We start from the raw sequence: 113,032 nt of genomic DNA on the forward strand, positions 1-113,032 counted from the left end.
CCCATGGTTTCAAGGAGGCAGCAGGGAACAGGGAACAGGGTGCAAGGGGTGGGCTTGGGACTTCCAGACTTCAAATCTGATTCCCTTCCAATGCATCTCCCATCTAACAGCAGCAGAATGACTTCATTCCTGCACCTCATGCTTTCCTCATCTCACCTCCCATGCTCAGATTCTGGAGGACCTTGAGACTATAAACTCCTGCAGACTATTTATGCTTAAAATCAGTTTTGGTTGGGCTTTTTTTTTACTTTACCGCTCTGAAATGCCCAACATTCCAATTCCAGCAAGTTTCTTCCTCCTCCTTCCCTGTTCTTATCACCAGAAATAAGACACAGCCCTGCCAGCCTGTTTCAGCCTCCCCATTGCCACCTTCCTCAGCAAATCCCAAATTCCCCTCCACAAACCTCCTGCCTCAGACAGACTCGATGCCTCCACTGGTGATCCAAGACACAGAAGTCAATCCAGTTGAAAGCTCAGACCCAGCAGAGAGCAAATTTAAGCACAAGATCTCTGCCACTGCCGTGCTGCTCCCCGAGCGCTCTGTGCTGAAGCGGGGCCAAATCGCGGCTCTTTCTGCCCACAGACGGATCCTACAACCCCGAGTAACGCCGAGGAGTAACATTTATTCACACACAGGGGCTCTGTGCAGCGGGGCTGCCAAGCCCTGGCCCCGGCTGAGCTTTTCGTGAGCGAGCAGCTCCATATGGCAGCGCCGGCTCCTCACTCAGCAGCTCGCCTCCTGCCAGCTCCTCTCGGTGCAAACGGCCCAGCGCAGCAGAAATGTTCCAGCTCCACCTTCGCCTCACAATTACCTTTCCAAACCTGCCAGATGAATTCCTTCAAATTCTTCCAGGGAGTTTCTTGCTGCCTGGATGAGCGCAGCGGTTCTGGCTGCAGCCAGAGATGCTCCCCGAGTCATTCCCAGGTGGAAGTGTCTGCCAGGACAAATCCAGAGGGTGTCCGGCCTGAGTGCCCAGCTCCCCAGAGCCCAGCACAGCCAGAGCCTGCCACAGAGGTGATGGAAATGCCTCTTTTTAAAGCAACCTGGCCCTAACACAGAGCTGAAGCTTCTGCAGGGACTCATCTCTGAGCCCTTCCCAAATAATGCAGGCACAGGAGAGATTTGGGAGGGGTATGAGCATGGCTGGGACAGCAGTGGATGCATTTCACACCTTGTGCCACTGTTGTGCATTAACACCTTCTCCTCAAGGCATAAAAACAGGGCAGAACTGGACAGGAAACCTCCATTTCTGGGGCACTGGGTGCCTCACCCTGGCAGTTTTTCATCTGTTAAAATGCACAAGATGCAATCCCTTGTCCACTGCCCTTCCCAGTGCCCCCATTCACCCCCATGCCCTGGGAGGTGGCTCCCCCAAAGGCTGCCTGCCCAGAGGCCCTTCCCAAGGACCAACAGCAGCACAGCCCTCAGTGCCACCACCCCATGGCTCTGGGCACGTGGCAAAGCCAGCAGTGACACCAGAGGGGTGAAAGCCACAGAAACACCTGCAATGACGTGGCCTTAGCCCAGGCAGGGTCACACTGAACCCCAAGTTAGCCCACTTTCAGTTTATGGATCCTCAGAGCCTCAGCCCTGCCATGGCACGTGCAGCTCCTGCCAAATCAATATCTGCATCTTCCTGGTGAATGATTGTGTCAGTGGGACGTTAATGGGGCACAGCGCTCGTGGTGTTGAGGATTTTTTTTTTTGTCAACGAAGCAAAGTCATTAGTTTTCCTCCCCCTTCCCCCCTCGCCAGCCTTCCCAAATGCACAAAATGGGCTCCAGACCCACCTCCTACAAGGAAATGAGAACCAGCCCCAGAGGATCACCCAGCAAGAAGCCTCTGTTCGGAGATCTGACGCCTCTTCAAAGCCAGGGGAGCAAATGTGCTCCTACCTCCTCTGATTTATGAGGAACGGCTGCGTCACCGATGCGGGGGAAACGCTTAAACGCTACCAGAGGGAAGGGAACGGAGCCCTGGCTGCCTGCTCTGAATAACCCCGCTCTTCAGGAGAGTTTGTTTTCATCTAATTAGATTTCTATTGCATTTTAAAGGAAAACAAACAACCTGGAGACTGCAGCACATGCTGCTGGATGTTTCCCTGGCTAGGAAAATAAACACCGGGGTGGCGCCGCCGAGGGCAGGAGGGATGTGCCAAGGGGGGCTCTCGGGTGGCACGTGGCACCAGCTGGCCTGGGACCATGTCCCCACACAGAGGGGATGTGGGTAAAGCAGGTGGCTTCCCAGAAACAGCCAACATCCCCTCAGCTGGAGGCAGGAGCAAAGCCAGAGGCACCGGCAGCCCAGGAAAGGCAGGAGCGAGGTTTAAGTGAGGGGCACAGCCCAGGGGTGGTTTTTTCCCTTCCTTTCTCTGTTGAAAAATTCTGGGTGTAAATCGTTCTGTGTGTTTGGTTTTAATTTCTGCTGCTGCCCTGCTGTTATTTATGCTCTTGAAATATAACAGCAGGCACATGGAGAGCGTGGTGTTCATGAAATACAGCCCAGTGCCCAGAGTGTTTATCGACCAGTGCAGTAAATAATTCCAACAAGCACAACTCATCCGAGAGAGCAGGGCCATGGATGAAGGCTGCCCATCTGCCAGGGCCCTTCCAGGGCTGCCAGATCTGCTCCAGAAATGCTCTTTTCCATCTAAAATGAAGCCAAGAAAGCCAAGTGCAGCTCCCAGGTGGGTCCTGGTGGCAGCTGTGCCCTGGGCTGGCAGCATGGCCAGTGCTGCAGGGAAATTCCTGGGGACACCTGTGCCCACCACGGGATGCTCCCAGTTCATGCCAGGAGCACTTTAACACAAAACAATTGCTCCACTGCATCCAAGCTGGAGCAGAGGCAGCCAAGGGACACAGCCACACCAGGAGCTGGATGCCCACAGCACCCTCAGCGCTCCAGAACAGCCAGGAGGTCACTGCTTGAAATAAAAGCTCTCTGCAAGGACCTGATTTAGTTTGATGGTTGAGGAGAAGGCAGCAGTAACAGCCCTGGATAAGCAGTCACTCAATTAACATAGGTAATGCCTGTGGAATTTATTGAACATCTGAATTCTTGTTTTTTTTCCAGGGGAAAGGCCAGAGGAGACTCTACATGACGCTTCCATACAGAGCTGGGTCTCTCAGCCATCCCAAGGATTCCCCTGTCCTGCAGCACAGAGAGCCCTGCAAGGCTCAGCACAAGGCTGAGGATTTAGTGCTGCTACACCGGGACTCATTTATCTTCCCTCCGAGGTGAACCCACACCATCCTCAAGGACGGGAGCTTAACGAGCAGAGAGGAAGATCTGAACCAGATCTTGACCTGATCTCAATCACTCAGCTGCTCTGAACCAAACAGGGCTGATTTATGCCAATGTCCTGGCCCCAGCAGTGCTCACCCAGAGCTCTCCCAGCAGCCCAGGGCTGAGCCCTGAAGGGACATCAACACTGGGATTCCGTCCTGGGACACTCACTCCAGCCATTGCACCACTGATATTGGCAGGATGAGGACCCTGGGGGTAAAATAAAACCCCTCAGGAGGGGCTGACCCTGTCCTGGGTGTCCCAGGGTGCCCATCCCTGCAGGGCACGGTGCCTGTGTTCAGGGGAGATCTCAGCACCTGTGGGACTGACTGACCCCAGCCAGCTCCTCTGGGCTTTGCTGCCAAAATATCACTGCCCAGAGGGGACAACCTGGCATCAAACTCACATGTCAGCCACAAAGCCAGGCTGGGAAAAGGCCCCTGATGAGAGATTCCCCCAGATGCTGCAGTGACACCCCCAGTGCTGCTGCCAGTTCATCTCGGGGCAGCATTGCCAAGCAGGGTGGTGCCCAGCACAGCACAAAGGACACTTTCAGCACTTTTACCCGTGGGCAATCGGCAGGGAACAGCTCCTTCAGTTTAACTGGAGCCTGAGACACCCTGGAAACCCGGAGTCACCAAGCTGGGATCCCCAAATCCAGGCAGCACGAGGTGCCAGCGGCTCTGCCACCAGCCAAGCCCCTCTTTGCAGCACACACCAGGGCCTTTTACCTTCCCAGGCCCCTCTTGCTCCACAGGGAAAGCAAATGTCCCATCCAACCTGTCCTGGACACTCCCAGGGATCCAGGGACAGCCACAGCTTCTCTGGGAATTCCATCCCAGCCCCTCGCTACCCTCTCAGCCAGGAATTCCTTCCCAATATCCCACCTAGCCCTGCTCTCTGGCAGTGGGAAGCCATTCCCTGTGTCCTGTCCCTCCATCCCTCAGCCCAAATCCCTCTCCAGCTCTCCTGGAGCTCCTTTGCTCCCTGGAATGGGCTCTGAGGCCCCTCTGGAGCCTTCTCCAGTACTGGAAGGCTGCATCCAGGTGGAATCAAATGAAAACAAATACACTTTAAGCTTAAAACTCAAGAACTTTTGTAGCTTGGGACTACAGAAACAGCACAAAAAAGCAGACACCCACTGACCCCATTTCCAGCCCAGCACCTGCTCCTTCCCACCACCCAGGAGACTCTCCCAACCCCACAGACTTTGCAACACCTTCCACTCCCTGCAAAACATCCCAGCTCAGCGCTGGGAGCACAAGTCACCCCCACACAGCTGGGGCTGGCAGGAAGGGGGGACCAGCACTCCCCAGCACCCCAAACCCCTCGGATCCCCAGCACAGCAACTCCACCTTGGCTCACTCCCCACGCAGGAGCCGCTTGCCAAGTCCAGACTTGGATCTAGCAGCAGACTTTTGTGCTTTGGCTCATGGATCCTGCAAACAAGAGCTTTAATCACTGCTTGCTTTTATGCGCCGAGAGCCAAAATTGTCTTGTTAAGTACAGTAAGTGATCAGTACTCACAGCACAGAACGTTTCAATGGCTGCTTGTGTGGGTAATTATTCCAGGCTTGCCTCTCTTCCCCTCTGGAGAAAAATTACGGAATGTGGAAATTATTGCGAAGCCTCTCCGCACTTGGAATGTTTTCCACCGGTTCCTTCAGCCCGTGCCTGGATTTTGCCCCTTGCTGGGGGATGCCCATCCCTGGGCAGGCTGCTCCAGGATCTCACAGCTGGGCTTTCCTCACACAGAATAACCCCAATACCTGTCCTAAAGGTAACAGGAGGCTCAGCCTTGCCTCCCCCCTCCCTCAGCACAGCACACATCAGCCAGGCCTAGCAAACATTGATTTAATTTGGTTTTCCCCCATTTTCCCCAGCATCCCTAAATGGAAGCGTGGATCCGTGCTTGGGACCCCAGCTGTGCCATGGCCCCAGGCAGGAGCCTTTCCCTCCCAGCCCTCTCTAATATTACACTATTAAAGTTGCCTTTTGGCTTTTATTAGGATTTTTTTTATTTTTTTCCAGAGATAAAAGCAGGCTGTGGGAGCAGAGGGAGCCCCAGCAATATCCATGTCCTTGGAGCTGACAGAGTGGGGAACCTCAAGCTGGGAATGCTGTGGTGAGGCTGGGACATGCAGAGGAGGAGGAGGAGGATGGAGCTCAGATGTGCACCCTCAGCCCCAACTTGGATGAAGGGAGCAGGAGAGCAAATTTCAGGGATGCTCCCTGCTCCAGTGCTCAGGGGATGTTTTTTTGGAAAAGGGGGAGCAAAACACTCCCAGGACACTTGGAGTTGGCTTTTCATCACCTCCTCTGCAAATGCAGCTGGAGGCTGAACCTCAGCAGAAGGTTTTGGGCACCAATAAATGTCCTGGTGAAACAGGGACAGGACCCCAGAGTCCCCATCCCCCTCTCACAGCCCATGGGCAGCTCTGCTTTTGCCTCCAAGAAGATTTTGGGCAATTCCAGCACAGGATGGAGGAAGGAAAAGCTCTGGGAGGATTGGGGTGAGCAGATAAAGCCAAAAGAGGTGGGATAAGTCCCCAGGAAGTTTCAGCAGTAACACCTCAGTGCAGGTTTTTGTCTGTCCCCAGCTGGCAGGAGGGAGATGCTGCCATTCCAAATCCCATTTCTGCAGGTTGATTCCAGCAGGAGGAACAGGACAGCTCCAGAGGAGAGCTCTGGCTGCCCCATGGCACCCCCAGCACCCTGTCCCAGGATCCCACAGCTGCCAGACAGGATCTCCAGTGCTCCAGAGCTCCCCACAGCCCAGTGCTGGTTCCTGTCACCAATATCCACCCTGGGCTGGATCAGACATTCCCAATCCAGGTGGACCAGGCATTCCCAATCCAGCTGGACCAGGCATTCCCAATCCAGCTGGACCAGGCATTCCCAAAGCAGTGTTTGGCTGCTGGTGACACACCTGTCCCCTCCAGCCCGTGCTGGTGCCACTGGCACACACCCCCCTCCAGCTGCTCCAGGGGCTGCAAGAGCTGCATTCAACACATTTGGGTGGAGAAACCAGCTTAGAAAAAAGAGTTTCTCCCCTGGGAGATGCAGGGCTCTCCTTGTCCTCTCCAGCAAAGCACGGACCCACTTTTTTCTGCCCCATTTTTCCAAAGGAGTGAGGAACCAGGAGCCATCACACACGCACAGGGCTGACAGGAAGGGAGTCACTCCCTCCTAAACCACTCCAATATGGCAAGGCAATGTTAACCAGCTGGGAAAGTTCTTTAAAGACCCTTAATTAAAGGCTGGCTGTTGCACAGACCCCCTTCCCATCCCCACCAGCAGCGTTTCCCAGTTTCCCGGCCTCTCTCCCGCTGCCCTCCATCCCTCACACTTTCCTTCCCTCTGGCATCTGCCAGCAGCGTGCTGTGGCTGCCAGGGGGGGTCTTCAGCAATCAGCCATCAGATGGAAGTTTAAACTCAGAGTAAAAGGAAAAAAAAAGGGGGGAAATTCGCTCGCTGTTGGTTTCCAGGCGTGGCTGCCAGTTTGGATGGCAGCGCTCGGGCAGAGCTGGCTGTGCCTTCCCAGCAGTGGCTTAGTGATCTGCAGCAGCACTCCCAGCCACATAAACTGGGGAAAACGGGGTTGGATCAGCCCTTTCAGCTCCATTCTCTCCTCCAACACCAGCTGTGGCATCACCATGAGCCAGCCCCAAAGGCTGGGGCCATCCCCCTCCTCCTGCCCATCCCATGTGTGCCCATGCCCCAGGGAAGGAGCAGTGGTGGCAGTGCCCCATCCCATGTGTCCCCTCTACCCCAAACCCATCAGGGGTTCACAATTAGGGCCTGGGGCTCCCCTCCTGCCGGGGGAATCCTGCCACAAGAAAAACATCAATTTATTCTTTTTATTCTTGTGATATAAATGAATTAAGAGAGGCAACGCCTTGCTGCTTCAAATGGGAGCACAAATTTGGCATTTGCACGTGATGGCTGCACACAACCACACTGCTGCAGCCCCCAAAAACAGCAGGAAGGACACCCAACACCCCTGGCAGCACCCCCAACTTGCCAGGCAGTGGCAGCTCCTGCTCCCTGAGAGGAAATCCTCAGGTTCCAGTGCCTCCTCCCAGCTTTTATATCCCCCATGGGCCATTCCCCAGCAGCCTCACCTGGGGAATGTGGTGTGGGACACATGTGGCAGCAGGGAAGGGGAATGGGGATGGATGGGCATTTCCAGGGAAGAGCAAGACTTTCCCTGTTACAGGTTATAAACATTCAAGATGAAATGTAGGACTGAAAATCAGCCCTGCTGCTCTCCTCATCTCCAGACCCACGCAAAAGCAGGGAAGTTTTAACTTCTTGCTTTTGGAGCTTTTTTTTTGCTTTTTTTTTCTTCCCTATTTTTGTTCTTTCCCTTCTGTCCTCCTAAATCTGGTATAACAGAAAAAAGAGTAAATAAAAAAATTTTGGAAAGCTTTTCCAGCCCTGCTCTTCCTGGCTTATGAAGCGGAATGGAGAGGGAGGCCCAGAGCACAGGAACCACAAAACTTTGGATAGCTGGATTTTCAAAACAAAACTGAGTCTAGAAATGGAAACTTTGGTTAACTGAGATGGGGATGAAAACTTCATTTCATACTTGGCTGCAAAGCTGGATCTTCATCATCCTCTTGCTCTGGCACTTCCCCAACCAACCTGGTGCTCCAGGGACATTTTTCCAGCTCCACAAGCACGGGGTGTTTTGCCATCATCTCCTGAGCAAGCAGCTGCCCAAACTCCCTCTGTCCCAGAAAACACCAGCACAGCTCAGCATCCTCTCATTACAACTTTATTCCCAGAGGTTTTGAGCAGGAAGATCCAGCAGTGACACCTGTCCCTGAGCCTCTGTGGGAATTTCAGAGCAATTCCTCCCAGAGAAGCTGTGGCTGCCCCTGGATCCCTGGAATTGTCCAAGGCCAGCTTGGACGGGGCTTGGAGCAGCCTGGGATGGTGGGAGGTTTGATGGGGTGGCACTGGATGGGCTTTAAGGTCCCTCCAACCCAATTCCAGGATTCCATGACCCTGGAGAATGAAATGTCCAGCTGGAGAAGTGCTCAATGAGCGCTCGGAATTCCAAGGAATCTCTGCTCAAGCTGAAACCTCCGCGGCAGCACAAGTGGGACAGGGCTGCTGTCACCATCCTGCACTGAAACACTTTCTTTGGAGCACATCGCTCCACTGGAGCTCTTGAAAGCACCACAAACTCCGCCGAGGTGGATTTAAGCCTGTGCTTGGCTCAGAGCAGGAGCCGGGAGGTTTCATCCCCTTCCTACCAAAGCTGCTTTTTTTGTCTTGATCTAATGAAGTGCAGACTTCACCTGGACAGAGCCGTAAGTGGCTCCTCTCGGAGGCAATGAATACAAATACTTGACCTCGTGAGCTGCGGGGCAGCAATTAGTTTAAGCAGGGGGTTTGTGTAACACTTCAAAAGTCTTAATCCGTGCGGTCAGCCCTGGCACGGTATTTGCCAGAACCCATTGAGTAGTCTTAATGAGTCTGCAAAGCGAGCTTTCAATACATTTTGGGTCGCTTCAGATGCTTTAAATGGCATAGTCTATATGGTATTGTGCGGCTTTAGAAAGGGCCGGGCTTTAAAAAAGTATGGTTCCCTTTCACAGGGCAGACAGAAACCATCTTTAGAGCCGGGACCCTTAACGTTTTGCATATCAATACGGCTGGGGCTGAATGCAGTCACTCAGCTGAGAAATAGGATCACTATCAGCGTTTCCAGGCTTTCACAGGCACTTGGGAAACTTTAAAGCCCTTCGTGGAGAATAATTTGGTCGAATGTCGTGGCTGGAAACAAAACCTAAACAAGCAGAGCGCAGTCCATCATGCGGAGCTGCCAGCGAGGCTGACAAGGGGCTCCAGCCGCTCGACATCCCATCCCCGGCGGGGCGGTGACCTGGGGGGACACGGACCTGGGGGACACAGCCGGGGGACCCGAGCCCATCCCCAGAAAGGCTCCATCACCCCCAAAGCTCTGGGATTTCGAGCGGTGCCGGTTTTGTCTCCTCTCGCTCCTCCTTGGCAATGTCCCGGTTTTTGTCGCTCACCCGGGAGCGGCACCAGCAGCACCTGGAGTTTGTCCCGGGAATGAACGGGAACGGGTCCGAGCTCCTCCTCAGCCCGGAGCATGGGACAGGAAACAAACCTCAGCTCCAGGGACTCCAGAGGTGCCAGGACCCCAGAGCCGTGCGGGACCGAACCCCAGGGGTGGGTGTGAAAGCAGCCAGAGCTTGGAGGAAAAGGGACGAGGCCCATGGAACATTCCAGAACTGGTACCCGCTTCCCTCAGCGTGCCCAGGCAGCAGCAGCGAGGAGAGGAGGCACCTCAGCAGCTCGGGGATGCAGGTGTGGGATGCTGCATGATGGAAGAAACCACAGCCAAAGCAGATTTGCGAATAATGCAGGGCCTGAGGGCGCTCCAAAACTCATAATTAGCTCATTAAAGAGACAAATACAAGTCACTAATAAGATCTAAGAGGTTAATTAAATGTTTCCCCATCTTTAATTTAGGGAAAACTAGTTAGTAGAGATTAAAGTAATTTCTGCAGCCTCCCGTGATGACCCTCGATGGCTGAGGATTTGAAAAACTATTGAGATTATTGAACTGAAAGGGCGGAGTTTGGGAAAATTGTGGAGAAGCTGGAATTCTCCTCCTAAGGGTTAGAAAAGCCCTGCTCTATCAGCTGGGCTGCTCATGGAACATGGGAAGGTGATCCAGAGCTCCCTCTCCCTAAGCCAGGAGCTGGCATTTATTCTGAACTGCTGCTCTTCATTGTTTTGCCCAGCTGGGAAATTCCTGCAGACTCTTTTACAAAACATCTCCCAGGATTGGGGTTTGCTGCCCAGCCATCCCCTGGTGACTGTGTCACCCCCACAAGTTGGTTCAGCAAAACCCCACTGGCTGCCTGCTCCAGAGGTTTCCAGAGGTTTCCTTTTATCCATGATCCCACAAACCCACGCTCCCACCCGGAGCGCTCCCAGTTAATGGAGATCAGCGAGGTTTATATGGAAGAATATTTAATCTGCTCAGGGAGGGGAGAGGGCTCATCTCTGGTTTTATTTCTTAAATATTTCTCTCTACTCCAGAAACGTCCATTTCTTGCCAGAAAAGGTCCAATATAAATTAGAACGAAGGGAGGAGGGTGCTGGTGGGGTGGCCACAGTGACCACAGGGATCTTTTCACCATGATGACCATGGACATCCATTGACCATGATGACCACAGGGATCCCTAGATCATGATGACCATGGACACCCCTGGACCATGATGACCGTGGACATCCCTTGACCTTGATGACCATGGACATCTCTTGACCATGATGACCACAGGGATCCCTTGACCATGATGACCATGGGCACCCTTTAACCATGATGACCATGGACATCCCTTGACCACAGTGACTGTGGGCATCCCTGGACCACATTGACCACAGGGATCCCTTGACCACGATGACCATGGACATCCCTTGACCATGATGACCACAGGGATCCCTTGACCATGATGACCACAGACATCCCTGGACCATGATGACCACAGACATCTCTTGACCATGATGGCCACAGGGATCCCTTGACCACGATGACCACAGGGATCCCTTGACCACGATGACCATGGACATCCCTTGACCATGATGACCACAGGGATCCCTGGACCATGATGACCACAGGGATCCCTTGACCACAGTGACCACAGACATCTCTTGACCACGATGACCACAGGGATCCCTTGACCATGATGACCACAGGGATCCCTTGACCACGATGACCACGATGACATCCCTGGGCCGCAGTCCTGGCAGCCCAGGTGCCAGCCCGGCAGCGTGCCCTGGTGATGGGCTCAGTCCCACCCAAAATCCTGCCCTGTCATCTGATAAAACTTCATGTTGAAGGGTCTGTAGAACTCCCGCAGGCGCTGCACCACCTGCCCGTCGATTTTGGGGTGCGGCCGCCCCTTGGATTTCCCCAGGCAGCGGGGTTTGCTCCCCCCCTCCGGCTTCTTCAGGCAGGGAAAGCCCTTGGTCTCATTAAAATAGAAATGTTTGTCCGTCACCACCCTCTGGAGCCCCAGGAAGTCCTGGACACGGCCCATCTCCCCGGCAGGGTCGCTGACCAGCCTCTCCCCGCTGACAAAGAGGAATTTGGAGAGCGGGAAGTACTGCAGCCAATTATCCAGGTGCTTGGCGTAGATCCCGATCCTCACCGCGCTCCAGCTCGTGTCGATCAGTCCCGTGCTGAGGTTTTTGAAGGCCAGAGCCTGGAAGCTGGGGATGGAGGGGTTTTTGGAGAGGGTCTGCGTGTAGTCCGAGATGGCGCGGGTGACGGGGTTGCGCACCACCACGATCAGCTTCGTGTCCCGGGACATGTTGTAGATGCGCCGCGGGGCCTCCTTGGTGACAAAGTAGCTGGGGGTCTTCTCCATGGTGATCTGTCCCTCCAGGGTCCGTGGCATCAGGCTCCTGAGGAGAGAGGGACACGGTCAGGACTCGATGTCACAACGGGCAGGAAAAAGCCCCAAAACGCGGCCAGAAACGCTCGGGGGCTTCCCAACCACAGCCGCATCTCCCCTTCCCCTCCTGCCCCACCTGGTCACACCCCTCTGGGCACCTCCTTAATCTTCAGAGCCCTTCCTGCCCTGCTCCAGCCTCTCTGCCCATCTCAGCATTCCCTTTGTCCCCTCCAGAGTCCGCCCCTGTCACTCCAGCAGCATCCACAGGGCACCTGCAGGCTGCTCTTCCCCCTTGGAATTCTCCCACAACCCCTTCCCAGCCCTGGAAATCCCAGTTTCAGCGGCTGATGGGTGTCTCAACACGAACATTTCGGGACAGGGATGGTTTTCATCCCTTCCTCCAGTCAGATTTCGTGTCCTGGAGGTTTCAACTCGCCCCGTGGGATTGCAGAGGAAAATCCCATCACGGGGGTGATGCCCAAGCAGCAGCCGGGGGTGGAGATGCCCACCAAGGCTCCCTCCTCCTCTGCCTCCAGACAAGGAGCAGTTCAAGCCAGAAAAAGACTGTTTCCTTTGCGAAAGAAAGGCAGAAAAGCCCTGAGGGCCCAGCCATTGTGCTGGGTAAAATTCACTGCTCCGATTGTTCCCTCGCGCACTTTAATGAGGCATTAATTGCGGCAGAAATTACCCAGCCACGTCAACGGGTCCTCCCTGCCACCAGCACCGGCACCTGCCCCGCTGCCCTCCACATCCTCCTCCACCTCCGAGGGGAATCACAAAACCCTGGAATGTTTGGGAAGGGATCTCTCAGACCATCCAGTGCCACCCCCTGCCATGGCAGGGACATTTCCACCGTCCCAGGATGCTCCAAGCCCTGTCCAAGTTGGCCCGGGCCACTTCTGCAGCCGCGGATTCTCTGGGAATTGCACCCAAGGATGCTGTGCCTGGCAGGGAGCCGGGTCCCCAGGGCTGGGGACAGGGACAGGGCTGTGCTGGGGGACCTCGGCTCTGCCCAGCAGCATCTGCTCCTTATGTAATGGGAAAAGCTTGAGGTTTCTGGGAATTTTTCCCCTGGACTCAGGAAAGAACACTTTATTAAAAGCATTTGCGAGCCACGCTGGGTCCCCACAGCTCCCTCCCCCAAACAAGAGGCAGAAGCCATTTGTGGCTTTCCCCCCCTACTTTTATTTTAATTTTTTATTTTAATTTTTATTTTCATTTTTATTTCAATTTTTTCACTGTGCCAGCATTTTTAGAGCTCATTCCTGTCCCTGGTGCTCTCACCTGGCAGCACAACCCCTCTGTTTGGCACCTCTGGGATGCCCTTCAAGCATCCGTGAATCCCGGGACAGTCTCGGGTGCTTTTCCCATCCTTTCCAGCACTTTCCCCACCCCAAATAACTGCGCTCAACTGACTGACAGAGCTCCTGCTGGGCAGCACCTTCCCAGGGATTAGACCCATCCCTGTCTCCTCCCTGTGCTGCTCCAGGGTCAAGGAAAACCCAACGGATTTGGATTCACATCTCCAGCTCCTGCTGGGGCTTCCCGGCCAGCCAGGCATCCTTGACTTGAATTCCATTCCGAGAATGCCACAGGGTTTTCCAGGCTGCTTCTCCTGGCAGCTTCCCGAGGCATCCCTGTGGTGTTTCCCTGGATGCCTCTGGGATTTCTGAACGGCTCCTTCTTCATCCTCACCCGATCCCAACCCTCTCAGCAAAGCTGAAGCAGTCCCACTCCTCAGGGGGAAATAAATTGTTTATTCCCAGCAGCGAACGCTGGGGATGGGAGACCCTGCAGAGCCCAAACCACATCCTGGCCCTGGACACTTCCAACCCCTCTGGAAAACCTCTCTTATCCCTCCCTTCCTCCTGCAGAGCGACATCCAGGGCAGCCACACCACCCACAGCTTAATTACAATGTAATTAACAGAAGTTTTAATGAGGCTCCTGTGGCTGTGATGGGGTGCAAGGACCGAACTGCCCCATCCCAGGGACATCCCAGGGACATCCCAGGGACATCCCAGGGACATCCCAGGGACATCCCGGATCCCGCCGGGAACAGCAGCTTCCAAGCGTTCATTGTGCAACCCCTCCTCTTCCTCAGCAGCCCGAGCGCTTCCAGCTCCTCCCAGGATAATTAAGCACTTCACATTTTCATTAACATCCTAATAGTTCCCCTAAATTACCCCGGTTAATTATTGATAACACCCAGCTCCCTCCAGATCTGGCTTCAACTGGCGAAAGAGCAGAGCCGGCTTTGTTGTGCTTCGCTTTAGCCTAAAGATTGGGAACTTTAATGGAATTTACAGTTAATTTTTATTGACCTTCAGAGAGCACCGTGGGAATGCCAAGCAGAGCCTGCAGGTCCAGGACACGGCAGTGGGGAATTGGAAGGAATTGGGATTTCCAGAGGAGACTCTGTGCCCAGGAGGAGGGGATAAAAGCCTTTTACTTCTCTATTAAGCTGATAAATTTTTAATTAATAAAACAACTGGCGCTTGAGAGGCAGCAGAGCAGGGGTTTCCCACATGGAGACATTCAAGGCATGAAAATGCTTCCTCGGTTAAGGTAACACACAATAAATTACAGCAGATAAAATGATGATAAAAATGCAGAAAGCTGCATTAAATAGTGATTAACAGCCACAGCAGGCAAGGAATCAAAGCAGACTTCAAAAACTGGGCCAACATAACTTTCCAGAGTTAATTGGTTCACGATTCCTGATGATTTTTGGAGCAGAACTCCTCCCAGCACCGAGCTGAGAGATCAGGGGATGCACTTTTGGGAGATAAATAAGTGTCCAGCCCAAAGCATCCCTGAGTTATCACCCACGGCAGCTCCAGGAAGGAAATGAACTCAACCCCAGCCCAAAGCAGCCGTGCTCGACCCATCCCAGAGCTCTCCGTGACCTCTGCTCCCCCCAGGAATCAGCGGGAATCAGCACAGGGCGGCTGAACTGGGAGGGGTGGACTGGGAGGGATGAGCTGGGAGGGATGAACTGGGAAGGATGAACTGGGAGGGATGAACTGGGAAGGATGGACTGGGAGGGATGAACTGGGAAGGATGAGCTGGGAAAGATGAGCTGGGAAGGATGAACTGGGAGGGATGGACTGGGAAGGTTGAACTGGGAGGGATGAACTGGGAAGGAAGAACTGGAAGGGATGAACTGGGAGGGATGAACTGGGAGGGACGAACTGGGAGGGATGAGCTGGGAGGGATGAACTGGGATGGACAAACCTAGAGGAATGAAGTAGGAAGGATGAACTGGGAGGGATTAACTGGGAAGGAAGAACTGGGATGGATGAACTGGGATGGATGAACTGGGAGGGATGAAGTGGGAAGGATGAACTTGGAAGGATGAACTGGGAAGGACAAACCTAGAGGGGATGAAGTAGGATGGATGAACTGGGATGGATGGACTGGGATGGATGAACTAGGAGGGATGAAATGAGAAGAACGAACTGGGTTGGATGAAGTGGGAGGGATGAAATGAGAAGGATGAACCAGGAAGGATGAACTGGGATGGATGAAATGAGAAGGATGAACCGGGAAGGATGAACTGGGAGGGATGAAATGAGAAGGATGAACCGGGAAGGATGAACTGGGATGGATGAAATGAGAAGGATGAACCGGGAAGGATGAACTCCCCAAGGTGCCCAGGACCAAATTATCCCACGTTCCTTTTTATCCTAATGACCTGGCTGTTCCCCCTCGCCCTCCCCAGCAGGTCCTGGCAGAGCCCCCCCAGCGCTCCCCAGCCCCGAGCTGCCTCCATTAATTTTGATTCTTTCACCAATTCAAAAATATGCAAATGAGGCTGAGGCTTCCCAATCAGGCCTGGCCGGGAGCTAATTGGCTTTAAGCAGGGAGCCCTGAATATGCTAATGAGGGCAGTAATAAGGCTGTGATGCGCCTGGAAGGGGAGCCAAGCCCTGGGCTCCACCACGGGCTGACTGAGACACGTCAATTAACAAGCAGGCAGATCATTTATTAATGCCCCTTCGCAGCCCTCTGCCCTTTGCTCCTAATTACAGTTTGGTACATGAAACAGCGCGGGGGTTTGGCGGGTCCTGCTCCCAGCTGGAGCGTCCCCAGGGGCTCCTCCTGCCCCCCAGAAGCTCCAGATTCCCCCCCTGCCCCATAGGGGAACACTCTGTGGGGTCTGCAGCCCACACAAAGAACCCCAGAGCTCTCCCACCGCCCCCCGGGATGGGCTCTCTGTGTTGGGTGAAGTCTCAGAGGAGGAGGAAGATGCGGTGGATTGTGCCAGGCTGCTCCCTGGAGGGGCTGAGCCCCCCAGACCCTCCCCGAGGGGCTGCAGAGCAGGGGGGAGGCAGCCCTGGGGTCCGGGGGGGGCTCTGGGAAGGGCTGGGAGCCGCGGAGGTTTGGGTTGGAAGTGGCTCCAGATCCGGAGATGCGGAGTGGAGCCAAGGGGAGAAGCTGGAGCCGATATTTGCATTTCTAATGGCGCGGCTGCTCCCGGCAGACACCCGACACCCGGTTATTAACCCCCCCAGGAACCGGGGCTGGCGAGCACTGCTGCTTTTCCCATCCAGAAATCCTCCCAGACCCCTTGGCATCCCAGATTTCCCGGTGGGAAAGTGTGGAAAAGGCCGTGTCCCCCCCAACCCACCATCCCCACACCCACTGCAGCTCCCACAACCCAGAATTTCCATCACATTTCCTGCTCATGTGGATGGCCAGAGCAGGATGTTTTCCTGGCATGGTTATTCCAGCCAGGTCCTTAGGGTGAAAGGGCTCTGCTGGATTATGGAGAGCAGGAATCAGCCTCAATCAGGGCACAGCTCCTGCCCTGCACTGCAGGAGAGGCTCTTTGGTCTCTTAGTGGGGTTTGGGATGAGCCATCCTCACCCTTCTCCACTCTGGAGCAGCTACAGGATATGGGGTCACCCCAAAAATGCCACCTGAAATCCCCAGTGACACTGCCAGGAACCCCTCACAGCCAGGTCTGTCCCTGATGGGGTCCAAAAAGAGAACCCAGGGACTTCTCCTTGATGGGATCCCAAATGAGCACCCAGGGACTTCTCCTCCCTGCTGGGATCCAAAAAGAGCACCCAGGGACTTCTCCTCCCTGATGGGATCCAAAACGAGCACCCAGGGACTTCTCCTTGATGGGATCCCAAATGAGCACCCAGGGACTTCTCCTCCTTGATGGGATCCCAAATGAGCACCCAGGGACTTCTCCTCCCTGATGGGATCCAAAAAGAGCACCCAGGGACTTCTCCTCCCTGCTGGAGTTTGAATAACTGTGAGTGAAAATGCAGGTGAGAACGGGTGGGAAACAGAACAGCTCCACAAATCCCCAAAAACCCTTCAGAAAATGGGGATGGAAGGTGGCCAGCCATGATGGGGCACTGAATCCCCAAAAAAACCCTTCAGAAAATGGGGATGGAAGGTGGCCAGCCATGATGGGGCACTGAATCCCAAAAATCCCCACAGATCAGGGGACTGGGGACTGGCACGTGTGACCCTGGGCTGGTGTCCATCGAGGCCAGGGCTGCCAGGGGCACTCCCAGCTCTCCATCCCTCTGGAATGAAGCCCCTGAGTGCAGCAGCAATTAGGAATCTCCTCTCCAGGCTGTTTCCCCAGTGTCCCTTTGATTCCCGGCCAGGGGACAGCCTGTGGCAGGTGTCCTGCCTGTGACCCAGGTCAATCGAGGGCTCTGATCTCCAAATGACCCTTCCCAGCAGTGCCCGTGTGTCCTGCTCAAACAGCTTGCAGATGAAGGAGCAACAGACTGGAGATGATTTATTCAGGAATTAAAGGTTCAGTACCCCTTTTAAAGGCTGTGCCTCGGCACTGTCAGCCTTCATTGCACACAATTAAAGGGCTTGGCTGGCCCAGCCCCCCGCTCCTGCCTTCCAGGGGAAGGAAATCAAACAAAACCAAACCCCCCCCAACGCCCCCGCTGAGCCCCGGGCCCGGGGGGGCTCTGCTGGAGGAACTCGGGGCTGGAGCAGCCCTGAGCTCCAGCCTGGGAAGCTGCTCCAGCTCCATTCTCTGCTCGGGATGGGGGATGGAGAGCTTGGGTTTGGGGATGCTCAGGCTTGGAAACCTCGTGGCTGTCGGTGCAAAGGCTGGTCCTGCAGCTGGAGCTGCACCCGAGAGCATTTATCACTTCTCCTGGTTATTCCTTCTTCTGGTTATCCCTCCTGCCATTTATTCCTCCTCCTGGTTATCCCTTCTCCTGGTTATCCCTTCTCCTGGTTATCCCTCCTGACATTTATTCCTCCTCCTGGTTATCCCTTCTCCTGGTTATCCCCCCTGACATTTATTCCTCCTCCTGGTTATCCCTTCTCCTCTTTATTCCTCCTCCTGGTTATCCCATCTTCTCTTTATCCCTTCTGCTTATCCCTTCTCCTCTTTATTCCTCCTCCTGGTTATCCCTTCTCCTGGTTATCCCTCCTCCCATTTATTCCCCCTCCTGGTTATTCCTTCTCCTCTTTATCCCTTCTCCTGGTTATCCCTTCTTCTGGTTATCCCTCCTCCTTTTTATCCCTTCTCCTGGTTATCCCTCCTGACATTTATTCCTCCTTCCATTTATTCCTCCTCCTGGTTATCCCATCTTCTCTTTATCCCTCCTGGTTGTCCCTTCTCCTCTTTATCCCTCCTCCTGGTTATCCCTCCTGGTAACCCCTTTTCCTCTTTATCCCTCCTGGTCATCCCTTCTCCTCTTTATCCCTCCTCCTGGTTATCTCTCCTGGTTACCCCTTCTCCTCTTTATCCCTCCTGGTCATCCCTTCTCCTCTTTATCTCTCCTCCCGTTTTATCCCTCCGGATCAAACTCGACCCCTGCAGCAGCTCGGCACCTTCTGTGCGGTGAAGGCGCTGCAAACTCCACCCGAATTCCAAGCCGGGCTGGAGTTTCCCTCTCCCACCTGAGCGGGGTGATCGGGATAAAGCTCGGGATGAATTCTTCCCTCCCAAGCCGTGAGAGCTGCGGTGCTCACGGGGAGCAGCCCCCGCGGGCTGGAGCAGCAGGAATTCAATGAAAAACTTCCTTCCTCTTAGGAAAGAAAGGGAAGAAATCCTCTGGCAGCAGCGCTGGGATAATCCCTTTCCAAGGCAGTAAATTTTCCTGCAGCTCCCCCGGAAAGTAATCCGGCGGATTATTGCACCTTTCAGCACAGGCAGCCTTTAAAGAGGCTCTCCCCTCCCCGTGGATCCGGTGCTTTATGACCTGACCTGCTGTCTGAGCAGGGGGAAACACAAATTACCCTCCTCTGAACCTGCCATACACACACTGGTGACAGATTTTATCCCCCTGGTAACTGGGATCCTCGGGAGCGCCAATAAATAAGGAAAATTTGCTCTTGGAGCTGCTGGGGAGGGAAGGGGACTCCACTATCCCTGACTGTCCCAAGGTTTCTTTTAAAAAAAACCCCAAAAATCAGAAAAAAAAAAAAATCCCTGAGACCACGCTGTCTAAAGCTCTTGTTTCAATCACAAATTTAAAATTCGTTAGTTCTCAGTAAATTATCCCCTCACAGCAACAGGCTGCTCCTGCCTGGTTTCCCACCTTGATGGAGCAGAGCACAGGAAAAGCATAAAAAGGTCACAAAAATCCTTGGGGTTTTCAGGTTTGCAGTTCCACAGAGAGCAGAAAAAGGAATTCTTCCACTTCCCGATGCTTGGCTGAGCAGAAGGAAAAGGAGGGGACCCTTTCCACTATCCCAGGTTCCTCCAGCCTGGCCTGGGGCACTGCCAGGGATCCAGGGGCAGCCTCAGTTTCCCTCGGGCCAGGGAAGGATTTATTCCCAGTATCCCTTCCCATCCCTGTGGAGCCATTCCCCTTGTCCTGTCACCACCATTCCAAGCGCATCCATCCCCTCCCTGGACTCACTCCCAGCGCTCCCTGAGCCACAAGCTCTCCGCTAATTAGCCCAGCCTAATTAACGGGGGCACAGCGCAGGTGGCAGGACCCGCACCCCCCTGTCCCTGGGGTCCCTCCTTGTCCCGGTGCCGGGGTGCAGGCGAGGGGCACCCCCAGAATTCCTGCCCATCCCGCTCCAGCCCCGCCGCAGGTGCGGGAGCAGCGGGAGGGATGGAGGAAGGAAGGAAGGAAGGGAAGGAGAAGGAATAATCCACACATGTCGGCCAGAGCCAGCCCCTGCCGCTCGATTGACAGCTGCCCTGATTTGATCAGCAGCTGCTGACGAGGCATCAGACAAGTCCCCAGAGCCATGAATAATTTCAGGGTATTTGTGTTTATTTGATCTCAGTATGGGGTGGCCCCGGCCGAGCTCGGAGCCTCGAGGAGCCACGGGAAGGGGCAGCCGGGCTCTCCAGATGGTGGCTCCAAGGCCACCCTGGGCAGGGCTGGCTGTCCCCTGGCTGTCCCCTGGCTGTCCCCTGGCTGTCCCCTCCAGGGAGCTCCTCATCCTGCTCCTCACCCTCCTCCTGCACAACCCAACAACTTCCAGGGAATAGCAAAGATCTTCCCACCCTCACCATTCCTAACGTGAGCCATTCCAGCATTTTCAAGCCATTTATCCCGTTTTTCCTCTTTCAAAAGCACAAAAACGAGCACTTTGTGCTCCCTGGGCTGGGGGTGCTGCCAGGTCCCGCTGGCATCGCCGAGGTTCAGAGGTTGGGAAGGAATCGATCCCGGTTGGATCTGATTCTAAGGAATCAAAGGTGTGAGAGGTGAGCCCTGCCCTCTGAGCAGAACCACCCCATCTCCATGAGCTCATCCATGCCTGCATCTCATGGAAGCTCCTGCAAAAACCTCTTTCCCAGTCTGGCTCTGCCCTGCTGAACGAGCACCAAGTCCTGCTTGAAATCCTGAGTGAAACTTCAGCCTCAAACCAGCCACGAGCTGCTCTGGAGCGCTTCCAAAACCTCCTCATTTCTACCTCAGCAAACATCGAGCAGTCCTGGCTCGGGAGCCACAGCCGGGGCTGCCAGTGGGGATCCATCAGCACCAGCTCCAGGGACAGCTGGAAAGCTCTCCTGGCCAGACCCACAGAGGAATTTGGGAACACTGAGATCAGCAGTGGCTCAGCACCTCAATCCCCCCATGAAGGGGATCCTCCTCACCGCCCACCCCAGCACCCCAAACTGAGCCAGTGCCTCGCTGTGCCCTGGTGCCCCTCCCTCTGTTCCATCCTGCCAGGAGCATCCCCTGTTTGGGGACACCCCAGCACCAAACCCCTGTTTGGGGACACCCCAGCACCAAACCCCTGTTTGGGGACACCTCCTGTGACCCCCAGCACCAAAATCCCTGTTTGGGGACACCCCAGCACCAAACCCCTGTTTGGGGACACCCAGCAATGGGGGCTGAGGGGTGTCCTGGTGTGACAGGAGAGGGGACAGAGCCAGCAGTGGCTCCCGTGGCCACCAGCAGCTCCAGGAAGATCCCAGAGCGATGTGGGGCTGTGGGGTTTGGCCCGAGGAGGGAAAGCTCCACCTCGGGGCAGTGACCTGAGTTCAGACAGACCCCAGGAGCGCCTGGGCCGGGTGCCAGGGCTGGCACAGGAGTGGCATCATCTGCAGCCCCGCTCCCGGCTGGGCACAGGGACCCTCGGGCAGGGAGCAGATGTCCCACAGACCCCAGTGGGCACTCAGGGGTGGGACAGGACAGGAGGGGGACGGGGACAGCGAAGCCACAGCTGCACATGGGCACGAGGGGCTGAAATGTGCTGAGGCAGCAGGGGCAGAGCCCTGGTGCCCAGGGATGCAGCATTCCCGTTTTCCCGGGGTTGCTGTAATGCCTTTGACAGCTCGGGCAGGTGATGGAGGGGCTGCTGCTGGCAGGAACATGAAGGCCTGGAAGAGGCAGCAGCTCTGCAGACCCCCAGGTCCATCCATGCAAAGGTGACAGTCCCCTGAGCCCTGGGGACAGTCCCCTGCAGGGACACGGGGATGGAGCTGGGACAGCCCAGCCCTCATTGTCACCTTCCCAGGCTGAGCCACAGCTGCATCTCAAAGGAAAAACATTTTGTGTCCCCAAAACATCCCCTTGTCCCCTGCCCCAGCACCCCTCAGCCAAACCCCTGCATCCTACAGCTCAAATCCTCCTCTTCCTCACCTCTGGGAGCTCACAGGGAAAATATCACCCTAAACCCCCTGTCCTGGCCACATTCTCCACCCCTGGCTGCTGTGTCCCCCCAGAGCAGGTTGTGGCTCTCCACAGCCACATCCCACACTTGTCCCAGCTCAGGATGGCTCCAGGCTGGAGGAGCTCATCCGTGTCCCTCCCCCAAAACCCCAGAATTGGCTTTTTTTGGTGTTTGTCTCAGGTCTGATGCTGTCACGCTGCTCTCGTTGGGACGGAAAAGAAAATTTTCCACAGAAACAACAAAGATTCCCCCATCTGTGTCAAATTTGTAATCCAGCCTGAGGGAAGATGGGAAACAAATTTAGCTCTTTTTTTTTTTTTTTTTTTACTATCAGAAAAAGCCTCATTTCCTGGCGAGAAGCTTCGCCTGCAGCATGGCAGGGATGGGAGCCACCATTCCCAAACTTCTCCGTGCCATCCCACCCAGGAGAAGGGAACTGGGAGAGGAGTCTCAGCACAGTGAAAATGTCTCTGGTCCCCACCAACCTGCTCAGGCACTCCCTGAGTGAGCCCCCAGGGACCCCCACAGCTGCTGCCTCCACACATGAGGGAGAAACCCCAAAAATCCAGGACCACGAGGCTTGGGAATGCTGGGGATGCTGCTGGGAGCCCCTTCCCCCTCTCAGCAGGCTCAGCTGGTCCCCAGGCAAAGGAAATCCCCCACCAGGAGGGAGCCAGGGGAGGATTATGCACTTTGCTGCAAAATAAAATGGAAAGCTGTTCCTCCAGCCATGGAAAAAAGGGGCTGTGGAGATGTTGGGAAGGATCAGGAATGTCCCAGGAGAGGTTGGACAGGGCTTGGAGCACCCTGGGGCAGTGGGAGGTGTCCCTGCCATGGCAGGGGGTGGCACTGGATGGGATTTAAGGTCTCTCTGAGCCAAACCGCTCTGGAATTCCAGGAAATTGATGTTTCTGCAGCTTCCCGAGCCTCAGGCAGCTCCCAGAGCTCTGGGTGAGCCCCAGGTGATGGTGGTGGAGGTTCCATCCATCCTGTCAGTGCTTCCTCCCTCCCTCCCTCCTGCAGGAACAACTGGCAATTCTCTAACAAAACACTTTTCTTCACTGGAAAAGCTTCAGTTTGTGGCAACTGCAGCTATTTGTGGGAAAGAACTGGATTTTGCTTATTTTTAGCCTGGTTTCCTACGGAAGTGTGGCTTGAGCAATCACACGCTCTGTCTGTCTGTCTGTCTGTCTGTCCAGCCGTCTGCCCATCTTCCCCAGCCCTGTCAGATCCCACCGGCCCATTCCAGCTGGATTTGATGGAGGGCGAGGATCAAAAATAGGAATTTTTACACATTTCCATGGAAAGCTGAGCGGTGGCCAGGGGTGATGGATGAGAACACCGATCCCAGCATCCCTGGGCAGCCACTTTGGGCAGCAGAGGGATCAGGGAGCCGAGGCCACAGCAGGGCTGGAGCCAGCCTGATGGGCAGCACCAGGAAAATTCCTTCATGGAAACGCTGCCCAGAGCAGGGGTGGAGTCCCCATCCCTGCAGGGATTGGGAAGATCTGCAGATGTGGCACTTGGGGACATGGGTGGCGGTCCTGGCAGTGCTGGGGGATGGTTGGACTCAGTGAGCTCAGGGGGCTTTTCCAACATCAGCAATTCCAAGGCATTTAAAGGCCTGGAAACACCAAAGCTGCAGCAGCTTCGGGAACAGCTGCTGGTGAGGAAAAGCCCTGGATTCCAGAGCCATGGATTCAGGAACTGCAGCGCAGTGTGGGTGTCTGATATCAGCCAGCCTAAAAACATCCCCAGGCAGCAGCACCGCCCTGGAGCAGCAGCAGCTCCCTGGGGAAGTGTCCCAGGACAGGGCTTGGAGCAGCCTGGGACAGTGGGAAGTGGGCAGGGGGTGGCACTGGATGGGCTTTAAGGTCCCTTCCAAACCTTTCCATGATTCTCCAGAATCCCAAAGCCAACCCCACGGCAGCCAGGAGCGAGGCAATGATCCCACACTCCTGTGGGATCACCCACGCCACAGGAGGGAAGGAATGGAGCCCTTGGCAGAGCCCCACAGCCCTGGGGAAATGAGACATCCTTCTGTCCTTTGGGATGGAATTGTCCCCTGGGATGGATGGATGATGGATGGATGGATGGATGATGGATGATGGATGATGGATGGATGATGGATGGATGATGGATGATGGATGGATGGATGGATGATGGATGGATGATGGATGGATGGATGATGGATGGATGATGGATGATGGATGGATGGATGATGGATGATGGATGGATGATGGATGGATGGATGATGGATGGATGGATGATGGATGGATGGATGATGGATGATGGATGGATGGATGACGGATGATGGATGGATGATGGATGGATGATGGATGGATGGATGATGGATGGATGATGGATGATGGATGGATGGATGAGGGATGGATGGATGGATGGATGGATGGATGGATGGATGGATGGATGATGGATGGATGGATGATGGATGATGGATGGATGGATGATGGATGGATGGATGATGGATGATGGATGGATGGATGACGGATGATGGATGGATGGATGGATGATGGATGGATGGATGGATGATGGATGGATGATGGATGGATGGATGATGGATGGATGATGGATGATGGATGGATGGATGGATGGATGGATGGATGGATGGATGGATGGATGGATGGATGGATGGATGGATGGATGGATGGAATCCATGGATGGATGGATGGATGATGGATGGATGGATGGATGATGGATGGATGGAATCCATGGATGGATGGATGGATGATGGATGGATGGATGGATGGATGATGGATGATGGATGGATGGATGATGGATGGATGGATGATGGATGATGGATGGAATCCATGGATGGATGGAATCCATGGATGGATGGACGGACAGACAGCAGGACAGCTCAGGAAGTGCTGCTGTCTTCCATTGGAGGAAGAAGCAACCACAGGGGTGTCTATCCTGGAATTTGAGGCTTCTCCCCAGGGTGTTGTCCCAGCAGCCAGGGCTTCCTGCAGGGACCCTGGGAATCCTGGGGACAGTGACATCACAGCAGGGTCCCAGCAGAGTCCTCGGGCTGGTGCCAGCCTTGGGACACACACACTGAGCCAGCAGGCACCGGGATCATCTTCCACTGGATCCCCCCATGGAATTCCCCTTGGAATGCCAAGGGTACCACACAATTCTGCTCCAGGATTCAATTTAAATATTGGGGAATAAAAGCACTTCTGAAAAGTGACCTTGCAGCAAATTGGGGTTTTTCCCTGCACAGCAGCAGCTTTAGAGTAAAACAACGCCACCCCAACCTTTCTTTAGGCATTCCCAAATAGGTTTTTTTCCCCAGTTATTGTGAAAATTTAGATCAGAAAACGTGTTGGGTAAAAATATTCAATTCCCCACAGCCTGCAGAGCCTCATCAAAAATCCATTTGAAGTATTACTCTCAAATCCCTCATGGCAATGGGATATTTTAAGGTCAGTTAAACTTATTATTCACTCAAGATTTGCTTTCAGGTCCCTGCATATTTCAAACAGATTTTCCCTCATCTCTAACCCAACTGTGTTACAAAAAGCCCTTTCCTCCTCCCCCCCCTCCTTTTTTTTTTCTCCCTGAAAAGAAAAAAAAAAGTTGTCAAAAGAAAAGATCCTAATCAGAAACAGCTTCTGAAGCCTTAAAAGCTGCTACAGTTTGTACTTGTTACCCAAAAACACTGACGCTATCTCCAGATCCCCAAATCCCCTGACTCCCAAAACACTGAATGGAGCAGTGCTTGGAAAAGAGGAATTAACTCAAATTTGTTTTTCTTATTTGAAATTCATTTCCTTGAAACAGGGTTTATACACAGGTTTCTTTTTTTTTTTTTTTTCTCCCTCTCTTCATACAAGGGAAGAAAGCAATTTCCAAACCTGCAGCCTGGGTTAATTTTTGGATTATTCAGGATTTCCTTGGCTTGATGGAACTGCAATTTCTGCTTCTACCACGCCTGTCCCATCACAGGTACTTTTGGTTCTTTTTTTTTAATGTAAAGATCACCAAAAAAATACAGTTTTAAAATTTCCCCCAAACCACAAATCTCCTTTTCCAGCCTGGAGAAGAGAAGGCTCCAGGGAGAGCTCAGAGCCCTTCCAGGGACTAAAGGGGCTCCAGGAGAGCTGGAGAGGGACTGGGAACAAGGGATGGAGGGACAGGACACAGGGAATGGCTCCCACTGGGAAAGGGGAGATTTGGCTGGGATATTGGGAAGGAATTCCTGGCTGTGAGGATGAGGAGGGACAGGGATGGATTTCCCAGAGAAGCTGTGCCTGCCTCTGGATCCCTGGAAGTGTCCAAGGGCTTGGAGCACCCTGGGATAGTGGAAGGTGTTGGGATTGGAACTGAATGATCTTTAAGGTCCCTTCCAACCAAACCAGTCTGGAATTCCTTAATTCCATGACCAGCCTCCCCCAGGATCCACCTGAGTTCCTGGTCAGACCCTGTAAAACACCCAGGAAAGGGCTTCTCCCAAATCCCCCCCTTCCCTGGGATGGAGGGCTCATCCTTACAAACCATCCCCTTCTCCCTGAGTGCTCCGGAGAACAATTCCCCAAATCCCTGGAGGTCACAAACAGCATTAAAAGCTCTGCCCAAAGCCACCACGGGAGGCAAATTGAGCCGAGAGGAAGAGATTGCCCTAATCTTGCTCCGGAGAGCAAAGACTTTGGAAATTATTCCCCACTCCCAGTCCCTGCAGCCATCTGGCCCGCATTTCTCCACTTGCTCAATCAGACATATGCTGCTTTCATCCCTAGCCCTGCCAGCTCTCCCCTGCTCCCTGAAAACATGTGCACCCTCCATCCCTGCTCATTCCCAGCTCAGCTCCGAGCACAGGCTGCCAGCGAGCCAAGCTGGCCCTCAGAGCTGCTTCCACCCGCAGATTTCTCCCTAAAAAATCCCTGTTTGCCCAAAACAAGGCAGGGTGAGATGTAATTCCAAGTTGGAACGTCGCTGCTGCAGAGCGGCATCGCTCTGCCGGAGCCAGGAGGATCCTGGGGAATCCTGATCCTGCCAGGAAGGGCTGGGAGGGGAGATCTCCTGCAGCTGGGGAGGAGCAGAGCCTCCAAAAAGAGGTTTTCCCTCAGATCCTGCACTGCTCTCCAGCCTGACACCACACGGGCTCTGCTGGGCACCGGCACATGGAATAACGTGGGATAAAATGTGGGATAACGTGGGATAAAACATGGGCTAAAGCATGGGATGACATGGGATAAAACATGGGATAACGTGGGATAAAACATGGGATAACACATGGGATAACATGGGATAAAACATGGGATAACGTGGGATAAAACATGGGATAAAACATGGGCTAACACATGGGATAAAACATGGGATAACATGGGATAGCATGGGATAAAACATGGGATAACGTGGGATAAAACATGGGCTAACACATGGGATAACATGGGCTAAAATCATGGGATAACACACAGGATAACACACGGGATAACACATGGGATAACACATGGGATAACATGATAAAATGTGGGATAACATGGGATAACACGCAGGATAACACATGGGATGACACACGGGATAACATGGGCTAAAAACATGGGATAACATGGGATAAAACACAGGATAACACAGGATAACACAGGATAACACATGGGATAACACACAGGATAAAACCTGGGATAACATGAGATAAAACACAGGATAACACATGGGATAACATGGGATAACACACAGGACAGAACATGGGATAACACACAGGATAACACATGGGATAACACAGGACAGAACATGGGATAACACACAGGATAAAACCTGGGATAACATGGGATAAAACACAGGATAACACATGGGATAACACACAGGATAACACATGGGATAACATGGGATAACACACAGGACAGAACATGGGATAAGACGTCCAGGCCATCCCAGTCAAGGTGTGGGACCTCAAAGCACCTTCTCCCATCAGCCCACCCTTCCCACCCTTCACTTCCAGCCGGGATTTCTTCCCTCTAACAAGCAGAACATCCAAAGGGGGACCAGAAGCCAGAACTGCGAGTGCCAGGATGGAACAGGAGACACGGGAATGTTGCACTGCTCCAGCAACAAAGGCTCCACCACCTGGAGCCTTCCAAGGGCAAGAGGAGGAGATCCAACACTCGGTCCAAGGGCAGCCAGAGCTGTCAGTCCCGTGCTGGCCATGGGAACAGACCCACGAGCCCTGGAGCTCTTTCAGAGCCGCTCTTTGGGATCAGGCTGAGCTTCCTCCAGGCAGGAGGATCCAGCCCTGGCTCTCTCCCCACTGGAGGTGACTTCCTTTTCCTCAGCAGGACCCTGCTCCCCACAGCCCCCAGCAAAGCCCATCCTCACCTTCACATCCACTTTGGCTGCACCTTCCCCTTCCAAGAGCCTGTCCGGGCCCACAGCAGGGCAAGGAGGGAATTACATTTCATTACACACGGTCCAGGGGCTTCAGTATCAGGCCAAGCATTTCCAGATGTGCAGGGCTCTCCCTCAAAGCCATCCCCAGGCTTCAAGGCCTCCTTGGATATTTAATCTCTCGGTATCTGGGGTGTGAGGGTCAGGGACGGGGTTTCCATGCAGATGCTACAAATCTTCCCTACTTTTACCATCACCTTTTAATGACGCCGTAAATCACCAGGCACTTCTCAGGTGACCCTGTAATTGCCCATTTGTGTCTCTGAGCAGAACTCAGCCCTATTCTTCCTCCTCTCTGCAGCAAAGGAGACCTGCTGGGAGCAAACTCCGGGGGGCTGCGTGCCCCTTCCCTCCTCCAGCAAAGTCATCTCTTGGCATCTGTGCCTCAGCTGCAGCGTGGCAGCACGAGGAGAGGACGAGGAACTGATACAGGAAGATTAAAAAAAGGTTGGATGGGTCTGTTCCTAATGTGAGCCTCGCTGCTCGCAGCCTTTGATTGCAGCACAAATAAAAGATGGAAATTCACTGGAGGCAGAGGAATTAATTAACGGGAGAAGAAAGGAGCATCAGTCTGCTGGAGGCCTGGCATCAATTCCGAGCCGAGTTTTGAAGTGGCAACAGTTTTCCTTGTTCTTTTAAAGTTGTTCTCTGTCCTGCACGGTGACTGGGGGAGCTGACAGCACACGTGGTGCCTCATTCTGATCATGCCAGGCTGAGGTGACACAGCTGGCACAGGACAAACCTGCCTGGCTGTGGGGACAGCCCCAGGCACTGCCCCTGCACCTTCCACCTCCTGCTGCTCCCCACTGCCTCCATCTGATCCGCTGAGATCCTCAAACCACAGGGAGCCACCGTTCTTCACCGGGCTGCCAGAGCGGTCCTGGGGTCTTTTATGGCCTGGGAGATGGTTTGGGAAATGGTTTTGGGGTTTTTATGGCCTGGGAGGTGGTTTGGGAGATGGTTTTGGGGTTTTTATGGCCTGGGAGATGGTTTGGGAGATCTTTTCATCTCCAAATGGTTTCGTAACCCTCTGCTGCTGATGTTTTGCTGCAGGTAAGAACATGAGCCACCTTCAGCCCACTTCCAGTTCAAACCGGGATTGTGTTCAAACACAGCTGGGCACGTTCACGTGGTTCTCCTCATTCCTGGGATGGTTTTCTTGTCTTCAGGACGTGCTGGCTTCAAGCAAGAACTGAAACTCTCCCTGTGCCAAGGCTCCGTGACTCAAAAATCATCCAATCCCTGGGGATTCCTAATAAAATCAGAGGAGTTCCCACCCCGTCCTCCACCCACATCAAGCTTTAATTTATGTTCAGCTGCATGCAGAGAGTGAGATCTGTCCCTCCAGCTGAGCTCAGGGGGTCTCACAGCCAGATTTCTCTCCAAAGGGGGCTGCTCACCCCTGCTCTGTGTCCATCAACTCAGCTCCAACCTCACCCAGGAGAAGTGGGGCTGCTTTTGGGGTCAGAGCTGGGTACATCACACACACACAGCTGAGCGTGGAAGTCATCAGCCCTCGGTGTCATGAAACCAGAAACCCCCCAACAAGCAGGTGTGTGTTGACACTTCCAGCAACTCGTTTGGTTGTGGCGCTGACGTGAGGCTCACACAGCTGGACACAGCTGGAGTTAGAGGCTCACTAAACCTGTAAGCCTTTATTTAAAGGCATTTTGCCTAGAAAAAAAATAAATGTTTAGAAAAGGTCTTGCACTACCAGAGTGATTAAGGCTGAAAGGAATCTCCCCTTCACAGTCCCTGTTCAGTAATTCAAGTTTTCTGAGCCTTTAACATGACTGAGGCCTGGGTGTGATCCCTGCTCAGCCCCGTGGATGCAGAACACCCTCACACGCTTCCTGATCCTCCTCAAAGCGCCAAAATATGAATTTTTAATATTCACACTGAGATCAGAGCTGAACAAGGCTGTGCCTCATTATCTGCCTTGTAACGAGACGGGGATCAAACAGGGTGAGTGACACCAGCCCCACACGTCCCTTCTGATGGCACAGGGGGTAATTAACCAGCATGTCACACTCAGGCTAACGAGGGTGACCTGCTGGGGGTCCCAGCCCCATCCCCTGCCAGGGCTGGGGGCTCTGAGGCCACCTCTGCTCCCCTCTGGGCTGGGCTCATCACCAGGGATGAGTTGGATCAATGGGTCTGCCCCAGTTTGGGATATTCTGTGACTCTGTGAGCTCAGAGCTCAGCACAGGCAATGTCCCCGCTGCCATCACACCCCAGGGGCTGCGGGAGGTTTGGGGTGATTGTCCCTAAACCAGCCCAGGGGTTTGGGGGGGCTGGGGACACCTTCATCACCGACTGGGAGAAGGTGAGGGATGTGATACAAACACCCAGAGAGACAAAACCACAGCCCTGGGGGGACACCAGTGACCTGGAGCCATCTGCCAGGGGTGACACCAGCATGGAACTGCCACAGAACCAGAACCCACCGTGCTCCCATCCATCCCACGCCATCCAAAATGAGCTCTGAGCTCCCCATCCTCCCTGCAAACCTCCCAGCTCACACCAGCCCCAAAAAAACACCGAATACAGAGGCAGCCAGGACCCCAAAAGCAGCGGGGAGGACAGGGCAGGATGGTGCCTGAGCACAGCGGGGCAAATCCCAGCCCTGCACAGCTTTTCCATGAATCCCAGTCCTGCACAGCCCTTCCATGAATCCCAGTCTTGAACAGCCCTTCCATGAATCCCAGTCCTGCACAGCCCTTCCATGAATCCCAGTCCTGCACAGCTTTTCCATGGATCCCAGCCCTGCACAGCTTTTCCATGAATCCCAGTCCTGCACAGCCCTTCCATGAATCCCAGCCCTGCACAGCCCTTCCATGAATCCCAGCCCTGCACAGCCCTTCCATGAATCCCAGTCCTGCACAGCCCTTCCATGAATCCCAGCCCTGCACAGCTTTTCCATGAATCCCAGTCCTGCACAGCTTTTCCATGAATCCCAGTCCTTCACAGCCCTTCCATGAATCCCAGTCCTGCACAGCCCTTCCATGAATCCCAGTCCTGCACAGCTTTTCCATGAATCCCAGTCCCACACAGCCCTTCCATGAATCCCAGTCCTGCACAGCCCTTCCATGAATCCCAGCCCTGCACAGCTTTTCCATGAATCCCAGCCCTGCACAGCTTTTCCATGAATCCCAGCCCTGTACAGCTTTTCCATGAATCCCAGTCCTGCACAGCTTTTCCATGAATCCCAGCCCTGCACAGCTTTTCCATGAATCCCAGTCCTGCACAGCCCTTCCATGGATGGGGCACTGGGATGTTCCCCGTGTCCCACCCGGCCCTTGGGGACTCCTCTGTCCCTTGTCCCGCTGGCATCAGCCCAGCCCTGCCCGACGGCTCCTTTGTGCAGGAGAGGCTCCCGCAGCCCGCAGCGGATGCAGGTTTGTCACGCTCGGGGCTCTGACACCGCGGGGGGACGTTCCGCCCGGCCCTCCCCCCAAAAACCGGCTTTTCATGCAGACAAACCATGCCTTCCCTCAACAAAACCCAAATTCTCGGCTGAAAGTACTTGGCAGCGGCCCCTCGAAATTTTTCTCAGGCTTGTGTGGCTTCGGAAGATGACTTTGGGAAGCCGAGAAGCGCCGGAGGAAGCGGCCGATGGCTCTGGGGGGGAAGAATAAACCCCCCCCGGCCCTCCGGCTGCGCATCCCGCAGGGATGGAGCTGATGGGCAGCTCCGAGGGGATGGGAAAAGCCCTGGAGAGGCTCCGGCACCCCGGGGACCGCGGGGACATCGGTGTCCCCCCCATCCCCGGCTGGAGCTATCGACAGAGGATGAGCGATCGCGCTGACAGCGCCTGATCAATGGCACAGATCGAGCCCCTCCGCCCTGCCGGTAATTGGAGGATTTCTTTCGCTTCCACTTAATCGACATTTCCTCCCTGGCAGGGTGGTCGTGGAGGGGGGGATTTGTCACTTGGAATTAGCGGGGAGCTGGGGGAACAGGCGGGATCAGGCAGGGGGGGACAGGGGAATATTCGGGCACAAGTAGCACCTACAGAAGCCTCCAGAGAGGGGAAAATAAAATCAAATTAAATAATCAGATGTGAGGGCTGTGGAGATGGCAGAGGCATTTTTGGGATCCTGCCCTGATGGGGATGTGATTTCACCCACAGAAGGAATTACGGAATTGTGGAATCACGGTTGGAAAACCCTCTAAAATCATCCAGTCCAACAATCCACGTCCCCAAGTGCCACATCCACAGGGCTGTGAAATCCCTCCAGGGATGGGGACTCCACCCCTGCCCTGGGCAGCTGTGCCAGGCCTGGACAGTCCTTTCCATGAAGGAATTGTTCCCAATATCCATCCTGAGCCTCCCCTGGCCCAGCCTGAGGCCGTTCCCTCTCCTCCTGTCCCTGTTCCCTGGGAGCAGAGCCCGATCCCTGCCCCGGCTGTCCCCTCCTGCCAGGGACTTGTGCAGAGCCAGAAATTCCCCCTGAGCCTCCTTTTCTCCAGCCTGAGCCCCTTCCCAGCTCCCTCAGGAATTCTCCAGCCCTTTCCCAGCTCCCTCAGGAATTCTCCAGCCCTTTCCCAGCTCCCTCAGGAATTCTCCAGCCCCTTCCCAGCTCCCTCAGGAATTCTCCAGCCCCTTCCCAGCTCTCTCAGGAATTCTCCAGCCCTTTCCCCAGCCCCGTTCCCTTCCCTGGCCACGCTCCAGCCCCTCCGTGTCCTTCCTGCCATGCAGAGCCCAGAGGTGACCCCAGACCTGGCCGAGTCCTCCTGCACCCCCAGAGGGTCCATCCTGTCCCCGGGGCTGCTGTGGGGGGCACAGGGGGCACAGGGAGAGGCTCCCCCAGCCCAGGGCTTTGGGATATGGCAGCTCTGGAGCAGCTGGGAAGTTGCACAAGGCAGGAGGCCCCGGCAGTGCCGGGATGTGGCCTCCAGGGAAGGGATCTGTCACTTTCCTTGGCCCTTCCCATCAATCACCGGCTCATCCTTTTTTATTTATATATTTATTTTTAATTTGCACGACTTGGCTGCGAATTCCCGGCTGAATCAGCCAGAAGGGTGCGGACAGGGCAGGGAAAGGGAAGCCAATTCTACATTCCAGCTACAGAAAACCCTCCAGGTGTGCCCAGGGCCAGGTGTGCCCAGGGCCAGGTGTGCCCAGGGCCAGATGTGCCCACGGCCAAGGCAAAGCACACAGAGCTCCAGGGCTAAGTGATAAATCAATAGCAAAGTGGTCAATCAGCCTTTCCCCTGCCCAAGGACATTAACAAGGTCACATCCTTGTTCTCTCCACACTAATGAGTGGAGATTCCTAATAAGACCTCAGTGACAAGTGACTGTATGAATGTAATTCTCTCCTGCTCTTGATCAATTTTGTGTGTTAAGATGCAGAGCGGCCCCCGGGGCTTGGGAGGCTCCTGCCACCCCCTCACTGTGGAGCTCCTGGCTGGGAGAGAGGAGTTTATTCCCCTCGTGTCCCTGTCTGCCATCAGATTTCCACGGTGGAACACACCAAGATCACTCCCAGGAGGAGCCCAGAAGCTCATCCCACTCCCAAAGTGCTGCTGTTATCCCAGGCTGCCTAAAACATTCCGTGCTGGTGCTTCAGAGCCCAAATAGTGAATTTTTCTGAATTTCAGCCATTCCCCCCCACATTTCAGTCTGGGACCAGCACTCCTCATGCTCCAGGTCAGGGCTGTCCTTGCCACCAGCAGCACATGGTGGAACAGGGATGCTCTCTTTGGCTCTGGACCATCTCATCATGCAAACCCTGGCTCATCCCTGCTCTCCACAAGGCCTGGAATCGCACGGAGCTGGACACTGACCCCCGAGCCCTGGGGTGACCTGCAGGACCCCTCTCAGGGGGCACAGCTGCCACATCCACATTCGCATCTCAAACCAGTCTTCAGCTCCAGAGTGACTCCCTTAAGGGATCCATCATCCATCCATCCATCATCCCTCATCCATCCATCATCCATCATCCATCCATCATCCATCCATCCATGGATTCCATCCATCCCTCCATCCATCATCCATCCATCATCCATCCATCCATCCATCATCCATCCATCCATCATCCATCATCCATCATCCATCCATCATCCATCATCCATCCATCATCCATCCATCATCCATCATCCATCCATCATCCATCCATCATCCATCATCCATCCATCATCCATCATCCATCATCCATCCATCCATCCATCATCCATCCATCCATCATCCATCATCCATCATCCATCCATCCATCCATCCATCCATCATCCATCCATCCATCATCCATCCATCATCCATCATCCATCATCCATCCATCATCCATCCATCCATCATCCATCCATCATCCATCCATCCATCCATCCATCCATCATCCATCCATCATCATCCATCCATCCATCATCCATCATCCATCATCCATCATCCATCCATCCATCCATCCATCATCCATCATCCATCCATCCATCATCCATCATCCATCCATCATCCATCCATCCATCATCCATCCATCCATCATCCATCCATCCATCCATCCATCCATCCATCATCCATCCATCCATCATCCATCATCCATCATCCATCCATCCATCATCCATCCATCATCCATCATCCATCCATCCATCCATCCATCCATCCATCATCCATCCATCATCCATCCATCATCCATCCATCATCCATCCATCATCCATCATCCATCCATCCATCCATCCATCCATCCATCATCCATCCATCATCCATCCATCATCCATCCATCATCCATCCCTCCATCCATCATCCATCCATCATCCATCCATCCCTCCATCCATCATCCATCCATCATCCATCCATCATCCATCCATCCATCCATCCATCCATCCATCCATCCATCCATCATCCATCCATCATCCATCCATCATCCATCCATCATCCATCCATCATCCACCATCCATCATCCATCCATCCATCCATCATCCATCCATCCATCCATTCATCCATCCATCCATCCATCATCCATCATCCATCCATCATCCATCCATCCATCCATCCATCCATCCCTCCATCCATCATCCATCCATCATCCATCCATCATCCATCCATCCATCCATCCATCCATCCATCATCCATCATCCATCCATCCATTCATCCATCATCCATCCATCATCCATCATCCATCCATCCATCCATCCATCCATCCATCCATCCATCCATCCATCATCCATCCATCATCCATCCATCATCCATCCATCCATCATCCATCCATCATCCATCCATCATCCATCATCCATCCATCATCCATCATCCATCCATCATCCATCCATCATCCATCATCCATCATCCATCCATCCATCATCCATCCATCATCCATCCATCATCCATCATCCATCATCCATCCATCATCCATCATCCATCCATCATCCATCATCCATCCATCCATCATCCATCCATCATCCATCATCCATCATCCATCATCCATCCATCATCCATCCATCATCCATCCATCATCCATCCATCCATCCATCCATCCATCATCCATCATCCATCCATCATCCATCCATCCATCCACCCATCCACCCATCCATCCATCCATCATCCATCATCTGTCATCCATCCATCATCCATCCATCCATCCATCCATCATCCATCCATCATCCATCCATCCATCCATCCATCATCCATCATCCATCATCCATCCATCCATCATCCATCCATCCATCATCCATCATCCATCATCCATCCATCCATCATCCATCCATCATCCATCCATCATCCATCATCCATCCATCCATCATCCATCCATCATCCATCATCCATCATCCATCCATCCATCCATCATCCATCCATCATCCATCCATCATCCATCATCCATCCATCCATCGTCCATCATCCATCATCCATCCATCATCCATCATCCATCATCCATCCATCCATCCGTCCCTCCGACACCGCTGGCTCCCTAAGCAGGAGGATTTCCCCAGCCCTTTGAAAAGCCATTTAGAGCTAAGTCTGGGTATTAAACCTGGCCTTTCCTTGGGCAGGTTTTCAATCTCTGCCCGAGCCTGTTGCAGCAGAAAGTTTCTGAAAAGGTCAGGAGGAAGCTTTTAAGCATCTTTGTCAATTAAGTGCTGTAACCCCCTCCCCGCTGCCGCCAGAGCCGCCCGTCTCCATCCCAGGGGAAGGTAATTACTGTTTTATAAATAAGCTTTGAACTCTCTTAAGTAATTGTCTCTCCTTGCATGAAAGCACCCTGTAAATCCACCGGCCTTTTCCACCTTCTGTCACGATCTAAAAATAATCGAAGGGAGAAAAAAATCCACATAATACCTTTAAGGAGAAACTCCCAAACTTTCTTTGACACTGCAGTGATTATTTCTCCAAGCTTTCAATTCCACTAACAGAAGCCTTGCGGCTTTCCTGGCTCTTGTTGAATTTTTTGGCAATATTTGACATATTTTCAGAACTTCTCTGGAGTTACAAGGATTAAAAAAAAAAACCCAAAAACCCCATGTTTCAATATTTCAATTCTATCTCCTGAGGTTATGACGAAGAGCACAAGGGAAAGGACAGGAATGAAGAAGATTTTTCCAGAAGTATCAATTCCCATAATATTATATTTTTTTTAACCATCCCCGTGATCTCTGGGTGTATTTAAGCAGCCTGGGATGGAAATCCTGGCAGATCTGAAATCCTTTAGGAACTCAGGTTACTCCTGCACATCCCCTGCCCAGCCCGGGTGTAATCCCCCCATTTATTTAACAGATCCAGAGACAGGGAAAGCATTCCTGAGCCGGGAAGAGCACACGGCTCCTTCCACCCTGCAAATCGCAGCTTTTATCCCCAAAATCGCAGCCAACATTAACACGCAGCTCCAACCACCCGAGCCTGAACCATCCGAGCAGCAGCACAAGGAACAAACAACCCGACTTGGTTTTTGCCTGGAGGCTGAGCCAGGCTCAAATTCAGGCTCCCAAACCTGCTTGGCTCAGCAAGAAGCACTTGATGGGACGGGGAAGAAAACCCGGCCGTGTGGAAATAAAGGATAATAACATCGTGAAAATGAGGGGCTGGGGGGGGGGGTTGAGCTGTGCTCCCATCACCGACCCCCCAAAACAGGACGGGCACAGCTCCTCTCTCTCCCCACCCGCAGCAATCCCCTTCTGGGAGCCCTTTAAATGGTTTCAAATGTTAATTCCTCGTCGTGGCAGTAAAAGCTATTTTTGATGCCACGTGAAAGCGGTTTGCAGAAACCCAAATTTTGCACGAATTGTGGATTGATTCCCAAGCCCAAGCAGTGCTGGGTGTGTGTTGGGGAGCAGAAAACAGGGGGACATCACCAGGGAGACCCATCCGGCTGCCAAGGGGGCACCCAGCGCTTAAACCCTGTCCTAAGAGTAGGGCTGAGGCTAAAACAGTGCATAAAAGCCAACCCAAAACACTGCGCCTTAAGTAAAAGCTTTAATGTATCTTATTCTCAGTTAAAATCAGCTTTTTCTCAGGTTTCCCCGCATGTTTTCTTTGTACTTGAGGTTTCATTTCCCAAACACGGGGGTGAGGATCGGGGAAGCTGAGACAGAAAGGTCTCACTTGTGAATGGAAGTGGAAAAGAAAAAAAAAAAAAAAAGAGAGAAAAGATTGTAAAGTAATAAAGGCGAGAAGCTGCGAATGCCCCGGGAAAACAAGGGCCGCTCTGAGGCGGCAGCGCCGCTGAAACCGAGTCCATCAGGAGGAGAGATTAGCGGTGCCAATGAATAAAGATAATGTCCCGGAGCAGGTCCGTGCATCGCCATCCCGCTCCGGCCGGATTCCTTTGTCTCTTCCCACCTTTGCGCTTCCCAAGGCGCCTGTGAAAAGCCGGCCCTGGGAGGGGACCCGAGCGCGGTGCCAAAACTCAGCCTGGTGACTCCGGAGGAGCCGGTTTTATTCAGCAGCTCGAGCTATAGAGCGGCTTGATGTGTCTGTACAATCGCAACACACACAAAAAACCCCCTCAAGGCACCTCCTTAGCTCCACTTTTCAGCTGCCAATAACGCTCCCGGCAAAAGTCAAAAGAGCAGCGCGGCAGCCGCGTCCTTCTCCTGTCGCTCAAAGGCGTCGGGGTTGCGAGGTTCCGAGATAACAAAGTCTGGCTCAAGAAATCCTGGATGCCTTTCAAGAGCGTTATTAGCTGCTGTGAATGGGGTCGGGGAAGGGGAGGGGGCAAACCCCACATGCCGGGGAGCGGCTCTCTGCTCCCCCTCCACCTTCCCGGGGCTGCTCCCGAGCTGGGACACCTCAGCAGAAGAACAGAGGGATGGAGGAACCCCCACGGAGAGTTCTTCCCCCCTCAATCCAACTTTCGTGTTGGATGGGACGGGAAAACGACAGTGAAAAGTTAAATTCGGCCTCCGAGAAGTGTCGGAGCTCTGGGCTGGCTCTGCGGGGTCAGAGGATGCTCCCTGGGGATTCCAGCTCCTCCTCGTGTCCCTCTGCCTGCAGGGATCCAGCCTGGCCAACCACCAGACATCCCATAGTAGGTTTTAATACTTCTGGTCCAAACTGTATGAAAATCGGGAATTCTTTACAATTCCTACAAATCCGGTGTGTGCAGCTTCCCGGGCTCAGGATGTGCGGGGTGGAGGGAGCCTTGGGCCAGCACCATTCCTGCCTAAATCTTCCTTTGGCTCTTGGAAAAAGCAGGAAGACAGGATGGGAATTTGGGACAGGGATCCCAGGTCACACAAGAGAACACGAGACAGAGGAAAAGCCGATTCAGGTTGAGCCGATGTTGCCGCAAAGTTTTGGCAGATGGGGACGAGGAGACTTCTTTGGATGAGCTGTGTGAGGCTCAGAGCTTTCCACAGGAATTCCCTCAAAGCTGAATTCCCCTGAACTCCTTTTCCTTCAGCCCAGGCCCCTCTCCCAGCACTGCCACGCTCCCCAAAGCCGCTGTTCCCCCCTCTCTGTGCCAAACTCGGTGCAAGGCAGCTGGAACCTCTGCGTGGGAACCAAACCAGCTCTGGCATCCAAAAAGGGAACAATCCCATGCAAAGATTCTGCTACGCCCCCAAAACGTCCCCAGTGGAGCAGAGCAGCGGCACTGGAGAGCCCCAGCCCCACCAGACAAGGTGTGAACACATCCCAAATGTCACAGGTGAGCCCAAACCTGCTCCCCTCACACCGAGGGGGTTCCAGCCCTTTAAACCCCTTCACCCCACAAATGTTCTCCCCAATCCCCACAGGCAAAGGCAGGACCTGGCCCCACACTGTCAGATGCTCCAAGTTTTGCAATGGATTTCTGAATATCACCCCAAACTGCTCGGATTTAATTGAGTTTTTAACATTTGTCCTCACCTACATTCCCACAAAACACACACAGAAAGTCCCAGGCTCCCAAAGAGGACCCCCCACACCCCAAACTGGCAGCAGACACGCCAGCATCGCCTCTTCTTTTTATTTAGGTTTTATTTAGGTTTCCTTCAAGCAGCATTGAGTGCCAAAAAAATTAAAATCATGTTTTTCTTGAGGAGAAAACATCCCATCATGCTTGGATTAGCCATTAAATCATTTAGGCTGCAGCCCTGAAAAGGTGTTTAACCTTCTTAGAATCAGCTAAAACTCAAGGAATTCTGGAGGAGATGCTTTTGCAGAACATTTTCTTTCCACTACTACTCCAAAAAAGAAAAAAAAAAACCCACAAGGGGGGCTTTGAGCCATTTCAAATTCAAATTAAATAAAACAATCCAGTAAGAATAAATTATTTCAGTCAGTAACTTATAACAAACTACTCATCACCCACGAGGAGATGCTCCTGCCAGAGCAGGGAAATCACTACAGGACGGAGCTACTAAGAAAGAACAAAATAATTCTGGAGTGATATTTCCAAGGGAATTCTTTTTCCACATTTACTCAAGACAAGCAACAACCTACAGGTGCCTTCGGGCCAAATATCTTGGCGTGAGAAGGGGTTGGTGTAATTTCGGTTTCCTAGCAAGTTCAAATATTTTAAAAATGTTTACACCACTTTTGAGATATCCATAGGAAAAACCTGATTTTCTGTCCAACTTCTCTTTCCCTCCACTCCAGCACATCCCAGCTTTAAGCATTTAGCTCCGTCTGGCTTCCCGGGGATAAAATCCCCTGGTACTGCGAGGTCTTGTGAGAAGACAAAACAAGAGGCCGAGAGGAGAGGAAGCGAAGGGAAATGTGTGTGTGTGTGTGATTAAAACCACACTTTACCCAGAGTTAAAGCAAAACATCTCCTGATTTTTGCCTCGCCCCAAAGGATGCGGATTCTCCCCAGCCCAGCGGCCGAAAACCTTCCCCGCTCCATTTCTCCAAATTTACCACAACCACATACGGGATCATCTCGAAACTGGTGCCAGGCCAGGCTCCCTGCGACTAAAAACTCGCAGCAGAGCCATCCAAACTAAGATTTATTTCTCGTTCTCTCTGCGGTCCGTCCTGCCAGAGCCTCGCCGGGCTCCGACGAGCGATATGAAAGCGTTCGATCTTCCCCGCTTTAATTATGTACTCGCAGTCATTAAACTCCCATTCTGCCAAGAGAGAGCAGTCCTCACCCCAAAAAGATTAGTGATCATCATTATTGTTGCTCGAGCAGCGCGGAGCCGAACGGAGCTGAGGAATGAGCTCATAAATCACGGGGATATTAATGCAGCCATAAAAATAAGCGCCGCTACTTACTGGGTTTTGAAGGTGTGTTAAGTCGTAACTTTACAGCCCAGATGTGGGCTCAGAAAGCTGAAACTCTGCGGGTAAAATTACCACTAAAATTACTCTTTCCATTAAACACGCTGATTTTTCACAGGTTGTTACTTGGGCGAGGATGGGGAAGCTGCAACCTCCCCCAAAACATGGAGAGCGCGTTAAGAAATGCGGTATTCCCGAGGGGCTGGGGGAGAAGGGGATGGAGAGGCAGGAAGGACAGGGAGAGCTACTCCTTTTATTATTTACAGATGTTTCCCCGAGAACACCACGGCGCTTTCATACATCGACACATTTGGATTGCCTTCAAAATAACGGAGCAGATTCCATCCCCGGCTTCAAGGGACTTATCGCTCCCGACTCCGCTTGGCCCAGCCGCTCTGGAGCTGGCCAGGAGACGCGAGTTTAATACACTCCACATGCACGGTAGCTGCTCTTCCGAATGCTTTATCGCCTGAAGAGTTCAATCCCATCAAAAAACAAACTCCCTTGGATCGCTCCAGCTCTGCCCTTTGCCACAAACCCGCCGAGGATCCCACGGATTCACCCCCCTCGCCCGCTCCCCGATCCAAGCACAGCCAGGATCAAGCCCGAGGTCCTCGCTCATTTCTGAGTTTTTTTATAAACCACACGAATAAAACAATTCCTAAAGGAACCCGGTGGGGAAACGGGGGCACGGCTGGGGATAAAGTGCTAAAGGTTAAAATCGCAAAGCCTGGGGAGTTGAACGAGCACATTTTTGCTGCCGGTTTCGTCGCTGGCCGGATGGGATGCGGGATGGGAGGCGCGGGGACAGCGAGGAAAACGGCGACACGGGGACAAGGGGACAGGGGGACAGGGGGACAGGGGGACAGGGGGACAAGGGGACAGGGGGACAGGGGGACAAGGGGACAGGGGGACAGGGGGACAAGGGGACCGCTTCTCACACTCGCAGCGCTCCCGACTTCAGCGGCAGCCCCGCAAAAGCAGCCGCCAGTCCCTTCCCCAGCCCCGGCGATGCTCGGAGCTGCCGCCCCCCGCTCGTCCCGCCCGGGACCCGCATCCTCCTCTCGGACCCCATTTCTCTCCCAGGACCCTCCTGTTGCAGAGCCGCCGCATCCCTGCCGGGGCTGCAATTAACACAGCTCTGCGCTAATTACCGACCCCCCCCCCCCCGGCGACCTTACCTGTACCAGCGCAGCCCCTTCTCGTAGCACCTGTCGAAGAAATGGGGTTCGGCGCCCACCGCCCGCACCCCGGGGTGCGCCCGCAGGAACTCGAGCAGCGCCCGCGTCCCGCCCTTCTTCACGCCCACGATGATGGCCTGGGGGAAGCGGCGGCTGCCTCCCCCCGAGCCCCCCGAGCCCCCCGAGCCCCCCGAGCCCCCCGAGCCCCCCGCCGCTTCCCCCGGCCCCGCGGGCAGCGCTGCGGGCGGCGGCAGCAGCAGCGCGGGCGGCAGCGGCTCGCAGGGCCCGGGCAGGCAGGAGAAGAAGTAGGTGAAGAAGAGGATCATGGTGAGGAGCAGCGAGGCGCGGCGGCCCCCGGCGGGTCCCAGCAGCCGCCCGCTACATCCCATCGGGGGCCGCGCATCCCGCACCGCCGCCGCCGCCGCGCCCCCCGCGCCCCCCGGCCCGGCCCCGGGTCCCCCTCCCCGAGCTCCCCCCGGCCCGGCCGCGCCGCCCCCACGCCCACCCGCGGGGCGGGGGAGGCCGAGGACACGCGCGTGGGGCGGTGACGCCCCGAGGAGGGGAAGGGAAGGGAGGGGAGGGATGGGGAGGGAGGGGATTGGGAGCGGGGAAGGGGCGCGGCACACGCGGGGATGTCACCCCCACGCGTGGCTGTCACCCGCACCGGGCAGCCCCTTCCCAGGCGGGTGGGCACGGGTTTGCACACATTTCCCTGTGTTCTCACGCCTTCTCCCTGTATTTTTCCATTCCTCTCCCCCCCATTTCCTCTTGTTTTCCCATGTTGCCCCACACTTCCCCGTGTTACTCCGTGTTTTCGCTTTTTCCCACATTTCCCCCCATTTTCCCATGTTTTTCCGTATTTTTGCCACGCTTCCCCACACTTCCCCATGTTTTCACACGCTTCCCACATTTCCCTGTGTTTTCACACGTTTGCCCTTAATTTCCCACATTTCTCCATACTTCACCACATTTTCCCATCAATTTTTCTCCTTTCATACATTCCCTCCTCTCCTCACCGTTCCTGGGGCTCCAATGGGTGTTTTTGGAAAGGGTCTCACCGGGAAGGCTCCAGCAGCAGAGCAGGATCCCAGGCTGGTGTCTTAATTAACCTGTTCATGTAATTAAATCTCTTTAGAATCAGAGCCCCCAAGTTTTCCAAGAGCTGGAGAATGAGGATGAGGATGCACAGCCTGGGATGGGGAGGGTGGAGCGGGGCTGGATTGGGCTCAGTGATGATCCTGTGGGGCTACAGAGGGACTTGGACAATGGCAGCGTCAGAGGGGGACACGGGGACAGGGCTGTGGGGTGACAAAGCTGCAGGGTGACACAGGGACAGGGCTGTGGGGTGACAGGGTGACAAAGCTGCAGGGTGACACAGTGCCAGGATGGAAGGGTGACAGGGTGACAGGGCTGCAGGGTGACACTGTGATACAGCTGCAGGGTTTGATGTGATACGGTTGCAGAGCTGCAGCGTGACAGGGTGACAGTGACAGGAATGCAGGGTGACAGCATGATGTGGGTGCAGGGTGACACAGTGACATGGTGACAACGCTGCAGGGTGACAGGGCTGCAGGGTGACACAGTGACAGACAGGGCTGCAGGGTGACACAGTGACAGACAGGGCTGCAGGGTGACACGGTGACAGACAGGGCTGCAGGGTGACACAGTGACAGACAGGGCTGCAGGGTGACCTGGTGACAGGGTGACACAGTGACAGGGTGATAGGGTAACAGGGTGACACAGTGACAGACAGGGCTGCAGGGTGACACAGTGCTGAGGCTGCAGGGTGACATGGTGACAAGACTGCAGGGTGACAGGGTAACAGGGTGACACAGTTGACAGGGTAACAGGGTGACAGGGCTGCAGTGTGGGTGACACAGTGACAAGGCTGCAGGGTGACACAGTGACAGGGTGACACAGTGACAGGGTGACACAGTGACAGGGCTGCAGGGTGGGTGACACAGTGACAGGGTGACACAGTGTCAGGGCTGCAGGGTGACACAGTGTCAGGGTGACACAGTGACAGGGCTGCAGGGTGGGTGACACAGTGTCAGGGTGACACGGTGACAGGGTGACACAGTGACAGGGCTGCAGGGTGGGTGACACAGTGTCAGGGTGACACGGTGACAGGGTGACACGGTGACAGGGCTGCAGGGTGGGTGACACAGTGTCAGGGTGACACGGTGACAGGGTGACACGGTGACAGGGTGACACGGTGCCGAGGCCGCCTGGCTGCAGGGCCAGGGCTTTGTGCCCTCTCGTGGCGGCTGCTCGGGGCCGCCTGTCCCACAGCAGGAGGAACATATTCCAGAGGGAGGGAACAACCCCAGAGCTCTCCCAGCACGACATTCCCGGGGGACAGGAGCGGTGACAGCGGGGGAGCACAGCTGTCACCAGAGCGGTGCCACCGCCACAAACGCACCCAAACTGATCCGCTCGCCAGCTCTGGGTGACTTTTCCCGAGCGATTGGAAACGGGAGCTGTTCCACGGCGGGCGGGAGCGGCTCCAGCTCCCTGTTTGGGTTGGGAGGGGGAATGTTGCTGTTGGAGAACTCCAGTTTGTCAAAATGGAAACGTTTGGCGAGAGCGGATCCATCCCGACAAACTCGTGCCCAAACGCAGCCGGGGAGACTCCGGGAAGGCGAGGGGGGGAGCGCAGGGCACTCACCCTCCTCTGCCTCGGCGTGGGGGGCTGGCAGGGCTGGTGCCACGGGGCCTCTTGGCACCGGCAGCTGCCCGCAGCGCAGTCAGAGCCTTCCTTTCTCACCTTCAAAATTTGGGAAAAAGGATTAAAACACGAGTTTGCGGCCGGGGCCAGGCGCCGAGGGCTTGGGACGTGCCCAAGGTCACCCCAGCCCCGCGTCTGGAAGAGCTGGGGGGGCCCTGCAGGAGGCTCAGCCCAGACCCCAGCGGACAGGCAGCTCAGGGAGTTGAGGATGAGCAGCTCACATGGAAGTTTTTAAGCCAAATCAGGGCATTTTGGTTGAAATAAATGAGATCTGCAATGTTCTCCCTGTGTTTGGTGTCCCTGGCTGGCAGTGGCCACCCTCACAGCTCTGTGGCCACCCAGGGGTGGCTGTGCCAGGGCCTCACCAGCCTCGATTGTCCCCACCAAAGCACAACGAGGGATGTTTTCCCACTCCCTGGGTCCTGGCAGGAGTGAGCAGGCCTTGGCAAGCCCCAGGGCCGGGCTGGTGGCTCAGCAGCTCCCTGGGAACTGGTGGCTCCAGCGGGGGAACTGTGGCCATGGGGAGGGAGATGTTCCACGGAGAATCGTGGCCAAATCCTGGTCGGAGCAGCGGGATCAGCTCATCCCATAAATCCCAATCCTGGAGCAGGGCACGGTCCTGCCTGATCCAGGACAAGTGCCAAATGCCACCAGGGGCCAAACCCAGCAACACCAGCACCCTCTCCCCATCCCAAACCCAGCAGGGTGGGTCCCCTGCCACCTCACCGGTCCCCCCAGCACCGTGACCCTCCTCAGACCCCCCCTCTGCCCACCAGCACGGGCAGGCGGGAGCCGCAGCGCGGCTGCTCTGGGATTTCTGGGATTTCCCCGAGTTTGTTATTACAAAGAAAGAAAGAAAAGGGCTCGGGGGATCAGCGGGGATGAAAAATGCTTTAGAAACACGGGGGATCATTTAGCAGGTCACCTCCACGGCGCAGTTTGCCAGGCTGATAAAGGCGAGCGCGCTTATTAAAGGCGCGCACAGCTTGATTGGAAACGGCTGCTCCCAAACAGCCAATTACTGCGGCCTCCCAATCCAATTAGGGAGGCTGTTTCCCTGATTGCAGCGAGTGTTGGACAAATACAGCACAACTGCTCGGGTTCAGAGAGCAGCCCATAAAAGGCAGCTGGAGGAAGGGATGAGGGATGTCCCAGCCTCAGTCCCGAGGGATTTGTGATGTCCCAGCCTCAGTCCCGAGGGATTTGCGATGTCCCAGCCTCAGTCCCGAGGGATTTGCGATGTCCCAGCCTCAGTCCCGAGGGATTTGTGATGTCCCAGCCTCAGTCCCGAGGGATGTGGGATGTCCCAGACTCAGTCCCGAGGGATGCAGGATGTCCCAGCCTCAGTCCCGAGGGATTTGTGATGTCCCAACCTCAGTCCCAAGGGATTTGTGATGTCCCAACCTCAGTCCCAAGGGATGCAGGATGTCCCAGCCTCAGTCCCAGGGGATGTGGGATGTCCCAGCCTCAATCCCGAGGGATTTGCGATGTCCCAGCCTCAGTCCTGAGGGATGTGGGATGTCCCAGCCTCAGTCCCGAGGGATTTGCGATGTCCCAGTCTCAGTCTCAAGGGATTTGTGATGTCCCAGCCTCAGTCCCGAGGGATTTGCGATGTCCCAGCCTCAGTCCTGAGGGATGTGGGATGTCCCAGCCCCAGTTCCAAGGGATGTGGGATATCCCAGACTCAGTCCCGAGGGATTTGCGATGTCCCAGCCTCAGTCCTGAGGGATTTGCGATGTCCCAGCCCCAGTCCCGAGGGATGTGGGATGTCCCAGCCTCAGTCCCAAGGGATTTGCGATGTCCCAGCCTCAGTCCCGAGGGATGTGGGATGTCCCAGCCTCAGTCCCAAGGGATTTGTGATGTCCCAGCCTCAGTCCCGAGGGATTTGCGATGTCCCAGCCTCGGGCACGGTGACCCTCACTGGGAAAGCAGCGCTGGGAGTGTCCCTAAAGCCACCAGGCCACTCTCCACTGTCCCCACTCTGAGCTCTCCATGGGGTTATCCAGACAGGGATGTCACCTGGAGCTTTGGCAGTGCCACCACCCCTCTGTAGCCCTGTCCAGGGTCTCAGCAAAGGCCTTTCCCCAAGATTTGAGGTTTATCCGCTGGGTTTTGGGGAAAAACTCATCATCAATGTCACATTGCAGGGGGATTTCTCCCGATCCTGCAGTGGGGAAAGGCAGGATGTAGAGGAGGAACCCAGGTGGGACCATCAGGGCTCTGTCAGAGCTCCCCAGAGCAGATCAGGGATCACATCTCCTAATTCAGATCATGAGCGCAACACACGGAGCCGATCCCCTCCACACCCAGCTCCCCATCACCCGGGGCAAAGGAGACACCAAAAACTCATCACCAAGGATTAAAAAGCAAGCCACAAAGCCCAGCCTCGCTCCAAGAGGCTGAGCTGGGCTGGGGGGGCTGAGCCACAGCTCCAGCAGCACCGCAGCCATCCCAGGGCTCACCGCAGCCGCTCCAACGGGTTCGCTCCAGAATCCTGGCACGCCGCCACCGCTGGGGTGGAGCCCAGCCCCTGTTATTAAAATGTGTGACAGCAGCTCAAGATGGAAAGTGAAGTTGTACATTCTCCATCTGAAACTCCGGGAGGAATTTCAAGCAGGGGAATGCAATTTCCAGCCTGGAGGAGAGCCAGCAGCGCCAGGGCGAGATTTTTCTTAATATGGTTTTGCAAAACTCGAACACAGAAAATTGCCCGTGGCTACAGCGATTCCGGGGAGCTGGAGACAGCCCCGTGCCGGGAGGAGGAGAGGGTTTTGCGCAACCAAAACACCCCCCAGCTCCAGCAAAGTGCTGTCCCTGCCACCACCAGGACCTTTGGTCACCTCAGCTCCCCGCTCCAGCCCCGTCTCCGCTGGGATTTGGGGGCTGAGCAGGACAAATTCGCTCTCCTGGCTCGGGAAGGCGGCAGCAGCATCCCAGGAGAGTTTTGGCTGGGAAACCTTCACCAGCTCAAAAAGTGGATTTGGGTGCACCAGCTGTTATTGTCCTGATGGAATTTTGGGCCAGTGACCTGCAGGACCACGGCAGCCCCGTGCTCCAGCAGCCAGGGCTGGCTCCCGTCCAGCTGGAGTCACAAAAAGAGCCTCCCCTCCCATTTCTGCTTTTGATTTAAATAATCCCAGTAAGGGGATGAAGCAGCCAAAGCCCACTGGTTTAGGTTTTTTGGTTTTTTTTTTTAAAAAGCTTCAATTTAAAAAATAACATACATAAAATGTGCAATTTTTATTGGGGCAGGCAGAGCCACAGAGCTCAGAGCAAACCCCATCCCTGGGACTCTGATATTGTCCCAGCCCTGCCCTGAGCCCAGTCCCCTGCTCATTTCCCATCTTCCACAAACTGGGAGCACTTATTCCCTTAGTGGTGCCCTCCTGGGTGGGGACACGGGAGTGACACCGATTTCTCATCATCCTGAGAGCCAAAAAATGACAGGGATGGGAGGAGGCAGAAAAGTGACTTTTTTTGGTGTTTAATTCGCTGTAACCCCGTGACTGGGCACGCAGGTCTGTGGAATCAGAGGGATTTGTTTATCCTGGCTGGATGTGTGGAGCAGCAAGGGCACTTCCAGGGGGGAATGTCCCCTTTGGAAGGAGCCAGGGGATGCCCCAGAGTGGGATCAGTGTTTGCAGCGATGGATGGACACAGCCAAAGGTGAAGGCCTGGAGCCTTTCCAGCTGCAGGCCACAGCTGGATTGGAAATTCTAGAAGGGAGCTGTTACAGCCCCAAAAGCACAGGGGTGAGGAAGATTCAGCCCCTGAGGATTTACTGCAGCCACCTCTGTCTTTCCCAGAGCTCACCATCTCCAGCCTCTCCAACCCCTCTCCCATCCCCAGAGTTATTCCTGCACCTCTGCTGCTCATCCCTCTGTGCTGGGAGCCTCAGTGAGCAGCCAGGGCTGTCCTGGCAGCTCCTCACCTGCTCAGGGACTCCTGGAACCCTGGTGACATTTGTGTTCACTGCTGAGCTCATTTCCAGTTAATTACACGGCAAACAGACATCTCCCTAATGAGCTTGGAAACATCCCAACAAGGGCTGGAGCAGGAATTCCAGGATGGGAGTGCAGGAATTCCAGGATGGGAGTGCAGGAATTCCAGGATGGGAGTGCAGGAATTCCTCCTGCTGCTGTTCCTGAGCTGGCCTGAAGGTCCCAATCAATAATTTCATTTGGGGTGGGGAATGAGGCACCAGCTCATTCAGGGGGGAGGGGAACATCAGGAAGCCACCAAGGCCAGGGTTTGGAGCACCCTGGGACAGCGGGAGGCGTCCCTGCCATGGCAGGGGTGACACTGGGTGGGCTTTAAGGTCCCTTCCAACCCAAACCGCTCCTGGAATTCCTGAATCTCTAATTTCTTGTTTAAAATACATCTACAACAGGCTACCAAAAGGTTCACTGCATGACTTGATCACACTTTTTAAAGCCTAAAACCGTGTCCCTGGGGGATTTTTCCCTGCTGCAGGGCTGGGGGCTGTGCCAAAGGCACTGGGACAGAACCAGTGTGGGACTGGGGAGGTTGGAGGGTGCAGCAGCACCTCCTGAAGTGAGGATGGCAAAGGAGGGGTGGCAGCTCCGAGGATGCTCTCCCTGGCACTGCAGTGGGACAGGCAGGAGGAAAGGCAGGAGGAAAGGCAGGACTGGCTCTGTGCCCCAACACAGCCCCAGTTTGTCACCTTGGAGGGCAAGGCTGGAGAATTCCATCCTAAACTAATCCCAGAGCAGGCAGGAATCACGCAGAGCCGTTCCCAATCCAGCATTGAGCAGCTGGGACTCATCCTCCTTCCCCTGAGTCACAGCCACGAGCTCCCGTGGCCGTGCCCAATCTCTGTGGGAAACGGCTTTTTCCAAGCAAATCATTTACAAGTTTCCTCTTTTTTTTTTTCTTTTTTTTCCAGAAGACAAACACAAAAAAACCCTCAACCCATTTAGGAGCAGGGGGTGTTTTCCTTGTTTGCCATTAAAAATTCCCGTTGCCAGGTGCAGATGGCCACATTTACGAGCCCGTGGAGGTCTGGCATGCCCGCTGCTAATTCCATGCACAGGTTGGGGGTAGCTTTCATTTGGCTCAGGTTCAGGCAAATATCCAGTGGCCAAAGGGAGGGAAAGGTGTGGGATCCAGAATGGGAACATCTGGAGAGGAGCTGAGCAGAAATGAAACACAAAGTGAAGTTTGAAGAACGGTCTCAAGTGGATGGAGGGGGAAAAGGGGATTCAAAAGGCTCCCTGGAAGCAGCAAGGAGGCTCCCAGGGTCCTTCTTTCAGGTGTTGCTGGGGCTGGGAAACAGGGAGAAATGTGGTGGCAGAGAGGGACACAGAACCCAGAACTGGATCAGACCCCAGCCAGCTGCACCCCCAGCCAAACCTCCCCCGTGGGCAACGCAGATTCCAGAGTTTAATGCGCTAAAACCTGAATTTCAGAATTAGCAGCAGAATCAGGCTCCCACTTGAGGCCAGAATCCTGAATTTTCACCCCCAGCATTCAGGGATGGTCCCGCTCCCTGGGCCAGCCTGCAGCTCTCATCCCTGAAGGTGTCCAAGGCTGGACAGAGCCTGGAGCAAGCTGGGACAGTGGGAGGTGTCCCTGCCAGTGGCAGGAGGTGACACTGGATGGGATTTAAGGTCCCTTCCAACCCAAAGCACGCCAGGATCCTGTGACACTCATTCCCCCAAGCTCCTGCTGGAGCCACAGCCCCGCATTCCGGGTGGAAAACACCCATTTTTCAGCAAAACCTTGTGTCTCCCCTGGGAACGGGAGCAGCGCAGCGCGGGCAGGGGCCGGCTCCAGCTGCAGACCCCACCCAGCCCGCAGGGCCCATCCCGCTCATCTCTCATCATCTGGGATGCACATGCCGGAGCAACCAGCAGGGAAAGGCTGGAAAGGCTCCAGAGGGGGAGAGGGAGCGGGGCACGCCCGGCTCCCCAGCCCGGGGGATGCAATTCCTCCTGCTCCAATAATCCGGGACTGTCCACACACCTCCGGCACCGGGATCTGCCTCCGGGCATCCCCCACACCGCTCTGGGAAAGCTCAGGGGGAAAATCCCCCTTTAGGAACGATCCTGGTGGTGGGGATCCCCTTCCCCGGGGCTGTTGGCGTCTGTTTCCCGCAGGACCCGCCCGTGCTGTGTGAGCCTGTGGGTCCTGTTCCCTCCCCAGGGTGCTGGAGAGCTTCGGAGACAACAACCCAAAGGCAGTCAGGGGTGTAAACACAGGCCCCAGTGCCTGTCATCCCTGGAATGGGGACAAACCTTTGGGATCTGGCCTGATGTGACCCCCAGAGCATCCCTGTCCCTCGTGTCACCCCCACCCTTGATTCTCACAGCTGTCAGAGCTCTTCGGAGCATCCTCTGCCTCCCCAGAGCACCCAGGGCTGCCTGATGGGGTCTCAGGGGGTTCCTCAGGCTCCCAGAACCGAGCACAGAGCCAGGGGATGGGGCCAGCCCCCCCAGCCCCTCTCCCACCGCCCCCCAGCCAGCCCAGCCCTCGGGCTCCACCATCCCAGGGCTCACATCAGCGCCCCGTGGTCATTTCTAACCTCAGATCTTCGGCGTTATTAACAACACACGTGTGGCTCTGGCCTCCCCTGGGGGGACAACATCTGGGGGAGAACATCTGGGGGACATTCATCACGGCCACGGCGGGCTGCAGCCCTCACCCCCCCGGCCGGGGATGGGTCACATGTGAGCGCTTGATGTGGAGTCATTACCATCACAGACTTCCAGCCCAATTACTTGACAGATGAAATCGAGACCCCTCGGCCTCATTGTTCTCATCTGGAGCTCTGCATCGGCAAGGGCTCGGCCCCGGCCCCGCCCCGGCCAGCGGTGGCTTCATCTGGATGTGGTTCCCCCTCAGCCTGGCACGTGGGAACACATCAAACACACCCTGAGGACCAGCCCTGGCCCTCAGCTCCATCAAACACAGCCCGAGAACCAGCCCTGGCCCTCAGTGCCACCAAACACACCCTGAGGACCAGCCCTGACCCTCAGCTCCATCAAACACACCCCGAGAACCAGCCCTGGCCCCCAGCTCCATCAAACACACCCCGAGAACCAGCCCTGGCCCCCAGCTCCATCAAACACACCCTGAGGACCAGCCCTGGCCCTCAGCTTCATCCAACACACCCTGAGAACCAGCCCTGGCCCTCAGCTCCATCAAACAGACCCTGAGAACCAGCCCTGGCCCCCAACTCTACCCACAGCACCTTCAGAGAGGACGAGATGTCCATTTCCCATCCCAGCAGCTCCTCTGAGCTTTCCTCTCCCGGCCATCCCAAACCCAGCTGGGACCCACCCCAAACCTGTTTGCAGCTCCAGTTTTGCAACCGAGCTGCCGCGATTTCCCCCGACTGATTGCACACAAAGGAGCAATTAAACTCCCTTTCCACCCGTTAACACATCGCCTTGGCTTTAGGAGGGGAATAAAAGGAATTGCATCAGAAATATTTGAGGTGCTGAAGTCAGCACGCAGGTGTTGGGTGACTCTGCCAGCGCCAGCCCGAGCAGAAAACTCCTAATCCCGGTGATTAGGGCACAGAAACACGGGGGTGGGGATGGGGCTCACCCCCGGCCCCGGAGCCTCACCCAGAGCTCTTGGCTGGAGGAGGAGAGGTTCATTGTCCTCACTTTGCTCTGCTTGGGCAGCGGCTCCACTGCAGGATGGGAGCACAGGGATCTCCAGGGGAGCCCTGAGTCCTCCAGGGCCATCAGGGTCAGCCATGGACAGAGCAGGGATGGCTCTGGATGCTGCAGGAGCATCATCATCTCCTGGGCAGAGTTCTGGTGTTTGCCTGGCATGAAAAATATCCATCCATCCATCCATGGATTCCATCCATCCATCATCCTTCATCCATCCATCCATCATCCATCCATCATCCATCATCCATCCATCATCCATCCATCCATCCATCCATCATCCATCCATCATCCATCCATCCATCCATCATCCATCCATCATCCATCCATCATCCATCCATCATCCATCATCCATCCATCATCCATCCATCATCCATCCATCCATCCATCCATCATCCATCCATCATCCATCCATCCATCCATCCATCCATCCATCATCCATCATCCATCATCCATCCATCATCCATCATCCATCATCCATCCATCATCCATCCATCATCCATCCATCATCCATCCATCATCCATCCATCATCCATCCATCATCCATCATCCATCCATCATCCATCATCCATCGATCCATCATCCATCATCCATCATCCATCCATCATCCATCCATCATCCATCCATCATCCATCATCCATCCATCCATCATCCATCCATCCATCCATCATCCATCCATCCATCATCCATCATCCATCCATCATCCATCATCCATCCATCATCCATCATCCATCATCCATCCATCATCCATCCATCATCCATCATCCATCCATCCATCATCCATCCATCCATCCATCATCCATCCATCCATCATCCATCCATCATCCATCATCCATCCATCCATCATCCATCCATCCATCATCCATCCATCATCCATCATCCATCATCCATCCATCCATCCATCCATCATCCATCATCCATCCATCCATCATCCATCCATCATCCATCATCCATCATCCATCCATCCATCATCCATCCATCATCCATCATCCATCCATCCATCATCCATCATCCATCCATCCATCATCCATCCATCCATCCATCCATCATCATCCATCATCCATCATCCATCATCCATCATCCATCCATCCATCCATCCATCATCCATCATCCATCCATCATCCATCCATCCATCCATCCATCCATCATCCATCCATCATCCATCCATCCATCCGTCCATCCATCATCCATCCATCATCCATCATCCATCCATCCATCCATCATCCATCCATCATCCATCATCCATCCATCATCCATCCATCATCCATCCATCCATCATCCATCCATCCATCCATCATCCATCCATCATCCATCATCCATCCATCATCCATCCATCCATCCATCCATCATCCATCCATCATCCATCATCCATCATCCATCCATCATCCGTCCATCATCCATCCATCCATCCATCCATCATCCATCCATCATCCATCATCCATCCATCCATCCATCATCCATCCATCATCCATCCATCCATCCATCATCCATCATCCATCCATCCATCCATCATCCATCCATCATCCATCCATCCATCATCCATCATCCATCCATCATCCATCCATCCATCATCCATCATCCATCCATCATCCATCCATCCATCCATCATCCATCATCCATCCATCCATCCATCCATCTATCCATGGATTCCATCCCTCCATCCCTCCCCTCATCACAGCCACAGCAGACACGAGGCAGTGCTCTGGAGGCAGGCACCGAACAGCAGAAGGAATTTGGGTTTCTTTTTTCCCCCTCTAACCCATCTGTCCTTAATTTCTTTGGGGGTTTCACTCCAAATTCTTCAGATTCTGCAGCAAATGCTTTGCAGTCCTCGGCCCCTCGGCGGCTGCCCAGCTCGGGGCTGCCTGCAAGAGGAGCAGAGGGAAGGGAAAATCCCAGCCCTGCACATTCACCAGCAATAATCCGTGTCCAGGCGTTATTTGCTGTTCCAAGGGATTGCTTTTGTTTTTATTATTATTTGTTTGCTTTTGCTCTGTCGTTTTTTTGCTGCTCCATCCCCCGCCCTGCTCTGGGGGCTGTGCCAGCCCGTCCCTCCGTGCCGCAGCGGGGGACGATGGATTTGGTGGCCGGGGACACCAGAGCCTGTTCCAACCCTCATTTCTGGGGGGCTGCGTCCTGCGCCCCCCTTTTGCCAACTGCTGCCTCCAGTCGTGCCATGACTCCCTTCCCTCCCGGGGATCGCACCCCTGGAGGCTGATATCGCCTTGCCAGAGCTCTGCTGAGAGGCGTTTCCCTTTCCCCTTATCATTTGGAGCAATAAATATTTTTTTTTTCTCCTTAATTTTACAATTTCGAGGCGCTGGCTCTGGATTTGGGGCTGGGGAGCGCAGCCGGCCCGCGGCGCGCTCTACCCTGCAGAGGCTGCTAATTAGCCGCTAATTTTACAGCCTGCTTTATGGTTTGCATAAATTGGGATGGGATTGAAGCTTCCCCGTGGGCAGAGCTCTCCCGGGAGGAGGCAGCGAGGCTCAGCCGCAGCTCCCCGGGGAGAGCCGGCCGGGTGGAGCAGCACCGAGATCTTTCCCCAGGATGCTGGGAACAGCCTGGGAAGCATCGGGAGGCGCTCACAGCCCGGCTGAGGCTGAGTTCAGGTGGTCACGGCTCCTTTTTGGATGCTCCCATTTCTCCGGGATGCCGGGATCCAAAATATCCCATTCCATCCCTTCCCATCCCATCCCGCTGTCACAAAATGCACAAACCCAGCCCCTGCACAACCCTGAGTGAAAACAATCCTTCCCTAACACACACACCCAGGCAGAGGTTCAATTAGAGCCAAATTTGGAGGATTTAAATCATGCCTTAGATTACCGGGAGAGCAGAGTTCCTCCCCGGAGCTTGGTGCAAGCCCCAGCTTTGATAAGCATCAGGACACGGCGCTGGCCTCAAACGGAGAAATGAAACAAATACCTCACATACTTGGGCGACTCACACAAGTGAGCAGCTGCGATTGAGGACAGGATCCATCTCGCCCTGATCCCTCTCGCCCCTCGGCGGGTATTGGCAAATCCCAACCTCTCCTTGTTCCCGGTTAATCCGCGCCTGGCACCTCCCCTGCTCGGTTCCTTCAGCCCCGGAGCCCTCACCGGCCTCACACCGAGCACCTGAACCCCCCGGCTGCCCCTTTCCATCCTGAATTCCCAGGAAAACACAGCAGCCCAGCCCTGTCCCGCTCGCCGGGGTCAGCATCCCACAGCTGGACAGACGGACAGACAGACATGGGATGTGCTGGAAGCACCTCCTGCCCGGGTTCCACCCCTGCCAGAGCCTTGGTGCTTCACCCGTCGGAGCGAGAGGTTTAAATTAATCCGAGATTAACTAATTTGGAGCCTGGCTTTGAACGGGAGGCCTGTGAGATTGGGTTTAAAGCAGGGAAGTTGATTTCCAGCAGAGCTGTGGCGCTGCTGGCAGGAACAGCCCCGGCCATAAAATCCCAAGACGTCAGAGGGGAACAAAGATAGACTGTGATGCAGAAAAGATGCTCAAATTTAAAATAATCTGGGAGGAATGAGCCCAGCCCTGCAGACACATGGCCCCAGCATCGCTCCCGAAGCGCAGCTTTTCCTCTTTAAATAAACTGCACCGTTTATTCCCTCCCGGTGCCTTTCAAGTCTTTATTTTCCACCTAATAACGTTTAAAATCCCAGTGCCCTCCCAGGTGCTCTGGGATGCTCCCACCTCACCCCAAACAGAACTTGGAGGTGACCTCTGAGCATCCAGAGCAAATGTGGGCTCTGCAGAAATTCTTGGCACAGCTCCCCTACTCCAGAAATGAAAGGATCGAGCCACAACGACCCCTGCATGTGAATTAAAATAAACTGGATTGAATCAGCTGAACTCCAGGCTGGAGGATAAGCAGAGCCTGCCCTCACGGTTCCCGGGTTTATTCTAATTTACCCTTCCGAAAAACGCTCCCCAGTGGGGCTTTGAAGCAGAGGAATTTGGTCCTGGGCAGTTTTCATCCTGCCCTGACAAGGCTGGGAGGGGATTGGGTGGGGATGTTGGGAATTGTGGTGTGGAACAGCGGTGGATCCAGTGCTCAGGCTGTGTTCCCCCTCCTGGAGCTGGGATGCAGCTAAATATAATAAAATAATAAAAATATAATAAATATATAATAAAAGATAAAACCCCCGGCAGTGCCAGGCTCTGGTGGCAGTGCCAGTGACACCAATGTGACAGAGGGTGATGCTGGGGATGGAGCAGATGCTCAAAGCTGCAGGGCAGGACCAGCCTCACCCTCTGGATGCTGCAGGGTCCCTTCCCTGTTCCCATCCACCCAAAATCCGGGACAGCCAAGGGCTCCATGCAGGGACAGGACAGAGGTGTGGGTGGGGAAGGAGGGCACACCACCCTCCCTAACCTTACCAAGACAAATTTAATTCAAAAAATCCAGGCAGGAGGCTTCAATAAGCCCAGAGGACCCTGCCAAGAGTCACACTCCCCATATCCAAGCGCACAAAAGCTGGACATGTAAGACATGAAGAAAGCACTGTCAGGGCAGGCCAGTGCCAGCCAGCAAAGCTGTAACATTGGGAACATGAAATATTAATCACCGGTGCATAAAACAATAGGAAAAAGCTGCCTTTTGGGGCAGCCATCCATCCTCACTCAGCAGGGAACATCAAGAGACGCTAATACCATACAGGTTCTGCTTAAATATTTGCCTGCCCTAATGGTCACGCAAGAAGCATTCGCTTTGAAGTTGAAAATAGACTGTAAATGTCTTTTGTGTGAGATGAAACATGATAAGACATGAAACCAGGAGGCTAAACTGTAGTTAATCACGGCGGCTTTACAAGCAACAAATCATTACTGCAGACAGTCAAGGGGATCGTTTGAAAGAGCAGCCACGTGGGGAGGGAGCCCGGCCGGGCATCGCCCTCCACCGCGGGGGTTTGGGGTCCTGGAACATCGGGGTGGCCTCGGGAGCAGCCACAGGGCTGGATTGGTGCTCCCAAGGCTGGGAGGATGCTGATGAAGGGCTGGAGCGGTGCTGGGAGGGCTGGGATGATGCTCACGAGGTTGGGATGATGCTGACGTGGGGTGGTCCAGTGCTGGCAGGGCTGGATTGGTTCTGGAAGGGCTGGAGTGGTTCTGGAAGGGCTGGAGTGGTTCTGGAAGGGCTGGACTGGTTCTGGAAGGGATGGATTGGTTCTGGCAGGGCTGGAGTGGTTCTGGAAGGGCTGGATTGGTTCTGGAAGGGGTGGATTGGTTCTGGAAGGGGTGGAGTGGGTCTGGAAGGGCTGGATTGATGTGGGAAGGACTGGATTGGTTCTGGCAGAGCTGGATTTGTGCTCCCAGGGATGGATTGGCTCTGGAAGGGCTGGATTGGTTCTGGAAGGGCTGGATTGGTTCTGGCAGGGCTGGATTGGTTCTGGAAGGGCTGAGTTGGTGCTGACAGGGCTGGATTGATGCTGGAAGGAGTGGATTGGTGCTGGAAGGGCTGGATTGGTGCTGGAAGGGCTGGAATGGTTCTGGCAGGGTTGGATTGGTTCTGGAAGGAGTGAATTGGTGCTGGGAGGGCTGGATTGGTTCTGGCAGGGCTGGATTTGTGCTCCCAGGGCTGGACTGGTGCTCCCAGGGCTGGATTGATGCTGACACAAGCCTTTCCCAGCGCTCCCAGGGCCAGGCTGATGCTGGCAGGGCTGGAGTGGAACATCTCCCCTGGTGAACCCTTCCCCAGGGCCACGGGGGGATGTGGGTTGGGGTCACCCAGCTCCAGGCTGGAGCAGGGCAGCAGAGCTGGGACATTCCTGTGACATCGGGGGGATCCCGATGGTCCCACCCCAGCCAGATCCTGGCACACCCACAAGGAAACCACCCTCAAAAACTTGGGATGAGGAAGGAGCCTGTGCTGGACACGGCTCTCCAGACAGGGAATAATGGAATTGTTTAGGCTGGAAAAGACCTCGAAGCTCATCGGGTACAACCATGGTCAGCACGTCCTCAAGGGCCACATCCACAATTCTCAAACTCCTCCAGGGCTGGTGACTCCACCAGCCAGTTCCAGGGCTTTACAACCTTTTCCACAAACAAAATATTCCTGTGATCCCATGGAAACCTCCCGTGTGGTGCCCCGGTGCAGGAACACGCCTGGGACAGGTATTTCCCACATCAAAAACAGAGCTGGTGATTACAGGCGATGCTCACTTGGGAGCAGGAGATAAGACCCCAAAGCAAGTGTCTAAGAATGACTGATTAACAGCTAAAGCCTCGCTAATTGCCTTAAAAAGTCGGATCTCAACAGCCGGGGAAGGGAAAAGAAAAAAGGATTAAAATTTTCCTTGGGCTAAACATTTTTCCGGCGTGCTCAGACTCGCTCTGGATGTCTCCAGTCATTATCTCCCTAATTAACACGCACCACAAGCCCGAAACAAATTTCTCCACCTTGTGGCTCTGCGAGGTTCAGTCGGATTAAGGAAATTTAGGGAATGGGATGGGCCAGTGCCAGCGAGAGGAGGGATTTGGGATAGGGAGATGAAGCTGGTTTTGGTGGATGAGATGGAATAAACGTTGGGTTTTGTCCAGCTGGAGGTGCTGGGGGACAGGTGAGCTCTGGCATGGAGCAGGTGAGGTGCTGGGATGCTCCTCTTCTCCTGCCATCCCCGTGTCACCGGGAAATCAGGATGGGCCGGGAGTTTTTCTAATTTCCATCCTTTATTTCCTGTAATTAACACAAACTCTGCATTTTCACAGCCCCCAGAAGAACCCAAATAATCCCTTTAAATTTTTTTTCCCCAAGTATCTCCACAGGTAATTAACTTTAATGCAAAGGGATGCCAAAGGCCACCAAAGGGATGGGACCTGGCCCAATTTGGGATGAAGGCAACGTTTGCTGGGAATGACGATGCCAGAGCATCCCAAATCAGGCTGTGCTCCCTCTCCCAAGGGATGTGGAACCCCCCAAAAGCGCTTCTTTGGGCTCATGGGTTTTTGGAATGGGGAAAAAAAACTGTGGATCAAAAGATAAAATGAAATAAAATGACACAAATGTAAAAGGAGCCATCCCTGTGATGCTGGGCATGGAAACACGAGTGAGAATTCCAGGGGGGGCAGGAGCAGCCGGGCACCGGCTCCAAGGAACAGCAGCAATTAAAGCCTCCAGGTCATTCTCCTTTCCCTTGGATAACATAATTTCTATAGGGTTTGTTGTCTTATTAGAGAATTAATCTAAATCTTGGCGGGCTCTGGATGCTTTGCAGGTCAGGGGCAGGTCCAGTGCATTTTCTGGATAAACCTGCAATATCCAGATTTTTGAAGAATTAATACAGAGATTTTCAAAGAGTTAAGAGTTGTGATTTCCCACACACACAGAGGATGGTTGGCTTGTTTTGGGTTTGTTTTTTTAAATGAAAAGAAGAATAACAAATAAGAATCTGAGGAGTAGGAGAACAATTGTATTTTCAAATGCAGAATATTCCAAAATTCCTGGTATTTACATTTAAAAGGAAATCTCTAGAAGCTTGAAGTTGATATTTTATGTTATGTTTGTGGGTATTTTCTTAAAAAAAAGCATTTAGGAATTTTTTTTTTTTCCTCAAGTATCTCCACAGGTAATTAACTGGATTTACCTTTCAAAAATCTTGTCTTCAGTAGAAAGATAACACTTTGTAAAACTCCATATTTAAATTGATTTTTGTGAAGTTGGAAGACACCATCAAATGTTTGGAGTGAGTGGATGTGGGGAAAAAACCGAGCAAACCCGAAAGGGGAGGTCAGCTGGAGGCTACGGGGGAGGAAATGAATGATTCCTTAAACAATCAGGGAAGTTCGTGTCGGCCTGGAAACGTAATTTAATTTATGTGGTTAAAGCTCCCGACTGAGCAAAATCCTCTCGTTAAGGCAGAATTGTCATTAGTGCGATAATTAAATGAGGAGGGAGGGCAGAGAGAAGCCTCGGCCATGGAGAGAGGGAGGGAAGAGGAGAATTCCGAGTGTCCCGAGGGGCTGAGGGGGTTTGGGGAGATGGGATGGGATGGGATCCATCCTCAATCCTCAGCACCAGGCGCTGCCTGAAGCTCTCCACCCTCGGGTCTTTAATATTTCTGCTAAATATTAATTAATTGATTAATTATTAAATAATTAATATTAAATTATTCCTGCTAAATATTAAATTATTCATAAATAAATAAATAAATAAATATTAAATAATTAATATCAAATTATTCCTGCTACATATTAAATGTTTATTTAATAAATAATTGATTAATTATAAAAAATTAATATTAAATTATTCCTGCTAAATATTACATTATTAAGAAATAAATAAATAAAATTAAATAATTAATATTACATTATCCCCGCTAAATATTAATTAATAATAATTAAATAATCAATATTAAATTATTCCTGCTAAATATTAAATTATTAATTAAATTTAAATAATAATTAAATAATTAATATTAAATTATCCCCTCTAAATATGAAATATTCCTGCTAAAATCCCGTCTCCAGCCAGATTTCCATTAAAATTATTTAAATTTATTATTAATGTATCCGTGTTTAGTTTATTATTTATTATTGTTATTATTATAAATATATAATATATAATAATACGATATGATATATAATATATTATATGATATATGATATATAATAATATTATATCAAGGGTTAGGAAAGGCACTTGCACCCTCCTGTGCCCGCATCCACAAACTGCAAGGGAACGTGGAATTCTGGCTGGATCCTCCTGGCACAGGCGGCTGGGCAGGGATGCAGAGATGCAGGAATGCAGGGATTGCAGGGATACAGGGATTCAGGCATGCAGGAAAGCAGGATTGCAGGGATGCAGGAGTGCAGGGATGCAGGAGTGCAGGAATGCAGGAGTGCAGGGATGCAGGAGTGCAGGGATGCAGGAGTGCAGGGATGCAGGATTGCAGGGATGCAGGAGTGCAGGGATGCAGGAGTGCAGGGATGCAGGATTGCAGGGATGCAGGATTGCAGGGATGCAGGGATGCAGGAAAGCAGGATTGCAGGGATGCAGGATTGCAGGGATGCAGGGATGCAGGGATGCAGGAGTGCAGGGATGCAGGAAAGCAGGATTGCAGGGATGCAGGGATGCAGGGATTCAGGGATGCAGGATTGCAGGGATGCAGGAGTGCAGGGATGCAGGGATGCAGGGATGCAGGGGTGCAGGGATGCAGGGATGCAGGAGTGCAGGATTGCAGGGATGCAGGAGTGCAGGAGTGCAGGAGTGCAGGATTGCAGGATTGCAGGGATGCAGGGATGCAGGATTGCAGTGATGCAGGAGTGCAGGGATGCAGGGATTGCAGGGATGCAGGGATGCAGGGATTCAGGGATGCAGGGATGCAGGATTGCAGGAATGCAGGAGATTGCAGGAATCCCAGCTGGATCCCCCTGGCACAGGATGCCCAGGACGGGGAGGAGGCTCTGCCATCCCCCGCTGGCATTCCCAAGGTTTCATCTCGGTTTAGAATCCCAGGGGAAACCACTCCAAAAATCCCTTCCTTCCACACTTCCTGGGCTCAGGTGGAGCTCACCTGGGAATCCTGGAATGCTTTGGGTTGGGAGGGACCTTAAATCCCACCCAGTGCCACCCCTGCCACGGCAGGGACACCTCCCACTGTCCCAGGGTGATCCAAGCTGGCCTGGGACAATTCCAGGGATCCAGGGACAGCCCCAGCTGCTCTGGGCACCTGTGCCAGGGCCTCCCACCCTCCCAGGGAAGAGTTTCCCTGTTAATATCCTAAACCCCAAGGATTAATCAGTCCAAAGGCAGACTGGACCTTCAGACTGGAAGCTGGTGAATAATCAGAGCTGGAGGTTGAGCTGAGGGTGATGGGGGCAGAGCTGGCACTGGCTCCTGAGCTCCAGAGGGGACATTCCTGGCAAAGCCCAGCTCCAGGGATCTGGGATCCAGCCACAAGGGGGTGAAGATCCCATGTGAAGCTGAGGGTTGTGGTGTCCAGGCCTGCAGACAGCTTTGTGTGGAGAAGTTGTGGTGAGAAACTCATCTGTCTGTGCCCAGAAAATCCTGACAGCCCAGGAAATACCGAGAACACCCTTGGAACAAGCCAAAACTGGCTTCATTTGGGAAGAAGTGCTAAGTGGAGTGAAAATGAAACCTTCCCAGTGGAGCTTTGGCTCTGGGAATGCCCAGAGGCCTCCAATTCATCAGCAACCCCCTTTCCCAGGCAAAACCTGGGGAAATGGGAACAGATTCCAGGTAAAACCACACACATCCCCCCCAGCCTCCCCATCCCTGCAGCCACGGCGCTGGGACGCCATTCCCAGCGTGTTCAGCACTCCAGCACAGTGAATCAGTGCTTTATTTTCAGCATGGAGAGGTACAAGACCAGCAGTGATCCCTGGGGAATGAGCTGGTGTGACAAACTTCCCCCGGTGCCCTCGGATCCGTGGGATTGAGGTGAAGAGGAACACCCCCAACGTGTCCTCTAAACCCCAGGGGCCAGCAACAGCCTTTCCCCTCTTTATGATCCTTGTGTATCCATTCCAGAGGATTTGGGTCTGGGATGGGGAGGGAAGGCCACGAATCAGGCACTGAATTAAGGAGGATCAGCGTGGCAGCCCTTGGGAGCGTTGAGGCAGCGCAGCCGCGATTCCCGGAGCCTGAGCGGTGCCAAGCGCAGCCCCTGGGCACAATTCCAGCCTCCCTCCCAGCAGGGCACGGCCAGGAGGAACCTGAGAGCCCCTGGAATTTATTGCACGGTGCTGGATCAGGAATAATGCCAGGGCAGAGCCGAGGACACCGAGGTGGAGCCGTCTCTGCCGTGTGCAAGGTGGGCAGAGGGGGAAAACCCCTGGATGAAAACCCAGTGGGACCATAAAACATCCCCGCCCCAGCACCCTGGAAGGGTTTATATAGGGCAGTTCACACCATGATCCCAGCCCAGAATAGCTCCAGGGATTAACCCAGACCCTGACCTCGGCTGATCCCGCGTTACTCCCTGGAAATGCCAGCGGAGCCGCCTGGGATTGCATCAGAGCCTGCCTGGGATCTGGACACTGTCCTGCCTCGGCTGAGCTCAGCAGCAAAAACCCTCCCCAGAGCTCAGCACAGGCACAGGAGCTCCTTGCATGGAGCTGGAACAGCCCCAAGGAGGAACTGGACCAAGGAAACCGGGGGGAACCGTGACAGGGAAACCGGGGGGAACCGTGACAGGGAAACCGGGGGGAACCGTGACAGGGAAATCAGGGAACAAAACCTTGGCAGGGAAACCAAGGAGGAACCGTGATGGGGAAATTGAGGGGAAAACTTGAAGAAGGAGTTTCCTCCTGTTGTGGGTCCCCTTGGCAGGACAGTGCATCCCAAGGAGTGAAGGCAGGATTAGCCCAGGGCAGTGCCAGGTGCAGCAGCTCGCTTAATTCTCCTTCAGGTCGTTGTTTTTACCTAAAAACAGGGGAGGAACAATCAGGGCTCATGTTTCTTCCTCCAGAACCACCAGCCCTTTTCATTTTGTTGATTTATTTTTATTTGGGGGTTTTGCTACACAACATCACCACCGGCACAGCCTGACAAGCAGGACAGCAGCTCACGGTCATGCCTGGAATTTGGCCTCCTGAGACAATTTTCTGTTTGATAACTTCCCCAGGGAGTGACCAGCAAAGCCCCCCAGGTCCCTCAGTGCCACCACAGAGACTCCCTGCCCTCTCTTCACACCCCCAGAGAAACCCCAAAAAACTCAGCCAGCCCTGAAACCCACGGAGTCCCAGCAGGAGCTGAGCAGACCGAGCCTGATTTATCCCAAGAGCAGCTCCCTGGCGTTATCACTGCTGAAAGCAGCGCAGAGCACACAGCGAGCCCCAAAATCAGCTCCCCGGGCTGGGACAGCAGCCAAGCCACGGCCGGTACCTTTCGGGAGGAACTTCAGCGAGCTGCTGAATATTCAGAAGCGGGACTGGCCCTTCTTGGGGCCATCGTTGAGGAACTCGTGGCCCAGCCCGTTGCCACACTTGCCACACGTCACCTGCAGAAGCAAGGGGAGGGGTTGGCAGCAATCTGGCTTTTCAGGGAAAACGAGCCCGGAGGTGTTTGTGGTTTATTTTTGTTACATCCCAAGGGTTCGGGGGTCCGCACCTTTAACGCCCCCGGGCGCTCCTCGCGCTTGGCCACGCTGTCGCCGCGCAGGGTCTCGGTGAAGGCTGGCCAGGGTGACGAGTGCTCGTACTTGGCCCGGCTGGAGAAGAGCTCATGGCCACACTTGGCACACACGTAAATGCCTGGGGAGGGCACGGCGGGGTCAGCGCGGGGGACACGGGACAGGAGGGGCAGGACCCCCACTCCCCATAGAGCTTCCCGCAAGGGCAGGATCCCCCCAAGGATCCAAGCCCCGAGTCCCTATCCCCGATTCCCCCACCCCGCTGGGAGAACCCCAACAAGGACCGCAGATTGGGGACCCCCACCCGGAGCCACGGCTGCAGGATGCTCCGCAGAAGGGCACCCCCTAAACCCCCCCCCAACCGCTCACCCGGGGGGTTCCGCCCTGCCGGGGGACACCCCCTGCCCGCCCCGCTGGGGATCCCCCCGGCCGCACCCCCGGAGCCCGCGGGGAGCCCCTCACCCGGCTGGAAGTGGTCCTTGAACACCTCTCCCCCCAGGAAGGAGCAGAAGGCCATGGCTGCGCCCTCCGCCCCGGCCCGTTCCGCTGGCCCGGCCGCGCCCCCCGCCCCGCCCATTCACACCGGGCCACCCCCGTGTCCCTCCCATCCCCGGGCCACCCCCCGTGTCCCTCCCATCCCCGGGCCACCCCCCGTGTCCCTCCCATCCCCTGCCCACCCCCCGTGTCCCTCCCATCCCCTGCCCATCCTCGTGTCCCTCCCCTTGCGGTGCCACCCCCCTGTCCCTCCCATCCCCGGGCCACCCCCCGTGTCCCTCCCATCCCTGGGCCACCCCCCGTGTCCCTCCCCGGGCCATCCCCCGTGCCCCTCCCCTCCCCTACCCACCCCCCGTGTCCCTCCCCTCCCCGGGCCACCCCCACTGTCCCTCCCATCCCCTGCCCACCCCCGTGTCCCTCCCATCCCCTGCCCACCCCCGTGTCCCTCCCCTTGCGGAGCCACCCCCCGTGTCCCTCCCATCCCCGTGTCCCTCCCCTGTCCCTCCCGTGTCCCTCCCTTGTCCCTCCCCTGTCCCTCCCTTGTCCCTCCTCCGGGCCCGCCCCTGCAGCCCCTCCCCGCCGCCCGCAGAGGGCGCTGCGGGCGCGGCGGTACCGGGGAGGGGTCCCGGTACCGGGGGGGTCCCGTTCCGAACCCTCCTTCATCCCCCGGGGACCCCCGGGCCGTCCCCAGCCCCCGCGCGGCCTCCCCAGCGAGGGGCAGCGGGGCCGGGGGATGCGGGGGGGCGCGGGGCGGAGCGCGGAGCCGGCTCGGGGCTGCGGATGCTCCGGTGGGAGCGGGGCGGGCTCCAGCCCGGCTCTGGGCATCTGCAACCGGCTGCGGGACCGCCACGGAGCCTCCGGTACCGGCTCTTCACGTCCGGAACCGGCACCGCTCCGGCCCTGCTGTCCCAGCACCGGCATCAGTCCTTGGATCCCGGCACCAGAACCCACCGGCCTCCAGCAGCTCCGGCACCGCCACTGACACCGGCACCGACTCCTCTTCCCCGGCACAAGGCCCCCCGGCACCGGGAGTGACCCCCCCGTTATCCTCCCCAGGCGCTGGGACCGCTCCGATCCCCCGGCATCGCTCGTCCTTCTCCATCACCGGGACCGACCGACCCTCCCCGGCTCTCCGGGCCCCCGCCTGCCGCAGGTACCGGCGCTGCGGGTCCCGGGGCGGGCGGCGGGGCCGGGCAGCCCCGGTTTCCCCAGCAGGGTTGGTGGCCCTTGGGACCGGGGGTCCCACAGGCACTGCCAGGGCTCTGAGGATGGGTGCGGGCACGGCGGGGACCACCCCGCGCCGGGAGCGCAGAGCCGGGGTCACCCGTGGGGACCCTCCCACGGAGGATGCGGGGGCTGAGCGGGGCCCGTGGTGGGCGCGGGGGGTCCCGGGGAGGAGGAGGAGGTGACAGCCCGGCGTGTGGCAAGGTGAGGGCTTTGAAGGTGAACCTGGGCAGGTTCCAAAGGGGCTGAGCTGCTGCAGCTTCCTTCTGCTTCCAAAAACCAGCACCACAAATCCCTTCTTGTGTAGTTTATCCAAAACCTCTCGGATGTGTCCCCGGGCTTAGGCTGTGCTTGAAATGGTGCAAGAGGGAAAAATTTTGGTGCCCTTTGGATAAAAACTTGTGTCTGGCTCTGCTCCCCCGGCCCTGCGGCCGCAGCGATGCTTGGATGGATCCCCGCTCCCAAATGCCCCGGGACGTGTCCGGCGGCCCGGAGCTGCCCCCGGGGCTGCGGGACCCCGGCGCTGCCGCTGCCCTCTGGATGCTGCCGCTTTGAATTAGGTCAGGCTTCATCCCGGGAGAGCTGAGCTCCCGCTGCGGCCCTGGGGATTGATGGATCGTGGCAGGAGCCCGGGCAGGGGGAGGAAGGAGCCGGGAGGGAGGGGAATGCGCTGCTTTGAAAGCGCATCCCGTAAGATCCACCGAGATCAGAGGAGCGGGATTGTCAGGGAAAGCTCCAAATAGACTCCAGGGCCTCGCACACCTCAGGGCTGTGGATTTCCAGGCGGTGGAAGGAGCTGCAGCAGCCAGAAGGTCTCGGCAGCATCGTCCATCGGGAAACTGCTGCTCGCTGCAGTTCCCACGGTGAGGCTGTGCCGGTGTGAATGGGAGGGATGTTGGAAGTGGCCGGGTCCTTCCCCATGGCTGAGCGCTCCCGGGAGCTGCAGGGGCCACGCAGAGCCGGGATTGGGAATGGCTGAGGCACGGGAATGAAGCAGAGTCCATAGAGAGGCAGGGCTAGGCTCCAGCCCCGCGATGCACGGGGTGCTGTAGGGGCTTTGGGAGTGAGTCCTGGGGCTGGCTGGCTCTCAGCGTCCTGCTGGAGACATTCCAAAGCCCACCTGGCTCCTTGCTCCCCCAGCAGCACAAAACCCACTCTGGTATCCACCAGCAAAACCCCTGAGAAGAGCGATGTGATGTGGAGCTGGGAGCAGAGGATGGAGCTGGGATCCCACACTGCCCAAGTTACATTCTGAGCTTGCAGAATTCCCTCAAAGCCGCTCCCTGATCTCGGGATAATGTGGAGCGCTCCAGGGACAGCGTCACAGCCGGGTTCTGTCACAGTGTTTTGTGCAGATAATTAGAGAGGGATTTCCAGCTCCCTTGGCTGGGTGAGGAAAGCGCTGCTGTGGTGCCACGTCCCCGCCAGCCGATCCACTGCCACCCTAATTAACCACAGAGGAATGAGGGAAGTTAATGAAGTTGATATTTCAATTAACTCCCTGATTCTACAACCAAACACCGGGCGGGCAGTGCCCACCAGGGAGCTCCCACAGTGCCAGGCTGTGCTGTGCCACCTCCTGATGCCTTGGCCATGTGAAGGGAATGTTTTAGGGGGAGACACTCCAGCCCAAGCTGGGTCACAGCTTGTCTCTGTCAACCAAAGCTGGGAGCAAGGAGCGGAATTTTGGAGCTGGAATCCGGTGGAGAGGCTCAGTGATGGTCGTGGCTTTGGTGTGTCCACACACAGCGAGGGGGGACACTGTCATTAGGGGTCTTGTGTCCCTGCCCTGTCCTGGGCTGGGTGTCCCACACACTGCTCCTCAGCCCCAATCCTTCTCAGGGATGTTCTGGAAGAGGTGGGGTCATGGGAGCTGTTTGCTGGCACCTCCAAAGCCCCGTGTCATCATTCCCATTGTCCCGTGACCCCACCGAGCCCACCCAGCTGCCCCCACGAAAAGCCCTGCAAGGATCTTCATGTCCAAATAATCCTGTAAAGAGCAAAAAGCCCCCCGTGATCCTGCAGGGCCACAGGCTGGGGACAAAGTGCAGGCTGGGAGGGGGGATAGTGCTGGGGCACCTCCACACTCAGTGTTGGCTCTCTGAAGCCTGAGCCAGCAGCAAAGCCTCCCCTGGGGCTGCACCTCCCTCTCGGGGTGCTGCTGCTCCAGCCAGGGCACCCAGCAGGGTCTGTCCTGCTGCCCCCCACCCTCCCCAGAGCTGGCTGCAGCAGCAGCAGCAGCGTAGCCCCCGCTGTACTCACCGTCCCTGCCAGAGGAGAACTCCCATACAAAGCCAGGCTATTATTATCTCTGTCTTCCACCGTGTTAATGGTCTCTCAGGAAACAGACTTCTTTTTTTCCCTTTTTTTTCTTTTTTTCCCTTTTTTTTTAGCTTTTAAATCCCACGAGTACGGGAGTGGTGGGAGCTGAGAGCTGGGCACGGTGGAGTGGAGCACAAGGAGCACCGAGCCCGGTGCTGGGGAGACACTGTCCCCTTGAGCTGGCAGGGACACGGAGCAGGGCAGGACCCTCCACGGAGCAGCCCAGGGGTGTTCTGGTAGGAGCCAGGGGTGCTGGGCAGTTCTGGGGGTGCTGGGAGTGCCTGGGATGTGGGGCCACTGAGAACCCCGCTCAGGGAGGGGCAGGGGGGGGCTGCAGCGCTGGGCTGGGACATGGACAGGGCCCTGCAGCATCAGGGGAAGGATCCCCTGGAGTCACAGAATCACGGAATGCTTTGGGTTGGGAGGGATCTGAAAGACAATCTACTTTCCAGGCCCTTGCAGTGGACAGGGGCACCTTCCCCTAGGGCAGGTCCCCTCTCAGGCCCAGCTCCACTGCTCATTTCCCTCTGCTCACTCCTCGTTTGGCTGTTTTGGTTCCTTGCCAGGCGCTGGCAGTGCCAGCAGTGCCCACGGGCTGGACAGCACCAGCCAGGCTCTGCCGGGAGCTGGGACCACCGGGACAATCACCCGTCGATGATTTGGGGTTAACAAGTGGCTCCTGTAAAGGAGAAGCAGAGCAAGAGCAGAGATTATATAAAGGGGGCTGGAGGCAGCTTCAGCACAGGCTGTAATTAATTCCTGGCACCGAGGAGCTTTGAAGATCCAGGGTGGCGCGGTGCGAGCGTGAGGCAGCCCCAGGGTCCTTGGGATGAATTCCTGCTGCTGCTGCAGGGCTGCTGTGAGGGAAGAGGGCAGGGAGGGGCTGAGCGCTCCATGGACCCGCTGGGAGCTGACTCAGCACCGCGGTTTCCCTGCAGAGCCCGTCCTGCACATCCCTTCTCCCTCCCAAAATCACGGAGGGGGCACGGCTCGGAGCAGGTCAGCATGGCTTTGGCAGGAGTGCTGCGATGAGGGGTGGTGGTGGTGGCTGGTGGGGACAGGACAGCACTTGGCTGAAGCCAGGACAATGGAAACTTTGTGTTAGAAAAACTTTTGTCCCCCCCACCCCCCCAGGAAAGGCAGAGATTGCTGACTGTGCTCACCGAGCATCCCCTCGCTGCGCTGGGGCCGCCGCTCCATTTCGAGATCATGCAGTGCTTGAATCGGGCCAAACCATGAACTTTTAGAGGAGCCAGGGAGTCCTGCCCGCTGGCCTGGACCCCTGCCCGCAGCCCCAGGGCTCGCACTGGGACCGATGGAATATCCTGGTGCGGAAAATCCCCCGGGTTCGGCCGCAGCCCCGGCTGGCAGCTCCGGGCTCTCGCAGCCCCGCCGCTCATTGCCTGGCTGAGCTTTATCCTCGCCAAACAAATGGTTTCCCACATTAGCTCACCCCACAAACCATCCCGAAATAGGCTGGAAGGCTCCCAGCGCGGAGTGAGGGTCCGGGAGAGCGATGTGAGAGGCAGGAGCAGAGCGGGGATGTTCTGTGCCCTGAGCCGGAGCTCTCCCAGCTCTGACAGCCGCTTCCCTGTCCCCCGGCAGTGCCGTCGGCGATGCGAGCCATGGCAGACCAGGCTGCGGTGGCAGCAGACGCTTCTCCAGCCCTGGCAGCGTCCCCGGGCTCACCTCGGCGTGGGGACACGGAGGGACCATCGCCCCACGCCGGTGGCACCCGGGAGGACGGGGGTGGCCGGGATGGCTGCGGGCTCCTTCCCGCGGCGGACGGGGACACGAAGCGTCCCCCCTCGCCCCAGCCTGGGGAGATGCTCCTGGCCGACCTCCCCCGGGCCCCCCAGCCCCGGCTCAGCCCGGCCAAGTCGCGCACGGCTCCGTCTTCTCCCAGCGTGTCCCCATCGGAGAGCAGAGCCGCGCTGCTCCGGCTGCGCGATGCCAGGCTGGAGGACACGAGGAGGCGGCTGTCGGAGGCCGTGCAGGAGCCCCTGAGCCGCCTGAGCCGCCTCATGGCCGAGGAGAGCAGCCCCACGGGCCGGGCCAAGGAGCCGGGGGGCAGCGGCGGGGCCGGGGCCCGCCGGGTGCGGGACTGGACGCCCTGGGAGCCCACCCTGAACTGCCGCTACGAGATCTGCTCCTACGGGGACGTGATCCAGGTGGTGGAGGTGGCGCAGAGAGACACCGAACCCCCGCTGCCACCTCCCGAGGAGGTTCCCCCGGCGAGATCCGGGGGCTCCGTGCCGGGCAGAGCGCTCGCCTCCATCGCCCTCCTCGCCTACGGGTACCTGGTGCTGCCGCTGCCGCCCTACGCCGCCGGGCTCTGCCTGGGGCTGCTCTGCGGGCTGCTCCTGGGCTTCCTCGCCATCCTCCTCCTCGTGCCCAAGGCTCCCCCGGCCGCTCGGGGACCCTGGGGCCGCCTGCGCCCCAAGCTGCTCCCGGGGGAGCCGCGGGAACCGCCCCACCTCCAGGTAGGAGAGGGAGGGGAAGGGAGGGATCCCCGGCTTGGTGAGCGGGAAGCAGCCGGCTCCCTGTTCCCCCTTTTCCAGGGCTGGATGAACCAGCTGCACGTGTACGACCCCGAGATTTTCCACCCATCGCTCACGCATTCGGTGCTCGCCGTGCTGGACGGGGCCACCCTCAAGCTGTCCTACCCCAAGAGCAACATCCCGCGCCGAGCCACCTTCGAGGAGGAGATCCTGGACGCCGTCTTCATCAGCCACCGCTGCTACGACCTGACCGATGCCAAGGTGAGCCTGGAGACCCCCAGAACCCTCCCACGGGGACCCCGGCACGCCTGGCCCGGCCTCACCCCGCTCTCGGTGCTGCAGGTCTTCCTGTGCCCCCCCAGCCTGGCCCGAAAGAGGACGTGGAACAAGAAATATCCCATCTGTGTGCTCCTCCCCGAGCCGGCCGAGGGAGAGGGCAGGAGCAGGGAGGAGCACGACGCGGAGCTGCAGGGGGATGAGGGGACCGGGAAGGTGCCGGTGTCCGGGCAGGACATCCCAGGGGACTGCAGGGACAGGTGCCTGTACCTGTTTGGGAGGACGGGGCGGGAGAAGGAGGAGTGGTACCAGCACCTCGTGCAAGCCTCCCGTGGGACAGCCAGCAGCCACGGTGACACCAGGGCAGGTGAGGGGCAGCCAGCACGGCCTCTGCTCTGGGCCAGGGCTGGTCCAGGAACACAATTCCTTGGTGGGCAGCCATGAGCGTGGAGGGACATGGAGGAGCCCAAAGTGTAGCCAAGAGGGTTCAGCTCATCAGCACAGGGTGGGTGGCACGTCACTGGAGTCAGGGACAGGCATCCTGTCCCCCCTAATGCCATCCTGAGCCAACAGATTGGATATTGGGAGCAATTCTTTCACCGAAAGGGCTGTCCAGGCCTGGCACAGCTGCCCAGGGCAGGGGTGGAGTGCCCATCCCTGGAGGGACTTAAAGCCATGTGGATGTGGCTCCTGGGGACACGGGTTAGTGCTGGCCTGGGCGGTGCTGGGGAATGCTTGGATTGATGGCATCAGAGGGGTTTTCCAAGCTAAACGATCCTGTGATTCCACACCCCCAGGCATGGGATCGGCTCCGCAGAGCAGCAGCAGCAGCAGCAGCGCCGAGGACATCCCATCCACGGATCCAGCCACGGACGTGTCGGGAAGCGCTGAGGAGATTTACCTGGATTACAGCACCTACATGGCCCGATTCGTGCCAGCACAGGCGGCTGCCAGCCCGGACAGGAGCCCCTCTCACGGAGCTCTGGGCAGCCCCACACCCACAAAGGTGAGCGGGACAAACCCCGAGCTGGGAGCGGGACTTGAGCGCCAAGCGGAGGCTGAAGGACCCCGCACGGAGCCGCCTCCAGCCCGTGGTTTGTTGGAGCAGCCAAGCCCTGGGGCAGGGGAGCACAGGACAGAAGGTCCCGCTGCTCACGGGGCCACCTCGCTGCGGGGGCTGGTGGCTGCTGTCCCCCTGCAGCTCGGCGAGGACACGGCGAGCATGGCCTGGATGAACGCGCTGGTGGGACGCATCTTCTGGGACTTCCTCCGGGAGCAGTACTGGGCAGAGCAGGTGTCCAACAAGATCCAGAAGAAGCTGAGCAAGATCAAGGTGAGAGGCAGGAGCATCAGATCGCTCGGGGGAGCCCTGTTCCCAAGGCTCCAGGGCGAGTGTGACTGTCCCCCGTGGGGGTTTCTCTCCATCAGCTCCCGTATTTCATGAACGAGCTGACCCTGACAGAGCTGGACATGGGCACATCCATCCCCTCAGTGCTCAGTGCCTCCAACCCCACCATCAACGAGCGAGGTAAGAGCCCCTCAGAGGGACAGGGACCCCAGTGCTGGCTCCAGGATGGCTTTACGGAGCTGCCAGCCCCGTCCCCAAAGCTGGGAGGGTTTGGCAGTGCACAAGCAGCTCTGACCTCTGTGGTGCTGACCTGATCTCACCCTGTCCCTCTCCCTGGCAGGGCTCTGGGTGGACATGGAGGTCACCTACAGCGGCTCCTTGCAGATGACACTGGAGACAAAGATGAACCTCAGCAAGCTGGGGAAGGAGAGCTCTGCAGAGGAGAGCGGCCCTGCGGAGGCAGGCAGAGAGGGGTAAGGAATCCATCCATGGATGGGCTCATCCTGCTCCTCCTGCCCCAGGGAGGCGAGGCCGCTGTCCCCAGAGCAGCCCATGATGTGCTGGGGCTCGCAGGGCCAGGCCACGGCTGATCCTGCTGGCAGACAGCGATGCCGAATCGTCCAGCGCCGGCTCCTCTGATGAGGAGGATGTGAGCACTGCAGAGCCCGTGGGAGCCCCAGGGGAGCGGCTCCCCCCGCCTGGCACCGAGGGGTAAGGGGATGCTGGGGGTCTGTGCCATGGGGGGGCTGGGGATGCACAGTGCCACATCAGCACGGGGACACGGGGCCAGTGTCCCCAGCAGGACACACACAGCACATCCTGGCAGCTTTCAGCAGGGATCTGTCCCTGTAGGGTGCTGTGGCAGAGAGCCAGGGGTGCCCAAAACCCAGCAGGGCTGAGCTGGGGCTCCTCTTGCTTTAGCCACGTCAGCGGCAACAGCACGAGCCGGAGGATCCTGCGCTTCGTGGATAAGATTGCCAAGTCCAAGTACTTCCAGAGGGCCACGGAGAACGAGTTCATCAAGAAGAAGATGGAGGAGGTTTCCAACACGCCGCTGCTGCTGACGGTGGAGGTGCAGGAGCTGGCAGGAACCCTGGCCGTGAACATCCCCCCGCCACCGACCGACCGTGTCTGGTACCAGCTCTCCTTCCCCCCACAGGCTCATCCTGCTCCCAGCTGCCCTTGTTCCCTGCAAGGAGCCAGCTCCAGGGCTCCGGGCTCATCTTGGGCACCAACAACCCGAGGCTGCTCCCCAAAGGGGCTCACAGACCTCAGGCTCATTTCTCTGAGTCTGCACCCAGGCCAACACAGATCTGGGGACCCTGAGCTGTCGTCTCCTCCCTAAAACCCAGCAGTGGGGCCACCTGGGCTGTGCCACACCTTCAGCAGGTGATGCTTTCTGCCTCTTTCCTTTCCCCTCACAGGTACAGCTTCCGAGTGCCCCCACAGCTGGAGCTGAAGGTGCGCCCCAAGCTGGGTGAGCGGGAGGTGACATTCCTGCACGTCACCGAGTGGATCGAGAAGAAGCTGAAGCACGAATTTCAGGTGCCTGGGCTGTCGTTTGGGGGCTCAGCAAACCCTGCTGAGGCTCAGGCGTTGCTGAGTCAACCTCAGTTCTTTCTGCAAAAAACCAACACCTGGTCTGGTCTGGCCAGCTTGGAACAGTGAAGACACAGAACCCAAATGACAAGCTCAAGGGCTGAGGAAAAGTGATTTCCTCCCATTATTTTCAGGCCTGCCCCAAGCAGGGAGGGTTTGGGGTGTCAGGCAGCCCCAGGCAGACACCCTCCTGAAGGGCTGAATCCACCTGTTCGTTCTGGTTTGGGGATGTTTGGGATTCCCAAGGGTTTGTGTTCAGCCTCCCACCTCTGCTCAAAGAGCAGAAATGTCCCCACAGATATTTAGGGCCCCCCCAAAAGCCACCCATTTGGATGGCTTCAAAATGCTGGTCTCTCCCCTCTGCTGCCATGCAGGTGGGCTGGGCAAAGAAAAACTGTTCCTGCTTGTCCCCACCCTGATACACAGAGCTGGGACCATCCTGGGGCTGCTGCTGTGGGGGTGGGAGCCCAGGACCTCCAGTTCACAGCCCCTGACCTGGGTGTGGCTCCTGCCAAGCCACCTCCAGGCAGTGTCCCCGTGGTGTTCAAACCCACTGATTTGTTGTTCTGGATTCCACTTTGCAGAAAATTTTGGTGATGCCAAACATGGACGATCTCATCATTCCCATCATGCGCTCTGGGCTGGATCCTTGGCCACCCAGCACGGGACTGCCCCAGGACCCGCCAGCCGTGGGGGACAGGAGGCTCTGAAGCACCACCCCAGGGGCAGGGACACTGCCCAGAGCTCAGGGACCTCGCTGGGACACGGGGACAGCCGGGGCCTGGCCACTGACTGCACCCAGGGCTGTGCCTGGATTCATCCCCATCTCTGCTTCTGCAGATGAGCCTCCTCAGATCCTGCAAGCACACGTTCAGGGCACAGCCAGGCTGCTGGAGAGCCAGGAATTCCATGGCCACGTTCCCAGGACTCCTGGTCAAGCAGGCAGCTCTGGACAGTGGAGGGATGGGCTTCCCACTGTCTGGTTCCCAAAGAGGGTGCAGGACACCTGGATCACGGCACCAAAGGAGTTGGGATCACCACTGATCCAAATTTCCCAGCTCTGGGGCATCCCCCCCGCTCCCCACAGGCAGCTGGGCTGCAAGGAAAGCACAGGTGGGAAAAGATCCCAAGTGAATAAATCCATCGCTGCCCAGCCCTGCCTAGCAGCCCTCTTGTTCTACACAAATCCCCACCTCTGGCAGGATCAGGGGGCTCTGAGCAGGGAGAAGCACCTCCAGCTTGGCAAAATCAGTGCTGGAGGTGTGTGGGAGAGGCACTGAGAGGACAGTGAGGGAGCCTGGGCAGAAGCAGGGCGTGGGGAGGCCCTGTACTCCCAGTGGAAACTGGTGCAGAAGCGCTGGTACGTGCTCTGCTCTCTGCTGGATGGGAGGAAGGGGAGTCTTCGTGGTGATTTGGGTGAGTGGGGAAAATTCACTGGGCAAAGGAAATGGAGGGTCCAGAGGAGAGAGCAGGCACTTGGCTGTCCCTGTCCATGTGGGCCAGTCCCAAATGCCACTTTTCCCAATCCCACCTGCTGAGGAGGCTGAAAACAGGCAAGACACCCCTCCAGAAGGAGAGAGGGAGCAGGCATGGCTTGGAGCCCCTTTATTGCAAGTGCCCAGTCAGGCAGCCTTGGCTCTCCATCCTTAGAGATCTTCCTGCACACCTGGCTTCTTCACCAAATGTTTCTTCTGGGGGCCCTGGAAGAGAGCAGAGAGGAGAGTTTGGATTTAGGGACACACAGACCTGGCCTCCACGGCTGTGTCTGGCCTGTGGTGACCAGAAAAGCTGCTCTGGCCAGCAGCTTAAAAATGGGGTTATCCCACAGCAAATCAATCCTATGGGAGCAGGTGGCAGGAATTACTTATGTCCCTCAACCTCCAGACAAATGGGATGTTTTACCACAGAATCCACGGGGCAGAATGGCACAGAAAAGAGCTGCAGCCAGGTCAAACCTCCTCCTGTCACCGAGCTCCTTGTCACAGCAGCTCAGGGCTGGCAGTGACACAACAGGCTCCTGACACTGAGCTGAAGGAAATCAGCTTAACCTCTAAAGAGCTCTGCAAAGGCAGTGCCTAACCAATCCCCCTGGCAGCACTAAGGAGGCTTAGCCAGCTTCACATGGCATTTCTGGCTCACAGGCCAGACCCAGTTTACATCTGCGTGGGACTCAGGCACTTGTTTCTTTCCCTTCTCCCTCTCCTGGTTCACTCAGTGCTTCCTCCACTTCAGACTCAGATTCACACCAGCCTGGTGAAGGCTGCAAAACTATTCAGGAAACTGCTGTGCTTTAATGATTTAATTATATTTTTTTGCCCTGGATTTAAGAAAAATACACTGCTTGGCCTTCTTGAAAACTTCTGATGAAAGCACCACAAATTTGCATCTGAATTTGACCCAAACTTTTTTTTCCTGTAAGAACATTAAAGCTATAAATCATTCCAAACAAACCAAAGCAGTGCACAATTCCAAGTGATAGGGACCATATGGCCGAGACAGTGCCTGCCAAGTTAACTGCTTGTTTAAAACTTCCCATGGTGAATGGGAACTGGTTGCCCATATGGTCTTTTATTTGCTGGTTGAGTTGTCTTGGATCACTCACACACCCATCCTGTTCTTCCTTAGCATCATTTCTGCTGTGTGAACTGAATTCATGGCTGCCTTTAGGCAAGAGAGTCTCAAACATTCATTTGGCTGTTGTTGTATGGAGAAACAGATCACAGGATCACGGAATCACAGAACCCTGGAATGGTTTGGGTCGGAAGGGGCATCAAACTCATCCAGTTCCACCTCCCTGCCCATGGACACCTGGAAGATGCTGGGTGGGAGTCAGTCACTTGCTGTGGCCCCAGGATGAGCTGGAGGCCTGAGGAACTCACCATGAAAGCTCTCTTTTCCTGAGCTGTCTGGAAGCGGCCATGGCCGAATTTGGAAGTGGTGTCAATGAATTTGAGCTCGATGGCTTCGTGGGCCCGGCGGCTCGTGTGCACCAGGAGGGACTGGGAAAGAACAGTCACAACATCAGGAGAATTGCCACAGAAGTCAGGACAGCTGGTCTCATGGAAGCAGGGTTGGAATATCCTCTAAACTAATATCTCCTCAAAAATCTGTGTTCTCAGAGCGGCACCCTGGTGCTCAGCTGGTGGAGAGCTTGCAGAGCTGCTCTTCACTCAGCATTTCACAGAATCAACCAGGCTGGAAAAGACCTCTGAGATCACCAAGTCCAACCTATGTCACCACCTTGTGACCCATCCAGTCTGTCCTTAAGCACCAGTGACTCCACCACCACATCCCTGGGCAGCCCATTCCAGTGCCCAATCACCTTTCTGTGACCATCCAAGGTTTCATTTCTGAAATTAACCACAGCCCTCAGAGCTCTGAAGCTCTCCAGCTCCATCCACCTGCCAATGGCCTCAGCACTACACTCGTGTGTGACACAGCACCAAGGACCCTCCCAGTGTCCCTGCCCAGCATTTGGAGGGTTCTCCATGTGGGGAATGTGTTCCTGGGGAGCTGCAGCCTGTGCCAGCCCGGTGCTCTCACCTTGCGGAGGGTGAGCACGCGCTTCCTGGTGCCCACCACGCAGCCCTTCAGCATGAGGAAGTCATTGTTGACCTCCCCGTAGTGAGGGAAACCACCCTGTGGGGAGAGCAGAGGGGTTGGTGGGCAGGAGAGCTGGCTGGGAGAGTCAGGAGGGTCCTGTCACCCCTCAGCCCTCACCATAGGTGTGATGGTCTTCTCGGTGATGTCGTAGTGTGTCGAGGCGTTGTTCCTCACCACTTTGCCATCCTCCACGTGGATCCCACGGCCAATGCGGTAAATCTGGGAATTTACCAGAACGTGCTAAATCTTCAGTGGAGATGGAGGATCTCCTGCCCCTTGCTGAGGAGCTTCACAGGGTGACAGAATCCCCCACAGAATCACGTAGTTTTCACCAAGGTGTGCCCTCCAGCAGTGGAAAAGCACCAGGACAGACATGGAGATGTCTGGGAAAACATCTGTGAGGATGTGGGGAGCTGAGGGCACCGTGGGAAGGAGGATGGTGATGGGATGGGAGGCCTGAGGGAGCCCCCCTGGGCCATACCTTCTTGTTGATCTCGGTGCGGTGGTGGTAGCCCTTCTGGCCAGCCCGGGCGATGGAGTAGCCCACGCGGGCTGGGTGCCAGGCCCCGATGCAGGCCACCTTCCGCAGGCCCTTGTGTGTCTTCCTGGGCAGCTTCTTGGTGTGCCAGCGGCTGGTGACCCCTGGGAGTGTGGGAACAGCAGGCAGGGTCAGCAGGGAGGGGCTGGGGCTGGGGAAGGAGAGTCCCATCACTCCCCTGAGGGACAGTCCCATCACTCCCCTGAGGGACAATCCCACCACTCTCCTGAGGGACAGTCCCATCACTCCCCTGAGGGACAATCCCATCACTCTCCTGAGGGGACAATCCCATCACTCCCCTGAGGGGACAATCCCATCACTCCCCTGAGGGACAATCCCATCACTCCCCTGAGGGACAATCCCATCACTCTCCTGAGGGACAATCCCATCACTCCCCTGAGGGGACAATCCCATCACTCCCCTGAGGGACAATCCCACCACTCTCCTGAGGGGACAATCCCATCACTCTCCTGAGGGGACAGTCCCATCACTCTCCTGAGGGACAATCCCATCACTCTCCTGAGGGACAATCCCATCACTCTCCTGAGGGACAATCCCATCACTCTCCTGATGGACAGTCCCATCACTCTCCTGAGGGGACAATCCCATCACTCTCCTGAGGGACAATCCCATCACTCTCCTGAGGGGACAATCCCATTGCTCTCCTGAAGGACAATCCCATCACTCCCCTGAGGGACAATCCCATCACTCCCCTGAGGGACAATCCCATCACTCTCTGAGGGACAATCCCATCACTCTCCTGAGGGGACAATCCCATCGCTCTCCTGAGGTACAATCCCATCACTCCCCTGAGGGACAGTCCCATCACTCCCCTGAGGGACAATCCCATCGCTCTCCTGAGGTACAATCCCACCACTCTCCTGAGGGACAATCCCATCACTCTCCTGAGGGACAATCCCACCACTCTCCTGAGGGGTCAATCCCATCGCTCTCCTGAGGGGACAATCCCATCACTCTCCTGAGGGACAATCCCATCACTCTCCTGAGAGGACAATCCCATCGCTCTCCTGAGGGACAATCCCATCACTCTCCTGAGAGGACAATCCCATCGCTCTCCTGAGGGGACAGTCCCATCACTCTCCTGAGGGACAATCCCATCGCTCTCCTGAGGGACAATCCCATCACTCTCCTGAGGGACAATCCCATCACTCCCCTGAGGGGACAATCCCACCACTCTCCTGAGGGACAATCCCATCACTCTCCTGAGGGACAATCCCATCGCTCTCCTGAGGGACAATCCCACCACTCTCCTGAGGGACAGTCCCATCACTCTCCTGAGGGGACAATCCCATCACTCCTCTGAGGGACAGTCCCATCACTCCCCTGAGGGGACAATCCTGCCACTCTCCTGAGGGGACAGTCCCATCACTCTCCTGAGGGGACAATCCCATCACTCCCCTGAGGGACAATCCCATCACTCTCCTGCAGTTCTCAGAGGAGCTGTTCTCACTTCCCAGGGCTCTCATCAGACCAGGAGGTGTTCCATGCACACACCCAGGGATGCCCACACCCCTGCACATGTGGGGTTTGTGAGACACTCACACCATCACAGAATGGTTTGGGTTGGAAGGGACCATAGAAACCATCCAGTTCCAACCAACACCTCCCATCAGACCTGGTTGCTTTATGTACTGACAGTGCCTCTGAGACTCCTGCGAGGCCTCTGGGCACAACAGACACCACAGCTTTCACTGCCCTTAATCTCAGGCAAAATCTTTCCACCAGAATTACCTTGTCAGCTCCTTTGTATCTACATCAAAGATCACTCAGTTGAATTTTTCCCTTGCTGGGATCCCTGAGATTAAGGAAACCGAGCTCTGCCACAGCAGAACTGGATGTAATGCTTAAGATCCTGAGGCTCTTTGCTTCTCCCTTTACAAAAAGTTGGGGGTTCCCAGTGTGGTTGACACTCTCCTACCCCAAAACCACCATGAGAGAAGGACAGCCCCAAACCCCTGCACCTTTCATCCCGTGCCCCTTGGTCACGCCGATGACATCGATCATCTCGTTCTGGCTGAAGACACTGTGCACAGAGATCTGCTTCTCCAGCCTCTCCCGGACCCAGTCGACCTTCTCAGCCACTGTCCCTCCATTCAGCTGGATCTCCATGATGTGGGCCTTCTTCTGCCTCAGTGGGAGCAGCCTCATCTGCAGCACACCGTGCTTTAGGGTGGCCCCTCACCCCACAGACAGGAGGGTGCAGCAGGGCTGGGTCACTCACAACGTGTGAGGGGCACAGGGGTGAGCAGAGCCACGGCTTCACCTCTCTGCCACACTCAGCCCCTTTCATAGCAGCCCTGGGTCTTTATAGCTGGGATTTTATGGAGCCAACTCCTTGTCCTCGAGCCCAGAGACCCTGTCTGGCCTTGAGCCAGCTTAGCTCTCCCCCAGACTCCAAAGCAGCCCTTAACTCCAGGGATCAGCATTCAAATGGGCTCCTGTGGATCCAGCAATCAGCATCTGGCAAAACTGTGCCTGCCCATGGGGTTATTTTTGCCCAAAACATTTGACACCAGTTGCTAATTTGAGGTGATCATGAGGCCCAAGGTCCCTTGTTGACAGGAGGACTCAGGAGCTGCCCAGGCTCTGCCCTCCTGCTGCTCTCCTCCTGGGGTGTGTGGGCTCCCATCAGGATGTGGGGGCTCCCCCGTGTTCCCAAACCACAGTTCCATGGCAAGCCTGGAGCAGAAAGCTCTGGGAGGGGACTGGGAGGTCAGGAGGCAGCTGGAAAGGTCAGCCAGCACCTCCCATCACCCATCTCACACCCTCTGCTCTCTCAGCCTCTGTGACCCCACCAAGACACCCCCTGATCCCATTTCCAGGCCCTTCAGAGCTGAGGAAGCCCCCGAGCCCCCAGGGGGAGGCTCTGACCTGTGTGTGCATAATGACACGGATAACCTTGCAGTACTTCTTCATGGCTGCAAAATCCTTCTCCAGCTGCCTTTTCCCAGCCTCATCCTGCCATTTTTTGCAGTACTTGGTGAAAGCCTTCTTCTTGCTCTTGTGCCTAGGGACAGAAGCGGTTTAGCATCCATCAGAGCTGATAAAGGGCTTGTGACACTGCAGAGAGGGGACGGGTCACCTTGTCAGCCACCTCCTCGAGGCACAAGCAACCTGTGGATACCTGAGCCTCACCTGACTGTCAGGACCTCGAGGTGGGAAGAGGGAAGTGGATAATGAGCTGTGAAACGGGCTTGTTCAAGGGTAATTCAAACCTTTCCGCATGAGGAATGCAGTTGTCTCCCACTGACTGACTCAGCGCCATCACAACACAGGCGCAAAATCGGAGGCGGGGGAAAGCAGGGATCAGAGGCTTGTGGTGGGTGGGTCTCCATGGCACTGTTACAGGAGATTCCCGCAGCCAGGAGATCACAAAGGCACTTCCCTGCTACCTGTGGACACCTGAGCCTCACCTGACTGTCAAGGGCTTTGGGTGGGAAGAGAATGAGAAGTGAAAAGAGCTGACAGGAGAAAAGAGGGATGTGGTGGGTGGGTCTCCATGGCACTGTTACAGGAGACACAATTCCAACAGCGAGGAAATCCGTGTTTCCACCTCCCTCTCTGCTGAGGGGTGTTGATATTTATGAGGGCCAGGGGCCACGTTCTGCATCAATTTTCCACCTGGCAAATCTGGTTTCACTCCAGCTCAAGAATTCCAGTTAACTGGGGAGCCGATGAGCCCGAGCTGCACGAGGGAAAAGGAACCTGCCATGCGATATTGTGGAGAGAGCTAACTTGGTTCGGCTATTAGAATAAATTTACATATGCAAACGCTGCTCCCCAGCATCGGGCTGTCTGCAATGGCCCTGTGCATGACTAAATAGGCGGCTGAGCTGAGCTGTTTGGGCATCCTGGAGAGCCTGTGGAGTTCCTGCCAGAGATCCCTCACAGGCAGCCCCCCAGGAAACCCAGAATCTGGGAATCCCAGAATCACTGAGGTCAGAAAAGCCCTCCAAGATCCTCGAGTCCCACCTGTGACTGATCCCCACCTTGTCACCCAGCCCAGAGCACCGAGTGCCACATCTGGGTGTCCCTTGGACACCTCCAGGGTGGTGACTCCACCACCTCCCTGGGCAGTTCCAGTGTTTAATGACCCTTCTCAGGAGCACCTACCAGTTCTTGTAGAAGCGCCGCCGGCACTCGTCGCTGATGTGCTCAGCAAATACAGTCTTGAAATTCCTCAAGCCCTTGGGTGTCTCGATGTAGCCCACCACCCCCACCACCACCATCGGCGGGGTCTCGATGATGGTCACGGCCTCCACCTCCTCCCGCTTGGAGATCTCTGCAAGGCAGCAAAGGGAAGTGCTGCCAGCATCCTCTGGGATCAGGAGGATCCCTGGAGGATCCAGGATCCCTGGAGGATTCCCACTGTCACAGAGAGTGCTGGGAGCAAGGTCACGTTCAGCCTCAGCCAGCCGCAGCCTTTCCACCTCCCAAACCACCACTCACCATCCCAGTGTGGAGAGTTCCAGGAAAACCCCCACACTCAGCCCATGCTGCCGTGGCCTTTGACCATCCAAGATCTGGATAACCAAGATTTAACCTAGAACTGTGGGCTCCACCAACCCCTTTCCATAAACAGCCATTCCCAAGGAGCCTATTCCCTCCTTTCCCTCGCGGATGTGGCCCTTTGCAGCAGAGCCTTACTGAGCCCAGGCCGGTGCACCTCCCGCACAGTGTGGGTCATTCCAGCCTTGTAGCCCAGGAAAGCTGTCAGGTGCACTGGTTTGCTGGGGTCATCCTTGGGCCAGGCCTTCACCTTCCCCCGGTGCCGGCGGCTCCGCTTGTGGGGCAGGAAGCCCAGGTGGCCGTGCCTGGGAGCGGAGAACTTGCGGTGGGACTGCGGAGAACAACGACAAAGGGAGGCTTCACTCTCAGCTCCCAGGGAATGGGGTCAAGGGAAACACAACAAAAGCACAACAGAAGTTCCCCCCTTTAACGTGGGAATGCCACAGAGATTCTGGGTTCTTCGCTGAGCAGTAACAGAGCAGGATTTTGTTCAAGCTTCAGTCGTGTACATGGAAAAATGGCATAGAATAAATGGTTTGGGGATGGAAAGGATCTTAAAGCCCATCCAGTCCCACCCCCTGCCATGGCAGGGACTCCTTCCACTATCCCAGGGTGCTCCAAACCCTGTCCAGCCTGGCCTTGGACACTTCCAGGGATCTGGGGCAGCTACAGCTGCTCTGGGCACCCTGTGCCATGACCTCCCACCCTCACAGGGAAAGGACTTCTTCTAATACCCATTCTAAATCTATTCTCTGTCAGTGTGAATTTACTAAATTTCTGGACAAATGATGCCCCTTAAATAAAAAACTTAACATGATCTCATTCCTTCAGCTTCTTCTGAAGGACTTTGAAGGTGAAATACATTCTTTACTAGGTCTGTCCTTCTGTGCTCTTAATTATAACAATTTATTTTGTATCCTGTAGCTCCAAAAAGGCCTGCTCGGAATTCCTGGGCTTCATGTCATCAAGGTAAATGGCACAAAACAAGCACAGCCAAGGACGGGGAAAACAGAAGAAAGGATGCCCAAAAGAATGGGTAACAGGAACATGCACATGTTCTAATGGCATCTCAAACACCAGATGAGAAGAGATAAACACATAAACCTCAACCACAAGCAGCAAAGGGTTAGTCCTGCACCCACTGCAGCTCCTTCCTAGCTCAGACCAGTCCCAGTGCCCGGCTGTGCTTTCCACCAAGCTCATTTTCCTGCCTGAGTGGAACTCTGAGGATTCTGACCCCATTCCAGCGGCAGCACCAGGAGCATAAGCCAGCCCTGCTCGCTGACCCTCGCACACAAGCGACTCCAGCAGAGCTGTACCAACCATGGGACGTCTTCAGCCCGGGGCAGCAGCAGAGAGAGGCTGTCAGGAGGTGCCTCCCCAGATTAATACTTAAGATGGGTATGGGTCTGAAGACACAAATTTAGCCACTCGCTTCACCCGCTGCGATATTCATTTCATTCCTGGCAGGTTGGACACGACAGTTGTGGTGTGATAAAGGTCAATTGCTGCTGGCTCAGTTTACGCTTCTCGCTCCTGAACAACTCTAATGTGAATGGCAGGAATTAGGGCAGTTTCCTGAATTAGAGAAGGTTCCAAAAGGGGCATCACACACCCAGAGCTGTGAACACCTGCACCAGGTACCCCCAGCACAGACCCAAAATCTCTCTGTCAGCCCAGGCTTTGTGATTCTGACGGGAAAAGAGATCGAGACAATACATCTCGTAATCACAGAACAGTTTGGGTTGGAAGGGACCTTAAAAATCATCCAGTCCCAACTCCTGCCATGGGCAGGGACACCTTCCCCAGCTGAGAGGGGCCCTCAGCCCTGCGTGTCCCTCCGAGCAGGGACCTGCTCTGCTTTGGGGGCCCAGCAATGGCACCAGGGGAACGGGCACGAACTGAGCCCAGGGAGTTCCACCTGGACATGAGGCAGAATTTTATCCCTCTGCACTGACCGAGCACAGCTCCCACAGAGGGTGTGGAGCCTCCCTCACCGGGGATATCCCGAAGCCATCTGCTCACAGTCCTGTGCCGCGTGCTGTGGGATGGCGCTGCTGGGCAGGGACGTGGGACACACGGGACACGCTGGGGGCTCTTCCAGCCCGAGCCATCCCGGGATCCATCTGGGATCCCCTCACGGAGCCGGGACACGCGGACTACAACTCCCGCCGTGCCCCGGGCCCGCCGCCATGCTCCTCGCCCGGCCCCCTCAAGGGTCGCCGCCATGTTCCCGCGCTCCCGCCCCCTCAGGGGTCACCGCCATCTTTCCCCGCCGCCGCCGCCGCCGCCGAGATGCCGGAGGATCACGACTTAGAGGCGTACAAGGTGCCGCCGACCCGCACCCCCGTCTCCGAGAGGACCACGTCGGTGCCCAACCCCGTCAACTACTTCCAGGCCGCCTTGGGCTATGCCATCGACGCGCCCGTCACCTTCGTCCGAGGTACCGGCGGGACGAGACCCCCCCCAAACCCCGTCCCCCTCCCTGTGGGAGTTGAGCAGCGACGCGGGGACGGGGACACCGGGATGGGAACACCGGGGCACGGGGCAAAGGCGTGAGGACATGGGCACCTGGACAGGCAAAGGGTACACGCAAGGACACGGGGACACTGGTCCTGTCACTAACGGCACGGGCAGAGGGACAGGACGCTGGGACACAGGGACACGGGACATTGACAAGAGCACAGCATAGACATAGGGATATGGGAGAGACAAGAGCACAGCTTGGATAGTAGGACAGACACAGGAATGTGGGACACAGCTCGGACACTGGGAGAGGTGCAGGGGATACAGGGCCACAGTACCACAGCGTGGACATGGGACACAGCACAGAGGGACAGACACACAGCTGGGCATGAGCTGGACACAGGAATGGACCCACTGCTGCTGCCTGGGAAGGTGGCACCGGGCAGTGCCAGCACTGGGGCTGTCCCTCAGAGCTGGGGCCAGGGTGTGTGACCGGGCTGTCCCTGCAGAGTTGGTCGAGCGGTGGCAAAGCAAGAAGAAGTTCTACTACTACCACCAGAAGTTCCCCCGTGTGCCTGACCTGAGCCAGTGCCTGGAGGGTGACTACATGTGCTACTATGAGGCCGAGGCTCAGTGGAGAAGGGACAGGTATGGCTGCCCCTGGACTGTCCCCAGGCGAGGTCACAGCAGAGCACACAGCTCTGGGACCTGCAGCATTTTGGTGAATGCTGAGGCAGCACCTCCAGCCCACCCCATTACACATCAGTGTCCTGCTGTCCCTGCAGCACAACTGGGCATGGTGGCATAAGGGACCGGGACCCTGAAAATCCCAGAGCTGACATTCCATGGGAGTGTCCTCATCCCTTGGTTCAGCTTTTGTCATCTCATGGCTGCTGCATCTTTCCTGCAGGATGGTTGATCAGGAAATCGTGGAGATAGTCCGGGAAAGGATGGCTGCATGCAAGCAGAGGGAAGGACCCAACCAGTTCCAGAACTGTGCCAAGGAGATGGAGCTGCTGGCACAGGTCACCAAGGCCTACCAGGACAGATGTGAGTGTGGCAGCAGCACACAGGGAAAGGGGGGGTCACAGAACACAGGCTTGTGGGAGGCACTGCTCAAACATTTCTTTTCTTTTTCAGACGGTGAGCTGGGTTACCATGGGAATGCACGGACGTGCCTGATGAAGCAGAAGCACAGGATGATGGAGGAGAGGAAAGCAGCACAAGAAAACCAGTAGAGCTGAAACAATTCCTCCCTCCATGGTGCTGGTATCCAAGTGCATGTTGCTTCCCTGACCTCTGGTGCCGCTGGCCTCCACAATAAACAGACATCTGTACAGTTGGGAGCTGTATTTATTCTTTGAAGAGCTCTGCGAGCCCTCAGCTCCAGGCACTTGGGGCTGGCAGTATTGGGGTTTGCCCTCTGGACCCCTTCCTCTCCTCATGTACCACCAGAACAGTCTGTGAGCTGCTCTGCCCTGGCTCTGAATGCCCTCAGGCTGCGTAAGGATGATGTGCCCCCAAGGCCAGGCTGGACAGAGCTCGGAGCAGCACTGTCTAGTGGGAAGTGTCCTGTGGCAGGATGGAATTGATGAACTTCCAGGTCCTTTCCAACCCAACCCATTCCATGGTTTAACCCACGTGCCCAGAGCACCAACGCCCCGTCACACCAAGCACCAATTCCTGGTTCTCTGATCGCTTTATTCTCGTACAAAACCCGCTTAGGTGGCGGCCACAGCGGCTGCCTGGGTCCTCTGCACCGACACTCTCGTGTGGGTCTTGGCCAGATGATCAGTGAACTCCTGCAGAAAACACCAACAGTGGGTTATTCCCTCAAACCCCTCTCACCTCAGCACCACTCCCATCCCTGCTGTGCACCGGGGCAGCTCAACTTTAGAGCTGCCAAATCTCTGGGTACAGAAATCTAAATTTTAGGGGAAGGGTAAGATTGGAGCTGTAAGTTACCAAAATGCTTTTACCTGGTAAGGAGACTTGGTGAAGACAGTCTCTTTCCAGAGGTCAGGAGTCAGGTAGCTGTAGGTTTTGGAGATGGCATCGAAGGTGGCTTTAGCTGCAGAGAGATGTCACACACCGCCCGTCAACCGCTGCAGAACCAGCCCGCTGATCTGAGCCACAGCTCCAAAATATCCCCCAGCTACCAAAATGTGGAATTTTGAAAGGACCAGGGAGACCATGGGAGGGCCTCTCTGATGAACCCACAAAACTCAGGTTTCTCTCTCTCTCCAGTTACGACAATTACACTACAGCACACAAGTGCAATCGCGCAGATTGGGAGATTCAGGAGCGGCAACAGTCGTAACAACACCCCATGACAGGCATAACAACACCCCATGACAGGTGTAACAACACCCCAGGACAGGTGTAACAACACCCCAGGACAGGCATAACAACACCCCAGGACAGGCACAACAACACCCCAGGACAGGCATAACAACACCCCAGGACAGGTGTAACAACACCCCAGGACAGGCATAACAACACCCCAGGACAGGCATAACAACACCCCACGTTTCTGTAACGAGCTCTGAAGTGGCCATCAGCTCCGTGCCAGCCCCAGAGCTCACCGAAGTTGCCGAGGGTGGCCGTGCAGCCCCGCGCAGACGTGTAGCAGTCATCGATGCCAGCCATCATCAGCAGCTTCTTGGGGACAGGGGCGGACACGATCCCGGTGCCGCGGGGAGCCGGGATCAGGCGCACCAGCACGGAGCCACAGCGCCCGGTGACCTGTAGGGACACATGGGGTCAGCCCCAGGACACAGCCCTGAGCAGCCCCGGGGCCAGGCTGGCACGGGACACTCACCTTGCAGGGCACCGTGTGCGGCTTCCCGATCTTGTTGCCCCAGTAGCCGCGCCGCACGGGCACGATGGACAGCTTGGCCAGGATGATGGCCCCACGGATGGCCGTGGCCACCTCCTTGGAGCACTTCACCCCCAGCCCCACGTGGCCGTTGTAGTCCCCGATGGCCACAAACGCCTGCAGGCAGAAGAGTTTTCACTGCTCCCTCCAGGAGCTCAGCCCCAAACCCTACACACAGCTCTCAACACCCATTTTTGCCTCAGAGTTCATCCTTCAGTCAGAATTGGCCAAGGTTTTTAACGCACTGGGATTCAATTCCCTGCTGCAGCCTCACACTGCTCAAAACTCCCCGTGATTTCCCAACAGCACTCCCTCTTTATACCCAAAACTTCTCCCTGAAAACCCAACGCTGCTGTGCAAGAACAACTGCAATTTGCAGTGTCAGAAGAGTTTGCTCAAAAAGAAGTTTAAAAGTTTTGCAGTCCAACTTTTGGGACAGTGCTACTTCAAAGAACATCTGCACACACCACTGACATTTTAGTTACTACATTTAACAAACTACTAATGGTCCTCACAGCAATTTATTTACTAGATGTGACAGTAAAAGGGATTTGGAATGGTTAAAATTACACTAAAAATGTAAGTGGGAAGATGTGAACAGGAGGATCCAGAAAAACGGGATTACCTTGAACCTGGTGCGCTGCCCAGCACGGGTTTGTTTCTGCACAGGCATAATCTTCAGCACCTCATCCTTCAGCGAGGAGCCCAGGAAGAAATCGATGATCTCCGACTCCTGCAAGAGTCAGGCAGTGAGCACACAGGAATCGTGGAATCCTGGAATGGCTGGGGTTAACAGGGACCTCAAAGGTCAGCTAATCCAACCCCCTCCCAAGAGCAGGGACATCTTCCACTATCCCCGAGTGCTCCGAGCCCCATCCAGCCTGGCCTTGAACATTTCCAGGGATCCAGGGCAGCCACAGCTTCTCTAGGAATCTGTGCCAGGGCCTCACTACCTTTACAGGGAACAATTCCTTCCCGATATCCCATCTGACCCTGTCCCAGGTCCCTCTCCAGCTCTCCTGGAGCCCCTTTATGCTCTGGAAGAAGCTGAGATCTCCCGAAGCCTTCCCTTCCCCAGGTAAGCACCCCCAGCTCTCCGCCCCTGGGAGCATCTCCCTGTCCCATCATTTCCACGTCCACAGCAACTCACCTTGATGGGAAGCGAGAAGAGATAAATCTCCTCAAGAGACTTGATCTTCATATCCTTGACCAGGCGACCGAGTTTGGTGACAGGAATCCACTGGCAGAGAAATCCACGGCCAAGAGTCACCAGGTGCCGGCACCCGCCGGGACCCGGCTCCGCTGCCGCATCCTCGGGGCTGGCAGCACCCCCGTCCCCGGCTCCCCACTCACCTCCTTATCCTCGGCTTTACCTCCGCGGGCCCCGCGGCCTCTCCCGCGGCCCCTCCCGCGGCCGCGCCCGCGGCCCCGCAGCCCGGTCCCGAATCCACCGCGGAAGCCCCCGCGGGCCGCTCCCGCTCCTCCCGCAGCACCGGCGTCGTCCGCCATTTGCTGGAACAAAGCGGGACATGAGGCGGGCCGCGCCGGGCGCGGATGGGGCCGGATGGGGCCGGATGGGCCGGGCCGCCGCCATCGCTCCCGCTGTACTTACGTGATCCCTCAGCGTAGAAGGCCGCGCGGCCGCGCCGTCCAATATTTATAGTGCGCGGTATCTCGCGAGAGCAGCGCCAGCCCCGCGAGCTGAATAAGGAATACAGCGCGGGCTGCCCTGAGCGGTTTATGATGAATTATTCAGAGTGCGGGGCGGGCGCGGCTCCCGGGATAAACCGGCGCGCGCGGCCGGAGCCCTCAGAGCGCGGCGGGGCGGCGGCAGGTGAGGAGCTGCGGGTACCGGGGAAGGCACTGCTGCATCTCCCTCCTTCCGTGCGCCTTTAGCCCTTACAAAACCCTGCTGGGGAGTGGTTGTGGCACTGCCCGAGCCGCAGCCCGGCCGGGTGGGGTGCAGGGAGCTGTCCCAGGAAGGCGCTGCGGGGAGCGCCCGGCGCGGTCTGAAAATCACTCGGGGTCTGCTGTGGCCCCGGGTGAGATAACGGCGCCCACAGCATCGGGAACATAAAGCTTATTGCCCACGCCTCTGTGTGGGGAATGAAACCCATGTTCCCACAAGCCCCGTGCCCGGAGGGTACCGGGAGTGAGGAGATGTCGGGGATGTTTCTCAGCTTTGTTTCCCCGCACCAGGTGCCGTTCCCGGCCGCTGAGAGCCGCGGCCCCTCCGTGGGCTGGGCTGGCACTTCCACGGCCATCCCTTCCCTGAGGAGCTGTGAAGAGCACGGAAATGCCGGGATGGACGGCGACATGGGAGTTACAACTGAAAACGATTCGTTTTTGTATTTCGGTGTGCAATAAAAAATGAAATGCTTAAAAGTTAAAGCGTCTCTGTCCTATTGTAAAAAGTCCTGCTTTACGCTGTGGTCGGACCCCGCAAGTCGCTTCCTTGGGGAGGGGCGGTTTTGCAGGGGAACGCGGAGAAGATGCAGCGCAGGATCCGGGCCGGGCCGGGCTGCCGCCGCTTTTCCGGGAACCGGGAATTTTATCCCGTTCTCCGGAGCCCCACGTGGGGCCGGTGGCGCCCCTCACTCACGTCACTGGGGCCGGAAGTGTTCCCTCGCTTCCCGGAAGTGGCGGCCGGAAGCACGTGGGTCGCGGCCATGGCGGACACGGACCCGGCCGCCGCCGCCGCCCCCGTGCGCTTCAAGAGCAAGTGAGGCACCGGCGGGACCGGGCTGGGGCTGCGAGGGCGAGCGAGGGGCCGGACCGGGCCGGGCCGGGCCGGGCCGCGCGACCGGAGCCCCCGGGCCGCCGTCGCTCCGCTTTAACGGGGCCTCTCCGCGCGTCTTTTTCCCTTCTAGCTACGCTGTGACGCGAAAGATCGAGCCGTTCTACAAAGGAGGGCGAATCCAGGTAATCCCGGCTCTGGAGGGACATTTGGGGATGTCGCGCCTCCTGGCTCTAACGTTCCTGTTCCCGATCCCTTTTCTCCAGATAAGCCGGGATGGGAAGTTCATGTTCTGCCCCTGTGGGAGCAAAGTCAACGTCATCGATGTGGAAACGGGAGCTCCCCTGCACAGCCTGCAGCAGGTGACGGGAATCGGCCTCTCCTCAGCGTGTCCCGGCGCTCCCGGAGGGTTTTCTCACTGTGGATATAAAGCTCCCAGGAGTGAGGAGTGTAGGGAGGGTGGGAACGGACCCAAACACAGATTTTGGGTGGTCCCCGAGCTGTGCTCGGTGTCAGCAGAGCCATGTGGAGAAAGGAGCTCTGAGATCTCTCCAGGGATGGTTTAACTGTGGGATTTCCCTTCTGTTTTCCCAGGATGAGGAAGAGGATGTCACAGCATTCGTGCTCAGCCCTGATGATGAGGTGGGTTTGTGCTCGGGGCTGTGAGCAGCCTGGGACAGGCTGGGCCAGGAATGGGGGGAATTTTGGGATGTGCAGGGCCAGGACTTGGACTCGATGATCCTCGTGAATGTCCCCCCAGCTGGGGACATTCCACAGTTCTATTCCACGCCCCGTGTGCTTCCCGAGATCCCCCTGGAGCCTCCTCAGGCCCTGCCCAGGGGCCCAGCAGCTCCCTGTGCTGTGTGGGGCTGGCAGAAAGCCACGCTCAGGCAGTGGCTCCATGGGTAACTGTCCCTGTCCCTGTCCCCAGGTGCTGGTGACAGGGAGCCGGGCGCTGCTGCTGCGCCGGTGGCACTGGAGGGAGCCCAGCTGTGAGCGCACCTGGCGAGCCGTGCACACCGCGCCCGTGGCCACCATGGCCTTCGACCCCACGGCCACCCTGCTGGCCACAGGTACCTCTGGAACCACCCCAGGGGCATTTCCTGCTCCTCCCTCCCGAGGGCAGGGGCAGGAGAGGTTCAGGACCCCAGTTTGGGGATCTGCTGCACTTCCCACGGCTCTCTCCTCCAGAGTTCATTCCCAGATCTCCTTCTCTTCCCAGGGGGCTGCGACAGCACCATTAAAATCTGGGATATGATCAAGCACTACTGCACACACAACCTGAAGGGATCCTCTGGAGTGGTTCAGTAAGCACGAGTCCTGTCTGTCAGTCCCTGCCTGTGCTGGGATGCTGGGATTGATGTGGAATTCTTGAGTTAATGGAGCATGAAGGTCCATTCCAAGCAGGTTCTGGGCTCTTCCTGGGTTTTGAGAGCAGAGTTATGGCTGAATCTGCCCAGAGAGGAAATAGTTTGGTCAAGAATTTTCATGGAATCACAAAATTGTTGGGCAGGGACAGCTCCCGCTAGCCCAGGATGCTCAGAGCCCATCAAACCTGTCCTGCTGTGGGATGTGCTTTATTTAAAGGCTGAGTGGTTTATTCCTGTCCTGTTCCTCTCCTCCTGCCCAGCCTGGTCGAGTTCCACCCCGACATCTCCCGCCTGCAGCTCTTCTCCTCCTCCATGGATTACAAGATCCGCATCTGGGACCTGAGTTCCAGCAAATGTGTGGCAGTGCTGGACGGGCACTTCAGTGCTGTCACCTCGCTGGCCTTTGCAGATGGGAACACCCTCCTGAGGTACCTCCTGGCAGGGCTTTCAGCTCCATCCCTTCACCTCCTGCAGGACTGGGGCATCCTGGAGGCTCTGGGCAGGTTCTGCTGTGAGGGGAAGGGGTGATGGAAGTGCTCAGTGGGTGTCAGCCCTGGAATCAGGGAATGGGTTGGGTTGGAAGGACCTTAAAGCCCATCCAGTGCCACCCCTGCTGTGGCAGGGACACCTCCCACTGTCCCAGGCTGCTCCCAGCCCTGTCCAACCTGCCACAGGAATATCCTGTGCTGGCACAGGGAATGCTGCTGCTCTCTCTCCCATGGCCTCTCCAGAGAGGTGTTGAACTCCCACGGTGCCAGATTTGCACCCAGACCCAAGTTTAGCACTAAAACCGAGCTTTTCATTTGCAGCTCTGGCCGTGACAAGATCTGCATGGTCTGGGACCTGGAGACCAGGCAGAGCAAACGAACTGTCCCTGTCTATGAGGTGAAACTGCTTTTTACTTCTTCCTTAGAGATCCTCTGTAGTTTCTAGGCCATGGTCTCCCTCTTTTGGGTGTGTACGTTGTGAATTGAGGTTTCCCTCCCTTCCCAGGGGTTTTCAGCTCTGGTTCTGTGCCTCTCTGACTCTTGCAGACTGTGGAAGCTGCTGTGTTGTTGCCTGAAGAGGGAGATTTCTCTCAGCTGGGTGTGAAGAAACAAGGGCTGCACTTTGTCACAGCTGGCAGCAAAGGTGAGTGTCACATTTGGAGCCTGAAGGGTGGCACTTGAGTCACTTCACTGCTGTCACTCCTGGCCTGTGTCCTCTCCATGTGGCAGGAGCCTTGTGTGGAGAGCAGAGCCTGCTCCTGAGTTCCTTGGGCAGGAGGGGATGAGCAGGATGGAACAGGCACAGTCTGATCCATTTAATACTCAAACACATTTTCAAACTCCATGAGTTTGATTTGCACTGAAGAAGCAAAACTTTGATGTTTTTCCAGCTGGATCCTGCCCAGTCTTGCCTTGGAGCTGCGTGGCTTTTCCCAGAGTGGTTTGGATGACATTCCTTGGACAGCCACTGTGTAAAGCAGTGGCTCTGCCATGACTTCTCCTGTTTTTCCAGGCATCCTGAGGGTGTGGGACGTGGCCACAGCTGCCTGTGTGCACACCCAGGCCGTGCCCTTCGCGCTGCGGGAGGAGCCGAGCGAGCGCAGCCTCTCCCAGTGCCAGTTTGTTCCTGCCAGGAATGAGATCCTCACCGTGTCCCTGGAGCACAACATCATCTTCTATGATGCTCAGAGCCTCCAGCTCAGGAAGCAGGTGACAACCCTCAGCCTCCCTTTCCCTTTATCCGTGCTCCAGGGTCGGCTCTGCTTCTGGAAGAGCTTTGCCCAGGGCTGCCCTTGGCTCCAGCCTGTTCTGGAATTGTTCCGTGGTGCCAGAGAATTCCACTGGTTTGGGGGAATGTTGCCCAGAGGCCAGCACAGGAATGAGAAAGCAGAATAGCCAGAAATGCCTCCTGTGTGTAGAAATTACACCCAGTATGAAATGAACACCAGTCATTGCCACCTCCTTCTTCAGCTGCCTTTTCCCTCTTGGTCTGTTTCCATCTGCAGCTCGCAGGATACAACGAGGAGGTTCTGGATGTGAAGTTCCTGGGCCCTGGTGACTCTCACATCGTTGTGGCCACCAACAGCCCCCAGCTGAAAGTGTTTGAGCTGGCAACGTCCCACTGCCAGATCCTGTACGGCCACACAGGTGTGTGACAGCGTGGGGACACGTGGGCAGCTCTTCCTCTATCCAGCTTCTCCTGGAGCTCTGGTGGAGAGGAGTCCTTGAGCTCTTGGTGCAGCAGCATCCCAGCAGGGTTGGGAGTTGTGTGGAGAGAGGATGTGTCCCTTTGTCCCTGGCAGTGAGATCAGTTTAAACTGGAGCTGGAGGTGTGGGTATGTGACAGGCTCAGTCCACAAGGACCAGGCTGTTGTGTCCCACACCTGTCCCATGGCTCATTAACTGGGCTCATTAAGAACTGGGCTCATTAACTCACCCCTTTCTGTTGTCCCATCTCAGCACTGCTCTGCACCCACCAGCTTTTATTTCTTCTGTTTAGAAACAATCCTGGCTTTGGATGTCTTCAGGAAAGGCCTGATGTTTGTCACTGGTGCCAAGGTGTGTCACTGCTCTCCATTTAATGAAACTCTTCATTCCTACAGATCTTGTGGGCAAAATTATATTTTTGGAACTCCAGAAAGGGCTTTTTGTTCATAGAATCCCTATCTAATGCATGATTCAAATCCAAGGTTCTCCCACTAGCCCTTTTTAATGTTGTCCCTGGGAAAATTGGTTGTATTTTATTGGCCTGAAGGAGATCTTCCCTTCTCTAAATATCCTGGTCTGGTGGTAGAGTTCAGAAAAGTTGTTAGTGTGTGATTGATGGGGGAAAAGGTGCCAAGAGCCCTGATAGACCCAAAAATAAGGCTCTGATACAACCAGAAACAAACCTCCATGCTGGAACCCTGGAGTGGGGGCTGACCTTGTCCCCTGCCGTGACAAAGATGAAGGTTCAAGCTGGAACATCAGGGACCAGATGATGACCCAGGGCTCAGGGGTGTGATAACAGCACAGGGAACTGCTGATTTCCCAGCAAACTCAGGCATTTCTGTCCTTTCCCCCCTCCAGGACAGAAGCATCCGTGTGTGGCGCATGGGCAGGGCTGGCAGGGTGACCTGTGTGGCCCAGGGCCTGGGCCATGCCCACGGCGTGGGTGCTGTCACCTGCTCCAGGTAACACAGCCTGGGGAAGGGAGGGAGGGAGGGAGGGAGGGAGATGTTCTGGTGGCTGCTGTCCCCCTCCCAGCTGTGCTGCTTCTCATCCCTGCTCCCAGCTTCTCGTGGTGCCCCAGTGTGGAGGGATGGTGGAATGGTTTGGGTTGGAAGGGGCTTTAAATCTCATCCAGTGCTACCTCCTTCCACCCCTCCCACTGTCCAGCCTGGCCTTGGATTCTCCCAGGGGTGGGGGAGTCACTCTGAAATGAAAGAGCATGGAAAGCCATGGAACCACTTTTCACATCCCAGCAGTGGCTGAGTGTGGAGATCCCAGTCAGGGAGGAGGAACCACTGAATTGTTTCCCCTGCACTTGATGGTTTCGTTCCTTTCAGGCTGAAGGAAAACTTCGTAGTGACCAGCAGCCAGGACTGCACCATCAAGATCTGGAACATTCCAGAATCCCTCACTTCCAAAGCAAAAGCAGCCTTGATCTCCAGTCCAGAGCCCCTCCATGCCAGGGTGACCGAGAGGGGCCATGACAAGGTACAGCTCCACCTGATTTTAGTGCTCCAGTCTCCCTCCCGTGCTGCAGCCTCTGTTCCCACAGCCAGAGCCGAGGCCTGAGCCTCTTTCCCCTCCTCTTGTGGCTTCCCCAGGACATCAACAGCGTGGCAGTGTCCCCCAATGACAAACTGCTGGCCACGGGCTCGCAGGACCGGCTGGCCAAGCTGTGGTCCTGCTCCGACTGCTCCCTGCTGGGGGTTTTCTCTGGGCACAAACGTGGGATCTGGTGTGTGCAGTTCTCCCCTGTGGATCAGGTCTTGGCCACCTCCTCGGCTGATGGGACCCTGAAGCTTTGGGGACTTCGGGACTTCAGCTGTCTGAAGGTGATGAGAACTTTGCCTCTTGCCCTGGGCAAAACCTTGGGGCTCCTTAAGGATCCTTCCAAAACTTGGAGCTTATTTCTTGGGGCTTTATGAGTAAATTGGATCCTTTTGGGTCTCTCCAGAGGCCTGCCACTGCTGAGCCTCCTTTCTGTTTTGCAGACCTTTGAAGGCCACGATGCCTCGGTGCTGAAGATCATCTTTGTGAGCCGAGGGGCTCAGCTGCTCAGCAGGTTTGTGCCTGCCCAGGGGTCTGGGGAGATTCCAGAATTAAGGGAATATCTGAACTCATCATCAGCACCAAGAGGGAACAGTCCTGTGTCCAAAGAATCTTTGGAAAGATCTGTAGGAAGATGCCATGTTTAGGCCAGGGTTTCTGTAGAGGTTGTGGCCATGTGGCTGCTGTGGCATTGCTGGTTTGGGACAAACACAGTAGGCAAAGCTAAGGGTGCATCTTGTCCTCCACATTTTTGGTTAACTCTACTCCTGTTTGGAAGGAATTGGCATGGGACAAGTTCATCTGATATTTGAGGTGGGACAGAGCAAGAATGAATCTGTCCAGTGATTCTTTCTGTTGTGTTCCTCTTCCAAAAGTGGATCTGATGGTCTCTTAAAACTGTGGACAATTAAAACAAACGAGTGTGTGAAAACATTGGATGGTCATGAAGATAAAATCTGGGGCCTTCACTCCAACAAGAAGGATGACACGGTGGTGACAGCCTCCAGTGACTCCTGCATCACCCTGTGGCAGGTACAGCACGGGGCTTGGTTCTCCCTGGGTTAATAATCAGGGTAATTGGAGAGCTCAGGCTCTCAGTGCTTTGTTTTCCACGTGTTCTCCTTTTCTGCCTTTTGAAATTGGTTCAGCAAGGCTGATCTTGGTGTTTGGGGGTATTTTTTATCCATCCTGTATTTCCCCAGAGCAGCAGAAGAGTCCCAGCAGTGGAGCTTTGGAGGGAAGTTGGGAATTGCTGGATTTAACATTTAAATTACTTGACCCCGAGATTTTGCTGCAGAAATTGGTCTCCACATCACTTGATGGCTAAATCAAAACCCTTCTGTGTTAAAGCAGGATTTGATAAAGTTTTATCCTGTTTTGTTTTGTTTTGTTTTTTAATAGGATGTGACTGAAATTGAGGAGAAAGAAGCACAGGCTAAACAGGAGGAACAGATTATGAAGTGAGTTGATTTTGTGAAAGATGCAGTGAAAGGCAAGCTGTGCAGTGGAACTGTCCCCACCTGGAGCCATCCAGCTCCACCTGATCCCAGTGCAGTGAGGGAATTGAGGTGTTTATTGACAAGCACCACAGATTTCTTTACTGTTACTGCCAAATCTGTTGCTTTTTTGTGTGGTTTTTGTTTACTCCACCACCCAAAGATTGGTCTCACTCTTGTTCCTGATTTGTTTTCCAGAGAGCAAGAGCTTTCTAACCTTCTCCATGAGAAGAGGTACCTCAAAGCTCTGGGCCTGGCCATTTCCCTGGACCGGCCACACACGGTGTTGACCGTGGTCAAGGGTGAGTCCAGAGCGAGCTCTGAAGGCATTTCCTGCCCTCTGTCCTTTCCAGGACACATTTTCCAGCTAGTTCAAGGCTACAAAGTCCAATAATTAGTCCAAAAGTCTCAGTTTTCTGCTCTCATTTCTCCCTCCAGCCATCCTCAAGGAGCCTGAGGGGAGGAGGCACCTGGAAGAGAACATCGTTCGGCTCCGCAAGGATCAGAAAGGTTTGTTGCAGGATTGAAGTGCTGAAAGCTTTCAGGTCAGAGGCTTATTGTGTCACCTGAAATTAGAATCCTACACTCCTGGAATGGTTTGGGTAGGGAGGTTGTCCAGTTCCACCCTCTGCCATGGGCAGGGACACCTTGCACTGGGCCAGGAGCTGCCTTGGGCAGTGCCAGGGGTGGGGAGGCTCAGTCCCGGTGTGGGAGCTGAGGCTCTGTGAGAAGCCAGGGCTGTTTTGGGGTGTGTGCCAGCCTGGCCAGGCTTCCTTCCCCCACAGAGGCAGTGCTGGCCTTCCTGGTGACGTGGAACACCAACTCCCGAAACTGCCACGAGGCCCAGGCCGTCATGGAGACGCTCCTGAAGCACGAGGCACCCGACAGCCTCCTGCAGTTCTCGGGAATTAAATCCGCCGTGGAGTCCCTGCTGCCCTACACGGGTGAGGCTCTGTGGGGACAGGAGGTGCTGGCTTGGGTCAGGGATCATGGAATGCTTTGGGGTGGAAGGGGCACGTCAGTTAATCCACCCCTTCCACCATCCCAGGCTGCTCCAAGCCCCGTCCATCCTGCCCTTGGGCACATCCAGAGAGTCAGGGACAGCCACAGCTTCTCTGGGAATCTGTGCCAGGGCAGGGCACCCTCACAGGGAACAATTCTTTCCTGATATCCCACCTAGCCCTGCCCTCTGGCAGTGGGAGCCATTCCCTGTGTCCTGTCTGTCCATCCCTTGTCCCCAGTCCCTCTCCAGCTCTCCTGGAGCTCTTTTGGGCCCTGGGAGTCTCCCTGGAGTGTTCCCTTCTCTGGGCTGGGCATTCCCAGCTCTCCCATCCTGGCTCCACAGCTGAAGGCCGGGCTCTGCTGCCTCCCCTGTGACTCTGAGCTGTTCCCTCCCTGCAGAGCGACACTTCCAGAGGCTGAGCCGGCTGCTCCAGGCTTCCACCTTCATCGAGTTCATGTGGCACAACATGAGGCTGGCAGCTGTGGCCCAGCAGGACCAGGGGACTCTGTGACCCCCCCTTCCCATCAATTTCTCTTTCCAAAGAGCCCACCAGGATGGCAGCTCGAGTTTTAGTTCCTGTATTTTATAATAAATGTTTTAATTTGTAAACCAAGTCCAGCATCCAGTCTCCTCAGGGATGAAGGAAGGGAAAAGGCCCTTTCTTTGGCCAAGCTGGGGTTTGTTTTGTCACAGCCTGAATTTTCAGGCTCCCAGCAGTTAGTTTGGGATAAAAAGGCAGAATCCCACCAAGCAGTTGGGATTTAAAGGATTCATGGAGCCAGGATCTGGCTTGGGCAAAGCAGCCTGGAACAAGGAAGAGATCTCACCCCAAATTTAGCAGCTGGGAGAGAAGCACAATTTAAATTCCCCAAATAGCAAATTTTTAAAGCATAAAACAAGCAGGCTTCAGAGATATTTACATTTATTGTATTTCATAGACACAAATGGATAAAATTCAAACAACACAAACACCTCACACTAATGCTGGCTGGGGGTGTCAGGGATGTTCTTTGTCCCCTCCCCAGGGACACTAATGGCAGCTGGGGGTGTCAGGGATGTTCTTTGTCCCCACCCCAGGGACACCAGTGCCAGCTGGGGGTGTCAGGGCTGTCCTTTGTCCCCTCCCCAGGGACACCAATGCCAGCTGGGGGTGTTAGGGCTGTCCCCTATCCCCATCCCAGGGACACTAATGGCAGCTGGGGGTGTCAGGGATGTCCTTTGTCCCCACCCCAGGGACACTAATGGCAGCTGGGGGTGTCAGGGATGTCCTTTGTTCCCATCCCAGGGACACTAATGGCAGCTGGGGGTGTCAGGGATGTTCTTTGTCCCCTCCCCAGGGACACTAATGGCAGCTGGGGGTGTCAGGGCTGTCCTTTGTCCCCTCCCCAGGGACACTAATGGCAGCTGGGGGTGTCAGGGATGTTCTTTGTCCCCATCCCAGGGACACTAATGGCAGCTGGGGGTGTCAGGGCTGTCCCCTCCCCAGGGACACTAATGGCAGCTGGGGGTGTCAGGGCTGTCCCCTCCCCAGGGACACCAGTGCCAGCTGGGGGTGTCAGGGCTGTCCCCTGTGCCCATCCCAGGGACACTAATGGCAGCTGGGGGTGTCAGGGCTGTCCTTTGTCCCCTCCCCAGGGACACTAATGGCAGCTGGGGGTGTCAGGGATGTCCTTTGTCCCCATCCCAGGGACACTAATGGCAGCTGGGGGTGTCAGGGATGTTCTTTGTCCCCTCCCCAGGGACACTAATGGCAGCTGGGGGTGTCAGGGATGTCCTTTGTCCCCACCCCAGGGACACCAGTGCCAGCTGGGGGTGTCAGGGCTGCCCGGGGAGCCGATTGCTGCACGGCGCGCTTGGTGACGGTGCTGCAGCGCTGCAGGATCTCGTGGGCCGAGGGACGGGCTGGCACCTTGGGGACACCCATGGCCAGCTCAGGCTCAGTGAGGGATGAGCTGAGCTCGGCTGTGGGGGACTCCACGAAGCCGGAGTCGTTCCTGTCCCTGGCTCTGAGGCGCGGGGATTTGCTGCCGAGCGTGGCCGGGCCGTGGCTCGGGGCAGGAGAGCTCCTGGCCTGCTCCACCTCGGGCAGCGACCGTGACAAGTCGGGTTTCCAGGCCAGCCGGGTGTCCCCATCACTGCTGCTCGCTGAGCTCAGGGAGGAACTGTCCAAATCCAGCTCTGGGGTGGAGCTGGCCCTGGGCAGAGAGCGGGATCTGCCTCTCGGGGAGCCGCAGCGCTGCTCGCGGGCCGGGCCGGGCCGGGGCCCCGCTGCTCCCTGCAGGGTCACCGTGGTGGCCTTGGGGCCACAGCTCAGGATGGTCTGGAGCTTGTGGTGAGGGTTCTGGTAGGGCCGCAGGAACAGCGAGGGCATGTAGCCAGTGCAGCCATTGTACCTGAGGGCAGGGATGGAAAGAACACTGAGCAAAGCCTGCCAGCTGAGGGGAGGGAGCACTTGGGGAAGCGGTACATGCTGTACAGGGGGTGTGAGGAGGGGGAAAGCGTCCCCAGGTGAGAACATCCAGCTCAGGGGCTCCTGTGAGTCCCACAGAGGGAGGAACAGCAAGGAACCAGGACTTTGGGAAAGATCCTCACCGGATCAGCCACCAGCCGTTGTGGGATCTCCTGAGCACCTCCACGACCACCCCCTGGTTCAGCGAGAGCTCGTCTGCATTCTGAGCCTCGTAGGACTGCACCACAAAGTACAGGCTGCCTGCAGAGAGAGGGAGAGGTTGGATTTGCCTTGTGGAGAAAATGCTCTGATCCCTGTGAGAGACCAGCCCAGCTGCAGGGCAGCTGTCCCTGAGAGTGACTGGTTTGCTCAGGGATCCTAATCTGATCCATGGAAGATGGATATAAAGAAGAAGTTTTTGACAAAAAGGCTGGGCAGGCCCTGGAAGAGGTTGCCCAGAGAAGCTGTGGCTGCCCCTGGATCCATGGAAGTGTCCACAAGTGGACGGGGCTTGGAGCAGCCTGGGACAGTGGAAGGTGTTGGGGTTGGAACTGGAAGGGCTTTAAGCTCTCTGCCAACCCAAACCATGATTCCATGACCCACCAGAAGAGCCAACCAGAAGAGTCAGAGGTCCAGGCAGGGTCTCCAGGCAGTGGTAAAGTGGTGGGGTTTTGCAGAATTCATGTTTTGAAGGAGGAACAGGCTTACCCTCCTCGTCTGAGCTGAAGTCATTCTGGATGTCCTCACAGGCATCGAGCTCTTCCAGGTACGAGGCTGGGAACCAAGCTATCTGCTTGTCTGCATTTTCCACCAGCCACCAGCCTACAAAGAGGAAAAACACCCAGATTTTGACAGCCTGCAAGTCAAGACATGACAATAATCCCTGGGCAGGGGACACAAGAGACAGGAGGGACATTCACTGTCCCCCAGGTAAGCACACGTGCAAACACCTGAACACCTGACACTACCTCAGCATTTGCCTAGCTATGAATCCATCTGCCCATCCACCCCTGACACCAAATCCTCTCAAACCTACCAGTCATGTCCTGGATTAGCACTTCCACAATCTCCTTCTGAGCCACTCTGAAGGGTTTGTTCTTCGTGTCTTTGGTTTCAAAGGCCTCGATGCAGCGGTAGCTCTGCGATGCCTGAGGGAGGGTGATGGAGAGGGGCTGGGGGTTCTTCTCTCTTCTGAATACTGATGGCATGATCACAACACTGAAAAGTAAAGGTGCATGTCAAAAATTCATGTGAAAGGTTGAGTTTAGTACTGATTTTGGTAAAATCATTTCTGCAGTAGGCTGAGAAAAGCTTCAGGCATCAGAAACAAAATGAAGCTGGATTGAAGCATCCAGCTGAACTGGCCTGAAGTGGAACTGGTGTTTCCCTTCTCTCCACATCCCATAGCATTGCTGTTTCATGAACAAACAAAAAAATGCAACTCATATTTCATACCTGTTTTCAGGGAAGGAGGGATCGAGGTCTTGAGTCTGTGCCTTGAAAAACTGATTCACCTCTTCACCCCGGGAGATTTTCACATCTGTTTTCAGCAGCTCCTGGGAATACGTTTCCAGCAGTTTCAGGATCTCCAGGCACCTGTTCAGCTTCCCACCCTTTCTCTGCTGCATAGTTATACCTTCAAAATAACAAGAACACAGTTGGGATAGGACAGCAATGGATCTGGATCCCTGGGAGCAGAATTTTTTCCCCAAACACGGGGCTGCCCTCACCCACCACCCTTCCTGCCCAAGCCCAAATTGTACAAAGTCACTGTCCTTGCCTCCCTGTCATTTTTAGCAGCTGTTGATACGATTTTTTAACATCTAAAATTTCTCCTTTTTTTCCCCCATGTAAAGTTTCAAGAAGCTCTAAGTCAGTATTTGAAGAGTAGCATTAATTTGCCAAGTGCAGCTATTTTTAAAAAAGCCTTTCTGGGTCATTTTAAGTCTGTACTAGACCCAAACACGCTGATGTGACCCAGTGGAGCCATGGCAGGAGCAGGACTGAGCCCCAGATCTGTTGTAGAGGAAGGTCAGACTTGGAGGCTTCAGTCTGTGTCATGGCTCACGACTGTCCCTGATCACTGTCATTTGTTGGTCCATCAGAGATTTGTCCTTACCTTTAAACCTGGGTAAACTCCTCAGTGACCCACTCTCAGTGGGGAATTTTCTCTTCAGCTCTTTCTAAAAGCAAGGAGAAGGACAGAACAGTGATTCCTCACAGGCCATGGCTGGGCTCCTTCCCATCCCCAGGACGGGAATTGTGGAATCTGAGGAATTGAAAAGACACTTACATGGAATTTCTTAAAGTCTTCAAACGTCCTGTAGATGAGAATGTTGTTCTGATCTGACCAGGACACAAACATCATGTAGTTCTGGGAGAAGAAAAGGGAAAAGAAAAGCAGTTTAATCACAATGTTCAATTTTGGAGGCTTTCAGGCAATCAGCATTTGCTGTGGTTTAGTTGAAGCTTTTAATGTCACATTAAAAAATTAAATATTAAACCTACAAGAATATTTCCTTAATTTCATAAGCCCAAATGGATAGTCACTGCTGAAACCAGGAGAATTTTATGGTGCTGTGACAGAAAGAAAGCAAAACACAAGATATTGGAGCCCATTAAAAAACAAGTCCCCTTGTCCTAGACCCCTCGGCTCCAATCCCAATACTAGGGGAATAATCAAACATATCCCTAGAAGAATAACTCCAAATCCTTTAGCCTCCCAATCTGTAAATTATATTTAAGGAAGAAAACAAAGCCAAAACAAAAGAATAAAAAAATAAAGTACCTTCTGTTTTCTGCACTGCATGAAGCCGACAGCTTTGACATCCACGGGGTACCTATTGCAGCTCATCTTCCCCAGCGCTGCTCGTCCTTGGCAGGGAGCCCGAGGGATGTGAGAGGGAAGGATGAGAGCTGCAGGGAGCAGAGATGCAGCTCCAGCCCTGCCTGCCGAGGTTAAATACCCTGGAGCAGGAGGCAGGGCAGAGATGTTCCCGAGCTTCCTCCTCCGCCCATCCACCGGGCAGAAATTCCGTGATTTAGCAAACTACCGCGTGCCTTTTACCTTTCCCCCCGCTTTTAACATGCAAATGCTGCCGGCTGCAGGCGGGACACAGGGAGGAAAAACACATTATTTTATCACATCCTTAGCAAGCAGTGCCGGGAAGGGAGGGAAGGGAGCCGGGGATGTTTGGTTAGAGGAGGTCACAGGGGCAGCAGCACCTGCCCCGAGATATTTCCGGGACACACGTGAGGATTTTATGGCTGTATTGCTCGGGCTGAGCTCACTCTGGTCCCAAAAGCTGATTTAGAACACGAGCTGTAAAACACAGATAAAAACAGGCATCATTTAACGTGAGTAATATTTGCCGCAAATATTTTTTTTCCTGTTTTGTCCCTCCTGCCGAGTTACTTTAAATAGAGTTCTGAGCATTTTATCAATATCTCCACGGAGATGCCGATGTTATGAACAGACATCCCCAGGATGTAACTAAAAGACTGAAAGCTCCTCAGGTGCAAATATGTGATGGGAATTCAGCTCTGGCTGCTCTGCCCTGCATCCATCCAGGTGTCCACACCCTCCCAGGGCAGCTCCACTGCCCAGAGGCACAGCAGGAGAGACAATTCCAGCCTTGGACAGCCTGGCCTCTCCCTGAACCTCTGAACCCTGTGATCAAACAGCCTCCTCTTTGATAAAGCTTCAATTGAACCATTGTGGCCATAATTATCTTTATCATTATCATTATTGGAAGCCAAACTGAGAGGCTCAGCCGTGCCTCCCTTTCATTCCCCAGCTACACCTGGTGTCTCAAACCCTCAGCAACAGCTACAGGGGATTTTTCATCCATCAAACCCTCCACCCCAGAACTAGAACAGGAAGCCAAAGCAGATTCCTTCTGGAAAATACAGTTGGGAAGGTCTTGGCTTGTGTTCCACGGGCACAGGAGGCTGCTCCCACACAGCAGGGTGGCAGTTTCTGGGGACAAAGAAAGAGAGTTTATTGCAGTTGGGTTTATTGATGCTGGGTATCTGGCCTGTATTAAAGTTATCCAAAGAGCATTTTGGTTTGGTGTGGATTTTGGAGAGAAAATCTCTCCAACAGCATCTCCAAGGCATTTCCTGGCTCAGGAAGCCACACAGGAGCTGCCCTGTGGAAAAGGGATGTGGAGCAGCTCCCTGCCCTCCACAGCCCTGGAATCAGACCCTCCATCCCTCTGTTACAAAGGCTCCAGCCAGAGCACATGCTGGTAAATCTCCCCAGATCAAAAACTGAGGATTTTATGGAGTGAGAGGAAATCACTTCATCCAGCAGATTTATTTAGAAAGTCACAGTCTCTCAGGTGCCAAAACCCTTTGCTGACTCCATGTCCTCAAACCTGCACTCCTTGGCTTCTCCCTGGCAGCCAAGCCAGGGCCAAGCTCACCCTCACGTGGCTCTGAAGTGGCTCTTGGAAATATCTGGGACCAAGATTCCCAGTGAAGCACTGGGCTTGGTTTCCTATCTCAGAGCAAACACAAACCACAACGTATTTCAAAGAATGTAAAAGTTGGAACATGTTTATTCTGATTGGGAAAAGCCAAAGACAAGGAAAGCCTTGGAGGTGCTGCAGGACAAGGAGATGGCTGGGGAGGCTCAGAGAGCACCATCTGTAGATGCCATAAAAAACAGAAGAGTAGGAAACAGCCTTGGTCAAAAGCTTTGCTGCGTTTCATCATTCTTAGGGAGTTCAAGCAGAAAAGGGGTGTGGAAAACATCTAATGGAATGTTACAACAGGAAGGTGAAGCTACACAGGGGTTTACAAGTCAGCCGAGGCAAAAGGAGCAGCCATGCAGTTTGGAGAGCTGATCTTCTGGAAAAGATCAGACTGACTGGGAGAGCTGATCTTCTGGAAAAGATCAGACTGACTGGGAGATTGCTGGTGATAGTAGTGTTGTATAAAACCAAATATGGGCAAAACTGCTCAAAACTCAAGAATTGGTTATTGAGAAAATGTTTTGTGGAAGTGAAGGTTACTGTGACACAGAACTGAGGGGCAGGGAGGGAGGGGAAAAGCCTGGCACTCCTCTGAGACACCAGCACCTCTGGAGTCACCTGGAGGGCTCAGTCCCAGCTCTGCAGCTGCCACAGCAGCATCGGTGCCCTGGCAGTGCCGAGTGTGATGTCACTAAACTGCTCCAGAATGGCCTCAGGAGCCACATCACGTCTGCAGTGACACCACTGATCAAAGCAGGAGACTGGGCCAGACGGCCTTGGATGGACACAGTGCTCCTCAAAGCTCCCCACAGCTCCAGGGCTGCTCCTGTTGGGAAGGATGGGGAACCCACCAGTAGAGGCCATAATTCCACTTCTGTGCTGGATGCATTTGAACTCATAAAAAACAAGACAAATATTGTTTTTCTGACATGATCAACTTTACTTTGTGTCTTCTGCAGCTTCCGTGTCATCCTGGCATAAATCAGTGCCTCCTCGTGGGTAATAATTAATGGCAGGACAGGAGGGGTCTGCCCAGAAAAAGTGAGCCTCAGCAAGAACTGCTGGACACTGCTGTTTCATCATCAATATTTATTTACACAGCTCTCAGGGCAGCAGTTAATTTTCCTTTAGTTGTTTTACAAGGTACCAAAGAGATCATAAATTAACAGGCAATAATAATAATAGGAGTGCAAACCCAGCTTTGCCAAGATGCAGAAAACACGGGATTTTTCCATAATGACTCCCATAATTTTGCAGTCTGCTCCAAGAGAGCCTCCTGCACCCCACCAAGGTGGAGCTCTGCTACTCGAGGAGCATCACTCCAGCCATAAACAGCTGCTCTGGGGACAGAAACATGTTTGTGTCAGGGCAGGGGACTAAGGTGTTGTCACAGGGAGTCACAGCGAACTGCCTGCCCCAAATTGCCCACGGCTGGGAAGACAAAGGTGGTGGCCCAGAGACTGCAGGAAGGCCCCACAGTCAGCAGGGCTGATCATTCCAAGATCAGCCTCCATGACAAATGAACACTGATTCTCTGCTTTTCTCTTCAGTGTGGATCAGGAGTAACTTCAGTAGAAGCAGAATCTGAGTGCACAGATGCTCAGGGGCAGACAAAGACAGCTCCTCTCCAGGTCCAACAAGAAACAGCCTTGTCCCAAATGCTTGGAGAGGAGCAGCTGTGTTATGAACATCATTCCCACACACAGAAATCCTGTCTGGGCTGGTGAGTGACCTGTGGCCCTCATGGCTGACAATGTGTGCGACTCTGCATCAGGGATTTCTCCTTCTCTGGCCAACATAGGAAAGGCAAAGAGAGGAAAAGTCCTCAAAGCACCCTCAGGACACTGCAGCTGTGAGGAAGAGATACAGAAAGGAGCTGTGGGCACAGCCAAGGGGGGCCTGGAACAAAGCTGGTGGAAAAGCTTTCCCTCACTCACCTTCAGGATCAAAACCTGCCCTTTGCTGCTCTTGAAGGTCACCTGTGATGACACATGACCTATCAGCACCTTTAATGAAAAGCCCAGATGCTAAAAGCCGATTTTAAAAGTACAAAGAGGTTTTAGACTTTTAATAAATAGAGAAACAGACCTTTATTTAAAAAGAATAATGAAAACCCAGACACTGGAGTTGACAAAAGTCTCCTTCACCTCATGAACAAAGGAAGCAGTTGAACTTTCACACAGGCTGAGATGAGAGATTTTGCAGTAACTAATCCAGAAGAAAGAATTTAATTTCATTCTAATTTCAGCAGCTGCTGCAGGCACTAAAGCATTTCTCTGTGGCAGACCCAATTCAGCAACCCTTTGAGCCCAGGCAGCAGCTCAGCTCTCTCCCTCTCCATCACAGGAGCTTCCCAAGGTGCTCATCCCTCTTCAGTGCAGGGGGTACTCCCTCCTCACAGGCAGCTTCATTTCAGGATCCAAGATCACATCAAACTCCCTCAAACCTCACTCCCGAGGTGTCATTTTCTTTGCAAAGCCCTTGGGATGGCCCCACCCAGCCCGGGGAGAGCTGTGCCCATCTCAGGAGGTTTGCTCGCTGCCTGGGGCACGCACAGCGGACGGGCTCCTGTTTACCAAGCACTTGTTGCAATGATTTCATAGTTCTTTTATAAAAGTGACATGTTTTCCTAAGGTTATGCAGAGGACAAAAGCGTGATTGAGGAGGGAATCTTCCAGAAAGGGTGAGAATGTAACTTAAGCTGCTTCAAGAAGAGGAGGTTCCCTGAATCACTTTCTCCCTAAAAAGTGGTGTTTGATGAGTTCATGGCATGAGGCCAGCGCTGTGTGGACGTGCTGGACCCAGGAATGGGATGTGAAGGGAGAAGAAAAGCAGGGTGGAGTTCCTAAGTGGGTTTGAGGCTGTGCAGTGCCTGCCCTACACATTCCCAAATCCAGAGGGGTAAATCCCAGCAACACCAGTACAGCCAACAGGAAGCACAGCAAGCACCAGGGAATGTGGAGAAATACTGTTTTCACTTGGGGAAAATCTGTTCTTACATCATGCTAAATATAGTAAATTGATTGGAGATAAGACCGTTCTGTTCCTTCCAGATTAGTCAGAGATGCTCATCCCACTCTTTCCCTTTCCTCATTCCCCACGGCCATCGAGGAGCAGAGTATGCAAAGCCTTATCTCTCCTGGGGATTCCACCAGCACCAGGAGCTCTGGCTAAAAGTCCACTCATATTTCAGAGCAAAGAGCAACTTGTATTCCTTGGCCCCTTCAGAAACCAGGGAAAACCAGATCCAATCTTCACTCAAAAGCCTGGTGGGAGAAGAGCAATGTGGAAGGGGCTGTTCTTTCATTTATGTTTTATTCTTGATGAGCCCAAACAGAGCAACTGTTACCTGAGGAAAACCTCTTCCACTGAAGGAGATTTCCTGTTGAATTCCTTTGACCTCCCTCTGGAAAAAGGAATCACCCCAAAAGAGGGGCCACTCTCCTTTTGCAAAGCTGAGAGGAACAGGAACTTCTCACTGAAAACTTCGTGCTTAATTTTTCAAGAGCACAAAAGGAACCCCCAGTTTTGCTGTGTTTATCCTTGGAATGGATGAACTGATTCCAGGGATGCTCTGAGTGGGTCTGGGAAGGAGGAGATTGGAGCACGACACAAGCAGGACCACCATGAACCAACCTGCAGAAATAATTTGGTTTTCTCCCTGCCCCTGCCATCACTATTACTCATGGATTCTCATTTTAATTTAAACATAAAAATGGCACCAACTTTAAAAGAACTAACTCAGTGTCTGGTGTAGATGCCCAGATTTGAGCAAGGCAGTGCCTTGTGCTCAGTCTTACACTTCAGACTGTTCTGAACACATTTCAACAGTTCTGGATGGATCTGAACCAAGATCAACATCTCACCCATTCCCTGCCAGGGGGGCTGCAGGCTCCTTCCTGATATCTAGGGGATAAATTCATAGTTTTGGGAAATTTTGCAAGTGATAAAGTTTGTGTACACAAGCAGAGAGGATCAATATGATTCACTTGCCTAGAAATAAATGTCTTTTTTTTTGTTGTTGTTGCTATTTCCTAGTTGGCTGTAATTTCTCAAACAAGTCTATGACTAATTCCTGGTGCTGGCTTATCACTGGTCAGACTTTAGCTCACATTCTTACATGTAAATACAAGACAGCTTCCTGCTGTATTCCCCTGCAGAGGGAAGCAGTTATATTCAGCTGGAACTACCTACAAAACCGTCACAAAAACACTTGGTAAGGGATCCTGAGAGGCACAGGGTATATTTTTCACTCCCAAAATATCAAAGGATCATGGAATGGTTTGGGTTGGAAGGACCTTAAAGTCCATCCAGTGCCACCTTCCACTGTCCCAGGCTGCTCCAAGCCCTCCAACCTCACCTCTTCCAGGGATGGGGCAACCAGGACCTCTCTGGACAACCTATTCCAGTTGCCTCATTTGAAACTTTAAATAAATTACTGGATATTCAGTGGTGTTTAAATTCCCAAATGAAGAAGGCTCTGAGAATATTAATCCTTGTCCCAGCCCATAAAGAGCAGCCTGCAGGAACCTGGGGTCACACTGCTGGGAAAGAGTTGTGTGAAGCCTCCTCGGGATCATTTCCCCTTGTGTCTCCTCTCTTCCTTGTGGTCACTTGCTTTGCTCAGGGCTGTATTTAAGCAGGGACCTTTGTCCTTGCCCAAGGCCACTGTGAGTACCCCTGTGCCATGGATTTTGCAGGGCTCAGAGGGGCGGGGAGGGTGTTCTGCCCCATTTCTTCTTCCCTCCCCAAGCCCCACTGTCAGCAGCCCGTTCCCAGCTCTCATCTAGCAGGCGCAAAGGTAAGAGCAGAAGATCAAACAGCTCTGAGAAAGGCAAACACAGCCTTTCATTCTCTCCAGCATGGTTTTACTGCTGCTTCCTGGTGACTGCTGTCATCACTCCCTGAGCTGCCCCATTCCAGGCACGGCTCTGAGGAAGATGACATGTCAGTGACATCTGTGACTTCAGCGGGTCCAGTCTCACAGATACCGGTAGCTGGAGAAGAGGAGCTTTGCTGGCAGCACCTGTGCCCAGGAGCCCTGGGCAGGGACACCTTCCACCACCCCAGGCTGCTCCAAACCCTGTCCAGCCTGGCCTTGGACACTCCAGGGATCCAGGGGCAGCCACAGCTCCTCTGGGCACCCTGTGCCAGGGTCTCCCCAGCCTCACAGGGAAGAATTCCTCCCCAAAATCTGATTTTGGTAACAGGCTGTAGCACACTCCAGCTCCTAAATCAGTGCTAGGGGCAGAGGGATGGGTTGTCCAAGGGGGAGCAGGAGGGAATGTTCCCTCATCCTTCCTCAGCTCTGCACCACATTCCTTCCTTTGGGTGGAACTAATTTGGCTCTCCACTTGGATTCATTTAGAGGCAGTAAAGTGAATTTCCTTGCTCTGACTTGAACTGGAGCATTTCTCCATTTTTTAAACTTCAAAATCCAAGCTGATGCTGGACCTGAAGGTGAGTGGAGAAGACTGGGAGGACCTTTTCCTAAAGAGCCAGCTCTGGTCCTAGAGCTGAGCAGGAAAGGGGAGAAGGGAACAACGTGGAGCACAAATCTCTGTAACCAACAGCTTCCTTCAAGGCTATGAGCTTTTTCCTTTTCAAGAAAAAGGCCGATATTTTTACTGATAAATTAAATCACTATCAAGGAAGCAAAATCTGCTAGTGGTCAAACCAGGAGATTGCTGTGACTTGGAAACATCTGCAACTATTTAATTGCCTGAAGACCAAACAATAAAGCTCTACAGGAAATTCCCTCAGTATCTCATCCTCTTTTTTCCTGACTTTACAAAAATTAACAAGGTCATGAGCATCAGTTAAAACATTTATGGGTGGGCGAGGAAAACAGACATAAAAATGTTGCTGTCCCTACTTGATCTTTCCTTTGCGTGTGAAATTTATCTTTATAGTTTTCTACAACTACAGACAAAGCCATTCCACCAGTTCCTACCAGTTACTCACGTGTCTTCTCCCTCACTCACAAAAATCAGCAAAGAAATATTCCCAAGAAACTGCAAATAAATAAGAATAAAGGAGCACTGGTAAATAGAGATCCCAAGATGGAGATCCAGACCATTAGCTCAGTGCTCCATGGAGCAGGAACAGCTCCATATGAAATACACCAAGTGTTGAAGTATTTTTGAGTGCATTGAAGTCTTTGAGGTATTTCTCTAAAATTATGCTTTTTCTAATATACATTTTATACCACAATGTGTTTAAAAAATCACAAATATATATTTATATATAAGGTGACATTTTGGTCCAGCTCCATCCTGGATGTACATTTGTTTGCATTAAACAAAATAATCATATTTTTCACTTGACCTACAGGTGATGAATAGGAGAATAGTTGAAGTGGATACAAAATTCACATTGTTCATGATAAGAGACTTATGGCTCTCAAACCTTTAAGAGCATAACAGAATCAAGCTGAAAAGAATGACAGCAAGTCTGTGCTGCTCTCCAAGTTTTCACCCTCTGACCTCTATTAAGAATTTTGTAAGGCTACAGCTAATTAAGGTTTCCAAGGGGTGAAAGAGCAAGCTCCAAAGTCTGATGCCAGGCTGGACCATTGCCCAGGTCTCCACCCTCATGTGCTCACACGCCTGTGGCTCTCTGGGAATAAAGGAAATGCCAAATGTCCACTCAAGGACATTTGGTCCTGGGACCAGGTCTGGCTCTCCATCACCCCGAGGAGCCCAGCCACTCCCAGGCAGCACCTGCCCTGGTGTGACACGTGCCAACACTCTCAGAAAGAGGAAAATCCTCCTGTATGGATTTACAAGCATGTGACAGATGTTAAAAACATGAAGAACTTCATATGGGTGTGTTGCTATAGAGGGACATGAGTTGAATGGAGTTAACCACTTGTTTGTCCATAAAATGGCCCTGTTGATTGTATGACACTGCTGGAGATAACGCTGAGGTGCCCATCAGCACTGCTGGCATGAAGGAGAGCTGCTGTGTGCCATGAGCACACAATATCTACACATCCCAGAATCCCAGAACAGAGGAGTTTGGAAGAGATCATCCAGTCCAGCCCCCTGGCCAGGCAGGGTCACCTGGAGGTGACAGGAACGTGTCCAGGTGGGTTTGGGATGTCTCCTCAGGGAGACTCCACACCTTCCCTGGGCAGCTGTTCCAGGGCTCTGCCACGCCAGGGCTCTGCTCTTTCCTCTCTCATGGAAAGAGCTTCTTCCTCACATCAAGGTGGAAGTTGTTGTGTTTGGGTTTCTGGCCACTGCTCCTCGTCCTGTTACTGAACAGAGTCTGGCACCATCCTCTGCCACCCCTGGGAGGGATTTGTATGGATTGATGGGATCCCCTCTCAGCCTTCCCTTCTCCAGAGTGAGCAGGCCCAGCTCCTGCAGTCTCACATCACAGAGATGCTCCCGACCCTATAATAACATATATGTATTTTTGTGTTCATTTGGGAGGGCTGTATGAGGGGAACAGTTCTTTGACACCCTCAAGGG

General features: G+C 55.0%; 8 protein-coding genes, 1 long non-coding RNA gene and 2 other non-coding genes across 11 annotated transcripts; 5 read left to right on the forward strand and 6 right to left on the reverse strand.

Annotated features, from left to right (window-relative positions):
• Window positions 1-10,856: 10,856 nt before the first annotated feature.
• Window positions 10,857-42,454, reverse strand: HS3ST6 (heparan sulfate-glucosamine 3-sulfotransferase 6). Its single transcript, XM_058849793.1, has 2 exons — window positions 42,027-42,454; window positions 10,857-11,741 (listed from the first exon to the last, which is right to left on the reverse strand). Exons 1-2 carry the CDS (start codon window positions 42,413-42,415, stop codon window positions 11,123-11,125), a joined length of 1,008 nt encoding a protein of 335 aa, XP_058705776.1. The 5' UTR covers window positions 42,416-42,454; the 3' UTR covers window positions 10,857-11,122.
• Window positions 42,455-62,686: 20,232 nt separating this feature from the next.
• MSRB1 (methionine sulfoxide reductase B1) lies at window positions 62,687-65,081 on the reverse strand. The gene is made up of 4 exons (XM_058849807.1): window positions 64,958-65,081; window positions 64,474-64,616; window positions 64,249-64,363; window positions 62,687-63,786 (listed from the first exon to the last, which is right to left on the reverse strand). The coding sequence occupies exons 1-4, from the start codon at window positions 65,070-65,072 to the stop codon at window positions 63,758-63,760; spliced, it is 402 nt and encodes a 133-aa protein (XP_058705790.1). The 5' UTR covers window positions 65,073-65,081; the 3' UTR covers window positions 62,687-63,757.
• Window positions 65,082-65,990: 909 nt separating this feature from the next.
• LOC131584531 (testis-expressed protein 2-like) lies at window positions 65,991-75,718 on the forward strand. Its single transcript, XM_058849772.1, has 13 exons — window positions 65,991-66,143; window positions 68,608-68,772; window positions 70,142-71,019; window positions 71,098-71,298; window positions 71,380-71,680; window positions 72,111-72,319; window positions 72,515-72,646; window positions 72,742-72,841; window positions 73,002-73,134; window positions 73,235-73,372; window positions 73,583-73,795; window positions 74,086-74,206; window positions 74,845-75,718. The coding sequence occupies exons 3-13, from the start codon at window positions 70,153-70,155 to the stop codon at window positions 74,968-74,970; spliced, it is 2,541 nt and encodes an 846-aa protein (XP_058705755.1). The 5' UTR covers window positions 65,991-66,143; window positions 68,608-68,772; window positions 70,142-70,152; the 3' UTR covers window positions 74,971-75,718.
• A 132-nt stretch (window positions 75,719-75,850) lies between these two features.
• RPL3L (ribosomal protein L3 like) lies at window positions 75,851-84,410 on the reverse strand. Its single transcript, XM_058849790.1, has 10 exons — window positions 84,255-84,410; window positions 83,070-83,262; window positions 82,536-82,704; window positions 81,294-81,429; window positions 80,384-80,570; window positions 78,345-78,505; window positions 77,981-78,082; window positions 77,804-77,899; window positions 77,140-77,259; window positions 75,851-75,960 (listed from the first exon to the last, which is right to left on the reverse strand). The coding sequence occupies exons 1-10, from the start codon at window positions 84,255-84,257 to the stop codon at window positions 75,907-75,909; spliced, it is 1,221 nt and encodes a 406-aa protein (XP_058705773.1). The 5' UTR covers window positions 84,258-84,410; the 3' UTR covers window positions 75,851-75,906.
• Window positions 84,411-85,161: 751 nt separating this feature from the next.
• Window positions 85,162-86,736, forward strand: NDUFB10 (NADH:ubiquinone oxidoreductase subunit B10). Its single transcript, XM_058849805.1, has 4 exons — window positions 85,162-85,374; window positions 85,907-86,045; window positions 86,308-86,447; window positions 86,538-86,736. The coding sequence occupies exons 1-4, from the start codon at window positions 85,227-85,229 to the stop codon at window positions 86,633-86,635; spliced, it is 525 nt and encodes a 174-aa protein (XP_058705788.1). The 5' UTR covers window positions 85,162-85,226; the 3' UTR covers window positions 86,636-86,736.
• A 341-nt stretch (window positions 86,737-87,077) lies between these two features.
• RPS2 (ribosomal protein S2) lies at window positions 87,078-89,927 on the reverse strand. The gene is made up of 8 exons (XM_058849799.1): window positions 89,888-89,927; window positions 89,629-89,787; window positions 89,426-89,515; window positions 88,901-89,008; window positions 88,219-88,392; window positions 87,983-88,142; window positions 87,377-87,468; window positions 87,078-87,199 (listed from the first exon to the last, which is right to left on the reverse strand). Exons 2-8 carry the CDS (start codon window positions 89,782-89,784, stop codon window positions 87,119-87,121), a joined length of 861 nt encoding a protein of 286 aa, XP_058705782.1. The 5' UTR covers window positions 89,785-89,787; window positions 89,888-89,927; the 3' UTR covers window positions 87,078-87,118.
• On the reverse strand, window positions 87,559-87,696 carry LOC131584774 (small nucleolar RNA SNORA64/SNORA10 family). The gene has a single exon (XR_009278799.1). It is a non-coding gene; the product is annotated as a small nucleolar RNA SNORA64/SNORA10 family (small nucleolar RNA).
• Window positions 89,928-89,962: 35 nt separating the features above from the next.
• Window positions 89,963-90,666, forward strand: LOC131584551 (uncharacterized). The gene is made up of 2 exons (XR_009278769.1): window positions 89,963-90,109; window positions 90,475-90,666. It is a non-coding gene; the product is annotated as an uncharacterized LOC131584551 (long non-coding RNA).
• LOC131584775 (small nucleolar RNA ACA64) lies at window positions 90,280-90,404 on the forward strand. Its single transcript, XR_009278800.1, has one exon. It is a non-coding gene; the product is annotated as a small nucleolar RNA ACA64 (small nucleolar RNA).
• Window positions 90,667-90,926: 260 nt separating the features above from the next.
• Window positions 90,927-99,240, forward strand: TBL3 (transducin beta like 3). Its single transcript, XM_058849773.1, has 22 exons — window positions 90,927-90,997; window positions 91,146-91,197; window positions 91,279-91,374; window positions 91,607-91,654; window positions 91,944-92,085; window positions 92,235-92,319; window positions 92,643-92,810; window positions 93,192-93,267; window positions 93,417-93,513; window positions 93,883-94,079; window positions 94,376-94,517; window positions 94,870-94,928; window positions 95,439-95,542; window positions 95,918-96,068; window positions 96,182-96,412; window positions 96,572-96,642; window positions 97,004-97,160; window positions 97,530-97,588; window positions 97,823-97,926; window positions 98,063-98,134; window positions 98,410-98,568; window positions 99,026-99,240. The coding sequence occupies exons 1-22, from the start codon at window positions 90,945-90,947 to the stop codon at window positions 99,136-99,138; spliced, it is 2,436 nt and encodes an 811-aa protein (XP_058705756.1). The 5' UTR covers window positions 90,927-90,944; the 3' UTR covers window positions 99,139-99,240.
• Window positions 99,241-100,369: 1,129 nt separating this feature from the next.
• On the reverse strand, window positions 100,370-104,067 carry NOXO1 (NADPH oxidase organizer 1). The gene is made up of 8 exons (XM_058849784.1): window positions 103,865-104,067; window positions 103,370-103,450; window positions 103,196-103,259; window positions 102,532-102,712; window positions 102,113-102,294; window positions 101,785-101,898; window positions 101,220-101,337; window positions 100,370-101,020 (listed from the first exon to the last, which is right to left on the reverse strand). The coding sequence occupies exons 1-8, from the start codon at window positions 103,928-103,930 to the stop codon at window positions 100,372-100,374; spliced, it is 1,455 nt and encodes a 484-aa protein (XP_058705767.1). The 5' UTR covers window positions 103,931-104,067; the 3' UTR covers window positions 100,370-100,371.
• Between the last annotated feature and the right edge of the window lie 8,965 nt (window positions 104,068-113,032).

Source organism: Poecile atricapillus, chromosome 14, assembly GCF_030490865.1.
Source record: "Poecile atricapillus isolate bPoeAtr1 chromosome 14, bPoeAtr1.hap1, whole genome shotgun sequence".
NCBI lineage: Eukaryota > Metazoa > Chordata > Aves > Passeriformes > Paridae > Poecile > Poecile atricapillus.

Coding starts and splice junctions, on each gene's coding strand:
- HS3ST6 (XM_058849793.1), bottom strand. CDS start 42,415: ATGGGATGTAGCGGGCGGCTGCTGGGACCCGCCGGGGGCCGCCGCGCC. Junction 11,742..42,026: donor AAGGGGCTGCGCTGGTACAG/GTAAGGTCGCCG, acceptor CTCTCTCCTCAG/GAGCCTGATGCCACGGACCC.
- LOC131584531 (XM_058849772.1), top strand. CDS start 70,153: ATGCGAGCCATGGCAGACCAGGCTGCGGTGGCAGCAGACGCTTCTCCA. Junction 71,681..72,110: donor CCACGGTGACACCAGGGCAG/GTGAGGGGCAGC, acceptor CCACACCCCCAG/GCATGGGATCGGCTCCGCAG. Junction 72,647..72,741: donor AGAAGCTGAGCAAGATCAAG/GTGAGAGGCAGG, acceptor TCTCTCCATCAG/CTCCCGTATTTCATGAACGA.
- RPL3L (XM_058849790.1), bottom strand. Junction 77,900..77,980: donor AGAAGACCATCACACCTATG/GTGAGGGCTGAG, acceptor CTCTCCCCACAG/GGTGGTTTCCCTCACTACGG. Junction 77,260..77,803: donor GCGTGCTCACCCTCCGCAAG/GTGAGAGCACCG, acceptor GTTCTTTCCCAG/TCCCTCCTGGTGCACACGAG.
- NDUFB10 (XM_058849805.1), top strand. CDS start 85,227: ATGCCGGAGGATCACGACTTAGAGGCGTACAAGGTGCCGCCGACCCGC. Junction 85,375..85,906: donor GCCCGTCACCTTCGTCCGAG/GTACCGGCGGGA, acceptor CTGTCCCTGCAG/AGTTGGTCGAGCGGTGGCAA. Junction 86,046..86,307: donor GCTCAGTGGAGAAGGGACAG/GTATGGCTGCCC, acceptor TCTTTCCTGCAG/GATGGTTGATCAGGAAATCG.
- RPS2 (XM_058849799.1), bottom strand. CDS start 89,784: ATGGCGGACGACGCCGGTGCTGCGGGAGGAGCGGGAGCGGCCCGCGGG. Junction 87,469..87,982: donor GGCCACCCTCGGCAACTTCG/GTGAGCTCTGGG, acceptor ATCTCTCTGCAG/CTAAAGCCACCTTCGATGCC. Junction 87,200..87,376: donor TCACCAAGTCTCCTTACCAG/GTAAAAGCATTT, acceptor TGTTTTCTGCAG/GAGTTCACTGATCATCTGGC.
- TBL3 (XM_058849773.1), top strand. CDS start 90,945: ATGGCGGACACGGACCCGGCCGCCGCCGCCGCCCCCGTGCGCTTCAAG. Junction 94,518..94,869: donor GATCCTGTACGGCCACACAG/GTGTGTGACAGC, acceptor TCTTCTGTTTAG/AAACAATCCTGGCTTTGGAT. Junction 98,135..98,409: donor GCTCCGCAAGGATCAGAAAG/GTTTGTTGCAGG, acceptor CTTCCCCCACAG/AGGCAGTGCTGGCCTTCCTG.
- NOXO1 (XM_058849784.1), bottom strand. CDS start 103,930: ATGAGCTGCAATAGGTACCCCGTGGATGTCAAAGCTGTCGGCTTCATG. Junction 102,295..102,531: donor CCCTCCTTCCCTGAAAACAG/GTATGAAATATG, acceptor TTTACTTTTCAG/TGTTGTGATCATGCCATCAG. Junction 101,899..102,112: donor GCTAATCCAGGACATGACTG/GTAGGTTTGAGA, acceptor TCCTCTTTGTAG/GCTGGTGGCTGGTGGAAAAT.